We start from the raw sequence: 144,179 nt of genomic DNA on the forward strand, positions 1-144,179 counted from the left end.
AATGAAAAGCAGATGTATCCTATCTTCTACCTAGTAACTGATGAACACAAGGCAGAGAAGAAATAAAAGGAAAACAGACAGAATACCCTACCTGTGCTGAGTTTTTGTCATAGTTGCTTTGGATTTTTGTTGTTGTTGTTGTTTGGTTTGGTGTTTATTTATTGAGCAATCACCCATACAGCAGTCTCCAAGCAAGTATTTGTTCTATATAACACATTTTTGCAAAAGTTCATAAAATTCTTTGCTTTAGGCACTGTAATAATTGTCTTTCTGAGGGTGTTAAAATGCTAAGTTATATAATGCAAAATGCCACATCCATGGGGGTTCCTCCCCAAAAACCTCAGAATGCAGCACTGAGTTTTGTCTTAGGAGTAAGTGTTCCCTAAAATCTCAAAGTGTTTGCTGGGTGACTGACACATTCCTGAAGGCCTAACGAGTGCCTCTGCATGTGTTGAAGCAAAAGTTTCATGAGATAACAGACTTTTTTAAACTGTAAGACAACAGATCAATACAGTCAAAAGTTTGACTAATGCCACTCTGGTTAGAAGTACTAACCAATCTCTGTAACTGTAAAATGTTACACACACTCTATTCCTCTCTGATAAATTTGAAAGTTTGCTTTTAAAAATGCAGTAACATGTTTATTGGGCAACTGTTTTGCATATAATACGGAGCTATGAACGATGGAAGCTTTTGCCAATCATGATGCTCTTTTTTTGAAGATTGTAGCTTGGTTGCGATTCTTTAAATACGTAACTAAAAATTAAATAAATAATAAACAGCAAAAATACATGGATAGTACTAAGAAGAAGTTAGGGGCTTTCTTTTCTTTGTTATCCTAGTTTCTTATACATGTGTTAATTATTAATTTTAGTTATTCACTTACTTTGTCTCCTTTCTTTTCCCTGTTTTCTCTATTAGAATGTTAGCCCCTTGAGAACAAGAATCAGTTTTATTCACTATTCTGTATTCAATATTTGGTATGTAATAAATCCTTGATACATACTTGATGGAGAAAAGACAAAAAGAAAATAAATACTGAACGTTCTTGGGAGGCAGTGTTTGATGTAGTAGACTGGCTAACCTGTCAAATCAGGATGGACTGGCTATAATCTCAAGTCTACCTTTGAAAATGGAAGATTCTGAAATTTTTGTCTTCCTTCTCCATCTTGGATTATCATCATTAAAATAATAATGGTATCTGTCCTTATTAGCTGATCTCACTAGCTGATCTCCAATCACCCCAAATAGTAATGACTTGAAACAACATGGCTCCATTTAGCTCAGGGTTATATGGGCAAACATTCCAGGCCATCCTCCATTTGTTACTTTGCTCTGGCTCATTTTTGCATCTGTATGCAGTTACTGTGTGAGCTGGAGAATATTTGGCTCATGTTGGGTCTCAGCTTCCAACCAAGCTAGCTTGGACTTTTTCACATGGCTATTGTTAAAGCGAAAGCCTTGAACAAGGGAGAGTTAAAAGCATACAATGTTTCTTAAGGTGGCCTAGAGTCAGCACAAAGTCGTCGCTTCTGGCACATTCGATTGGTCTAAACAATTAACAAGAGAATGGGAAAGAGATCCAGTCCTCATGGAGGCAGGGATGCATTTGCAATCTACCAAACTCAGGATTAGCAAGAGGATTAAGAAACCAAAACATCCAAAGGATTTATAACAGCGTCCACCACATAGATCACCAACTCAATAAGCAACTCAATAAGTAATAAGTTGGTTATTACTGCTTGAAGCAGCCTTCAGAAAAGAGAGCTGGTTGAGAGTTCTATGTGTAGGGCTCAAACCCTCTTCTAAGAACAAAACCTAGCCATAAGTGCTTTACACATGAGTCGGTAGCATCCAGAGAACAGTTAGCAGTGAGCAATGTCCCCAGAGGAGCTAGAACTGCAGGCATACCTGGAACTAGAATGTCTAGCGCCAAGACCAAATCCTTGGAGCAATAGTAAACCTTTGGCTTTGGGGAAAATGCTAACCAACAGCACCATTGATTTTACTGTATCTCTGAGCTCTTTGCTCTCCAATAAACTACGTGGTGCTGCTGACCTTAGAGTATCTCAGACCATATCTAACCAGGATTTAAAATTTTAAAAACCTGGACAGTTATGAACTGGGTTTGGGTTTTCCTTTCTCTCATTTTGAGGAAGCTGTGTGGACCTTCCTTTACTGAATTTCATTTCACCCATAACATGGAACATCATTTCCCCATATATGCATGGCATTCCACACGGCAGCAATCTCAAGGGTCAGATCTCATGAAGCAGTATTTATTACTAGAAGAAACACAGAGGTGGCCAGGCACTGATGTTAAAACATTTTGATGATCCCTCAAGAATTGGAATTAGAAAAGTCAAGAGGCAGGACAAGAGTTTCAGCATAGCAGCACCTCATGTTAGGCACCCAAACATGGCTTGAATATTCCTTGTTCACCCAGTCCAATAAGATGGCTGAGGGCAACTGGCGCTCCCCTAAGCCTGGCTCTCTGTCACCTCAAAGGCCACCCGGAGTGCTCAGAGCTGAGGACAGCTCTCTTAAGAAGTCAGTGGTGGTTATTTCAGGATCTTTCCACGATACATAATTTAATGCAAAATCTCTGATGAATAATTTTGATAATTCTCCCAAAGTAGGAAAACTGTTTAGATTAGATGACTACGTGTTTGTGTGTATGTTGTTATTACGGTTGTTTTTTCAAAGACAATCCTTGCTCCTCTTCTGCCATGTAAAATCTACCCTGCAGAGCGCTCTTGAAGAGTCACGTCCTTCCTGCCATTTTAGAAACAATCGTGGCAGAGTCGCAAGCCGCTGATAGTGCTCAGCAGGATAGATCAAACACACAGATGCAATTTCTGTATGTTGAACACTGGAGTAGGACAAAATTCAAATACTTACAATCGCTTAGTAGCTAACATCTGATTGCTGTAAATTGAATCTTTCATAACAGGATTTATTGTAAATAGTGTCATCGTATTTGTGGGTCCAGCAACCATTGCAGTCAAAGCCTATGCAGGACATTGGAGACGCGAGGTTTATATGATATACATGTTCATTTGTGCACAGAGTACAGGGGGGAGTCTTTTGGTTGCGTATAGAAGAGCTTTGATTATTATTTTCCCTCTGAAAATTTAAATATCGTCAAATTTGGAAACTTTAAGATGCAGGAGAATATGTGCCAAACACTTCATCTCAACACCAGGTTCTCACTGACTGAGAAATCCTCACCTCTGCTTTTTCCCTCCTCCAGCTAGATATTAGATTAACAAAATCACAGACACATAGACACAAAAGATAGATAAAGACAGATTCTTAAAATGTGTTTTTTTATGCTGTTGGGATGCATAAAGACTCTAACACTCACAATTAGTGGTATATATATATATATATATATATATATATATATATATATATAACAAAAAGAAAAAAAAACCTAAGAAATTCAAGATGGAATTTGATCCCTAAAAAAATATACTTTAATTCCTTTGTGATGCAATAAGAAGAAAGCTGTAATTTAAGTTATCTGTCATTATTCATTGTTGGGTTGAGTTCCAAGGACCTACTGAAGTCCATAAAAGACCAAAGGAAACATAAGGGGAGCATGAGCTCTGCATGCATGGGAGTTTGGCTAGCACTCAGATACTTAGAACACTGTGGGTGACATAGAACCCCCCCCCAAAGCACTGTGCTACAATCACGTGCCTTCCTTAGTGAACTCACATAAGGGAAGTTCAAAAATGAAAAGAATTTTGGAAATAGTAGGACCAGATATCTTGAATCTGCTTTCTTTCTGTCCCTGTTCTAAAGAACAATGGTGACAATGAAGACAGAGAGAGTCTGTCTTTAGCCTTACTATGACTCAGTCTTGTTGTTAAGGGTGAGAGGAGAATGTCCGACCTCAGCTGGATCCGAATAAGTAAGTGTAACTCTGAGCTAACCCAGGAACCTGGACAGCAAAGGGCCGTTGAAGGGGCTTTGGTTCATTCCCCTTCATTTATTTGAATAAATATCCCATATGCAAGCTAATGTTATCATTCTAGCTGGGAAACCCCCTATTTCTGAGTCTCAAAAGTTTCAGCTCCCCACCCCCCCACTTAAGCAGGTGTCTTTCCATCTCTCACAGATCAAAGGGGGTGTGTAAAAAGACAATGCTTGGGTAATAGATTTTAACAAATTTACTACCAGAGCACATCAGAGTGAATCATAATCTGTATTTATTGACAAACAAAACTCAATTCAATTCATATTCAGTTTTCTTTGATATTTGTTTTATTCAGGGGTGTACCTTTCTGTTTCTGTTGCCCCCTTCAGTGTGTGTGAGGGGGGTGGGTGAGTGTTTCTTGGACACCTCCAACTCCCAATGACAGCTTAAATGAGGGTACTATACATATGAGATAAGTCTGGAGAACACGTCCTCTACCAGACTGCTCATGTCTTTCTGATGCAGCTAAGGTTCTAGAAGCAGGCTGAGGTTCACTCTGAATGCTAAGCAGGGTCAACAATGTGAGCCCTATGGGATGGTCCTTATTTATCAAGTGAGCCCTGAAGTTGAAAGGTTACAACTGTGAAATTGCAGCTGGGTCCCCTAACAGTTAATACTAGCTTCTGCAAACCAAAGACTCTTAATTGAAATACAAATCTGACAATATGATAACGCTTTAATAAAAGCATGGTTTCTTTACTCTTATGTGTGAACTTCAAAAGAGGTTGTTTAACCGGACAAAAACAATAAGAGAAAAAAATGTTTTCCAACAAGATCATAAAGCTTGAATAGAACAGAGAGAAAAATCAAAGTCCTGTCCTCTGTTCTCCCAGCCGGACTTCCCCCCACCCCTGATGTGTGTCCTCAGCCCTCCTATGCAAGGACTGGAATCTTCCAAGTCAGTCCCACACCCTAGATACCAAGACAGGCTAAAGTGGCATCCTAGCATACTTGGAGATCAGACAGCTCCTGCATTTGAGAGTGTGTGGGGGCTGGGGGTGGGAGGGAAAAGCCAGCATACCGATGTTGTGGAAGCTGCAAACAACAGCATATACACAGACACAAAAAAGTTTGCATACTGCACAGAGCGCTTGAAGATCATAAATCTATGCATGAGAAAGATGTAGTGGAAATTTTGGGGGGGGGATTAGAGTTTATTTTTGTCATCTCTGTGAGACAGCTACTCATTCATCCAGATCACAGCTAAGAAAAAAGCTGGTCACAGAAATTAGCAGTTTCAGCTCAGCAGCGAAGTCGCCAGCCTGTGAAGGCAGAGAGAAATTGACTAATTAGCAATGCGCACTAAAACTTGACGGTTCTTTATAGAGAGAAGAGAGAGGGAGAGAGAGGGAGAGGGAGGGAGGGGGGGGCTCGCTTTTTCCCCTTCTTTCTTCCAAAGATGTTTGAAATCGCAGTCATTTACGCTCGACAATTTTTACAATAGCCTTGAGCCATAATTTTGCGAGTCTCTCCAGCATCCATCCCCCTGTATGGTCTCTCTCTACTGGCCAAGCACGACCATTTCTCTCCCCAACCGTGGATTTCCTATTACTCTCGTTACGACTCACTGAGCCCCAGGCCCAAGGATAATGATGTGTTGTTTCTTGGTAGCATAATTTGTCACACGTACATTTTTTCTTCTTCTTCTCTTGCAGAAAGCTCTGCTCCCTCTCTCTCTCTCCCTCTCTCCTCTCTCTCTCTCCCTCTCTCTTTCTCTCTTTTCTCCCTCTCCTATATTTTCTTGCTGTTGCTAATTCATGGTGATCAAATGATGTACGACAAAATAAATTGTACAGAGTGACTGCCTGGAGTTGGGAGCCAGAAGGTGTGTTCCCCTCCCAAGGAGAGAGCAGACCTTTAAAAAGGAAGGACAATTGATTTTGGGGGGAGCTTAAGTGAGCCCTGACTTTGCAGCTGGCTGACAGCAGGTAAGTTTCTGGCCTTGGGTCTACCTTGCCTGTATTTTCCTTGTCTTTCCGGTTGTTGTGGGGTTGGGGGAGACTTATGGGGGGGTTGTGGCAAACGCTTATAAAGAATAAAACTCCCATTGCAAGAAATAAGCAGATGGGGGTGGAAGAAAAGGGGGAGAACAAGAAGGCAAAAGGCTAGGAAAAGATTGGGGGGGGGTGGCGAGACAACGAAGCGGGGAGAGCTAGAGAGAGGTATGACCGGGGCCACTTCCAGGGAAGACTCAAATGTTTCCCCACAAGCCCGAGCTCTGGGGGCGGGGGCTGCTGCCGGGGGAGGGAGGTTAGGGTCCACCTGGAACAGGATGGGAAAGTGAGTGGAAAGGCGCCAGCCGAGTCTGGTAGGAATGAGTAGCCGGCGATCCAGAAGCGGCGCCGGGCAAGGCAGAGTGAGCCGCAGCGGAAGGGGCAGGTCCGGCGGGTCCCTCGGAGCCGGGCGGCGGCGGCGGTGGTCCCGGTGGGCGCGCGGCGGGACGCGGGCAGAGGGTCCTTTCCTGTTCAGCCCTGAAAGGTGCAATTACAGATTAAGGGCTCGGCGTGTGGATTTCACCTGGCCTCCCCCTCCCCGGCCTCTTACCACCTAGAAGCGGGCGGCACAGACTTTTTAGAGAAGTACTTCCAGGGCTGGGGGAGTGGGGGTGCCAGAGTGGGGGACCTCTGGAGCTGAACCCCGGGGGTCGCAGGAATGCTATGCTTACCCAAAATCCGTTTGAGTGCGGAACAGAGGCCCCCCGCACCGGACCGCGCCCCCACCCCACCCCCACTCCACCGCTGTCACCCCTCCCCCAACACCTGCCTTCTAACTTGAACTTCTCATAGTTCCTCCAGTTAAAGCGACTGCTCCCGGTGCTTGAGAGGGAGACCGGTCCACACCAACCCCTCCTGCCCTCTAGTTTCCTGCCCTAAATCCAGCCTGGCACCCCAACTTGCCCCCAGTCATCCTCGGTGCCGCCCCGCACTGGAAGGGGAACTAGATGTCTGAACTTCCGTGCTCTGAAATAGCAAAGGTGCAGGGAGAAGGGGGTCGGGGTGGCTGGGTGGTGTGGGTGGAAGGAGTCTCTGGCCAGGTTTAAAGGCTTCTCTTGAAAATTAGCAAAACGGGGTGGCGGCGAGGGAAACCAACAGTTTGCGAAGCGGGGAAGCGGGCAGGGCCGGGATGAGGGAAATGAGCTAGAATTGATAAGGACAGCTCCCGCCTCTGCCGAGTCCACTGAGCGGGTCCCCATCGCGCTCCGCTGCACTTCCCCGGGAGAAGAAAGGGCTTTATCTCCTCCCTCAGACTCTGAGTCTAGGACTTTTTCGGGGCAGCGCGGATAATCGAAGGTGTCCCCAGCTTTCAGAGAGCTAAGAATCGCCCACCCGCACGCCTGTCTTGCCCCCCTTTTCTCACCCCACCCCCAAACTGGGCCAACTAAGAAAAGCAAAGCTTCCAGCACCAGTTGACCTGGAACCGCCGCCGTCGGTCGCCTCTGAGCTCTCGGGGCACCCCTGACTTCCCACTCTCGGCCTTTCCCTTCATCCAGCCGGGCATGGACAAGAGACCACGAGGTGTCACGGCCTCAGCCTACACTTTTGCCACCGCTGCTGTCACCGTTGTCGCTGCCAAGAGAGGAGCCTGGGTGCTTTTAGGAAAGTGAGGGGGCGAAGTGTGTAAGAGGTAGCGGGGAGCAGAACCGGCGTCCCGACCCCAAAGAAGGACCCTTCTGGAGGCGCTCAGGATCCCGCGCCTTCACACCTTCCTCTTAGGGTCGGGTCCTGAGCGCACGCACAGGGAGAGCCAAGCGGAGCCTTGATTGTTGTTCCTCTCTCCCCTTCACACCCTTCCCCATCCCGGCCACACCCCACACCCCTACTCCACCCTGCTCCCCCTCCCAACCCCCACCCCTGTCTGCCAGGTTGGAGGAGGGTTTAAAGCCAGGTGCCCGGAGTCAGCTCGCCATGTCCAGATCCGGTGACAGGACCTCCACCTTCGACCCCAGCCACAGTGACAACCTGCTGCACGGCCTCAACCTGCTGTGGAGGAAGCAGCTATTTTGCGACGTGACCCTGACAGCCCAGGGCCAGCAGTTCCACTGCCACAAGGCCGTGCTGGCCTCCTGTTCGCAGTACTTCCGATCACTCTTCTCCAGCCACCCCCCTCTCGGGGGAGGGGTCGGCGGCCAGGACGGCTTGGGGGCCCCCAAGGACCAGCAGCAGCAACAGCAGCAGCCACAGCAGCAGCCTCCACAGCAGCAGCAGCCGCCGCCACAGGAGGAGCCCGGGACTCCTTCCTCCTCCCCCGACGACAAGCTGCTGACCAGTCCCCGAGCCATTAACAACCTAGTGCTGCAGGGCTGCTCGTCCATCGGGCTGCGCCTAGTGCTTGAATACCTCTACACGGCCAACGTGACCCTCTCCTTGGACACCGTGGAGGAAGTGCTGTCCGTCAGCAAGATCCTGCACATCCCTCAGGTCACCAAGCTCTGCGTTCAGTTCCTCAACGACCAGATCTCGGTGCAGAACTACAAGCAGGTGTGCAAGATTGCCGCACTGCACGGCCTGGAGGAAACCAAGAAGCTGGCCAACAAGTACCTGGTGGAGGATGTGCTGTTGCTTAACTTCGAGGAGATGCGTGCCCTGCTGGACTCGCTGCCGCCCCCCGTGGAGTCGGAGCTGGCGCTTTTCCAGATGTCCGTGCTGTGGCTGGAGCACGACCGTGAGACCCGAATGCAGTATGCGCCCGACCTCATGAAGCGCCTCCGCTTCGCGCTCATCCCCGCCCCGGAGCTGGTGGAGCGGGTCCAGTCCGTGGATTTCATGCGCACCGACCCGGTCTGCCAGAAGCTGCTGCTGGACGCCATGAACTACCACCTGATGCCCTTCAGGCAGCACTGCAGGCAGAGCCTGGCCAGCAGGTAGGAGACAACAAAGAGGAAGGCGGGGTGGGATGTGGGGAGCTGGAGAGGCCGGAGGGAGGGGAGGGGGCAGGAAGGAGGGGAGAACTGGGTGGGCTGGGCGGGAGGCTCCTGCACACGGAAAAACCATCTCAAACAATTCAGTTGGCGTGGGGAAAGTTGATTTCAGGGTGTCAGGAGAAGTAACAGGGACCTGGCCTAACAGCATCCCTGAGCGCTTGAATGCCCAGGTTCCCAACTCTTTAGGGCAGGAAACAGAATTGCAGACTAGGATTGAAATGGAACAAGTAGGAGGGGCCCAAAGGCCTGAGCACTTTGGAAAAGCAACTCTGGATACACTTGTCAGTCAGATTTTGTTTGGCACCTCAAGGTGGTCTTGTTCAATGAGGAGGAAGGAGCCTGTGGTGTCAACCGAACTTCCTCTTTTCTGCTTTGGACCAGGAGGGACTCCCAGGCTGTGCCAGCAAAAGAACCTCATAGTCTTCCTGCAAGGTTTTACTGTTTGTTTTGGTTCTCTTCTGTGACTGAGCTCTGCTCTCTTCCTAGACTGGAACTCATAAAGGCATTGTCTATCCCTGTTGTTAGCTCCAACGACGGGCATCCCATGGTCAAGCCAACTTTTCTATCCTCCACAAAGCCCTTCCTTCTCATTTTGTAAAAGAGAGCAAAGCTAGCCAGTTCAGGGTAGTGCACTGAGCTTTGCTGCTAACACCCGTCCCTGAGAAGAGGGAACTGACAGTTGGTGGTTGAGAGGGACTGGGAGCAGAGTCTGCTCCTCCAGTTTATCCGTGTGCCTAGCAGGAGTGAGTCACAGACAAGTTTGGGAACTGTTGATGCTGCCTGCCATGCTGTGCACAGCATTTCATATCCAAAGGGAGAGGGAAATGATGCTTTGGTACAGTGCCACAGATGAGAAGACTGCGGAAACTGACAACCATGTTTGATTAGCTCCACTTCTAAAACCCTTCCAAATGAGCCCTAGCAAAGGGCTCCTCTCTGTTCTTGGACATGAGGTATGGTATCCCCGCTTTTCATGACTGGGCATCCCGGTCTCAGATGACAGGCCGCAGAGACTAGCATAAACTTTCAAGTCATACATGACAAAAGGGCATGACTTGAAAATCTGCCAAAGCATAGTCCCCATTCAGATAGATGCTTGGGTCATGGGGAGCACTCCAGGGAACCTTAAGAGAGCAGATGTTTGGATTTTTTAAATCATGTTTCTACTAGTCTGAAGCAACAGAAATGTGAAGGAATACAACAAATTAACTGCATTTGTTTGGGCAGCACTACTGTTAAGTTTAGGTCGACAGGAGGAATAAGAACTCTTGAACTTGTAACAAATCCTGTACGCTGACTTTCTGAATAGCTGTGGGAGATGAGTTTGTGTGTCGTGCCGTCAAAAGATGTCTACACCAGAAGCAGCAATGCAAACCTCTCATACTTCAACAACGAGCACAAAATAGAAAATGTGCTGTCTTAGGTGTGTGTCATATGTCTAAAAATCAAAATGACAAGCTCACTGTGAGGGGCAGGTATGCCAAAAGGGTACTGGTGAGAAACAGTCCACTGTGTGAGATTTTTGTCGTTTCTAAATGACCTATAACTATATTCACTAGTGCATATTCTACACAGTCAAGAATTCAGATGACATAGTTAAACTCTTGAGACTGCCTTTTACATTATATATATATATATATATATATATATATATATATATATATAATTTAGGATAAATCAGAAAGCCAAAAAGGATAATAAATTTAAGATTAAACTTTTCCTAAAAGCAATTTGGCAGATAAGCTTTGTGCATTAAATCTGGTAAGTAATTTCTGGCATGTGCAACACACTGTTGTATGTAAGTATGCCCTAGGATTCAATGTCAGGGGAGTTCACTTTCGAAGACAAAATCTTAGTCCAAATCCCTCCTTAGCCTAGAATCAGCACACCAGCTGGGACCTGCTGGCTCTGTCCTGGTGGATGGCTAAGATACCAAGCTGCCTGGCTCCGTGACAAGACCTCCCAGCTTCACTGGGCCACATCATTTGAAGGCTATGTAGTGGTGTCTGACCACTGAATGCTTACAAGTGTCACGGATGTGCAGGGATCTGATACTTCTGCAGTAGGAGGAAAACTGTATCTTCCTTTAAAAGGGGAAGAGATAGAGAAGAAAATAGTTCACCAAACCCGCTGGCAATCTCAGGAACATAATTTCAACTCCATCCCACTATCAGTAGCTGTGGTATTTTCCATTTTAGGGAACAACCATATTATTATAATTTTAATTCACAGAAGAATGAAAAATGTTAACTTGAGTGTAGACAAAAATGTTCATAAGCTAAAGCCCTTTAGAATTCCATGAGCCCCGTGTTATAGGCAGTATGATAGAAAACTGTTTTCTCAGCCGTGCGCAGAGGTCAGCAGGAGGTGAGATATGTCAGCGTACTTCTTCTGAGGTCACGCCACTTTTGCTGAAGACAGCTGAACAGAGGGGCATTCTGTTTATTACTTTGCCTCTACCTGTAATTTTTAGATCCCAAATATGAAGACATGCCTCAAATTTAGAGAGAACAAAAAGGGGAATTGAAATTGACCAGTTGATCAGAATGAATGTAAAATCCAAGCAAATAGAGTAGGTGAAAAAATTCACATGTTTAAAATATACATTGTATCTGTGGAAAGTAAAGATTTTGATGTAATAAAATAAAACATGACTTTAAACATGATTAAGTAATTCTGAATTTGTATTATCTGGAAAAATGAGCAGCCAAGGAAGACTATATAGAAAAAATGGAATCAGTTTTGTATTTCTTCTAGTTGCTCAATTTTTCTGAGTATGTCATTTGAACTCAGATTCATATTCTGTTTTAATAAAGTAAGCATTAGTACAATAAATGAAATGAGAAGCTTGAGGCCCCATCTTCAAGTAATTGGTAATTTAAAATGACAAGATTTGACAAAGGATATGAAAATTTTAGACAAGAGGAATAAGTTCGAGTGGTTTATTGCATGGCACAGTTAATAAAAACATATTGCTAAATTAGGTTAGAGACCTTAACATTCTTATAAAAAATGAGAGGTAGTCAAATAATAAATACATTACATAGCCTAACTTAATCTTGTTCTATTTTATACATATATAAAAATATCAAATTATACCCCAAGAAAAACATATTCATCATTTTTATCAGTGCTTTTTCTTCTAATTTTTGTTTTATTCAAGACGGCAGGACTTGAATACCCATAAGACATTTTGAAATCTGATTTCTTGGCTGTTGTCTTTAGGTTTAGTAAGAGATGAGAATATCTCTCTTCATTCCAAGAAAAGTATGAATTAAGCTCTGGGAAAGTTGCTGAGGAAGTCACTACTAAAGTTTTCTACAGTGCAAAGGTCTCACGGACAGAAGTTAGCACAGAAGCTAGCTGAAGATGTGCAGTGGAGAACAAACTGAGTTACATGCCCACTTACAGTCCTGAGGGCCTCAGTCGAAATTAGCTTGAATAACCAAAAGTTTCTTTTTTTCTTTGTGTGTTTTTAATTTTAATGCACAATTTAGTAATAATTCGAGATTGGACTGGAGTAGTTAACTTTTGTCTATATTTTCATTGCAGCTTCCACATCTAAGTTAAATGGAGGTTATGCTTACTGACAGCTGAATGAACTGAGATTATGAAATAAAAAAGGAGATGTGTCACACTTCATTTGTGTGTTGGCCAGGCTATAGTTACTGTGGACACTACTCAGAAAGCACCCATAGTGGAAAACATGCATAAGAATCATGGTGCAGCTAACACATTGTCCTTTATAAAGGCCCATACTGAAATATATCTTCCAGCAACTATATTGCATAAAAGACAGAGAGCAACCATATGAAGCTTTTGCTTTCCACCCAGCATAGTCTATTTAAAGATTATGCATTAGTTAACGTTAGAATCTATTTAGACGCTAAGGATCCTAAGTATCTGATTCCCGAAATGCCTTACACTGCTGAAAGGCAATGGCTCATATGCAAGGGTAGTTCCCGGTCCTGATGCCTACAAGCTGACTGCAGGACAGTGGCTTTATTTGCTCTCTTCCTAAGAACAGTGTGACAGACTCTGCAAAGCAACCAATCTGCACTCTCTGAACCATTGTTTCCCTTTGTGCCAATTTGATACCCCCAGATTAGAAGTCGTTAGGTAGTTAGATTTTGTATCAGAAGTTACTCAACCATTTACAATACAATTTGTTTATTATCTGAAACAGGGCCATTGATTGCAAAATTATATCACAGGTATGGGAGGCCAACAGTTCTCTCCTACAATCCAAAGGCAATTAAAGAACATACTGATGCATTTTCTACACATAGATGACTTGCTGACAAAAATGGACATTTTCAAATTTTATTTCATGCTTGGATTTCCTCCTGTGTACAAGCATATTGATATTCACTCATTTACTTGGCTAATTTATTAAGTATCTGAAATTTCTTAACAGAAAAACACAGTCAAAATTGTGTTGCTGTAATTAAGTGTGGTGTCTCATGCCTGTAATCACAAACACTTAGGAGGCAGAGGCAGGAGGAGGATGAATTTAGGGCCAGCTTGAGCTACACAGCAAGACCTCACCTCAAAACAAACAAACAAACAAACAAACAAACAAATGACTGTAGCTACTTATACCATGTGCTGTTCAAAAACACTTTACAAACATTAACCTTTTTTATATTTATTTATTTATTATGTATACAATATTCTGTCTGTGTGTATGTCTGCAGGCCAGAAGAGGGCACCAGACCTCATTACAGATGGTTGTGGCCACCATATGGTTGCTGGGAATTGAACTCAGGACCTTTGGAAGAGCAGGCAGTGCTCTTAACCACTGAGCTATCTCTCCAGACCCCCAAACATTAACTTTTATATTCTTATCCTTAGCCTGATTTTGTAGATGAAACAGATGATGCTCAGAGACGTTAGGCTTGGTGGCCAAGCTGGCACAGCAAGGTTGAGCAATCACGCAGCGTGGCAGTTGGGTCTGTCTTCTTCTATACACTGTGCACTTCTTACTATAACCACCTCTACCCTAGGCTGCTATTCTGTGGCTGACCTTGAACTCACATCTAGACTTAAAGCTTTCCTTTTGGGAAAGGTCAAACATCAACGCACCTGACTTTAAAAGTAATTAGGAAGGATTAAGGAGGTAGCTTGCAGCACACACGTGAGTATCTGAGTTTGATTCCCAACACCCACGTAAAAGATGAATGGGACAGTGAGTGTTTGTAATCCTAACACCACCACAAAGTCAGAGAAAGAGAGAGAGAGAGACAGACAGAGAGAGAGAGTGTGTGTGTAAAGTGGCTTTTGCTGTCCAGTCAGGCTATCTGAATTGGTGAGCTGGAAGTTCAGTGAGAGATATTGTTTTAAAAAAGCAAAAGATGACTAAGGAAGACACCTGACATTGGCCCCTGGCCTGCACATGTATGCAAACACAAACACACATATATGCACACATGCATAGAACACATATGTAAACACACAAACACGAACACAAAGAGAAGTATCCTTCTTGTTGTCAGCAACTCTTTTTTTATAAAAAGCAAAAGAGTAATGTTTTTGGCCTTGTGGTCACCAGCCCACTGTTACAATAATCCTACTCTCACGGTGCAAGAGTGGTACAGACGGTGAATCAGTGGCTAAGTGCAGGTATGCGACAATAAATCTGCCTTTGGAGATAATGAGCATTCAGTAATTTTCACGCAACTATTTTTGAACACTTAGAAGCATGCGAACTATCCTCAGGTTTGGAGCTTCACAAAACTAGGAAGTACTCACTTTACTCATTGGGCTTTGGTTTGCTTACCTCTGTGATAGACAACTTTGGTTGTATCACTGAACAAAATGGACAAAAACTAACAGACATGGTAACGCTCCTGCGATCTTAACATTCAGAGGACTGGATCAGGAGGTTTGTTACCTGTTTTAGGCCAATATGGTGGAGTAGAGAGAATCAAGATAATCAGAACTGTATAGTAAGACCCTGTCCCAACAACACAACACAAAACAAATCAAACAAATAAATCACCTTATTCTAATGAAAAGATTCCCCATTAGTCTAACTCTGCCTTCCATTTAGGAAGGTTTCATGACGAATTCTAACAGTCCAGATTAGAATTTCATGTTTCCACAGTAAAACTTAAGAACCTAGTAGCAATCCTAGACAGCTATAGCATGAGCAATCCAAGAAGAAGGAGAAGGAGAAGGAGAAGGAGAAGGAGAAGGAGAAGGAGAAGGAGAAGAAGAAGAAGAAGAAGAAGAAGAAGAAGAAGAAGAAGAAGAAGAAGAAGAAGAAGAAGAAGAAGAAGAAGAAGAAGAAAAGAAGAAGAAGAAGAGTGAATAAGATGCTCCTCTTTTTCTAGCACATGAGATCCAGAACCTGCAAATGGCCAGCTTTCCCTCCTTCCCTCCCTCTCTACATTTCTCTCTGTCTGTCTGTCTCTCATCCACCTCACCGCCAGCTCATCTGGTGTTTGTGGATACAGTAACTACCACTAATTGAACAACTACTAGGCGCTTCACATAATACTTCTATTATTCACATGTAAAAAATTCTTTCAGCCTTTTCAGAGACCAGGAAATGGATGCATGATTTGACAATCATCTGAACAATATTGATCTGTGAATATTCAGTGTGGGGACAATACCCAGTTGCTGTGAGTGTGTATTGCCCACATAGCTAAAATCAAACGCTGATCTACACCTTCTATACATTGGCTTCACCTCACCATGACAGTGACTAAAGTTTACAACATTTTAACCCTTGCAGCTGTCTAGTCAAGGGAAAAGCAAGAAAATACACTAGGAAGCCGGAATCCCAGCCTACAGGTCTACCACATTTAACTATAAATTCTGAGATTATGAAGCTAGAAAGTAGATGAGCCATTGCATTTCAAACACACAGGGAAACTTTCAGTCTAAGTATGAAAAAAATAATAAAAATAAAGCAAAAGTCTGGCTGTGGTGGTACATTCCTTTAACCCCAGCACTTGGGAGACAGAGTCAGGTGAAGATCTCTTTGAGTTCAAGGCCAGAATGATCTACAGAACAAGTTCCAGGACAGCTAGAGCTACACAGAGAAACACTGTCTCTCATCTCAAAAACAAACAAAGAAAATTCAACAAAACTGTACTGTATATGAGTAACTGTACTGTATATGAGTAACAAATCACCTTCTCAGGATGCTTTGGACTAGAACACTGGCAGGTCAGCCCTGTTTTATTTGCGGGGGCACCAGCAACAGAATTTTATTCATGTGAATGATTTCTGAAGGAGTTGTATTCGACAGGCATAACAAGCCAGAACTGTAAAAATGCCCACACACTTTAACAACGAAAACAAGATTAACCCCTTGGAAATGCTTTCTGATTAAATTTTGTTTCAAGAAAATCATTTTATTAACTGTCTTGGCATAGCTGTTCATGCCTTCCATCATTCTAGAAACTCAAGAAACATTCATTTCCTATGCCCTTTGCATTAACTTCCAAGACATTTCATGATACTTAAATTACCAGTGATGATACCTTTTTAAAAAAGAAAGAAAGAAAGAAAGGAAGGAAGGAAGGAAAAGAAAGCAGTGATATTCTATTTTAAAATAAGTAGGAAGAACTGTTGGTTTACTACATATAACATACATATTGTTTTCTTTTTGCTGAAAATATCAGAGGATTTTATCTGTTCACAAATGATGGGAATGGGTTAAAATGGTTTGCAGTATTAGAAGAAAAGGAACCAGGTAGACAGAAAGTTGACAGTAGAGGGAAGATGAAGAGAAGTCATGGGAAAGGGTAAAAAGAATAAGAAGTAATAAGAAAAATAAAAAGAAACAGAGAAGTTCTTAAGATACAAACTACTCAAAAAAGAAAGAAATGAGAATCAATAATATAGGAAGATGGGCAAGGAGACTCTAGAGATTAAGTTTTAGTCAGGTAAATACAACTCAAGAAACATTTGAGCTCCCACACACTCAGCCTTTCATACCTTAAAGTTATCAACAGAATCCACAGAAAACAAAGAACTGTTATTCCTTAAAATAACAAAAAGATGATGTTTACAAAGGAAAGTCTACCATGCTATTTTATCCTCTGTGATTTGATTCAGTTCGATAATTCTAGCTGTCTAATAGGTGTTATGTCATTAAAAAACTAAATGGCTAAGATATGTCATTTTAAAAAGCAAACCATTTTTCTTTTACTTCATCTGTGCTTCAGATGACTTGTGTAGTCATTTTAGAAGTGTCAGAGATCAAAGGTGACAGAGAGCTTTGTCAAACATAGAAGATGAAAAGTGTATTTTATGCAAAACTGTCTCAGTTCCCAGCATCCTTTGAGTTGAAAAGCAAGGTGACATTTACTACCTAGGGTGGCTTCTCTAAATCTGCATGCATGAGTGGGTCATACCCACAAAGAGAATTTTGGGTAAGGCCCTGTAAACTATCACTAAGAAAAAGTTGTGCTGTGGAATATCTACATTTGTAGTGAACGTAGGCGGAGCCCAACTCCATGTTGAGCTCCAACATACAGAGCTGGACAAGATGGATACATTCCTTAACTTTTGTAGCTTACAGGAAAAAGAAAACAGAGAAAGAGGGGGCAGGGGACAAGGGTTAATCAGACTGGTGCTAGATAAGCACATAGCAAATGCCTTTTTGTGAGGACATCATGGAATAGAGGGTCATTACCGTGTCTGGCTCGTCAAAGAAGACTTTCTCAATAGAGAAGGTTGAAGATTGACCTTGAATGATGAACTATCCAGGGTGACCTGGTAACAGGTACAGGGAAAGCTGGGAGTATGGGTAAGGTAAAGCAGGACAAACACAGGCAAAGCCCCAAGCAGAAGAGATGGGCACTTCCCAGGGACCAAAAGAGATTACATATGTCTAGAGGCTGATGAAGAGATTTCTCAACACAGAGAAAGATGGAGCCCCTGTGTAGGAGCAGCTACCACAGAGGCTCATTCCACAGTGGAAAGTCAGTATGCTTTTTAGTTGAACTGTGAAACTAGGCAAACTATTATGCAAATGCTGTTGTTTTTGACATCACAGAGCTAAATTACTGTCTTTGCTCCACTTTAGTAGAGTTCTGCATCCATAAAATGGGCTTGTAATATAGTTTATTTCCCAACGTTCTGGTTTAGAGCAACTAGTTAATAAAAATACAGAGCAGCAACACATAAAGGAAGAAAAGGAAGAAGGAGGAAAAGTAGGAAAATAAGACATACACACAAAATGCTACTTAAAATGATCTACAGAGCAAGTTCCAGGACAACCAGGGCTGTTACACAGTGAATTCCTGTCTCGAAAAACAAACAAAAAGTATTTATAACTAATTTTTAAAGTCACAAGAACCCAAATTTTCCTGAATACACCTTAATCTGTCAAGACAACTCTAGGAGGCATTTGTAATTTCATCTATAGCACGAAGTCATCTACAGATCAGGAGAAGGAAGAAGAAGAGACTCAAAGGTGAAACCAAGGACATGAGCAGGCAGCAGCGTTAGAATTCCCGGTGGCTTGAACGACTGCCTTCAGTGCATTAGAGAGGATTGTGACTTCTAAGATACCAGAGATTCACAGGAAAGAGTTGTCTTCTTCTAGTCTACACTTCAACTCCAGATTCCGTCCCCAGCCTCAAGTCCGGCTCCTCCCCTCCCAGAGTGCCTCTGAGCAGGGCTGGCAAATGCACCGGTGCAGGGACGCTCAGCTTCTCAGAGCTCAGCTGGGCCACCGTCTGGAGCCTGGCTCACTGGAGGCTGCAGAGAAGTGAACTGAAGAATGACAGTCGGTTTCACTTCCCTGCCTTATGCCCCTTCAGGTGCCTCTGAAGACAGGCAAGGCCAGTGAGACGGAGAGGGGGAGGAAGACAGAAAGCATCAGCATCCTAAAAGGAGGCCTTGAAAACAGAACCGTGGAAAAATGCGGACGGGTGGCTGCGTGCGTGTGTCTGTCGGAGCCCACAGCTAGTGTTGTTTGGTGGCTTCTGATTTCCATACAGTAACTTCTGTGACATTTTAAGAAAGTCAAATGGATGTTTGTGTTGGAAATGAGGTGCTGGTCCATTCTTAGTCTGGCATGGAGCCAGGAAATTTTCGAATTGGGAGGGTCAACTTGTTGCCCCTCCCCCCCCCAAAATAGCCTTATTTGTAAACTCTCACTTAGAACAAAGCAACAGACTGTAGTTTAGCCCTGATGTTCAGCATCCCTTGAAACCAAGTACCACAAGCATACTGTGTAGAATGAAAGGACTGCAAGAGAGGAGATAAAATAAGGGAATCGGGAGGGGAAACTTTGGAAGGAACACTCCTGCTGCACACGCGCAGTTGGTTCCTTCTCTTCCCCATGCTTTCCCAGGGGTTGGCTGGGCCGTGAAGCATCCTAGTCAGCACGGGAGTATTGCAGAGGCAGAAGTCTGTGCCTACTAGCACAGACCAATTTGGTGGATTGGTTACTATAGCAACTGTACCATCCCTGTCAGTGACAATTTCTGTAATCTCTCTCTTTCAAGGCTTTCTCGAGCATCTGTTCCAAAATGACAAAATGGAGAAACAGAGAGATGACACAGGAGAGATACAGGAAAGGTCAGGTTTATAGTGTAAAGATCCTAAACAGTTTTGTTGCATACTCCACGAGACCTAAACATCAGACAGACGTGGGTTCAAATCCCACCTCAATCTTGTATATGCTGTCTCTACCTTGGGTAATTTATTTAACCTATTTTCGGTTTTTTCTACCTGCAAAACACACATAATACTATCCACGTTGCTTCAAGGCTGAATGTTTGGGCCCTGAATGCACAACATTAGGTATCTTGGCCTATGAAGCCTGGCCAAGAAGTCTTGAGTCTTCAGTGGGTTTTATCTTACAGAAGAATCTCTACATGAGCACACTATTTATTTAGTTGTGTTTCTTTTCAGTTTCAGGTAGGACACATAACCTATCTAGCACAGAAACCAAAGCCGCAGTCCCGTCACTGTGCTGCCAGCAAGATGCCTGTATCTCCCACTGTCTCTGGATTTATATTATGTTCATTTTATCCACCTTTGAGTTGCCAGACATGCACTGGTTCATCCCACAGTCAGTTCTGTCTTCTTGATCTATGCCCTCAGTCAGAAAAACTGGACAAAACTATGAAACTGGAAGCTTCGTAGATAACGGATTTATTAAGTTGTAACTTACACAGTGTATGTACAATTTGCCCATCCAAAGTCGATCATTTGATGGGTGTATTGTGTTAGAAGTCATCACCACAACTAACTGCAGTACATTTTAAACATTCCTCAGTCCTTGAAGAATCCCATACCTGTTGGCCATTGGTCCTCATTACTCACCAGCACTGTCTCCCCACCCACAGCGACGTGAGCATCCAAATACTGTATGACTGTCACCTGGAAAACCTAGCCGTGAATCTTCGCAGTGCCTAACCACCAATCTAACTTTTGTTTTCATAGATTTCTCAGTTCTGACATTTCACTTAAGAAAAATGGGAAAATACGTAGTCTTTGATTGGCTTATTTAATGTGGCATAGCATAAACATATGTCTGCATTGTAACATGCAACGTATGTTCCTTTGTATGTTATAATGTACAATTGTAATACATTAGTCTTTTTTATACCTGAACAGTAATCTGTTGCAAGCATATGCCAGGCTTTGTTTTAGGCTAGTTGATAGACATTTGGCCTGTGCAATTACGAATTACACTGCCATAAGCTCCCATCTACACCTTTTTATGGAGCTACGATGCTGGGTTTTTGCTTTGTCTTTAATATTTGTTTTACTTTGTGTGCACATGTGTCTGAGTGTATGCATGTGCATCATATGCACACAGGAGCCTGTAATTATCACAAGAGGCACAGAGTTCCCTGAAAATAGAGTTAACAGAAACATGGAGCTGCCAGGTGGGGGAACCTGAGCACTCCGAAGGAGCAGCAAGTGTGCTTGACCATTGTGTCCAGGCCCTGGACCTATCTATGTTTTTATTCAGCTCTGAGTAGATTTGCTTCTGTCCCATAGAGTAACTCAGCTGCCTTAAAGCAAGGTGAGCCTTTGGAGCGGCTGTGTGTCATTTTGCATGTGTTCAGCAGTGTGTGAAGTTGCAGTTTGTCCACAACCCCAGCCACACTTGTGTCTTTTGCTATGGAAGCCCTGGCGAGTGTGAGATGCTGAATCACCGTGGTTGGTGTTTCCTGACAGGCTAACACACTGAAGGCCTTTCATCTGCATGCTGCTCACAGAGTCTTTCTGAGAAATGTCTGTCCAGGTCCTTTGGTCATGTCTGGCTGTGTTACTTGTCTTTTCAATACTGAGCTCCCGGGGTCCTCACTTCTAGATCCGAAGTCGTAGCTGAGGCAGCTTTCTGCAGGAAATGGGGCTCGTTGCTGACAAAAGTTGCAAAGAAAATTCATGTAGAAGTGCTGTGGCCGTTGTCCTGTGGCTCCTCTTCGGTACAGGTGACTCTATCAAGGGTATTGCTGTTCAGTGTGACCACAAAAACAGTTCCTGACCGATGCTGGCATTGTGTGTTGTGTGACTGTTCTGGCTTTGATGATTCAGTCATTGTATTTCTCAAGTGCTAGTCTTAGCTAACTTAGCAAAGCTTTAATTGAAAAATGAATTATTTATCACACAAATCATTTACTTAAATGCCCTTAAAGACACACAAGTATTTATTTCCAACCTTATTTGTGGAATTATTATTCTAGAGAAATGGAGTGCATTTCTTTGACCGCTGAGACTTATGAGACTCACTCCAGGTTAAGAAGAAACAATGTCAAAAGAAAACAAAATTAAATCCAGATTTTCTGAGTTCAACAGAGATGCAGAAGCATTCCTTGTGGATAACAACAAGGAAAGGCAAAACACTAAGCTTTTAATGGTGGCTGACCCCCTGCTGACAGCTTCCGCCCCCACCCCAGTCTACGAAGGCTCGTGCTGAGCTGGAAAATCTAAGTTCACCATAAGAATAACTTGGTGGCTTCCTCTTTGGTACAGTCTCTGCAGGTTCCGTGGTCCCTCCCTCAGGACAAAAGAATCTGTAGATTTTTAAAAGAAATGACTTTTACTGCTCTTGCTACCTGAGGTTCTGTTGTACCACTGTGACTGGAGTCTGTGAGAATATCAGGGCAAGGCATTTTATGAGGCTTAGGAGGTTTAATGCTAATATTTTTAGACAGAGCAATTTCTGTTTTGATGATGAATTGTTATGAACAAATAATTTTGTTTTCTGTTAAAATGCACACTCTAACATTAGGAGAATGGGATGCTGATCAGTTTGTAGAGTATGTGCCTACCATCCACGGGTTTGGTCCCCAGAACCACATACATCAGGCATGGTTCCCCACATCTGTAATCCCAGAACTTGAGAAGTAAAGGCAGGAAGATCAGAAGTTCAAGGTCATCCTTTGCTACCTACAAAAATAAAATGTCAAGGCTAGCCTGGGCTTTATGAAACCCTGACTCAAAATAGATAGATAGATAGATAGATAGATAGATAGATAGATAGATAGATAGATAGATAGATGAAGGATAGATGATAGATAGATAATAGATGGATGGATGGATGGATAGATAGATAGATAATTGGTAGATAGACAGATAGATGAAGGATAGATGATAGATAGATGATAGATAGATAGATAGATAGATAGATAGATAGATAGATAGATAGATAGATAATTGGTAGATAGACAGATAGATGAAGGATAGATGATAGATAGATGATAGATAGATAGATAGATAGATAGATAGATAGATAGATAGATAGATAGGTAGGTGAAGGATAGATGATAGATAGATATATAGGTGAAGGATAGATGATAGATAGATAGATAGATAGATAGATAGATAGATAGATACATAGATACATAGATACATAGATACATAGATAGGTACATAGATAGATACATAGATAGATAGATTTTTTTTTTTAAAAAAAGGTACTGGAGGCTACTTTCATAGTTCTGAGTTTGAGATGTTGGGAAATTACAATTTAAATAAAGAATTCTTTATCTGGACATTAAAGGGAATAAAGCATTCATTAAAACTAAATGATGAGAATGTTTTATATTACCTACATATGCTAAGGAAGCAACCAACCTGTAAATAAGTCAGGTTTTGCTATTGTAATGGTTTTGTGGTTGGTTTGAGGGGTGGGGTTAGTTGTTTATTCAGTCTGTAGGGAACATGGGTCCAGCCTGGACAGAGGTTGTAGAGAAGTTGCCCAGTTCCAGATAGAATGCCTAGAATCATGAAAAACCCTAGCCCAGCACTCCGGCCTTCAAGGAGTGGAAACAGAAGACAGGAGAAAGCAAATGCTACAAAACTAAAATATTTAAACACCATTTTTAATGCATTGGAAGCAATTCAGGGCTGGGATTTCTCTAGAACTAGGGTGTGGCAGGCAGAGGTAGTAGGAGGAAGATTAATGAACTGGATTCCTAGGAAGGCAGAATTCCCTATGCAGCAAAGAATCCTGCTCATAGGTGCTCACAGAGATTGAAGTGGCAATCTCAGAGCCTGCAGGACTCTGTGCTAAGTATCTGCAAATATGTTATGGTTGTTTAGCTTCGTGCTTTTGTGGAACTCCTAACAGTGGGGGTGGGGGTGTCTCTGACTCTTGTCTCTCTTGGGAACCTTTTCCTCCTACTGAGATGCCTAGCCTAGTCTTTTATGAGGGTTCCTGCCTAGTCTTACTGTAACTTGTTATGTTGTGATCAGTTGATATCCTTGGTTGGCCTGCTCTTTTCTAAAGAGAAATGGAGGAGGAGTGGATCTGGGGCAGGGGGTGGGCCTGGGAGGAATGGAGAGAATGGAAACTGCAGTTAGGATGTGTATGAGAGAATAATAATAATAATAATAATAATAATAATATAAAAAAGAGCCCTGGCACCTTCCATCAGTGCAACCAAACTATAGTCCAAGGGCCTGAAAACAATAGTGTCCTATAAAGAATCTTCTAGACTATTATAGAAAGAATTTTTCTAGAGAATGCTTTGATTTTTTTTTTCAAGGAAATTTCAGCCACACTTAGGGTTTAAGAATCATTTAAAATTTCTGAAATCTCAAAGAAATTCATGTGTATACTTTTAAGGGTACTAAGATTCTACCTGATTCTATGTGTTTCCCCAGCTTTCCTCTCCTTCCTCACAACATCTCCATGGAAACTCCCTGCACACAGTTTCAGGACCTTTGCATGTTCTAGGTGCTCCCTGCAGTGTGGGTGTCAGGACACAGGGTCATCATTTAAAATAGTCGTATGTGAAATCAGACATACATGTTTCATCTGGAGGGACCGTCTCACAAGTCTGTTCCCAAAACTGAGGATGGGACTCACTCACTGGTCCTTGTCAGCCCTTTGTGTGGATGGACAGTTCTTCCAGGAAGGGTTGTAATAGCCTGTTTGGTCTGCCATAACTTAGCACCACACACTGGGCGACTGGAAGCGGCACGCTCAGAGCCAAGTACCACCAGGGCTAGTTTGGGGTGAGCCTTTCTTCCTAATTGGAAATCCTCTGTACCTTAAGTGATCTTTCCTCTGTATTTCATAAAGTCTCATCTCATTTTTCTTATCAAAAAAGTAATTCTGTTAGATCAGGGCTTCTCCTTAGAAAGGCATTCAACATGACTGCTTCCTTAAAGACAGACGAGAGACACATTTGGGTTTAGGAGTAGGATGTCTGAATTTGAAGGAGACACAATACAGTCCATCACAAACGCCAAAACTAAGACACAGAATTAAAAAATAGGAAAGAAAATAAGCTGGCTCAGCAGCAATTCCCCCAAAGTCTCCTACCACCTCCCATAATGCAACACTAGAAACGGGGGAAATGCAGCTCCTTTCATCCACCCCAGAAAACCCAGTACAAACCAGTCATTCCCTTAGACAGCACCCCCAAACTTCCCATAATAAAATACATCTCCAATCCCACCCCGGACGCTAAACAAACTGTCACCTGGATCAGGGACCTTTGATAAAAACCTCCAGTGATGTTTGCTGCCAGTAGACTGAATCACACTGAAAAACCACAGGGCTGAAATCATTTGTTGCTCTTTTCCATCTCTCTGTAGAAGAAAGGAATGATAGTAATTTATTGAAAGGTGTGTGGGGGTGGGGAAATCTGTATGGAATTTATATCTAAAAATTCTGACGTATTAACATGAGAAAAAGGGAATTAGTCCTAGAGAAAGTTTTGGAATTATTAGTCCTTAGGCAATTTACTGCCTAGTGATGAAATTTCAGTACCTGCTGCCCTCAAGCATTTGGGGATAATTCAAGCCTCACAGCAGAGTGTCCACAATTCAGTTTTAGGATCTATAGTAAACTTTGTCAGTATAATTTGTTTCCACGAGTCAGGGATCTGATGGTTGGGACTCAGGCCCTTGGGAATGTCCTTCCAGTGGGGCTCATGAGAGGTCTCCTTGATAGCAGTCTCCCAGCTAGGGTTCTCTTTGGCACCACCACCCTTCTGGGGTTAGTGAAACATCAAAAAACTGGCTCCCTATAGGGAAAGAAAGGAAAAGAGGAAGATAAGAGATTGCTATTTCACTCAGAGCAGCAGGGTGTCCCTGAGCTGGATCCCAGGAGCCACACCTCATTGTGTCTGCAGCACACCCACCCGCTCCGCTCACTCCCTGGTGACAGATCTTCCTCAAATAAAAACATCATCTTCCTTCGCTTTAGCCCTAGGATGGCTTCACAGAATCACCTCCCCACCCTGCAAACTCACCTTGGGCCTCTTTAGACAATGCCTGTCCAACTCTTTTTCTCGTAAACAGACATCTCTGCCTTGTGAATTCCAGGGAAAGCCTGGAGTCAACATAGCCAGTTACTAACTAACTTTCCTTGCTGTCTCCCTGCACGGCTACTCCACCAGTGATTCTCCAACTGGAAAGAGCTGCGTGGTAGGAGGCTGCTGGCTCCAGTGCCTCTGAGCCAGCTTCAGGGTTTAACATGAGGAAGGTCTCTCTGGAGTTACAGTCATGGAGGAAATTGGACTTCAGATCACACAGTGAGACCCGATCATATCATTTTGTATAACATTAATTTTGACTCAGACTCCCAGAGACATCGTGTTAGTGGGGTATACTCAATCCTGACCTTGACTTCTCCTTATTATTCCATAATCTTGCATCTTTCTGCACCTTTTCGTGTGCACTGGATACCAAGCTTTCTTCAGGTCAGAAAGTCACTAATGTTTCTTTTGAAAGACAGACAGACAGGAGCAAGAGAGCAGGAGAGAAATCTCAGTAGCAAGATTTATTCTTGGGAGGACACAGTCTAATCACTGAACTTTCTTTGAGTTTTAAATCCAGGCATTAGGAGTGCCTCGCTAGGATGGGAGTTCATCTCCTTTTGTCTGTAAACTACAGAGACCTTGAAGGCTCCTTCACAAGTCTGTGTAGAATCTCTTCTCTCATAAAAGACCTTTCTCTTCTTGCATAAGAATTGAATGTTAGTAGTGTGCCAATGAGTAGTAAGATCTTGTCTGGTAAATAGGAGGGTTGAGCTGAGAGCAAGTACTTGCAATGCAGCTTCCCACCAGGGATGTGGGGAGGATTAGTGGGATTTTTTTTCTGTTGCAACTGATGCTCGGCACTAAGCATGGGATACTGGAATTCAGAGGACATAGCTAACCAAAAGCGAAGGAGTTACTTATGGTTCACAAAAGGCTGAGAGAATGGGTCAGTCGGTAAAAGCTTGGCTTACAAACCTGGGGACCTGAGCTTGATCCCCAGATCCAGAACCCACCTAAGAACACTCTACTTGGTGTCATGCTTGTAATCACAGCACTGGGGATGTAGAGACAGGAAGATCCCTGACGCTTGCTGACTAACAATTAGCTTAGTTGGTGAGCTTCAATCCAATGAGAAACCCTGTCTCACAGGAGGTGAACCATGCTCCTCCGGGTGACACTTAAGGCTGTCTTCCAGCCTCCACAGTTAGGAGTATAAACACACACATACACACCACAATTAAAACTAAACCAATCAGTAAAAGACAAAATACAAAAATAAAACAAGAATATTTTTTTTTCTGGGAAAAGAGGGAGGAGGGTCCAAGTGCATAAGAAAGCAGTTTGCTCAAAGTTGGACTGAGCGTGGAATCTGAGGCTCTCTCCAGGTGGACCTGCTCTGCCCTTGAGGACTGTGATTAAGTCAGGTGAAAGACTGCACTCCACAGGCTCAGATGAAGGCCTTAAGTCTGTCCCATCCCATCTGCCTCCACTGTCATCAGCCAGCGTTTGTGCAGGTTTGGCGTGCATGTTGAAGGGCACAGTCCTTCCGGGATGGGCATGTGTCATGGACAGTGGTGACAATGCCTGTGAGCTAAAGGGGGCCAAAGGGAAGAGTCAAAGAACACGGAAGGGGGGTCAGCCATATATGTACTGTGCACAGCTATAACCAGTAAGGAGCTGATCTAAGTCAGGTACACCTATAACCCCAGCTCTTGGGGGCTGAGGCAAGATCAGAATTTGAGACCAATTTAAGCTATATTGGGAGACCCTAACCAAAAAAAAAAAAAAATGACGTATGGTACGTGCCTTGCAGGCATACAGCACTGGGTTCAGTCCCCACTACTGCATAAAACTTGGCATGATAGTGCAAGCCCATAAACCCGGCAGTAAGTAGGGTTGTGGAGGTAGTAGGATCAGATCAAATTCATCCTCAACTTTATTACAACTATGAGTCCAGTCTGGGCTACATGAGACCCTGTCTCAAAACAACAAGCAACAAAGTAGTGGTGCTCTCATGATTTTACCTGTTGAAAGTGCAGAGTTGGAACGTTGGCCAGGTTTCGGAACTCTGGTTTTAATGCCCTGGCTTCTGGCTCTTATCCTGCTGCTGGTGAGAAGTGAGATAATTCTGGGTGGTATTTGAGAAAACTTCTAACACATAGATATGTATTGATGTTCTTTAACATCAAAGCATGTGATCTCGTAAACACAACTGCTCAAAACAATCCTTCTTACTACTGGTTATATAGCAGGATTACCCAGGAAAATATTTTTATATGGAAACAAACACCAACAATGACAAAATGACATTGGGTCCTACCTTAGCTCATCACAGCAGGAATGAGATGCCCCTACCTTAGATGTTTTCTAAAAGTTTTAACCTTCACTGGGAAGGATTATGGTAGGTTAAGAGGATGATTTTAAAGTATTGTTTAGATGAACCACTTTAAATAAATACTATAGTATATATATGACTTAAATATATCCCGTATATAGTACACATATCCTGTGTGATGCTGATAACTGAAATTTGCTTGGTCTCACACTGTCATGAGTAGCTCTCATTCTGTGAGACAAAACTGAACCAAAGGAAAGGAAAGAAATTACAAGGACAGTGGTGCATGCTTGTCATCCAGTACCCGGATGCAGAGGAAGGAGGATCAGGCATGCAAGGCTATTCTTGTCTAAATAATGACTTTGAGGCTAGCCCGGGCTATATTTTGAATGTCAAAAAAACAAAACGACCACCACCACCAAAAACAAAATCTCAGCAAAACTCAAAGATAAAAGAACACTGGAGAGAAGGGCAAATGTTTAAAAACAAACAAACAAGCAAGCAAGAACCTGTAAGGCATAGTCATGACAACAGCAACTGTTTGCTCCTTCACTAGTAGCAATGAAACTAGGGACACTTTATGGAAGTGCCTAATAAGTGGCTGAGGTGGAATCAGGAATCAGTCACTATGACTGCTAGTTTCTGCTGAGACAGGAAACTTAAAAACGCGAAAACTCAGTAGGCTCCAGCCATCCAGCGTGTTGTTTTCCTCTGGGAGGCTGCCCATCGTAACCGGAAGCACGTGTCCAAAGCAATTGCTTGCCTAGTAAAACAGGAAAAAGTCAGTGTCTTATGTTCCCAGCCAAAACACAACCACAGTGACCTAAAACCTCCCACTAAGCCCGGCCTCCAGGAGATTCCAAAACTCTGAGCAGGTCCTAGCAAAGGGTCGAGTGTTTGGCACTTGGGCCTCTGAACCTACATTTCACGCAAAGTGTACTTTCTTCACCCTGATTTCCCTTCTGTCATTTGCCGTTTAGATCCTCCTCCTTTGCCAAAGATGTAATCAACCTAAGGAGCTTCTGACTTAAATGTCCAGGGGACTTCTATTTGCCCCAGTCATTCTTGTATCCGTCACAGTGTAGCTTCACGCGCACAACGGCATCTCTGGAACACCTTCTGGGCGCTGTATCCTCTTTGCTTTTGAGTGTAGCCGGCAATGTTCTCAGCCCGCATTGTCGCGGCTCGCACACTTCCTTACATCCCAAGAAGTCTAGATCATGCACAGTACTAAGGCTTCTCCAATAAGGGTGACTCTAAAGCAGAGGGTGGGAAGCCAAGACACCGCTGATACCCCGGAGTCACAGGAGAGCACTGGGAGAAAACCCTGGGGACGTGTCGGTGTGAGATGGGACACGGAAAAGGTGCCCACACCCCTTCCTCTATTCTTCGGTCTGTTAAATGGGGATAATGACACTGTGTTCTCCTACCTTAGAGAGACATTACCAGCTCTATTTAAAGGCTCTTCCCATGAAAGCTGCTGTGTAATTACCAAGAGCAGCTATGATAAAGAAACCTAAATACAACAGCGAATCAGCTGGAACCAATTCTCAGGGGAGTTTACTTCTCTGGAAATTTTTAAGAAAAGTGTAGCAGCTGCTCTTTGGGGAGTGCTGAGCCCCATTCCAGGTTTATGTTTCTGGAAAGCTAGCCAATTTTTGAAGCTTCCTCCTGTCCCAGGACTCGGGGTCTTCCTTTGTCTGCCTTCCCTTGTAGGCTTAGTGATTTCCATCTGACGTTACCTTTTCACTTCTGATTTTTTATTTGTTCACATCTTGACTCACAACATCTCTTGCAATGAAAATGGATTTCAAGCATTCACCTACAGGATAGGAAAAAGAGAGAAAACATAGATATTGTAACCCAATGGGGTAATATGCACCTCGGAGATGGCGGGTGATGGTCATCTATGATAATTCTGAAGAGGACTGAGGACTGGGACAGTGGCTGGTGGGTAAAGCACTTGCTGACCAAGTGATGACCTGGTTCTAATCATAAAACACTCATTAAAAGTCAGACAGAGTGGCATTGTTTGTAATCCTAGCATCCCTATGGTAAGATGCAAGACAGAGATGCCAGGCAGCTAACTGAACACAGCCAGCAAACACCAGCAACGAGATCCTGTTCTGAAGGAGGGGGAAAGAGAGGACTGATGCACAGATGGCCTTCCAAGCTTTGCACACCTTCACACATCAGCTGTGCCATGCACACACCTGCACACACAAAACCACAAACATACATACACACATACCGCACACACAACTTTAAAAGAAGAGGGCTGAAATAATCGATCATTCACGTCAAGCTGTGCCAAGATTCATTGACAAACTATGGATCGCATGGGGTCAGAAGGGCAAAAAACAAGGACCCTGCTCTGACTTGCCTGAGAGAACTACTCCAATAGAAAGGATTTGGTGGAGTTCACTGGAAAGAAGGGGCACAGAGATGGTGAGATGACTCAGGAGCTAGCAGCTCCCGCTGTCAAACTCGGGAGTGATGACCTGAGTTGGATCCCCAGTGGTGGAAGGAGAGAACATATTCCTACAAGTGCACACCATCACACAGGCATCCCCACGCATACACATGCAACATAAATAAACGAATGTCATTTAAAACATCAAAAGAAACTACAGATACAAAACCCAAAGAAGGGGACTGGAGAGATGGCTCAGAGGTTAAGAGCATTGTCAGCTCTTCCAGAGGTCCTGAGTTCAATTCCCAGCAACCACATGGTGGTTCACAGCCATCTATGATAAAATCTTGTGCCCTCTTCTGGTGTGCAGGCATGCATGCAGGCAAAATGCTGTATACATAATAAATAAATCTTAAAAAAAAACAAAGAATATGGTAAGTGGGTAGAAGAATCATGAGCAAATTAAAAATTGGTGACTTAGATACCAATTCCAATGGTAGTTCATGGACTACCATTGCAGAGAGGCCTGCATGATAAGGAAGTGGGCAAATTGGATATATGAATAATATCTAGGTCAGCATCACTGTTAGAAGCTCATTGGTTTTATATTTTTATTAATCTTGCATATGGATTATTAACTATTCTGGTTATTTCTAAATAGTGCAATATATAGTGTATGAAAGGCTCAGCAATAAAAACTCCAGGATTCAGATGCTGTTTTCACATTAGAGCTCTGTAAGGTTAAAAATTATACATAATAATAATAGACATCATTTATCAATTGATCACTATGGGAACTACATAATTTATATATATATATATAAAATCTAGATGTCAACTAAGAGGCTTCCCAGGTCTGGTAAGATTGCTACAAACCTCATCCAGTCTCATGACTTGTAGAAATGGACTAGGTGCATTAAATGTGTTCCTGAACCTTCAAAATTCCTATGTGAAACTTTATCTCCCATCATGACTGTCCTTTGGGTATGGGGTCTGTGAGTTGAGTCATAAGGGTGTGCGTGCGTCATGTAATTAGTGGACTCTAAAGAGGAGACAGAAAAAGGATTGCTTTCTCCTCCCATCTCCAAGTCCTCCCACTTCCCGAGGAATAAATGAAAGGTTGGCCACATCAGCTAAGGTCTTCTTTTTCTCAGTCTCCAGGCTGAAACATAAAGCTCTGTCTTTCATCCGGAGGTGATTTTGTTACACAGCCTGAACTAAGTCAGATACCCATTCTCATCCTTTTTGGAGTCAGTGTTTTCCTGCCCCCACCAGGTCCTTCCATACATTGCTGCCATATTTACAGACGGAAACTGCCTTAAGAAAACCCTCAGCCTCCAGTGGGCGTGGTTGGGACCACTGAAATTTGAAGATCATGGAAAAACGTCACAAGTTCTTTCCATCTTTTCCAACCTCTCATTACTGGATTTGTTTTCTTCCTTCACAAGGTAAAGACGCTCCTTTTCTAGGGTGTCATTCCCTAAGAGAGGGGTTTTAGTTACAAGTAGTAACCATTTACTGTCTCATCACTGCTGGATGGCTTCTTTGACCCTAGTAACATTGTTGTAAGCAGACAGGGGACATCCAAGACCAGGAGTCAGTTTAGAGCTAGAAAACTCACACAGGGCAGAAAGAGAACCCACCTGTAACTTTGACTGGTCCTTCACTCAAACTTAATTCTACCTTTTAAAGATGGGATAGCAACTATCTCATCTCATTTAGACTGCCCCTCCAAAATGTCTTGCTTTTTCTATCAAATCTTTGTCTAAAAAAGAAAAAAAAATCTACATACTTTTCAATATTATATGTAAGGAATTATACAGCAAACTTCTCAATGATATATAACGTTTCAGAAGGCATAGTAGAATAATTTAATAACAGTTTATTAATTGTAGTATTTTCTAATAATTTAAATAATCTAAACAGAGCTGAGGCAGTAAGTCAGTGGGTAAACAAATAGCTTACTGAACAAAAGCAATGTACTGAGTTCAAATCTCCAGAACCCAGGTACAGTCGTGTGTCCATGTAATCCCAGTGTTTCTGTGGCAAAACTGGAAGCAGAGAGCACACAGTCCACAAAAGTTTGAAGATAACAGTGAACAGCAAAGAGACCTGAGACCCTGACTAAAATTAGCTAGAAGGTGAGGACTGACACTGGAGGCTTGTCAGTGACCTCCAGGGGAGTGCATGACTCTGTCACTTCTAGTAGTCTGATTCGGATGGAGATGTCAAACACGCAAATGACACACAGGGATTGTTTATATTGATGATGACAGAGACACAAAATGCTGCTTTGCATGAATATTCCTTACTGCTGGGTGTCCTGGCACACACTGTTAATCCCAGCACTCCAGAGGCAGAAACAGACAGAACTCTGTGAATCTGAGCTCAGAGCCTGGTCTGCAGAGAGAGTTTCAGGACAGGTATGGCTATGTAGAGAGGCCCTGTCTTTAAAAGCCTAAATAAATAAATATTTAGTACAAATGGCAGAAGTAAGTTTGGGGTCATTTCATGAATTGTTGAAAATTTTATCCAAGCCTAAATTCATTTAACATATTTATTTATGAAACTCAAGCTAACAACTCAAACAACAATTTCAATATCAAACATTCCAATACAATCCAATCCAAAGGCATACCAATTAGAAAGTCTATGTTTTCCATAATTAAGTCATAACATTTCTATAAAAACATAAAAGTTTGCATATAGAGAAACTGCTGTAGTTCTTTTTTTAAAAAATATTTATTTATTATGTATACAATCAATATTCTGTCTTTTGTGTATGCCTGCAGGCCAGAAGAGGGCACCAGACCCCATTACAGATGGTTGTGAGCCACCATGTGGTTGCTGGGAATTGAACTCAGGACCTTTGGAAGAGCAGGCAATGCTCTTAACCTCTGAGCCATCTCTCCAGCCCCCACTGCTGTAGTTCTTAATACTCAGTAACCATCTCTGAGCTGAGGTGTGCAGGCAGGTGCTGTGTAGCAAGATAACATATACAGTACAAAGTGCACACATCCTGTGTTCAGAACATGGGCTGTGGGAGGTCACTCAATGTAACATGGGCAAACACTGCCCAAAACACCAGGGATTCTTTACAAATTTGATTTTGAATTAATTTTTGGTCATTGTAGACTCAGAAACCTTTTACTGCTGCCAAATTTTTAAAAAGAAGTTGTACTCTAGAACATCTGTGAGGGTTATTCAACATAGAAGATGTGTAAAATTAACTCTCCCACTACGTTCAACAAGACAGTGGATTGAAAAGTAAGGTCTATTTTGTTACAAATTTCTAAATATCTAAAAAATAAAGATCACTTATGAAAAAAAACAAGGTTTGAAGAGATGGCCCTAGCAGTTCAGAGAGCTTACTATTCTTGCAGGGGACCAGGGACTGACTGTTGGCACTCACATAGGGGCAGATCACAACTGCTAGTAACTAGATCCCAAAGAATCTGACACTCTCTTTTAAACTCTGCAGGCACCAGGAGCATATGTGATGCACATGCAAACATTTAGGCAAAATATCACACATATAAAATAGAAAGGAATAGTTTTTTTAAAAAAAGTACCTTTCCACATTATGTTGAGAGCAATCAGTAGCCTTGAGTCTGGATGTGTAGGTGTAAAGGTCTTTATGAAGTCTGATGTCTTAGTTACTTTTCTATTGCTCTGAAGAGACACCATGACCAAGGAAACCTATAAAAAAAAAAAAAAGGTGTGTTGAGAACATGCTTGCAGTTTCAGAATATGTGTCCATAAGAATCACAATGGGGGACATGAGAGCAAGCAGCCAGGCATGGTGCTGGAGCAGTCACTGAGAGCTTACATGTTGAGACAACAAGCACCAGACAGAGAGAGAACCAAATGCAATGCTTTGGGTTTTTGAAATCTTCAAAGTCCGTCCCCAGTGTCACATTTCCTTCAACAAGGCAACACCTCCTCTTCCTTCCCAAATATTTCTACCAACTAGAGACCAAGCATTCAAATACACAGGCCTACAAAGGCCATTTGCATTCAAACCACCACAACTGAGGAATACTATTGTTTTTTATGTGTTTGAGTATCTGCCTGTGTGTGTACGTGCATGCGCATGCATGAGCACACGCTACATACATGCCTGGTGTCCTGTGAGGCTAGAAGAAGCCATTCGGTCCTCTAGAGTTATAAACATTGTAAACCAACATGTGAGCACTGGGACCTGAACGTGAACCTTTTGGAAGAGTAGCAAGTGCTTTTAACTGCTGAGCAATCTGTCTAGTCCCATATTACTGGATTTTACAAAACGGTTTCATTCCGTGGAGTCAGAGTTCTAAGAATTGCAAACTGAGAATCTCTACTATGAAGCCAAGATATTTAAGCCCCTCAGGTAATCCTGAGAACCTGATAAACTTGGGTATCACTAAACTATATCCTCTATGTTTTCTTCCAATTTCATGATTTAATCATTTGTATGACCCTGCAGAATGCCTTGTTTTACAAACATGAAAACTATATAGCATCTACGAAAAAAAATGTCCAAATTCCTATAAACCTGCTGAATTTTCTTTTTTACAGGTTAAAATTCTTCTTGTAATCTTAGGAACTTTTTTCCATGTATCCTGAACCAGATCACTTTATCTGGCCTGTTTCCCAATTATGAAAGTTCCAAATCACTGAGATATAAATAAATGAGACTTTACCACACTCAGAACACCAGTATGATGAAAAATCTGTTTACAGCAGGAGGTTCTAGGTCATCTTTCAATCATTCATCCCCTGAACCAAAGTAGGTATTCAGGAGAGTGCACACGCACATGCACACGCACACTTAGAAGTGACACATGGTAAATGTTGTGTGGTCACTGAGCCAGAATGAAGGAGACCTTCAAATTCCATCTCCTTCTTCACCGTATATTTTTGGCTACAAGAATCAAAAGCATCCAAATACTGTTGGCATGATCTGCCCAAGCTGTCTGCTTATATTTCTCTCTTTTTGCATCTTTTAAATACTGTATTTGATCCTGGGGATGTTAAAAAAGAGTAATAAAAGAAATATTTTTAAATAATAAAATCTATAAACTGAAAGTGTTAATGAAAACTACACTGAAGAACTAAAATGTATACCAACTTGCCCTATTAAGATGTCCTAATTCTTGTAGTAAAACAACACTTTTAGATTTTGCTTGATCTAAATTTGAACTGCTAGAATTGTTCAGAAAAAGAACAAATCATTGAAACTTCCTTCAGCTCAGTTAGTCCAGATTCATTTAGCCTTAGTTTCAGAAATAACAATACATATTGTATATAGTCATTGTATGTATTCATCGTACAGAACGTTGGGTTTCATGTTGATAATTCCTTTTAAGTATGCCATGGAAGCTGACAAAGCAGAATTTTAAGTATTCAAGGGTGAAAAATTATGGATCCTGGGCAGGACAATTGAGTGACAAGGTCTAGAAATGAACCGAGTGAACATATAATATGAATATGAATGAATATAAACTCAACAGTACAAAAGGTTGGAAAGGCGTCTGTGTCACGCAATAAAGTTCTACATGACAAACGCAAGTCCTGCCCTCTGGTGGAAAACATGTAACCGCTGGAGAAAATGGGGAGTCCCTTTTCTCCCACCTAATTCTCCACCGCATTTCCCAGGAAGACTTGGATGGGCGTGGGGATTTGTCTAATGCTAGCTGGAGTCTTTCAATGTCCCTGGCTGCTAGCCCTTCAGTTGTTGCATTGTTGACAAGGTTGGAGGCTTTGACCATTGGCCAGCTGTTCAAGAACCCCTGCGGTGGAAAAAAGTCTGGTTCTTAGAGAACCAAAGCACCTTGGATGCTTTGAGTAGATGCCTTAAAGACTCCAGGTTCTCTTCTCATCCTTAATTATGAACCCAAAGCAACGCCACTGTGGAAAAACACTAACGAGATTGGTCCAGAGAAACTGACCTAACCAGGGAATAAGATGACTTTAACAAATAAACAAGAGCCAAGCATGTAACTCATTTGTTCATCTATTAATCTTATTTTAAAGCAATACTTAAAAACATAAATATAAGATATTCAAGCTGGGTGTGGTGGCACACGCCTTTAACCCCAGCACTTGGGAAGCCGAGGCAGACCTCTGTGAGTTTGAGGCTAGCGTGTTCTACAAAGTGAGTTCCAGGACAGTCAAGGCTGTTACACAAAAAAACTCTGTCTTGAAAAAAATGCTTTTTCATATATATATATATATATATATATATTATATTTAGATTTACTAATTTTTTTTTTTAGCAAACCCTGATTCCCAGAGCTCTTTCTTCCATGTCAGGTACATGTAAACTGGTCCAATCTGGACTCTGAAAGCATGTATGCAGATAATACTAAGACAGCCACACAATTGTGACTTCCACTGACCAGACTGCCTTCATGAATTTACGTGCACCTAACTGCTTTCATCATGACTTCTTTCACACAAAAAGAATGCTTGGCCATTTGAGCCTCAAGTATCACTTTAAAGAAGATAAAAAGATCCATCTATCAATTTTGTGACCATGCATTTACAAAACTAGATGGCACGGAAATTACATGTGTGTTACATCCAAATAAAAAAGAAGGAAGTTTGATGACTGAAATTCTTAGCATAGGACATCTTAGTTACTGTCTTCTATTTGTGTGTGCCAGCTAGTGCTCTAAAAGACATCCGGGTGCAGTCTGACTGTGTATTCACTTTGAAGAAATCGACTCTGTGTGTTTTTAATTTTGTCCAACTATATCCACATGATGGAAAAAAAGGAGTGTTTCAAGCTGCCAAATGTGTGGCTCGTTTATCTATTGGTACAGCTCCCTCTGTCGATGGCTAGTAGTGTCGTTCCTCCGAGAGGTACTATCCCTGCTGAGGCATACATATCCAGTGCACTCAATTCATCCAAAGGCACAGAGTTTCATTAAAGGAATTCTCTTGTTCCCTTCCTTCATATGGAAATGTCATTAACCGTATTAAGTTAACTCTCTGAGTATTAGGTTTCTAACCGACACAGAGAGCTTCTGCCCGCGGCCTGTTTCACCAGGCCTCACGGATTCTGAGTCATGTCATCGGTTGCGTTTAGATTTAGGAGGAACTCCTTTGTATCTGTTGACTTTCTTCTTCAATCATGGCTGTTCCATTTCTTTCACAGTCAACCACCTTGAGTCTTTCAGGTAAATGAAAAGTTCAATTATATGTAAAGTGAGTGTTAAATCAGCAGGCCCCTCGTGGGGGTCTGGGCATTCTCTCCCTGCTTCAGTGGCAAGTGTGCTCAATCCATTACTGTTCCCGAGGATTGTACATCTATCAGGTCATGTGGGCCAGCCAGGGTGCATCTTAGAGCTTTTACTGCATATGAGACGTTGCAGGCCTGTTCTCAGGAACTGCCAGGCAGACTGGGAATCACAGTCACGGTTAATAGCAGCGAATTGCCAGCTCTTGATGGGTGGGTAGTCACTCCTTTCAGTGGTTGCCCCCTGGGGGAGAAGGTAGAAAAACAGAGGGAGGGAATTAGACTGACTTTGCACAGTTGAGCAGGTTCATGCCGCTGGATCAGTGGCAAGCATTGGCAGGGCTCCACTCTGGGGAGGCTCACGACGACATCACAGTCTCATTTTTACCAATTGGCGCTGCTGTATTACCAGTGGAGCACAGGGGGAGAGCAGAGGGGAGGGCGAGCTGAAGTGGGGGGATGGGATGGAGGCAGAAGTCTAGGCTAAATTAAACAAACAAACAAAACAAAAATGCATGCTCAGACAGGTCCACAGACCCCAGTTAGCCCCGTGCTAATTGTACAAAACTGGTATCTGAAGTTCCCTGGGTGATTAAAGGGTAGACTTCCAAACTCTCTGCATAACCTTAATTTTTTCAAGGTTCTTTGAGTGGAGAATGGCTTATAATAATGATTTTGACTAATACATTTTTTGACATGCAACTTTAATGCTTAGCCCGAGTACAACTCTAGAGCATTTCATGTGTACTCAGCTGTAAAGAGCGATGATTTAAAGGGCTAATATAAGGGAAAGGTCGTTCTAGAATGAACCTCTAACAAATTGCATAAAGGAAGCTTATTATTCCATGAGTATAGGGATATGAAGCTCTTCCAATCATTTTTCTGCTTGATTCAGAAAGAATTGTTGAGATATGAATGGGAGAAGAAGGAAAAATGAAACAGAAAATGCGCAAGCAAGGAACATTCTTTTGATGGTTATGATTCTGTTGCCACCTAAAAGACTCTACAATAATGTGCTTATTCATCTCCTCTTTTGTTTTGGGTGAAGAATTCGCTCTAACAAGAAAATGCTGCTGTTGGTTGGAGGGTTGCCTCCCGGACCGGACCGACTCCCCAGCAATCTGGTCCAGTATTACGATGACGAAAAGAAGACATGGAAAATACTCACAAGTGAGTGCCCTAATTTATTTCCTTGCCTGTTTATCTCAGGCTGGAGTTGTCTTGGTGAATTAAAAAACGTGGTTAATCAAATCAGACACTGTATTGATCTTCTACCCTTTGGTGGTTTGTTTGTATATCATGGGAGATTTAGAGTAAAAGACTAAATTAACATTGCCTAGGTGGCCAATTTGGTAGTTGAACAGGCCCAAATTAAAGTTGGCCTGGTTTGTATTTCTCTGTGTGTTGGAATGGATGGGGGTGGGGCAGAGAGCAGGAATACTCCCTAGAAATGCTTCAGCTAGAGTTATTGTTGTCATTGATACAAAACTGAAAGGTTGTTTAGTCTAAATACCAGTGAGTTTTCTCATGTCAAAATGGTAGGTATTTTAGTTCATTATCTCTATGACCAACATCCATTTGCTTTTTAAGTATCCTTGCCCACCTTTAGTCTGCAGGACCAGATATTTCCAGAAATGGCCTCCTTAGGCTGTGCCAAAGCTGTATGGACAGATATATTCAAGGCTTCCCTTGGCTGCATTAAACTGTGCTCGCAACGTCCAGGCAAGGCTCTCCTCTCCTTAAAGGGTGATTGTGTTTTACAGCAGAACTCTCGCCTTGGGCACTGAGATTTGGAACATATTGTTGTATCGGTTACGATGCCTGATCTGATGCAGTCATGGAGTCTAAAGTCATCGTTTCCTGAGTGCAGCAGGCGGCTCACACCAGTCCCCTTGTGGGCACAGTGGCTGCACTGGTCAATAAAACTAAATTTTAACTGTCAAAATTGCCCAGAGCTGTATAGATAAAATAATAAATGAACAATTTTGAGCCATGAATCAAAGCCATACATTTAAAACCAACAAAAGTGCAAGTTAGCTTCCTTGTTGTGTATGTCTTTCAAGCATTTGTGTATTTTAGCAGATTGTTCTTGCAAAATCGGTTTCCTTGGCTCTTCCTGAAAGCCCTTTCAAACAAGAGAAGCAGGAAAAGAGTTTCCCTTAAGAGCAGAATGGGAGAAAAGGCATATGAGGTGGAGCTTGAAGCAATATACTTAGGAGCTGGCCTCCCCCTCCCCCAAACCTGCAGCAGCGTGGTGCAGGTGCTGCTTCAAGAAAGCTCCCTGGGCACCACTATACTATGGGTGTAGTAAGGAAGTAGCTGACAAGAAACAGCAAGATTAAGCAGGAAAAGGGAAAAAAAATAAGTTAATGAGGTCTTAAAAATGCTTTGATTGTCTTTGGGTGAAAATACCATTTACCATGGGTTAGACATCTTAGTGAGTGAGTAGCTGTATTCTAAAGACGCATCGGGAACTAAAGCTGAACTGAATTTAGAGAAGCAATGCTGTGACAGCACCTTTTCTGGTCAACAGAGAACTCCTGGACAGGTGGCATGCCAACTCAAAGGGTAGAGGGGAAAGGACAAAAGATGTTCAGAGAGACAACCCTAAACACAGCATGAGATCTGAGACACCAAATAAGAGCTAGTCGTTGACAAACCCACCTGCTTTCCCAACTACTTCACACTGCCAAATGGGGATTTACTGAGACCCTCCATGCCGGGGGGGAAAAGGATCTCAAACAGCGTCTCCAGAAGGTCTTATGCTTGAACTTTTACATATATTTACTTATTTGGTGCATGCATGCATGCGTGCATGTGTGTGTGTGTGTGTGTGTGTGTGTGTACACCACAGTGTGCATGTGAAAGTCAGTAGATAGCTTGAAGGAATTAGTTTTCTGCTTTGATCATGTGGGTTCTGGGGGTCATCAGGCTTGGCAGCAAGTGCCTTTATCCTCTGAACAATTTCATCAATCCCTTGTCTTTATTTTAAGCTATGCTCAGAGATAAACTATCAGGTTTCTTACCCAAACTGGGACAGTTTTGAACATGAAAGGCAATCTACTAATTATGCCTGACAACAGCCATAGGCTGTAACATACAGTCAGTCGTCTCCTGATTTAAAACTTTCATATTGCCCGCGATACTCTTACTTTCAGGGCTAAAAAGCATGAACTTTCACCTCTGAATTGGAACACAGACATCTAACTGTGACCTTGTCTTACAATCATTCTGGGTCAGTTTCTCATTTGTCAGTCACTTGAGTGTCTTAAGGTAGCCTTGCACACATGCATCATCAAGCATGCAGCATGGACTCGATACATTGCAAGTGCTATCACTAGCTATTGTTAACGTTACTGCCAACAGTAGCACAGGAGTTTTGTCTGTTTACTGGATGTGTGTCAATCACTGCCACTTCTCCATGCAGAGGAGAAAAATAAAAGTTCACTGCACTCCTCCAGAGTAGGAAGCCTGTTGTCCATAGCTTTCATTGTGAGGTAGAGAAATCTACAGACTAAGAAATAATATTGGATGGCTCCCTTTCAACTCATCTCATCTGAAATAAACAAATTTATTTTTTTATTCTGACATAAACATTCTGACATAAAATTCTGACATAAACAAATTCCCGCAGCGAGAACACGCGTGAGGACTTTAAGCCTTCCTTCTTTCCAGAGGCACACTCAGCTCTGAAATAAAAATCTACTTTCTTTACTCTTCATGTTCCTGGAATTTGAGCATTAAAAATAAACTCTATTCCCTGCCAGTCTGGGACCCTGTGGCCCCAAGTGACAACATGGTTTTCACATTTGTTAAAGAAATGGTGGCCCACCCACTGTGATGGTGGGGCTGATCTAATGGGAACTCACCAAGGCCAGCTGGACTGGGAGTGATGGAGCATGTGATCAAACCGGACTCTCTGAACGTGGCTGACAAGGAGGACTGACTGAGAAGCCAAGGACAATGGCACTGGGTTTTGATTCTACTGCATGGACTGACTTTGTGAGAACCTAGTCTGTTTGGATGCTCACCTTCCTAGAACGGGATGAGGGGGAGAACCTTGGACTTCCCACAGGGCAGGGAAACCTGACTGATCTTTGGACTGGAGAGGGAGGGGGAGGGGGAATGTAGGGACGGGGAAGGAAATGGGAGGAGGAAAAAATTTTTAATAATAATAATATTTTAAAAACCTGAAAAAATAATGGTACTTTAATAATGGATAATTTCTGTTAGTTTACATTTTTAAACCAAATTTGAAATTCCTACAAATCAGAAAAGATAAGTTATTGCCAGGACAGGGTTCCATGTTATTTTGGATATGAAATTATAAATGGGGGAAAAGGTCATTCACTAGTAAACAAAAATATTCAGATTCTCCCCAAGTCTGATGAAGCAGAACTTTCCACTGCCTTTCTTTTGACCTAGAAGGGCTAATCTAGTTCTCAGAGAGGGCCCGATGGCAGGTGAGGGTGGTAACAGGCTCCCAGCTCAGGGTCTGCTTCTTAATGGAAAGACTGTTCCTATGCAAACTAACAGCTTATCAGTCAACAAGCTCCTGACTCCTGGGGTTAGCTGGAGTTTTGGAGCCTTGGAGTATTTTTCCCACTTAGCTGGAGCAACTGTTATGTTACTCTACTGCTACCCAGCTAGTAACACACACACACACACACACACACACACACACACACACACACACACACACACGCGTGCGCGCGCGCGCGCGCGCGGTGCCTTGTGGGAGCTACACTATTTACATACGTTATATAACGTTATATAACAAAGAGGAAGTAAAAGGACTTAGGGACCATTACCTAAGAAATAGCAAACTGAAGTGCACAGGCGAGTTGCAGGAGGTGGAACACTGAGAGAAAACTTCAAGGGTTGTGGGTGTGTCTCAGTGATAGAGCATTTGCCTAGAAGGCAGAAGCCCCTAAATTCCAACCCTGGTATTACGAAATCAACCAACAAATGGGAGATTACGGCCTTGATCCCCCGCAAACAGCAACAGAGACAGTTGCTTTCCCCAAAAGACTGCCTTGCTCACAGGCTGGCAGAGACCGACTGCTCTTTTATTCTGATTTGGAACAATCATTTATTATAACATTTGAGAGCTGAGGTCTAAGAACACTGACAAAGCTCTCCGGCCTCTGTGCCCCGTGCACTAGAAATAACATCTGAAACTGACCATTCAGCCCTTGGAACTGTGGCATGTTGGGAGTAGAAGTAAAACTGGGAATTGTTGGTTCTTTTGCCCTTTAAGAACAAAAGAGAGGTACCGCAGGTGAAGCACTGGCCACTCTTCCAAAGGACCCAAGTTCCAGTCCCAGTGTCCACATGGTGGCCACATTACTCCAGTTACAGAGGATCTGATGTCATCTTTCGGCCTCCATGGCCACCAGACACACATGTGGTGAACAGACATACACGCAGGCAAAACATACATGCAAAGTAAGTAAATCTTTAAAAATAAAATCAATTAGTAAAATTTAAAACATAAAAGAACAAAGGAGAAGTAGAAACACACTTTTATTCATTTCTATCTTGCGAAGTTCTTTCTTTGTCTCTTACTCCTGTGTGCAACTTGCCATTTCCTTCTTAGCTTCTTAGAAAGCAGTATGGGGGGGGTGAATACTAAAATAGCCAGTGTAGGAAAGCAGGCCTCCTGCCCTGCAAATCCTCAGTCTTTGGCACAAAGATCAAACCAACAAATTTCCTTGACCACAGTGTCCCTTTTGTAGCAGAGTTCTTGCTCCATAATCAAGCTGACACAAAGTCCATACGTGAAAGACCCTTAGCATTTTCCAGGTACTGTGCTGAAAGGCTGGGGATTCGTTAATTTTCCCAGCAGGCTGGTTTGGAGTTGATGGCTGGAGGGACTTCCCAGGAGCAAACCCTCTTTTACTAACATTTCAGAAAAGAGCTCTTCTTTATTATGTTTTTTTTATTGCTTCCTTTGAGAAATTACAGAAAAATGATATCAGGGTAAAGATTTATGCTGGCAGGAAACAGTTGAGTTTCCTTTTGGTAACACAAGGATGAAAATGATGGAGTTGACTTAGCTTGTTTTTTCTTTTTATAATTTTTAAATTTTTAACTTAATTTTTTACCTCAGCATTCAAAGTAATGGCTTTTATTGTGGCACACTCACACATATATCCCATTACACTTTGTTCTTATTCATCTCCCTCCCCCCTGCTCTTTTCCCTCCTCCCCACTCCTCTTCTCCTCTTGTTGGACCCTTCCCTTCTCTAAACAGCCCCGTCTGCTTCCATATCATAGTTACTTCATTACCTGCCTTTTCTCCTTCTCCCTCCCTCCCTCTATCTCCTCTGTGAAGTGGCCTCCATTTTCATCACACACACACACACACACACACACACACACACACACACACACACACACTTCTCAAAGTAGCAAATGAGTAGCAATGAGAAAACAAAGTAAATAACTATATATAAGACACTGAACCCAGCAGTGGTGGCACAGGCCTTTAATCCCAGCACTCAGGAGACAGAAACAGGAGGATCTTTTTAAGTTGAAGGCCAGCCTGGTCTATAGAGTGAGTTCCAGGACAGCCAAACTGTTATACAGAGAAATCCTGTCTCAAAAAACTAAAAACAAAAGCAAAAAAAATGACACTAAACTTTGGTTCCCATAGATAAACCTAAGTTTGATCATATTTTCATATCCTACAGTGAGGATAATAGAGACTGGTGTACATGCTGCTTTTTAGGGGGAACACCAACCCCGTGTACCGACACATCCAGTGTGGCTTCTTCCCTTGGTTCCGTTTCTTGAGTCCAGTCAACTTCTGTCCTTTGAGTAGTTTGAGAATAAAGTTGGTCATAAAGTTAATAATAATTTCTTTTAATTTTTTTAGATTTTCTTTGTTTATCCTGTGTTTGTGTGTGTGTGTGTGTGTGTGTGTATGTGTGTGTGTGTACATCTGTGTACGATTCAAAGAGCATGTGTGGTCAGAGTACACCGTGTGGGAGTCAGCTCTTTGTGTCATGTGCATCCCAAGAACCCAGCTCAGGTCGTCAGGTTTGTCACCAAGCACCTTTACCTGCTCAGCCATTTCAACAGCCCTAAGAATTTTGTTTTGTTTTGTTTTTTCTTTTGAGTTTTCAAGACATGATTTCTTTGTGTAGCCCTGACTGTTCTGGAACCCTCTATAGATGAGGCTGGCCTTGAACTCACAGAGATCCATTTGCTTCTGCCTCCCAACTACTGGAATTAAAGGTGTGCACCACCACTGTTCGGCTAATAATTGTTTCTTATGATTACCGATTTTCAAGGAAATAAGTTAAATTCAGTTGTTTTATTGGGTTGTGTTTTTGTATTTGTGTTTCCTTTTATTCATGATATCTTTCTTACCAGAAAACCAAAACCACAAATTATTTAAAACAATCAAAACCCTAAGTAGGAAGCAATCCATGGATAGTAAATACTGCATTTTAGTAGAAACTAAAAAATCAATCAGGGAGGAGCTTCCAGAATCTTTTGAGAAATGCCCAGCAAGAATGTGGACCTACTAACAGCCCTCACCACTCACATAGCAAGGAGTTACTGAATATCCACCTTGTTGGATGACCCAGCGAAACATGTATGCAATCTCAAAAACCTAAGGGGTCACTACAATATAGAGTGAACCACAGAATGGATTAGAAAACACCAGGTTGCCGTGGGAATATAAGGTGGGAAACCCCTCACCTAGACAGAACCATAATGGAAGCTATTTAAGGTGACCCTTCATTTTGAGAAGATGGTTGAACGTTAACTTGGCAAGAGGTGAATGGGAAAACATTTTGGCCTCAGGAAGGGTGTTTGTCTAGCATGCCCTTGGGTCCCCAGCTCCACAAGGAGAAATGAAATGAAGTAATAATTTGAGTATGGCTACTTTTGTAAATTTTTGATTTAGGTGTTAGTGAAAACATAATCGTCTAAGGAATTCATATTATGGCATGGCAGTTGTCTCACAGCTTGCAATTTGAGATCATGAAGCAATTGTTCCCATGGCTTTGAGCAAAAAGAGAAGGAGGTGAAATTGTGCCTTGACTTTTTAGATACGTTACCATCTAATTTTACCTTCAATGAGCTCATTCTAATTTGAAATACATGGCTGCGCATTGCTATATATCTTGAATCATTTGCTGGTGAAGATTCACGCGCCAATGCATTAGTGGATTTCTCATAGATTTTTTTAAAAATGTATGTGTGGTGGTCACTCCCAGCACTGTGTTTCAAGTAAGCTGGGTGCTTTGAAAAGCCAGTAGGCTTGATTTGACCCCCTTGTTTATTTTTGGCTTATTCCTCCTTTAAATGTAGTAATTGCTTTTTCTCCAGAGAGTAGCATGTGTACAAATAAAAGCCAGGCTCTGGCATTGGCTTTTGAGTGTGGATTAGAGGCATGAGTCATGAGGGCTACTTAAATGTAGCCTGTATCATTTGTAAGTGAACTACAGACCAAGTCTGGGAATCTCTTAAATGCAAGTGCTGGCTCACTCAAACCCTTACCCAACCAATTTTATTCCCCTACCTGAAAGAATTGTATTCTCTTTGCTACACTGAGCCAAGACAAGATTGCCAAGCCCTTACCAAATTTAGACTTTCGTGGGCACAACTAGCATTAACCAAGGTGTCGTTGTGTCCTAACAAACTATGACAGTGCCCTAGAGGAGGGCGAGAATAGACAATTGCAGGATGGAGCGACGTGGTACAATTTGGGAGTTGTGGAGAATATCACCATGGAAGAGGCATTTGAACTGAGAGTTAAAGGCAGGCAGAGGTTCAGGCAAAGATGGATGGGGAAAGAGATTGCTCAAACAGTTAATAGTAAGCACAGAGGACCTTCAAGACAGAGATTCTGAAGGTAGGGAGATGTCTCAGTCAGGACAGCACTCACTGTGCAGCCTGGAAGACCGGACTTCCACCTGAGCACACGGGTGAAAAAGATGGATAAATTGTTCACATTGTTATCTCATCACCAAGACAGAAGGATCCCTGGGACTCACTGACCAACCAGCTAAACCTAAAAGCGGTAAGGCCCGAGTCCCAGCGAGATATCCTGCCTCCAAAAGGTAGATAGGAGAAAAGACATCTGAAGTTCATCTCTGGCCACCATGTGCCTGCACATACATGTCAACACCTACCAGCACACACAAGTGTGTACCAGCACAAACACACATCTGCACCCATGCACACATACATGAATAATATTTGGAAAAGAAGATGCATGAATAAACTTAGAGAGTAAGAAAAGGGTCTAGGAAAGAGCCAATTAAAGAGCTTAGCAGATGCCAGTCACGCAGGAACTTCTATGACAGGCTCACAGTTTGAGTCTGTAAGTCACATGTAGAGGGGAGGTGTCATGCATAGACTCACATATTCACTGCAGAGCAGAAATGAGAACAATGCTCTCTGGGTCTCCATCAAACCATGGTACATCAATCCAACTGACCACAAAGTGCTATTAGTCACCCAAGTTCAAGCACATGAGATTTAATCTCTGCTGAACCACTGTAGCCATGAAAATCTATATGGATCCAACGTTCCTGGCATAGTACCACGTTTGTAAAATAGAACTAAAACAGGCTAAATGAACCAAATCAATTGACATCTAGGGGTCTGGAATATAATCTAGGCTTATGAAGTAAATTGCACATTCTGTGTGTCATGTGTGAGTCACGGGGTTTACATACATGATTTCTGGCAAGTTCTAATTCAGTGCAATTTATCTGTCTGTATCTTAGAAGTTATGCACACACATGTGAACACTCATAGATGTGCACACATAAACATGCACAGATTAACATCTCAAGAAGCAGGTAGATCTAAAGGAAAACACATCTCTGGCAGTTGCCTGCATAATGGGTTTCTTACTCCTTGATCGTTTTTTCTCATTTGCAAAATGAAGCAAATTATACTCACTTCACAGAATTCTTACTAGAATCAAACTGTCCAAATACATATCCAGGTTTAATGTGTAGAGTGTAACTGTTCTCAATCAATTATTATTAGTTTAGTTGAATTTATATTCTTTAAATTAAAAAATTATTTATGAGTGTTTTGTCTGCATGTATGTCTGTGTGCTATGTGTGTGCCTGATGCTCATAGATGTCAGAAGAGGGCGTTGGATTGCCTGGGACTGGAGATACAGATGTGAGACGACATATGAATTTTGGGAATCAAACCCAAGACTTTTGGATGAGCAGCCAATGCTCTTAATTAGTGAATCATCTCTCTAGACATTTTTGTATTCTTTTGTTGTTGTTTTTGTTTTGTTTGTTTTTTTTTAATTGATTTATATTGAGTTCTACATTCTTCTCCCCTCCCTGCCTCTCCTCTCCCCTTCAGTTCTCCCCCAAGGTCCCCATGCTCCCAATTTACTCAGGAGATCTTGTCTTTTTCTACTTCCCCCAATTTATATTCCTTAATAGTAAAGTAGAGAACACAAAGTGTTCACAAAGGTTTGGGAAGTAAGACACACCATAACCGGTCCCTTGAAATTCTGTATTACTCACGTGGACTTGACTGCACTCTGGTGAGAAAGACTAACATTTCGGGACTGGAAATAACAAAACATTAATTCCTCACTTGACCTACACATCCAGCACAGGCTGACTCCAAGCCTTTGCCCCACAGGATTAGTTAGGGGTCCAGATACATGGGTTCTGGAGAAAAATGTGGTACTGAGACCTCTGAGACCTCTGCTGGAACAGAGGTGGGTTTTGTCAACTCTACTCCACCACTTGACTACACCCCTTCAAGGCACTGAGATCCTCCTAAGTTTTGGGGAAAAAGAGCCAGAGTTGAATAAACTAGCCATTGTCCTTACTGTGAGGCTCCCTACAGTTTCCCAGGCCCCTCATATTGTGCTCAGAGCAGCCTGACCTAAGTCCTTCCTCCCAGAGGGCATCACCACAGTCCTCTAGCTCTGGGTGATGCTTGATCAACTCACCATCCTGCTTATTTGCAATTCTTCTTGATCTGGACATAAAAGGAAAAGACACAGAGAGCATTGAAGGACATCGTCAAGGAATGACTGCATTCTTCCACCAGGCCTGACTCAGCTGGGCTTCTAATCCTCTGTTCCCTGCAGTCCTAGACTTTACTCCATGAAGATCATTGTTCCCATTCCCTTCCTTGGTCACTCCTCAAGTGAGGCTGAGGGATGTGTTTTTCCTGGGAGCAAAATAAATTCCTGGGTACATTTAACATCAATAATCACAACTGGAGCGCTTGGCACAGTGGCTCAAATCTTTATCTCAGCAATTGGTAGTAAGAGGCAGGTGGGTCTCTGTGAGTTCAAGGTCAGTCTAACCTACAAGGTGAGTTCCAGAGCAGCCAGGGCTAAGTAGAGAGACCCTGTCTTAAAGAACCAAAACAAACAAACAAAAACCAACCAAACAGGAATAGTTGTGGTTTTAAATATGTAATTCTTTTTTGTTTTTTTGTTTTTTGTTTTTTTATTCATTTATATTGAGCTCTGCATTTTTCTCTTCTCCCCTCCCTGCCTCCCCACCCCTTCAAACCTCCACCAAAGTCCCCATGATCCCAATTTACTCAGGAGATCTTGTCTTTTTATACTTTTGATCTTGGCCATTCTTACAGGTGTAAGATGGAATCTCAGAGTTGTTTTGATTTGCATTTCTCTGATGACTAAGGATGTTGAACATTTCCTTAAATGTCTTTCAGCTATTTTAGATTCCTCTGTTGAGTTCTCTGTTTAGGTCTGTACTCCATTTTTAAATTGGATTATGTGTTCTTTTGGTGACCAATTTCTTGAGTTCTTTATATATTTTGGAGATCAGACCTCTGTCTGATGTGGGGTTAGTGAAGATCTTTTCCCATTCTGTAGGGTGTCATTTTGTCTTGTTGACCTTGTCCTTTGCTCTACAGAAGCTTTTCAGTTTCAGGGGGTCCCATTTATAAATTGTTTCTCTCAGTGTCTGTGCTGCTGGGGTTATATTTAGGAAGTAGTCTCCTGTGCCAATGAATTCAATTGTACTTCCCACTTTCTCTTCTATGAGGTTCAGTGTGGCTGGCTTTATGTTGAGGTCTTTGATCCATTTGGACTTGAGTTTTGTGCATGGTGATAGATATGGGTCTATTTTCATTCTTCTACCTGTTGAAATCCAGTATGCCAGCACCATTTGTTATATATGCTTTCTTTTTCCCATTTGATATTTTTTTTTTGCTTCCTTGTCAAAAATCAGGTGTTCGAAGATGTGTGGATTGATATCTGGGTCTTTTATTCAGTTCCATTGGTCCTCTTGTCTGTTCTTATGCCAATACCAGGCTGTTTTCAGTACTGTAGCTCTGTAGTAGAGTGTGAAGTCAGGGATTGTGAAGCCTCCAGAAGTTCTATTATTGTACAGGATTTTTTTTGGCTATCCTAAGTTTTTGCTATTCCATATGAAGTTCGGTACTGTTCTTTCGAGGTCTGTGAAGATTTTTGCTGGGATTTTGCTGGGCATTGTGTTGAATCTGTATTAACTATGTAATTCTTAGCAGCTCCTTTGGACCATGTTGGTGGATTAGGAGGAATTTAGGCCTTTAGAAAATGCCAGGGCCGCCATATGTTTTCACCCATTCCATGACTCACAACAATGGCCACATTCCTTTTCTCGTATATTTTAAGGTTATTTTTTCTTTTTCTTTCTTTTTTGCCCCACCTCCTTTGTTCACAATGACACACACGTGTGTATGCACACATACCCTCTGGGTTCTGTTTCCTTTCAGTCCTGTTTAGAAATGAACAAATTATTTCTTGAGATCTTTTTTTCCAGCAAGCTTTTTAAGTTCATCTGGCAACAACCAATAGCTGTGACCAACATTGTGTTTTTCAACCTCTACCTTAAAGGTAGAAGTTTATTTAAAAAAAAACTGATTAGCCTTTCCAAAAATAAAAAAATAGAAAAGAGGAGGTTTCACAAAGTGATCTTTCTACCACCCCACATCAACAACCTTAGCTGGACCAGTGGGCCGTCTTGGTATCCATGCCTGCACCTGTCAATTAAGCGTTCATAACCACAAAAGTGTAGTAAGTCATGGACATAAAGATATATTTCTTTACTTATCTCACACTTATGGCAGGTAAAGTGAGGGCTTGTTCTACACCTTATTCTTATGCTCAAATTACTAGAAACCCCACATCACAATTAGCACTCGGGAAAGAAGAAAATTTCACATTGATTCTTAAAGGTTCTTCCCCCCAAATGTCAGATTGTTATTCTCAAATTCCAAGGCCACATCTAAATCCAAAATGCACGGAGGAGGACTGTCCTCCCAAGGTGTCAGAAAGATTGAAATGTTTGTAGTCTCGTTTCTGTTGCAGTCGCTCTAGTTTCCAGAGAATCCACACTCGAGTCAAGAGAATCTCTCACAGATGTGTCCAGAGGTTCTTCTCCTAGGTGACTCCAGATCCTGTCAAATTGACAATCAGTATTCTTCACACTTCCTCACTATACAACTTAGATCTAATTTCGTTCATTTGTTCATTCATTAATTCATTTTTGCAGCTGTTCGCTTGTTCTGCAGTGCTAGAGATCAAACATGCACGGTGCTTTGCATACCGATGCAAGCACATCTCTCCTGGGCTATATCTGAAGTCCCATAATATTTAATACCCTATTTTAATTTATGTTTTATTGCTAAGAACTCAATACTTGAGACTGGGTAAGTTCTAAAGAGGTGGAGTGTAGAACACAGTTTGTATCCAAGGACAGAGGACTGATCTTGGTAGTGGACTTCTTGCTGGCAGAATCCCATAGATACGCAAAGCATCACAAATGTGCTCTGGTCCCTTCATCCCCTGCAGAGTCACTCTGGAGATGGGACTCCATCTCAGACATCTCATCCCAACCCTAACGACTTCCAAGCATTCCCCCCTTGATGATCCACAGTAGGACTAAGTTTCTACACTTTTGGTATCCCACAGTGGGGGTTAACTTGCAATGTGAACCTTGGAGGAAACAACCCATCTTCAAACTCAGATCGTTATGACACAGCATCCCATGTTCTATGAATATTGGGCTCACTCTTCTTGTCACCTGTCTTACTCATCCAGTGAAAACTGTTTGGTCAAAGCAGGTAGCTGTCTTACACTCTTTCTGTGTTTTCTAACTAAGAATGATTGTTGTCAGGACTGGTGCCTTTGGCCCCCAAATCAGATGCCTCTCTAGTAAAGAAAAAGTTTAGAAGTACATTTCAAATATTATTATATTATTATATGTTGGGGACTTAGATTTTCAAATATTTGCTCCCTTCTAATAATTTAAATGTGTTTGAGTTTATACAGTGTCCCCTAGTTTTACTATTTATTTTACTATATTTTACTATGTTATATTATAATATATATTTTACTATATTATAGATGTCTAACTATGCATCTATAATATAGCCACACAAATGTATACAACTGTAGATAAAAATTACACATTTATACACAATTCTCAGAAAACAGAAAGGTCTCATTCAAAACAAAAAATAAGAGTGAGGCACGGTAGTATACATCACTAACTCCAGCACTCAATAGGTTGAAGCAGAAAGATTAAGAGTTTGGAGCCAGCATGGGCTACAGAGACCCTGTATATATTCCACCCCCCAAAAAAATAAGAATGGAAATAACTTTAACAACAACCACTCAGAGCAACAAAAAGCTGGTTCTGATGATAAATAAATATTTCATGCAGTATCTCCATAAAAAGGTAGAAGTGCCAAACATAATTCATTTGGCAGGCTGAGGCAGGAGGATTGCATGGGTCCAAGGACAACCTGGGCTACACAATGAGAAATAATGAAAGTAAAGTGCATAGAGGGATGTTGCTGCTTCTCAAATCCATTAGATGACCCTATGACGATGTCATTTATTAATCTTATCTGTGATAAAAACCCAACTGGTTAGAATTTGAGATTTTGAGTATCATAGGCAGACTGGCTCCTATTCCTGGAAATGTATGGTCACTCTCTTACCTGACACTCCATCCTCATTAAGTGTTTTGAATGATATGAACTTCTGCAATACTGCAAGAGCCTTAAGAATCATGTGCCTATATAATTTGTATCTACAATATTACACACTGTTTGCCTATAAAATAAATGATTGGCATAAAGACTGTTTTCATGAAAGGAGGGACAGACAGACCTATCCTTACATATATGCCTAGCAAGCAAGGCAGCATACTGTTTCTCACCAGGTATTCTGATTCTTTATCCCTGCCTGATCATTAAAGTCTTAATTTATTAAAGAAGAAAATTAAGATTGGATTCTAGTTATTTAACTGGAATGAAAACCATCGTGAGCTCCAAAGAGGAAAGTGTTGCCACGTTTCTGTGTGGAGAGCCGCTAAAGCACTTTCAGAAAGCCTACTGCTAAGGCAATGATGTATCACTTTTACTTTCATTATATGTTTTTAATCAGAGCGTGACTTCACACTAGACAAAGCGATGCTTTATGCATGGGCTCACTTGTTTTTGCTAAAATCTTCTGACATGATTAATTTTCCTTTAATGCTTTTGTCTTGTTGTAATGGTAAGGATGATGGGTATAAACCAGGCACAAATACATGCTTTTCCATTATAATGCCTCTGAGCATTAAAAATATCTTAGATGAAAGGGAAAAAAATCACAGGAGACTGGTCTGACTGGAATTAAATTTCTTGCTACCTGAACACACAGTGCATGAGATTAAAAAAAAATGATTCAGTCATTGTTTTTAGTTTTATTTTGGGTATTTTTATAGCAATTTATTCATCTGTATGATGAGATCTGAGGAGGGAGAGAGATCGGAGTGCATGGATTTCTTGATCGCATTTGTGGCTCTGCAACAATCCTTCCTTCATAGTGTAAAGAGACCGCACTGTTAACCCATTCTATGCCAGGAGTGTCTGTCACCAGGCCAAAGGACATCAGGATATGGCATCTCCAGGACTTAGACATCCGTGGGCTAATTTCTGCTCATGTGGATTTTCTAGTGAAAATGATTATATAAAATAGATATTATTGTCCAATTGCACAAAACAAGGACATGGGCGATTTGCAGAAGGAAACAGTTCAATAAGAGAGACCATCTTTGTGAGTAGTCCTTGAGGGATTGGTTCCACCATAGTCATATTTTCCTCTGTCCCTAATAAATGATGGAAATATGTCTGCAGTATGGGTGTGGCACTTCCTTCCTTTTACACATCCTGTACGCTTGTTTTATCCCAAATAAATCCTGTTCCAACAAGAACATCATCCAGCACTATCAGGTGCACTTGATACAGTCCTGGAGATCTCCTCCACCTATACAGCCCCACGTGGGAACTACTACCACATCTGGCTTCTGGACACCTATGTGAGGCTAATATGACTGGAAAGCTGATTTCCTCTTTCCGTTTTACCGTACGACATCACTCTTTTAGAGCAAGTGGCCTCTGTATCAATAGCACAGCCCTGGGTAGTGAGAGCTGGGTAGTGGCGCTGTCCGCCACCTCAATCCAATCTAGTCCCCTAAAGGGGAAAAACGTGTATGTTGTTTTATTTTTGTTGATATGAAAAGAATGTTCTGACAGCATGCCATTGAGGGAGGAAAGGGTTTGTCTGGCTTATAATTCCAGGTTACAGGCCTTTGTTTCAGGGAGGTCGGTGCAGAACCATCACATCCACAACCAGGAGCAAAGAGAAAACAAATGCACCCTTGCTTGCTCTCACCCAGCTTTCTTTACTCAGGTATGGTTCAGGGCCAAGACCATAAGATGGACCTGCTCATGCTGGGCCGGGTCAGCCAATCAGCAATCAAGATTGCCTCCCAGGCATTCCACAGACTAACCTGATCTAGGCAATTCTTAGCCAACGCTCCCTTCCTAGGTGATTGTGTCTTGTGGGACGGTGACATTTTAAAACTAACCATTCCAGTGAGCTCCATGTTTATATCTATAATCTGAACTGAAAATCACGAATAACCCCGTGTGGCCCATGGTCCTGTGCTAGGACTTTGCCTTTTGGCGTCTCGGGATAATTTCACGAACCCTGTATTTTCCTCTGAGTTACCTGATACATTCATTTCCAAGAGTTATTGTGATTATTGTACTGGATCCCTTCAGATAACACCAAAAAGCCTACCGCCAAGTTCATGGGAGTTCACAAAAATGAAAAAAAAGAAGCAAAGTGACAAGGAAGTAAATGGTTTTGGCTGAGAGCATCCTAATGCTGTGACCCTTTAATACAGTACCTTATGCTGCGGTGACCCCCAACCATGAAATTACTTTCATTGCTACTTCATAACTCTAATTTTGTCATTGTTATGACTCATAAAGTAAATATCTGAAATGCAGGATATCTGATGTGTGACCCCTGGGGAAGGGTCTTTCAGTCCCGGAAGTCGTGACCCACAGATTGAGAACTACTCCTTAGAGCCTTTGGATCTTAGTACAGGAAGTAGGCACTGAAATGTATTTGTTTCGAAGGGCTGCTGACGTGATAATGCACTAAGTACCTAAGACCAACAAAAATATTTTCCCACTGTTTGGAAGCTAGAAGTTTTAGAGTCTATCAGAGCCATATTGGGATCCAAAGACCTAAGGCAGAATCAATTCCTCCTTTACCCCTGGTAAAGTGCCTCGCTTCCAGTAGTTCCTCATAATGCTTGTTGCTCTGTAGCTTACAGCCTCGTCATTCAGTGTCTGTCTGCTTCTTCCATGGCATTCCTTCCTGTGTCCCTCCTCTATAGCTCACATTTTTCTCATTTCTCTTATAAACATAGCTGCCTGTGTGTTTAGGACCTACCCTAGCCCAGTAAGGCCTCGTCTTCCTGGATCTTTATCTTTAGAGATGCCTTTTCAAAATCAGGTCACATTTACTGCTTCTAGGTGTAAGAATTTAACCTTTTTTTTTTTTCTTGGAGACACAATCAACTTCCTGCACCAAGATAATGTTACACACAAGGGAAAGACAGTCGCTAGTCACTTCACTCATATTTATCCGTTTAACTCTCACAATAACCCTCTGCTGCAATAGGCATTAGTTTTATTTATACTTCAGATGTCTATGTGGAGGCACAGAGACGTGGAGTGATTTGCTCAAGGTCACACAGATGGTAAATGGCAAAGCCAGAATGTATACCAAATAAAGCCCCAGAGCCCGCACCCTTGCTGCTCCTCATTACTCTGGTAATAGCAGAGCACATGCTGTAAGAGGAATTAGAGCTAGAACGACAGTCGACAGGCTCCTTGATCATTTCCTGCAGGAAAAAAAAAAACTGAATATGCCCTGCACAAATAGAGTATGCTGCAACATAAACATGCTCCCTTGCTGAACCCTCCATGCTAACCTTTGTTTGTAACTGAAGACTGAATGAAGAAAGACTCCAGCAATGAATTCTAGCAAACACCCTTTCCTTATCTTCTGACTTGGTCATCTATTGGATGATATCTATTGTATAATGTTCTGAATTATTCTGCTAATGTTGTGCGCTACTTCAGTTCATTTGTACGTATTATAATTTCACTGCCTCCCTAGAATAAGTTAAATCATAAAATATCTTTAAAGAAAGAGGAGGGAAGAAAAGGAGGACTTTAGGGTTATTTTCTGGTGAAAGTTATTTTAGATAATATGTTCCTTTTCCCTAGAACACTGGATGTTTCTACCATCCCTTTTTTTGTGGACTTCCTCCCTAAAAAAAAAAAATAAATCCTAACTGCAAGGTCTGTATACCAAGACTTTTAAAGAAAATATTCCTCAGTCTAATCTGGTGGTGCATAATTTAATCTTGGCACTTGGGAAGCAGAAGCAAGCAAATAAGTTCCAGGTCAGCCTTGTCTACACATGAGTTCCAGGCCAGACTTGGGTACATATGAGTTCTAGGACAGCCAGGGTTACATAGTGATATCCTGTGTTACAAAAAGAATGAAAAAGACAATCTACCTCACAAGGTACTAATGACATATTGGTACTCTTTAACTGTGAAATATTAGCAGACTTCAGGTCTTGGCTTTCTGTTCATTCACAAATTTGTCTGAAGTTTTTTTCATTACTGTGACCATTAACTTTAGCAAGTATCAGGGTCTGCTTTTATGTGTGTATAAATATTTCATGGGATAAATTTTTTCTTTCATTTTAGAGTCTTCAGGGATTTTTAAATAATAAGACATCCTTTTATTCTTTATTCTTGTCAAAAACCCGAGTCATTCTCCTCACCTGAGCAATAATCAAAAGATAGGAGCAGGTGAATTAAGGAGAAGTGTAATGCTTGTTTGCTTTCAATTAAATCATGAAATTTACAGGGGTTTGATACGCCATATTGTGACTGTCACAAATACATGCAAATGGGTTTCTAAATATAAGCCAGGCAACAGTCCAGGCTGACTCTCATAATTGACTTGAATCTCTAATGTCCAGCTCAGTTGTGAAGCCAGCAGCGCAGCATCATCCTCCATGCTTTCCTTTAGTTAGTTCAGCCCTATGCTTAAAAGCATCCGTAGACACCGCTATAATGCAAAGTCAGGAGGCGAGAACTACCGAACCCCTTTTCTACACTTATTAACCTTTGTTGACATTTAGAAATATTCAGATTTCCTATACTCTAATTTTAAAAATGGAGCTAAAATGGGGTGTGATGAGATAATCATATTAAGTAAATTAAGTCAATCTCAGAAAGAGAAATATTGTGTGTCTTCTATCACTTGTGGGCAGGGTGTGGGATGGCAAAGGATGAGGAGTTACTGAGGGAATATGTTCAAAGTACATTGTATACATGCATGAAAATCAATTTATGGAAGTCAATGAAATAAAAATTAAAACCAAAAACAGAAACAGTGCATATTTTTAAAGTAGAGGCTTTTGTTCCTAATACTGCCTATGATTTAGTCATTGGCAAATAGGATTGATGTTGCCTGATTCTCTCATAAAGTCAGGCATGAGAGTCCAGTTCTTTTTTTTTTTTTCAGCTCAGCTGGCTTCCTACAGAGGAAAAAGCCCTGCAAAGTCATGGGCTATGTGGACCCCAGCCAGCTCCTTATACATAGATGTGGCTGTCGAGAGCTATAGTCTACCAAGAGGCAGGACAGAACGGCACAAATCCATTAATGCCCCTGGAAAATCACAGGACGGCTCTTCTGGTGACAGTGGCTCCCTAGCATCGTCCTCATGCATGCTAATTTGTTAAGCAGAACTGACGGGGACAGAGAAATTCCAGAGCTCTGTGAGGGCATCTGTTTTCCTTGTTTGCAGAATGCACTATGTCACTTCAAAGAATGCAAATAGCAAATGCATGCATATAAACATATTTCCCAGGATAAACAATTCCACTGCCAACTTTTCCTTCTGAGAAAAATGTGTTAGTAGTCATTGTTTATTCAGTTGTCAGCAAAGATTTTCTGTAAAGAGCCATCTATAAATATTTGGGGCTTTGCAGCCATAAGGTCCCTGTTACTCAACTTCATCCTTGTAGCACAAAAACAGCCATGAACAATCAATCGATAAGAACAGCTGTGTTCCAATAAAACTTTATCAACAAAACAGAGTAAGGGCAGGATTAAGGAGCAGGCTGGAGCTTGCTACTCTTCTCTAGACTAAGGATCTAACAATTTATTCACAAATTATACCATTTGATAATGAAGCAATGACTGTTGTAATATATTAATAATTAATATTTATTGTACTTCCCAAGTTCTTTGCATGTATTAGTTCATATAGTGCTCACATCATACTCTGACGTCAACTCTATGACCCCCACTGCCAGGAGGGAAGACTCCAGGGCAAAGAGCAGTCAAATTACTTGTCCAAAGCCATGAGTCAGAAGGACGGCCATAATGTTCCAGAGTTCAACCCATAAACCACACAGGCCAGTGACTCTCAAGGAATCTTTTTGACCTTCATCTTTAACTTCAAAAGCAAACACTGTTCTGAATATAAACAAAATGCTCTCTTTGCCAGCAACATAAAGATAAATACTACATCTTTCGTGGGGTGACTTTATATCCCCATGCGTGACTGGTACACACTGGTTGTTGAATGAGAAGGTAAGACCTCATGCTGAACCAGGGCTATAAGAAGTACTAGAAACAAGCAAACATGGGTCCATAATGCCTTGGAATCCTCTAGTAGGAAAATACAGATTGCTATGAGGCTCCAACCTTTGAACAGTATTGCAGCATCTTAAGGGATGGAGGTACTTATGCTAACACACATTATGGATTTGAACTCGCAAATATCTACTACATAACCCAAGCCTATTTGAAGATTATGTATGTAAAAGAAGGGATGAAAAATTGAGGAAGAATAATTTTTAGTTTAGCAATACCAAAATGGGTAATGAACATTTAATTGAACAGTTATGTGTCCAGCATTGTGTTAAACACATAGCAAGCATCTTCCTATTACTGCTCATAAGGCAGATGTATGTGAGGAAAACATACACATAGAGACACCCCAATAAACTGTCCAAACCTATAATATGTGGAATTCATGTCCTGGGATTTCATAAAACCCATGTTCAATTCTGCACAACACCCTTCCGGGGTGCACTCTCCTTCCAGGGCCTCTCGGTAACGCAGGCAGAAAACTGTCCCATGCAGGACTTTGTGTGCTGTCTCACCAAGTACTCAGAGCAACCATGGGGTCAGTGTCACGACTCTTCCATCTTTCTGATGTGAAAATGAAAGTCAAGTCACACAGGCACCACTGCTTCATGGTGAGCTAGCTAGTCCAGGCAGCTGGGTCCAGAGTCTGCCTCAGCCCTATACACTTTTACATTGAATTTACCATTTTTAAAGACTTTGAAAATGCTATTTGTTGTTTATTTTTGAAATGCTTGTATGTATGTGCACACATGTACACATGTTCATTTCCTCACATGCCATGTGGAGGTCAGAGGACAACCTAAGGAAGTCAATCAGTTCTCTCCCTCTACCATGTGGTCCTAGGGATCAGGTTGAACTTGGAGCACCAGATTCAGCCACTAGAGGCTTTGTTCACTGAACCTCCTCACCAGATCCTCTTATGATTTTAATCGTGAGGGTAGACAGGTATTAAGGACCCTCTGACAGTATCCATGTTTATTTATTGGGTGAAGTTAATCTTCATAAGAACGCTAGGTAATGTTGCTATGTTGTCTCAGGTGCAAAACACTTTCAGGGCTATTATTCAATGGGTACCCCCTAAGACAGCCCATGAGATAAACAGGTCACCATTTATTACCCTTATTTGACATTTGTGGAAACGAAAGTTCAAGGCGGTTAAGTGACTTGTCAAGGTCACAGAATAATTGATGAATCTGTGGCTCAAGTCCTTGGCTTCTGACCTAATTTGGTTCAGTGTTCTTTCTATTAAGCTCAGTTCTGTAAAACCTTATTAGGAATTCTTTGACCTGTAACTGACACCGTTTGATCTCTTTCTAACATGAATTCTCCCCAACCAGATTATTTAGAAAACTATATCTATAGCAGAACTTTAAACTCACCATATCCAAGCCAGGTATGTGGTGCAAACTGGTAATCCTAGCACTGGGGAGGCAGGGACAGGGGAGATCCCTGCAAGATCAAGAGCAGACTGGTTTACTTAGGCAGTGAGTTCCCGTCCAGCCAGACTCTGTCTCCAAAACACTGTAAAACAAAATAATCACCATAGGCATTGTGAATGAAAGATAATTTCCAGCTTGCAAATACAAAGGTGAACATGAAACGTGCTATATTAAAATTCAGGCACCCTAGCGGTTTATGATTCAGGTTCCAACAGGAAACAGACAACATCCTGCAGTAGAAAGAGAGCTACATAGAGAGTTCTGGCAAGAGGAGGGCACGCTGCCCCACACCCACACCACATCCAGGGCTGGTACCTCAGGGCTCTGCTACCACCACCATTCTAAACGGCTGGTGAAGGAAAGAGCTTCCAGACTGGAGACCTAGGACAAGGGCCCACTCACATAAATGAGGGCCACCTACAGAAGGGCCCCAGGAGAACGAAGCCTCCTTCTGCCGCCGTTCTCCCATTCCTTCCATCAGTTTAGGAATGCACCTAGACATAAGCAAGCAGCCACAAGACCCAAATGTGCTCAGTTCCACTGGAGCCTAGAAGTGCAGAATCAGAACCCTGAGGAGAGTGTGTCTCTAATGGGGCAATCAGAAAAAAGCCCTACACCGTTTGTAAAGACTACCCTGTGTCAGAGGCCCAAATCAGCAACTGAGAGTGTAAAAATGCAGGTGTGTTTTCCAGCTCTTGTGCGCTGTGTCATCCAGTTTAGCTCCCTTAAGCTCCTGAAAATCTTAGCAGCTTCAGTCTTTGGTATTTGGGGCCAGTTGTCCCAACTACGAATTGGAATTGAAGGAGGTGGATGAACGAGTCACAGGAAGGACTGCACAAGTGACCGTGTCCACAAAAAGATGGGTGACCAGTCTGTCCTGTGCCCAACCTCTGTAGCAAGAAAGACCACCAGCGTTGGACAGTCTTTTCTCCTTCCGCCATGTTTTTTTGTTTGTTTGGTTTTCTAAAATGGCACCCAGAGCTCAGCATGTGCTTTGCTCACATTCAGGACTGTGGACTGAATGCTCCGTGGCTCACTTCTATTCTATAGTATACACACACTTCATTCACCCCTTCAAACTACGTCATGGTGTCTACAGTGAGCCCGATGCCCCTGGGTCTACAGCCGTGGCACATGGATGCTGGCCTCCCTCATCTCTTTACTTTTCAGCGCATAGCATACAGCTCCATTGGCCCAACTTCTCTCCTCACTGTTGCTTGCATTAATTTAACTCTAGGCTGTTTCTCACCAAAGAGAGGCAGCCTAGCTGGGGGATGGCACAGGCTGGAGCAGGGAGCTTGTGATAACTCTCAAATACTGAAGGAAAGATGAGGGCATCAGGTCATTCCCAGAGAGAGGCACAGGACCTATGTTTTTGGTCACATGCGTATTTGTGGATGTCCACAGGTAAGCAAGCAGTTTTCTGGTTGTTATCTGGAGGTGGGGAGGTTTGGAGCCACGTTGCGCCAAACTTGTTTACCTAGAGAATTGAGAATTGAGAACCTTTTTTTCCACATAGAGATTTTCCAATTGGTAACTGAGGAAATGCAGTCATGTGAAAAAGAAGAGGTTGAAAAACAGCATGATGAATTAGCCATTCAAAATAAACATGTCAACAGCATTAGTAAAGGCCTACTAAAGGGAAGCTACTTAGTTCTGGGAAAGAGGATGGAATCTCTGGCCTGGATGGAAACCTAACATTCTAATTGGCCACAACCATAAGCATTAGTCCAGTAGAGCTGATCAGTCAGCTGCCTAAGGGACCACCCTTCAGGAAGGAGGGACTTCCACCATGAAAGCAGGCTTGCATGAAGCCAAGGCTAAAGAGGAAGGGATAATAATTATCCCCTTAATGAGATAATGTTCTTTTCCATCCCAGAATACCATGCTCTTTAGGATAGTCCCTACAAATCACCTTGAGGTTTGCAGGGTCTGATTCACAAGCATACAATCTCTCTCTGTCTCTCTGTCTCTCTCTCTCTCTCTCTCTCTCTCTCTCTCTCTCTCTCTCTCTCTCTCTCTCTCTCTCTCTCTCATTCTGGACAGAGCATAAGCATGCTTCTCTGGTACTTCGGGTTTCCTTTCCTTTTCTCTGTCTTATGTTAGGAAACAATGTTGCCTGATCAGAGGTTGCAGCTTCCTCCCTATGTTCTAGCAGCTTATCTCAATATCTCAGCGACAGGGAGCACCCTCCCTCCAGCAAAGCTTCCGGCTCTCTACCTAGGCTCATGGGGAGGATGTTCCTGGACCTGGAGGACTGGAAACTGTCTCTAATGATGCCCTATTCGCCTTTAGCTTGACCCTTGGCATAGATCCCTGCGAAGAAGGCTTGCTCTCGGAGCTCTGCTATAGGACCCTACTGCCACATACTCAGCCATGCGATAGGAATTGCTTCTTACTACAAATTAGGGTTTGTTCCCAGGCTCCCCAGTCCTATATATTACTTATATTTTGATAGAATTGGGTTGATTCGCCAAAGTCTGTCTCCCCGAGGACTGTCTCCCCTCACACTCATGGACTACATACAAAACTTTCTGTTGCCCCATCTGCCTCTTTGCCCTCTCTGCCTGGTGACCAGTAGGCCTAGAAGAGAAGAGGACCCTATAGTCTTGGTTACTGTTCTCTTGCTGTGAGGAGACACCATCACCAAGAAGACTCTTATAAAAGAAAGCATTTAACCGGGGCTGGCTTACAGTTTTAGAAGCTTAGTTCTTCGGTGAGAAGCAGATGCGTGGCACTGGAGCAGTCGCTAAGAGCTTTTCCTCACCAGCAGAAACTGGGCCTGGCTTGGGTTTTTGAAACCCCAAAGCTGACCCTCAATGACAGACCTCCCAGGCCACATGTACCCCAGCAAGGCCACACCTCCCAATCCTGCTAATTCTTCTCACACATTTTTCAGTCCCTGGTGACTAAGTATTCAAATGTATAATTCTATGGGGGTCATCCTCCTTCAAACCAGCACCTCCCCTAAATCTTCCCTCCCCACCACATTCCCCATCCCATCTAAATCTTCAGTCATCCTCTCTTTGGCTGATCCCCCTGCTGCTTTAACTCATGCTCAGAGCTACTCCCTTCTTTGTCTTTGTTCCCTCCCCTGGGCAGCTGCTGAGGTTTACAGTTTGCCTGCCCTGGAATCTTTCTTTTAAGCTCTACTAACATTGTCCTCCAACTTCTGTTTGAGCCCATTCCTAGATTCTTTTATTATGAGACTAAGAACTCCAAGAGAGGAACTCCAATTTCCCTGGTACCATACGGTACCCCAGACAGGACTCCAGTTCTCCATCCCCCGACTCCTTCTCAAGGGGTGGGCTTCTTCTCTTCTTCCCTTCACTCTGAATGAACTTTGGCTTTGTTTGACTTTCGAAAAGAAATGAGTCAAGGTTACGAAAGGGGTCACCTCCCCTGCGAGAACAGAACACAAATGCCCAGATGTTCAGGGTTGTCAACACCCACATGAACTGCTTTGACATGCATATTATCTTCAATAAAATCAAATATCAAGGTCATCATCTGATACTTTGTCCCGTTATATAGCTCAGGATGCCTTGGAAGTTGCTATGTAGCCCAGGCTGGTCTCAAACAAATGGTTGTCTTGGCCCAGCCTCTCTCACGCTGAGATCACAGGCACGCAACACTACACATGCTTCTGAAAGCCGTTCTTTTCCCCATTAAATAGAGGTTCTCATCAGACATCTTTACCGTTGCCAGTTACGCTTTCTTCTGATGCCAGGCACTAGGGCAGCAGGGAAGCCCTTCCACGGGATGCCAGCTGATCTCACACTGCCCACAGGCAATGCCGCTCTTCATTCAACCGTAAACACCCAGGATTCCTCTGGGCAGGATTTCAGTGGTGGATATTGTTACTTTGTTGTCCTCTGCCTGCCGGTGTCATTTAAGTGCACAGAGACTTGGGAACAATGATACTGCTGTCTGGGGGGTTCAAAAGCAGTCAACCTTTGAGAGCCTCACTCCCAAGGCAGAAAGCCTCACTATCCAGAACCTCCTTTGCCTATGATGGCATTTCCCTATCCACCATCTTGTCAGTGCCCACGTGTCCAGTCTCAAATTCCTCATGCTTCCAGAGGATGAAACGAAAAATATGAGGAAAAGAAGTATAACAGTCATTTTGAACATATGTAAGAACACGTGGTGGACCTGGAAGCCAGGAGGAGCACTGTGTCAGGCGACTGTAACTTCTGGTCCAGAGAGAATCTATTATGCACTATTTTAGGACTGGTTGTGCATCCTTCATCCTGGTGGCAATCATTAATTGGAAGACAGACTTGGGAAAACTGTGCTTTCTTGAGTATCATTCTGGTATCTTTTCCGACTTAGAGTTCCTGTGTTTAACAAAATAGTCTTCTCTTCCCTCTGCGTACTCTGCCAGTGCCCAGGTAATGTCATAGCTAGTGATGATTTTGCCGTCAAATTCCCGTCTCTTGAGACACACTGCTACATTTCTCCTGAACATTTCCATTGGCCTGGATATTGGTACCAAGACTTCAGATCCACTCCGTCTTTTTTGTTGTCTATCAAAAAAAGGGGGCATTTTCTTTTCCCCATCAAGAAAATTTGTGTCCTGAAGCCCCCTCTTTTCCAACTCTTTCTGCAGAAAATCAAGAGATGCTCAATGTTATCTTCCATATCCATTCTGATCCACTGTCTCAGCTCCGTTTACACTGTCAAGTACAACAGCAGACTCTGTCAGTGAAGCCCACCTCCTTATCAGGGCATCGCAAACAACTCCCTGGGATTTTCTACTATTCTTTCACACATTTCCCTTCAGTTTTCCCAAACTGATTCCTACAGATCACTGCAAGGGAGCCCTCCAGATACCCTGGAGCACTGCTCATACCTTCTTCTCAGTGTAGAACATTCTATCTGTTTATTTCTGATCAAGATCTCTACAGTTTTCACAAACGACTTCCTTTCTAGAAGACCAAGATAAAAGTAGGGACAGGGTGTTAGCTCATGAGTCCCATTTCATTCTGCCTAGGTATCAGGCACCCTGACCCACCTCCAACATCATTTCCACCTCTTCAGCTTTGCCACACACCCTACCTGTGCTTGCCTTGGAAAGATCACTGTTTGCTGCCACAGTCACTTGAATGTCTGCCTCCCTTCCTGTGAAAGCAAGGATACTGTGGCTTTTTTTTTTCTTTAGCCATTCTGTGTCAGGTGCATGCAGTAATTATTGAAAATTTGAACAAACAGTCCCTAGGCAATTAAATCACCCTCGCAATCAATAAACTGACATCCAAGTCATCTCACCTCTGCATCTTATTTATACAGCGCCGAATGTGTATGAGCATTACATCCAATTGTCTCATCTACATGAAATGTTATATAGAGAGGCTCAAAATATTGTTAGCAGTAAGATAAATGTCAGAAGTTCTTTCTGATCTTTGGCTCATTGGGGTATTCGTGAGCTGTGGACATACTTGTTGTTGAAGTTTGAAACTTGTGGATAGCTTTGAGATGTCCCTGTGGACATTTCACAGATCAGATACTGAACAGTTGTTGAAAGTACATGTTTCCATCAATTTATAGTGTCATATATGATGCATTTTGAAATTAGTCGGTACTATTTTCATAAAATGTTTTGGAATTTAGATTGGGCCACTATTTTCAGCAGATCACTAATAAACTGTAAAAATTGGATGGAGATTATCACATAGGCTATGAATGAAACATTAACATGTTTCAAACTCTTTTTTTTAAAGATTTATTTATTTGTATACAACATTCCTTCCATGTATGCTTGCATGCCAGGAGAAGGCACCAGATCTCATTATAGATGGCTGTGAGCCACCATGTGGTTGCTGGGAATTGAACTCAGGACCTCTGGAAGAGCAGTCAGTGCTCTTAACCTTTGAGCCATCTCCCCAGTCCCCCTCAAACTCTTTTTATAAATCATGAACGTATATGACTTAAAAATTGGCTGTCTGCATAAAAGAATCCCTTAGATTAAACTATTAATTTTCTTTATGTAATGATAAATTTTGATAGAAACCTGTGTTCCAAGTTAATTTTCTCTGTCCCCATCTGGTGGCAGTGGTGGTGCTAATAATGGTGATAGTTTGGTTTGGTCTGGTTGATTCCTGCTGCCCACTGGTGTTTAGTCTCTGGACTTTCCTGTTAATTATCCATGTGATTAGCTTGCTGGGTAGGTCACCTGCATATTCAGAACCATACGTTCTGTCAGCATTGAATTCTGAGGGAGAAAGTGTCCCACAAAGGCTATGCATTCCTACTGTACCCAGCAAAGAGAGGACAGCACGAACAGAGGCAGGTTGTGACACTTAATTTCCAGTCCAGGAAACAGCAGAGTTTGGAACTGTTAAAAGGTGAGCTGAGATCAAGTATAATGGATTATATGAAAACCATTTGGATATTATACTGCAGTCAGTAGGGAGCAGCCAAATATCTTTGAGCAGGAAAAATAACTTAATTAAGTTTGTGTTTAAGAAGCTAATTTGGGATGAATTGGAAGAGGAGCAGTTGGAGCCAGGATAACCATTTATTGCATAATCCAGGCAGGTGTTAATAGAGCCTGATTTATAGGGATAGCTACAGAAACTAAGACGAGAGAATCTGAATCTAATTTCATGAGTGGAAGGAAACATTGTTTACTAACTGCTAGGCAGTAAAAGATAAGAAGCTTTGGTTGAGGGCTGGAGAGATGGCTCAGTGGTTAAGAGCATTGCCTGCTCTTCCAAAGGTCCTGAGTTCAATTCCCGGCAACCACATGGTGGTTCACAACCACCTGTAATGAGGTCTGGTGCCCTCTTCTGGCCTGCAGACATACACACAGACACATAATAAATAAATAAATCTTTAAAAAAAAAAAAAAAGAAAGAAAGAAGCTTTGGTTGACCAGATGGAGCTCAGACCATTGGGCCAAAGAGCAAACCAAGATGTGGCATTTTCAGAAGTAGAATGAACGGGCTTGATATTGGACTTGTTAATAGGTATACATACATACATACATACATACATACATACATTTATTACAGTCAGCCTTGTATCTGGAACTTTGAGAGTCAGTCAATAAATATTTTGTTCATGTAAAGGAAGAGAGAAATAGTGACTAAGTTGTGGGGAGGAAGTTATCCCACTAGGTCTTGAAAATATGTTTATTAAACAAAGCAAAGAGGGCAAGAAACATAAATTCTGAAGTCAGCATATGAGCAGACAACACCACTGGGGTCTGGGAGAAAGAACTGGGTAGGAAGAAAGCTAATGGCTTACCTCTAAGAAAACAGGATTGTGCATGGTCATTGTTTGGTGTACAGGGTGGATCCATACATTCTCTGAATACATAAATGAAAGAATGAGTGAATACTAATTTTTTGAAAGTGGATAATGAGATGAAGTAAACTGAGACTAAACAAAATAACCAGAATTTATAACATTTTTAACCTGACTCATTCTTTCTGCACACAAAATGAAAACCAACATTTTGTCATAGCTGATACATGACCAAGTTATTCACATCAACCACTGCCCTCTGTCTTTGTCCACTCTCTGAAGAATTAGATTCCCAAAGAACAGGGCAGAAGGAGGCAGCATAAATGAGGAGGAATAAATGATGAACAGATGAAGCAGGCCGCTGGTCGGTCATCGAATCATCATGAGTTGATTGTATTTTTAAAACACACTCATCATTCATCATTATCCCAAACGAAATCCTGTTTCCCAGTTAATGAAAGTGTTCCCCTTAAAACGATGTCTAAATGTCAGATGAATGCAATTGAGAGAATGAAAACATAAAATTAGTGTCTGCTTTCCGAAGTACCATTGCGGCCTTTCTAGTAATTTTGCTGACTTTTCAGATCTTTGAACTTGAAAGTCCATCTGCAGGAAGCACATCTCGTCTCATCAGCGTTTACTGAAGATGTACCTGGAGCATCTCTTGTCAGTCACATGCTCTGATTGACTTGAGAATGATTTTTTACATGAAGAATAAACACACAGGTTTGCCATAGTCATCTCTGATCATTAAAGGCTCAGAAAATTTACTGTGGCTTCAGATAGGAGACATAATCCATAAAGGATCTAGGCTGAGATGACCATAAAGAGTAAAACATGCATTTCAATTATTTATTTAAAAACACTAAGGTTGTAGAGATTGCTCGGTGGCTAGGAGCATTTGTTGCCACTTCAGGTTACTGGAGTACAGTCCCCAGCCCCCATGTGAGATGGCTCACAAGCACCTGTAACTCCAGCTCCAGATCTGAAACCCTCCATCAGTTCCAGCACACGTGTGCGCACACACAAACTCGCATATATGCATAAATAATAAAAGGAGATCTTAGAAGATGTCATGATTGAGTATATGTGAACTGTCAAAAATTATGGGAGGATGGTTTTAGATAAAGAAGAAAACGTGGCCAATTTAAACGCCCAAACACTGTAATTTACCACATAAAAAAGTGAAGTCAGTAAAAAGTAAATGATATTCAGAGGTTACTAGAAACGTAGTGTATAGGTAAAGGTCTGTGCATGTATAAAATCACAGGAGATGCCCCAAGGCAAGAAATAGAACTTTGTTCTGTCACCTTTTCTAAAATGTTGATTTCTCTTTTTTTGCATCTTAGTTTTTATTTTTTAACATCCTTTTCTATTTATTCTTTGTGTCTTTCACATTTCACACCCCGATCTCACCCATCTCCCTGCATTCACGTTCTGCTCTTGACACACACCCCTCCCCAAATAAAAAAATTAACATAAAACAGGGGGAAAGGAAGAAAGGGAAAATATCGTCATGGAAGCTGCAGTGTGACGCAGTGAGTCACACAGTAAACCCCTTTATCCACACATCATTGAATGCAGGCGTTCATTGCAAAGAATCATTGGTCTGGTGCCAGGCCCCTGGTCTCTGTTATGCTGGGCCCTCACTGGGACTCTTCCTGAACCATCCATCCCCTTGCTGCCCTGTGTCGTGACGATCAAGCTGTCATTTTAAAAATTAGATTTAATGATATTTAATACTTGATGGAATTATTGCCTAAGAAAGCAAATAAAAAGCAACTGAATTAAAGGCAACAAAAGAATCTTTGTTCAGACTATTGCATACCAATGCAAAAAAGCAGATTTATATTGAAACATGGATCAAAGTTGTTTATAGACTTGATGTCAGCATTAAATTCTACTTTATTTCATCTTTTCAATGTAGATATCATAGGACTTAATCTTAAGATCTTTTAAGATCTACATATTGAGAGATGCAGTCTGTATTTTTGAATGTGCCCCTAACAATTTAACATGGGGCACCCACACTAAAAATCAATCCAGATAAGCTTTTGAAAAAAAATAGCTTTCTTCTGTCTCTTTTAGAACGATGGTATTAAAAAGCAGTTGCTGTGAATACCTAAAGAATCAGAGATGAATTTTGGTCCTATTAAAATATTTGGAACTATTTAGGAAGATAAGAAAAAAAACCTTTAACAGTATTCTTTAACACAGCATAATGCATATGAAAATGCACAACCACGAGAATTTCTAATACACCCCCTAAGTTCTGTCTTACTGGAGAATTTCACCCTTTTTGTTGTTGGTTGTGGTCTTGGAGTCTGAACACAGTTCTTGATGCTGCTTCCTGGGGGGCAAGTGAAGAACAGCGTCCACCATCTAGTGGTTCAGATAGGAACTGCAGTAAGAAAGTGTGAACAGGAAGCAGCCATGGGTGTGGGTGTGTGCAGGGCTGGTGGTGATTACTTCAGCAAGTCTCCTGGTACCTGAGAAAAGCTAGGAAGGTTGCCATGATTTCCAGCACATCAGAAAGATGAGATATAGGAAGTGAAGTTAAAAATCCCACTTCGTTGCCACCGTGGATCTCTAATTCCCCTGCTCTAATGAGAACTTTTACAAGTCTGCTAGCAACAAAATTAATGCTACGGCTAGAGCCCTTTGCTGCGTCATGCAGTGAGGAACTTGGAGGAAAGAGACAACAGGTTTCTCTTGTGGTCACGTGCTGAGTGGGTTCCTTCTATGTAATGCTCACCACCAACACAGTGGCTGCCTATCTGTAAGATCCTACAGGATATGGAACAAACAGCGCCGGTTCCTTTAGCTCCACAAGCTCGGGGAACATGCTGTATAGACTGAATGTCTAATGTCTACACGCAAGCTCGGGGAACATGCTGTATAGACTGAATGTCTAATGTCTACACACAAGCTCGGGGAACATGCTGTATAGACTGAATGTCTAATGTCTACACACAAGCTCGGGGAACATGCTGTATAGACTGAATGTCTAATGTCTACACACAAGCTCGGGGAACATGCTGTATAGACTGAATGTCTAATGTCTACACACAAGCTCGGGGAACATGCTGTATAGACTGAATGTCTAATGTCTACACACAAGCTCGGGGAACATGCTATATAGACTGAATGTCTAATGTCTACACACAAGCTCGGGGAACATGCTGTATAGACTGAATGTCTAATGTCTACACGCAAGCTCGGGGAACATGCTGTATAGACTGAATGTCTAATGTCTACACACAAGCTCGGGGAACATGCTGTATAGACTGAATGTCTAATGTCTACACACAAGCTCGGGGAACATGCTGTATAGACTGAATGTCTAATGTCTACACACAAGCTCGGGGAACATGCTGTATAGACTGAATGTCTAATGTCTACACACAAGCTCGGGGAACATGCTGTATAGACTGAATGTCTAATGTCTACACACAAGCTCGGGGAACATGCTGTATAGACTGAATGTCTAATGTCTACACACAAGCTCGGGGAACATGCTGTATAGACTGAATGTCTAATGTCTACACACAAGCTGTACTCCTGCTAGCTGTTTAGAGTGCAATCACTAAGACACCAGTTCTAAACCATCTATAGCTGATTTGCTGTATAATTTTCACCAACGAATATTAATTAGTCTATCTTCTTGGAATGTGCAAAAATGTATTGATCTATATTTAAGCATGTATGGTGTATACAACAGCAGTATGTTTCAAAGCATGCAATGGTCTTCGTGGTCTGGATTTCCTTAACCCCACTTTGAGAGATTACTAGAGAAATAATTATTCACATACCACAAGATAATCCTCTCAGGTTTTTTTGTTTTGTTGTTTGTTTTGTTTTGTTTTTTGTAACTGCAAGATTTTGGCCCTAACTTGTTTGGCTATCATGAAATTGCTGAATAAGTATAAGTTTAGCCAAAACAGGTAGCCTCACTCCATTCAAAGCTAATGAAGTTCTATATTTATTTATTAAAATAAAAGTTCACCGTGTATCTGTGGTGACAGAAAACAAAAGCATAGATAGCATGATCCATTTTAGGTATTTTTGAGTAAGCACAAAAAGGCTAAAGTGGCTTATCATATCAGAAGAACATCTCGGTGAGAAACCCAGGGCATGTCTGAGGATGGTGTGTTGGAGTGCCCTACATTAGCTGGTGGCCAACATTATCTGTATTGACAATTTTTTTAATGCCATGTGGCTGGAATATCACTGAAGACCCCAGGGTATGGACGGAGAAAAGCAGTCTTAAAAGCAAGCCAGAGTTCAGTACACATAGAAGGAAGACCCTCCTACATCAACCGAGAATACAGAGTATACTCAGTAATGTGTAAAGTGGGGGTGGAGAGTCAGTAAAGATGTCTCAGTGGGTAAAGGCACTTGTTGCCATTCCTGATGACCTGAGCTCAATCCCTGTGATCCGCATGGTGGAAGGAGATAGCCAACTGCTACAGCTTGTCTTCTGACCTCCATACACATGTCAGGGCACGTGTACCCACAGATGTACACAATAAACAAACAAAAAAATTGCAACCTAAAGAACTTAAAGACAAGCCAGGCAGTGGTGGTTCACGCCTTAAATCCCAGCATGCAAGAGGCAGAGGTAGGCAAATCTCTGAGTTTGAGTTCAGCATGGTCTACAGAGTGAGTAGCCAGGGCTTTCCCAAAACACACACATACACACAGAATTGGGTAGAAAGAAAATCCAGAGAAAGTGCAAAGGAAGAGCCAGCTGTATCTGGCGCTTCAGATCACATGACCTGGTCGCAAAAAATTTAGAAACCCAGAGGTTAATGTGACAGCAACTGTTTCAGAAGAATGATGGCACTAAACATCTCATTAGAAAGAGCTGAAAGGGGGAGAAATTGGATGCTCTGGATATAGACAACTTTTGTGATTTACACAGCAAAGAGAAGGGGAAAGGAATTGGTAAGAAGAGGAGAGTATTGATTGAGGAATGTCCTCCTTTGGGGTGAGATGCAGCAGCGTGCTTCTGTGCTGTTGGAGAGAGCTGATAAAGAGGGAGAAGTTAATGATGCAAGACGCGATAAAAAAAAAACTGGTGGGAAAAATACCCTTGACTGGCTGAGAAGACATGGGCTGGGTATGCAGTGGAAGGCTTGACTTTGGGGGTAAACCTAGACAGCCCATCCACAGTAACAAAAGACAAGGCAGTGTCTAACCACCCTGGTAAAGTTGTAAGTGTAAATCTGGAAACCTGTGCCACTGTGTTTCTAAATGTGTCTGTCTCCTTTACTGAAACAGAGAGCAAGATTTTCCAGGAAAGTAAAGCCAGGCAGCTGATGTTACAGAGTTGAAGAAAGCAAACAGATATGAAAGAGTGACCAGATGAAAGGGAACAAACTTGTTTTGTAAAGAACAAAAAGACATTGTGAGATACTAGGGTTGTATGGAAATTACTCAGTGCTGCCACGGTAGCACAAAAACACTCATAGGCTACAAAAGCTACGGGGTGTGCCTATTAGCAAAGAAAACTTTATTTATGAAAACTGGTAGTGGATCACCTGAACCGTAGCTGCTGGTCATTCATGCGTGCTCGTTTTCTCATCTCTGTGATGAAAGCCTTGATGAAAACAGCCTGTGATAGAAAGGTTCATTTAGGCTCACAGTTTCAGAAGTTTCAGCCCGGCACAGCAGGGCATGATGGAGCAAAGACCTTCGGGCACCCAGGAAGCAAGAGCAGAATGCCTGAGCTTCTCTTATTCCTCTCTCCCTTCCACCCTGCCTGTGGGATGGTACAGTCCTACACCTCCAGCCTATGGGATGGTACAGAGCACATTTAAAGTGGGCTTTACCTTCTCAGTCAGTCCACTTGGAAACATCCTCACCGATATTAAAAATCACAGCAGTGCAACTTTTTCCAGACACTTGGAGCTGTGCGGGAACAGACACGTGATTTCCTTTTGTCACGTAGCCGTGTAGAGCCTGCCAAGAGACACAAGGGTGAAGTGTGTGCACAGAAAATTACTCTAAAGAAAAGCTATGGAATCTAAGCTGAGTTAGGAGGCAAATAAGGGTACAAGGGTAATTCAGCTGCAAGCAACAGCACTAAGGAGCCAAGCCTGAAAAATCAGAGCTTCACTGTTGCCTTGATGCTTAGATACTTCACGGGGGGGGGGGGGGGGGGGGGGGGGGGGGGAGGGACAGCTCATTAGCTGTCGTAGTAAAGTAAATGCTAAGTAGCAGTTCATACATTGTCGGGCTGCAATGCATATAGCAAAGGAGATACAGTGTAACTCCTCATTTGTTAGTGCAAGACTCTGGATGGAGTTGCAAGTGATGTCTGGATGACATTATTTACTGTAATATCTGGTTCCTCAGTTATCAGCAAGACTTTTTTATTGCCTAAAAATTTTTGCTTGTTACTTCTCTTGAAATACTACATATATCCATTCTTGTGTGTTAATTTTATCTATCTATCTATCTATCTATCTATCTATCTATCTATCTATCTATCTACCTATCTCTACCCATCCATCTATTTATCTATCTATAATCTGTCTATTTATTTATCTATAATCTATTGGTCTATCTATCATCTATCTATCTATCATCTATCTATCTATCTATCGGTCTATCTATCATCTATCATCTATTCATTTATCTATCTATTATCTATTGGTCTGTCTATCATCTGTCTATCTATCTATCATCTATCTATCTATCTGTCGTCTTTCTCAGTCTCTCATTTCTTCACCCCTTAGAGTTTGCATGTGGCTGTGTTTTCTTCCTCGCCAACATCTAAAGTTTTTTTTTTATACTCTTTATCCTTTTCCTCATAGAGACCTTTCTCTCTTTTGCTGGAATTGTGCATTATAAAATGATGACTCTTATTTTAGCAGAAACATGTCCAACTGATAGAAGAATGTTAGAAAGATCTAAGGAAAGTGCCCAGCCCCTTTTACAGGGCTGTGCTTACTCCACCTCCACCCCCTCCATGCTTTCCAGACCAACCTGCTGAGAGCAGCCAAGTGTGTGTGTGCTCAGGAGCCTCCTCCACTTGCCTGTTGCTACTTTGTGTCTTGCATTCTACTGCTCTTCAAACCATCGTTTGTCCTCCAGACCTGAAAAGCTAGCTAGCACTTCCTGGGCACAAAGCCTTCCTGTGCACTGACAGCTACCAGAATCACTCAAGTCCCTGTCTGTCACATGCTACTCTCCCTTCAAGGACCCAACACTAATCCACCTTATCCATTGTTTTCCAAGATAACTAGTTATCCAATGCTGTAATAGAACACCATGGCCAAGGCAACTTTTAGAAAGAGGTGTTTCTGTGGGCTTACAGGTCCAGGGAGATAGGAGTCCATCACCATCATGGCTTCCCTAGCGTGGCAGCAGGCAGGCACAGTGCCTGGAGCAGCAAGCTGAGAGCTCATATCTTAACCATCAGACAGGAAGCAGAGAAAGCTCAGCTGGGAATGGCATGAGATTTCGAAAGCTCAAATCCTGCCCCCAGTGACATACTTCCTCCAACCACGTGATTCTTGCAAAGCTTCCACAGATTTTCCCACCAACTGGGGACTGGAGAATATGGGGACGTCTCATCCGAGCCACCACAGTAACTGAAAAGCTAGTCCTGTCCCCCATCTTTCTCTGTACGTTGGGCTTTGACAGCAGTATTAATGTCACTTGCAGTGTCCCTCTACCAGATGTGAGACTGCAATAGTCAGGCACCACACATGGGCCCTTTTCTGTTTCATACACAACGCCCAGCCAGTGCCTGATGCTTTAGTTAGAGGAAATCCCTTTCCTTCTATTGCAATGCACATTAAGAGGCGAATTTAAACCACTGTATATTGACATTGTCAATATAACTCTGGAAGATTTGAGAGTCTGTGTCACTTCACTCTCCCTACGTATTTGAATGTGACCTCCTTCTGGAAACTCTGCTTGCTCCAATATGTAAATAGTGTATTTTGTTCAGTTCTGCTCCAAACCCGTGGTTAAATATCAAATCCACTGTTGAATAACTGTGTATCTTTAGTATATATTTAATATCATAAGTACAATATTCTTGCTTATTTGGAGATATTTTTCCCTTATAAAACTAAACAAGGTAAAAGTATTTGGTGGAGGGACTAGAGACGGAGGACAACAGAGAGGCCGCTTTTTATGGTTTGTCTGTAATGAGCCTTGTGCGTTACATAAGTTGCCCAATTTAATTGAATTCTCACAATAGCCTCATGAGGTGGATATTATAATCAACATTTTACTGATGAAGACAATAAAGACTCCTAAACTCACAGCTAAAGTATATAAAATGTGATCTTGGAAGGAAGTATACCTCAGTGTGTACTTAGCATGTTTAAGGCCTTGAGTTCAGCATAAAAAACAAACACACACACACACACCCCTCATTACTAAAAACAAGAAATTCACACGTATTTAATATTGAGCCACAAATGCTAAAGTTGTGTATTTAGCAAATGACTATTTCATTTGCTTTATTTGAAACTCTAACTCACTGGCTCTACATAAGAAGACTCTACTCAGTATTCTAAAACTGCTGTGTCCCTAGCTGACCAAGTGTTCACTGAGGGCCCACAAAGAGCCAAGCCTTTTCCAAGGCACCAGAGATTGAGCAGTAAGCAAGGCAGCCCCGTTCTACCCACACTGCTAACAAGCCATGGCGGTTTGAAGGAGATGACCATAGACATCAGTGTTTGAACACTCAGTTCCCAGCTGGTGGCAGAGTTCGGGTAGGTTTAGAAGACGTGGTCTTCCTGGACGTATGTCTGTCTCCGAGGTGAGCTTTGAGGTTTCAACGCCACACAGCAGTCGCAGTCTGTTCCCACTTGGTGCTTAAAGTTCAGTATGTGACCCTTCCGCTTCCTATTCCTGCCGCCATGCCTTTGCTCAGGGGTCTAACCTTCAGAGCCCATAGGCTCAAATAAGCTTCTCCTTCCATAAGTTGTTTTGCCATAGTGTTTTATTACAACAATAGAAAAATAATTAATGTGTAGGCTAATACAGAAATTGATTATAGAAGAAGCACCTGTATAATTATGGATGACATTAAGTATCATTAAGAGAACACAAAGCAGCAATGTGCAGGTATATGAATGGCGGGGGGGGGGGGCTTCTAGATGTCCAGTCCCTTTCTATCAGAAAGTTGGATTAAGGGATAAAGCCAACTTTTGGGATACACAAGGAAAGCAGTTAGCAAGTCTGCTAACTAAACAGGAACTAAACAGGAAGTCATTTGGGGGTTGGCAAGATATATAGAACCCAAAAAAAACTGAACTTCAGCAGCCCAGGGGTGGTATACAGCGGGTAGGAAAGATAAGCCATATGTCCCCTCATGGCATTCGAAAACCTTAACGTGTATGCCAGAGTCCCAAGGAGCAAGGAATAGTGTGAATAGAGTTGCTTGTCATCAACTGACTCAGGTTAAGTGTACGGAAACCCCAAAAAATCAAGTAATCCAGACAATAAATGCGTTAATGAAGTGAGCAGAAAGTTCTCAAAAGACAAACTATAAATAGCCAGTAAACGTATCCAAAATTGTTCAACTTCACTAGCAATCTTAAAAATGCAAAATGAAACTACGCTGAGATTCCATCTCTTGCCAGTTAGAGTTCTAGTCATTAGTAAACCAAATAACAACAAATACCTGTAGGGATACAGAGAAAGGAGAACCCTCACACACTGATGATGCATAGAAAGAGGAAGCCCTGTACACCGAAGATATACGGAAAGAGAGAAACCCTCTCACACTGGGGATGTAGAGAGAGGGGAACCCTCACACACTGAGGATGAGGGAGATGGGGACCCTCACACACTGAGGATGAGGGAGATGGGGACCCTCACACACCGAGGATGCAGGGAGAGGGGGACCCTCACACACCGAGGATGCAGGGAGAGGGGGACCCTCACACACCGAGGATGAGGGAGATGGGGACCCTCACACACCAAGGATGAGGGAGATGGGGACCCTCACACACCGAGGATGCAGGGAGAGGGGGATCCTCATACACTGAGGATGCAGGGAGAAGGGCACTCTCACGTGTAAATGAGTTAAGAACTGTAGTTAAGAAAAAAAAAGCTTCCTTAAAATTTTAAGAATAAATCTACTGTTATGCAGATATCCACTCCTGCATGTTTACCACAGGAGCCCTTGCCAACACATCATAGAAAATGCACTTCAGTGTCTTCTGTAGCACCGTCTGCCCGAGGTAAATTAAGGAACCCAGCTAAGGGGTCCATTAGTCTACACAAGAAAAGGAAGTTTATATACGCATGGAATTTTTTAATCCTAAAGACGAGAGCTAACAGGGGGCTGAGAGGAGGAGGAAAGGAAGACAATGCAGGGGAAATAAAAAGGAATTATATTCTAGCATGGAAACACCTGTGTGTAGCCCAGTACAATGTACAGGTATATGAATGAAAGGAAAACAGAAGGACTTTTCTGAGTACTTCGTGAAGAAGAAGACCAAAGCAACATGAAAGGAAGGAGAGCCAGAGAGGGCTGCAGCTGAAGTCAGGAAGAAGCAGAAAAGAGAAGGATGGGGCCGTATTGGTCTTTACAACAAGTTGACATTTCAATCTTCCACCAGGACTTTCTCTCTGTGGGTCTCACTGTTCCTCCCATCAGGAGCATCTTCTTTGTCCGGGTCATTGTCAAGACATAGCTAGGACATAGGACAGAAAAGTAAAGAAAAGAGGAAAGGGAAAAGAAGGGGAGGGGGAGGTGAGGGGAGGGAAGAGAAGGGAAGGGAAAGCCTTCTCCTTTCATCACTGGCATGGCAACTGCTGAATAATGGCCCTGCCCCTACAGCCACTGCTCACTGTGTCTCCTGCTGTATATGTGGGTCCGGTTTTGGGTCCCAGGACATGGGATTCTCTAGCAACTGAAAGAAAGGACAGCAGGGAAGAAGTTTTTCATTTTGTTTTGTTTTTATAACCAAAGCAATGGACCCAGTGAGGGCAGCTGATGTAAGCAATGGCTGGGGACAGAGGGAAGATGGCATATCGCTACCTAAGCCACGCACCAATGGCTTCTCTTTCCTCCAGATGTCTGTGACATGAAGCCCCTGCGCCTTTGCGCTGCTATGTCCAAATACTCCTGTATATGTCGATAGCTGTGTTTCGGGTAGAGGAGTGAGTTTCCCAGGGAAATAAAAAGGCTGTGATGACATTATTCTGACAAATCCCACAACATCAGGAACCTCTAAGACAACTGCCAGGTCCTATGGCGATCTTAGCCCATGGGAAGTTCCCAGGTATGGTCATTCTTTTGAACACAGATGTCAAGGCCACTTCTCTCCCAGTCCTTTTACACTCGCACCACGATTGGTTCCTGCCACTCTCTTACCTCCACATCTCCCCCTCTTGCCTGCTTCTCAGTTCCCAGGAGCATGAGAACATCTGGCCCAATAGTTACCTGTTTCAATATTGGATGGAGGATGGGGAAAGCATTCTCTTTTCTTCTTGAGGGAAAAAAAAAGCAGTGTTCCCACTTCACACAGCTACTCTCTTAGAGGAAGACCAATTAATTGTCTTTAATAGCATTATATATATATAAGCTTAATTTATACGCATGTGAATATACACACTCATAATGCAGTGCCAGTCAAAACCAGTTTGGGAGGCACTTCTAGCAAGACAGAGAGTTTGGTACATACCTTAAGAATTGGGGTTTCTGTCTGTGTTCTAAGACTGGAGAATTGCAAAGTATGTGTCGACCTTCATGACTATATTCATAAACAAGTATCGCTTAATATGCAATAGATACCTAGTTCTGCCAGTAAAAAGAAAGAAAGCCAAAACGGAGAACAGGGATTCATCATACTGCCTCCATACTCCTGTGCTCCACTCTGTACACAGACACAGTCACAAAGGCAGCTCTGTGTCACCTACCACAGCCATGACTAGCACCTGGAGCTCATGTCCCTGTGTGGAACAAGGCATTGACTCAGTATAACCTTGATCCCCTGGCCCAGCTGCTCTGGTGTTCACATGCACATGTGCACACCATGAAATTACCAGGAGGACTGTGGAACCCATCCTTCTGGAGCCTTGCAGTAAAATTTCTTGAGAATAAAAAATTGCAAAGTCACCAGTAGCACGCTGAATCAGAATGAAATGCATGTGACGGGTAAACCGGAAGGAATAAAACTGTTCTTCTCGTTTCTGTGATGGCATCAAGTGTGTCTGCAGGAACACAGTGGCTGTGCATGTCAAGACAGCGTGCAGAGGCCATGACTACAGGGCTGTTCCGTAAGAGAATCTGAGGACGGTACAAGAACTGCTCTCTTCAAAGACAGCACAGACAAAGACCATATCTTTAATTTGCTCCTTTCTCCAAACACATTTTCCTACCCTTCCATAAAAGTTAATATTATAATTGCATTATTACTATCGCAGTAGAAGACTATGACTACAATTACTTTAATCATGATTTTTTTTAGAAGTGACCCAATTAAAATCAAAATCACATGATATAGCTTAGCCCAAACCTGGTACATGGTAGGAGCACAATAAATTAATAGTTGCTGGAGCAGTGTCACCTTTCCTAATAATGACTTTTTTTTCTGTCACTGTCTGGAATAATCTCTATGACTTGGCTTAAAGTCACTTTCTGCCTGGGCATTTCTTCACTTCTTCCTCTAAGCATACATGCATATATTGTCCTTCTCTCTCTTAGCTTGTATTCTCTATCTATCTATCTATCTATCTATCTATCTATCTATCTATCTATCTATCTATCTCTCAGCTTTGAAATACAGGAATGGTGACCAATTAATATCAGTTCAGAGCTCAGCACAATAATCAATAGTTAATAATACTTTTGAGTATGAAGGATGAGTGAAGGACCAGCTAATACCTCATGGGTTTCCAAATGAACCACTGGTGCCCACTTTCCAACACTGTGATCATCAGAAGATGTCACCACAAGCCCCTGTTGTATGGACTGTCTCCTTCCCTACCTCTTGCCTCAGTAAGGGAATTTAAACAGTCATTTTGCTATCCTGTTATTATGCTATCCATAGTGAAAATACCTATTCTCTTAGTTTTTGTCAAGCGCTTTAGCTCCAAGCATTTAAATAGTATGTTGCTACTTAATTCATAGACACTTTACTAATTTTATTTAAGTAGAGAAAATAAAGCTGCCATTTCTGACTCCTCCAGGAAGATGTGGCCAACAAGACAGTATTCTGGGGAAAACACAGGCATTCAAGCACTGACTGTTTCTTCAACAAGTTTCTGAAAAATGCAATGAGGGGTGCAGAGCAAAACAAAAATAAGACTTATCATTGAAAAGGATGTCTGCTTTCCTTCTCAGGGATCTGTTTTTACCTCTAAATGTAAAAACAAAATCATAGGGTTGAAGAGTTGGGTCAAAGGTTAATACTTCCTGCTCTTCCAGAGAACTCAGGTTCGATCCCCAGCACCCATGTGGTAGCTTACAACCACCTGTAACTCCAGTTCCAGGGGATCTGGTGTCTCCCTCTGACCTCTACAGATATGCACACGGTGCAGACATACATGCAGCAAAACAGCCATACACATTAAAAATGAAGCAAATAAATTATTAAGCAAATATATATTTAAGTCATAATTAGCACAGCAAGATGTATCAAAGTAAAATAGTTGATATTGTAATGATGCAACTAAAATTTGGGAGCATATTAATATACGTGTTCTAACTAAAACATAAATAGGACCCCAGAAGCCAGATTTGCTTAAATCACTAACAAAATCCTACTTTAAATTGCTGGGAATGTAGCTCACTAATAGAGCGCTTGCCCCAAATGCATGAGATCCTAAGTTCAGTCCTCAATAGTGACAATATAAAGTAAGAAGCCCTATTTTCCTATTTGAAGTTGCTATAGTCATATGGTTATTAGGACTTCCCCAACATTAGTAATCAGAATAAAATGAGGATATATTAAAAAAAAAACCTCCAACCTTGGAATAAGTAGGTGCCATGACAGTTCTTGGACGAAATCTATGACCAACCCTTGAAGAATTTAGGAGCCATCTTTGCTTAAAAAGGACATTTGTGTTCCACCCGGTGATGCTTATCTTAGAAATCATAGGCTGTGGTCTAAGACATGTCTTTTGCCTTTTTCTGCTCTTTTCTCCCTTCAAGACCTCTGAGATACTTCACCTTTTTACTTGCTTTTAATTATGTGCATGTGTCAGATTTGTGTATGTATACTTGAGTACAGGTGTCAGTGGAGAGCGGCCAATAGAAAGCCTTAGATCCCTTGGACCTGTAGTTACAAGTGGACACATGTCACTGTAAGATTCTGGGGACAGAACTCAGGTCTTTTGGAAGATCAGCAAGCATTTTTAACTGCTGAGCCATCTCTTCAGCAAAGACTTTGTATAATTTGCAAAAAGGTAAATCACACAGTTTTATCACAAACATTCACTCATTCTTAGCACTGGTATTTATTGATTCATTAATATTCTGAATAGTTTGTCAAGTGTAGCAGCTAGAGGGATTCCAGAGGTTTATCCAGTACCATGTCTCATGGTTCTGTGCTAACCATGAAGTTACTAAGATGACACACTCTGGCTTCAAGGAGCCGGGAGATCCTTTGACAAGCGAAAGATAGCTACATTTTATATACTATGTCACCACGCAGGAATTGCTACAGTAATGGCATGCATTTATGATGATACTCAGAGGATGGGAACCATACAACAATCCCCAGAATCAGGAAGATGCCTTTAGACATACCCTAAACTGTGAAAGAGAACAAAATTCTCTTGGTTCTCATGTGCCCCTAAACCTAACATGTGCTTTTTTAAATTTATGCATCTTGAAGTCACTTAAATAAAACTCTAATCAGTGATATCCCAGATCACTATATGAAAAACAAACTGGGCTTCAGAGAGAAGGTGTTGACAAATGTTGGGCCAATCAGAGAACCTCTTGAGTATTTATCAGATTCAGAACATGTAGATCTTCTAGAAGGCTGGCTTTGCAGACTGCCCATAGTAACTAACGTACCTATAAATGTATAAAATTCTTCCACTTAGTCAGTTTTCAGATGTACCACAACCTGAACATAACATAAAAAAAAGTAGAGGCTTGGCTGGGGTCATGATTCAGTGTCTAAAGAGCTTTCTGTACAAACAAGAGTGAGTTCAGATCCCAACACCCAGAGAAAGAGCCAGATGTGGTGGTGTTGGTACACACCTGTAATCCAGATGTGGTGGTGTTGGTACATGCCTGTAATCCATATGTGGTGGTGTTGATATACACCTGTAATCCAGATGTGGTGATGTTGGTATACACCTGTAATCCAGATGTGGTGGTGTTGATATACACCTTTAATCCAGATGTGGTGGTATTGGTATACACCTATAATCCAGATGTGGTGAGGTTGGTACACACCTGTAATCCAAATGTGGTGGTGTTGGTATACACCTGTAATCCCTGTAATCCAGATGTGGTGGTATTGGTACACACCTGTAATCCAGATGTGGTGGTGTTGGTACATGCCTGTAATCCATATGTGGTGGTGTTGATATACACCTGTAATCCAGATGTGGTGATGTTGGTATACACCTGTAATCCAGATGTGGTGGTATTGATATACACCTTTAATCCAGATGTGGTGGTATTGGTATACACCTATAATTCAGATGTGATGAGGTTGGTACACACCTGTAATCCAGATGTGGTGATATTGGTATACACCTGTAATCCAAATGTGGTGGTGTTGGTATACACCTGTAATCCCTGTAATCCAGATGTGGTGGTGTTGGTATACACCTATAATTCAGATGTGGTGGTGTTGGTATACACCTGTAATTCAGATGTGGTGATGTTGGTATACGCTTATAATCCAGATGTGGTGGTATTGGTATACACCTGTAATCCAGATGTGGTGGTATTGGTATACACCTGTAATCCTGGTGTTGGAAGACAGAGAATAGAGGATAGAGGGATTTGCCAGACTGGTCAGTCTAGCCAATCATGAGTGCCAGGTTTTAGGAGAGAGCCCTTGCTTTAAAGAACAAAAGGACAATGTTTGAGGACCAAACCCAACATCCACCTCTGACCCACCCCCCATACACACCCCACATAAAACATTTTAAAATATATAAATAATTACATATTAATCACTCAACAATATGTATAAAGTACCTGCTAAAGGATGACCTGTTTTGCTGTGTATATATTCTACTTCCTGAAACACTGACAAGTTGCTACACCTTTTCAGGAAGGTTGAATAGTATGATGAAACTAACAAGCAAACTTTAGAACATTTGTTTTTCAATTGTGTTTACCATAAAATTGAAGAAATGAGTTTTTTAAGCCCCTCAGGATCTGATGACAAAGATTTCTCACTCAGTACTGTGAAGGTGAGGCATCTTCCTTTCAAGTTACATTGGTTTTCAGCAGCATGTAATTGCTATTTGAATTTGCTTCAATGAGTAAATATTCTACAATACATATTTTACCAATACTGTGCTTCCAAAATATCATTTATTTTTTTCCTGTTTAGATAACTCCCTAGGGAAAATGACACCTTAAAAACAAAAATCATCTATTTATATAGAAAACAAAATGTATCAGGGAATCTAAAGCCAATAGAGGAATGTATAGAATACAAATGGTTTTTAAATGTGTGACAATATTCTCTTTCTCTGCCTTTATAATGAATGCGGATTTGAATTTTAACTAGATACCAAATGCTCACTATCATTCAACTGGTCATGTAAAGTGGAGTGGATAGTGACAGGCTTGTCAACACAGAAAAGGCACACGTTCTTTGCCTAAAAGTTTCATTTGGAGGAGTTCATCCCTACATATAGACTCTCGTGTGTGTGTGTGTGTGTGTGCGCGTGCACATGCACGTGCACATGTGTGTGTAAGGCCCTCAACACAATACCACAAACACAATACACAATACAATAATAGCCGCAAGTATATGTATAGATACAGACACATATTTGCTGCTATAACAAATACACATACATGTGTATGCAATATATAACACAACTATCATGGAGTAGCTATGTGATTGTTTTATTCAGTGTACTAGAGCATTCTATGAAATTGTAAAAGAAAGCCAAGAAATATAAAAGCAGTTCCCAAGCCAACGTGGTAGTAACAGGAGAACAGACAGAAGCATGACGCTCACAGATTCACTTTTTCTGAGGTGAGGTCTCCTACACTTTTCATGACTTCTTTTGGCCTCATTCTCTTTCTGAGACATGCACAGCAGCATTGTGCTGATGCTCAAACTCAACCAGGATCAATGACCTTATTTTTTTTCTATCTCTTTTTTTTTATTTACTTGTTTATTTATTTATAAAAATTTCCACATCCTCCCCTCCTCCCCATACCCTCCCATTCCCCCAACTCCCTCTCCTCCTCCCTCTCCAGTCCTAAGAGCAGTCAGGGTTTCCTGCTCTGTGGGAAGTTCAAGTTCCTCTCCCCTCCCTCCAGGTCTAGGAAGGTGAGCATCCAAACAGACTAGAATCCCAAAAAGCCAGTACATGCAGACGAAACAAGACCCAGTGCCATTGTCAATGGCTTCTCAGTCAGCCCCCATGTCAGCCACATTCAGAGAATCCGGTTTGGTCACATGCTAGTTCAGTCCCAGTCCAGCTGGCCTTGGTGAGCTCTCATTAGATCAGTCCCCTTGTATCAGTGGGTGAACGCACTCCTCACGGTCCTGCCTTTCTTGTTCATGTTCTCCCTCCTTCTGCTCCTCATTTGGACCTTGGGGGCTCAGTCCAGTGCTCCAATGTGGGTCTCCGTCTCTATCTCCATCTATCGTCGGATGAAGGTTCCCTCTGGTCTTGCCTTCCTTGCTCACATTCTCCCTCCTTCTGCTTCTCATTTGGACGTAGGGAGTTAAGTCCAGTGTTCCAATATGTGTCTCTGCCTCTATCTCCATCCATCGCCAGATGAAGGTTCTATGGTGATATGCAAAATATTCATCAGTATGGTTATGGCCAAGGCCAGTTCAGGCACCCTCTCCTCTACTGCCCAGGGAACAATCTGGGGACCTCTCCTTGGGCCTGGGAACCCCTCCAGAGTCAAGTCTCATGGAAACCCTAAAATGGCTCCCTTAGTTGAGATATATACTTCCCTACTCCCATATCCATCCTTCCTCCCTCCCCCCATCCCATTCCCCCAAGCCATCCCCAATCCTCCCCCTCTCCCTTCTCTCTAACCATCTCCCCTTACTTCCACCCCCCATCCCCTGTGCACCCAAGTTTGCCTGGCAATCTTGTCTATTTCCAATATCCAGGAGGATAACTATATGATTTTCTTCAGGTTCACCTTCTTATTTAGCTTCTCTAGGGTCACGAATTATAGGCTCAAAGACCTTTAACTATGGCTAGAATCCACTTATGAGTGAGTACATACCATATTCCTCTTTGGATCTGGGTTACCTCACTCATACAAAGAACTCAAGAAACTAGACACTAAAACTCTAATTAACCCAATTAAAAAATGGGGTACTGAACTGAACAGAGAATTCACAACAGATGAACTTCGAATGGCCAAAAGACACTTAAGGTCATGTGTCCTCAACCTCCTTAGCAATCAGGAAAATTCAAATCAAAACAACTTTGAGATACCATCTTACACCTGTCAGAATAGCTAAACTTAAAAACACCAATGATAGCCTATGCTGGAGAGGATGTGAAGTGAGGGGAACACTCATCTATTGTTGGTGGGAATGCAAACTTGTGCAGCCACTGTGGACATCAGTGTGGCGGTTTCTCAGGAAACTGGGAGTCAATCTCCCTCAGGACCCAGCAATTCCACTCTTGGGAATATACCCAAGAGATGCCCTATCATACTACAAAAGCATTTGTTCAACTATGTTCATAGCTGCACTATTTGTAATAGTCAGAACATGGAAACAACCTAGGTGCCCCTCAATAGAAGAATGGTTAAAGAAGGTGTGGAACATATACCCATAAGAGTTTTACTCAGCGGTAAAAAAACAATGACATATTGAATTTTGCATGCAAATGGATGGAACTAGAAAACGCTTTAATGGCCTTATTTTTAAATCAGAAAACACCATAGCTCTTCCCTTCAAGGTGTTTGTAGTTTGAAGTGAAATAAAAATGCTAGTGAAAGATTGCGGTGAGTGTGATTAAATATTACAGCGAGTGTGATCAAAAGATTGCAGCAAGTGTGATTAAAACTTCTGTGTTGGGTTTTGACCTTTTGCCCCAGGCCCCTGGAAAGTTATGGTTTCCAGTTTTTCTTGCCCCTTCACCAGTTTTCAGCAATTATCAACACAGATCCCTTCTCCACATCCATGGTCATCTCCATCACCATTCAGCTGGACCATGGAAGATTTTCCTCTTCTGTTCTTTCTAATCAGGAATAACCTAAGTGATACTTTAGAACCTAAATGATGTGTCACCTTTCCTCTGACATTCCTCAAATATCTTTCTATCGTACTTAGAGCAAGATAACTCATTAGGACCCCCATGCCAGTCTCTAGCTGACTGCTGACATAATCCCTTCCCCTAGCTGCTCCCTACCCATAGTTCTCTCTGTTTCTCTGATGCAGTCATCTCATCCTATGTCTGAACTTCAGCAAGTCCCTCCCCCTTGCCTTTGGGCAGATAGCCCCTTCCCTCTCTTAAAATTAAACTTTCAATATCACTCCCTAGAAAGACCTTCATCTGCCTTGCCCATCTTGATTGTCTCCACTAGTTTGTGTTCTTTCTTTTTATAAGATAGGGGTGATGCCTTCTGAGAGCAAGGGTGTTTTGACCTTCACTCTTTGCCACATTGTCAGTAGAACAGCCTCTGCCTGTAAAGAATATTTAGTAAATGTTTGCTGAAGACATTAATAAACAGCCATCAGTAATGACCAAAATCGGTGACAGAGCTCGCACCTGTGTGACGTAGGGAAGACAACATAGTGTTATCTTCTGGCAGTGTCCTCCAGCATCCTGTGGGGTGCTCTGCATCCACTTCCCAGATCGGCCTCACATTCTGCTGCGCTGGCGTCCTATTGCTCTGGAGACATCGCCAGCCAGTGCCCCGAGACCTCTGCACTGGCTGTTCTTGCTCCTGCTCCCTGCGTGGTGTCCTCGCTCACTGCGGTCTCTTCTCTGCTTGGAGGTCATCCACTTGGCCATTCAGAAAACAGGCGTCTTCCCGCCTCTCTCAGAACTCATCACCTTCATCAGCCCCTCACCCCAGTCTTCATTTCCTTACCTCCATTGCACTTAACTTTTGAGACCAAAAGCAAGTTTTATTGTGTGTGGTGTGTGTTCTCTGAGTGAACAGCCTCTGTTCCTAGGACTCCTAGCAGGCACAGCTCTGCCTAGTGTGCAGTAGACACACAGCAAATGACAAGTGAATGGACATGCCCTTTAGTACAAAAGGCCAAAATGCTAAAGAGTGAATCTTAGGTTATCGCTTCTGTTTGTTTTGGTGAAAATGCCCCCAGACACGGACCTGGGATTCAGCGACTGGAGACACAGTGGCAGGAAAGAAACAAGTTTAAGGCCAGTTTGGGAAACTTAATGAAACCCTGCCTGAAAATAAAAGGAAGAACTGGAAAATGGCTTGGATGTGGTTTGGTGGTAGAATGCTTTCCCAGCATGCACCCTGTCCTAGGTTCAATGATAAGTACCACTAAAATATATAAATAAATTAGCCTAATATGTGCAATCTTTCTGAAAGAAAAAGCCAAGGACACAGTTCCAGTAATGCCCTCCATGACGGAAAACCAACTGGCTAAGGTTCAGAAACACAGAGCTATTTTTTTAATATATAGATGCATATTTAACTATTATATTAAATATAATTTATTAGATTTAATTCAGCTATTTAAAAATATGTGTACTAATACAGGATTTTATTTACCGTATATACATATATATGGTAAACAAAATTATATATATATTAGTACATAACTAATTTTCCAAAAACTTAAAAAAAACCATTTTGGACAAATTTCTAAGTTTATTTATCTGGAGCCAAAAGGAAATCAAGGCCCCCATAACTGTTATCTAAAGGAACAAACCTTCAATTCCCATTTTTTGGCAATCGCATATTTTGGTGTGGCTCCAAGCAACCTCTCACTGGATGTTCATGAGTGTTGTGAGTTCTGAACGGTGTCTGTGCTCTCTACTAGAAGGTGCCTGTATTTCCTGGAGCTATAACATGGGAGGAAACAGATTAATATGCATCTCTAGGAGAATAAGGCATTCATGGACAGAAGCTCTGAGCTCTTGCTATGCTAGAGAGGGTCCCTGTGCCCCTGGTACTCAAGAATCTACATCCAAGGTAGAAACAGGCACCGCTGCTTTAAAAATACTCATAACCTATTGTCTGTAGACTCTACCTGTCGTCATGGGCAAGTATGTTTTTCCCCTGACTCTATGAAGCAATCTTACTTCATTTTAGTAGGCAAATGAATTGAATAGCCCATTTTTGAATGAAGAAATAAATAGAGTAGCAAATAAACACATTTTTAAAATGTTCAACATTTAGCCATCTGGGAAATGCAGGTCAGAATGAAATTGAAATTCTGGCTTGCTCCAATCAGAGTGGCTGTCATCAAGTAAACAAGAAGCAACACATGTTGATGAGGGAGCTATGAGTAAGGGATGGGGATGCGGGAGGAATAATCATATCCCACTGTAAGAATGTGGCTGAGTCCAGCCACTATGAAGTCAGCAGAGGGTCTTCATTCACAAAATATCCAGACGATCCAACTCCTTACAGACATCCACCCTCAAATCATCAAAGGTAGCATGGAATAAAGACTCATGGACCAGTCATATTTGTTGAGGCAGCGATAGCCAACTCACAGAATCTCCTGGGTGCCCAACAGCAAACAACAGATAAACAAAATGTAGTGTATATACATAGTGGAGTCTCATTCATTCAAGCAGAACAAATCCTGTCACCTGTTAGAAAAAAAACACATAGAACATGGGATGACTATGTTAGGGGAAAAAGGCTAGACTCAGAAACAATGGTCATGTGTTTCCTCTCATATATGGAAGGTATATGAGAGGGTAGAGAAGAATTGACATTAGAATAAGAAACAAGTCATTTAAGATACGCATATGGAGCCAGGCAGTGGTGGCGCACATCTTTAATTCCACCACTCAGGAAGCAAAGGCGTGCTGATCTCTGTGAGTTCGAAGCCAGCCTGGTCTACAAGAGCTAGTTCCAGGACAGTCCCCAAAGCTACAGAGAAACCCTGTCTCAAAAAACCAAAAATAAAAAAAATAAAAAAGACATACATATGGAAAAGGGAAAAGAAGGAAGGTAGAAAAAAATAATACAGGACACAAACAATCAAAATACACTATATGCATTGATGAACCATCAAAATGAAACCCTTTACTTTGTACAGTTAGTACATGCTAATAAAAAAAACTTACTTTAAGAAAACTAGTCTCTTTAATATTTGTATGTATGGAAAAAATTTACAGGAGCACTTGAATTTTAAATATCTAAGTAATAAGCACATTTAAAGTATGATGCAGTATTAAAATTATATATGAATTTCAGGGACACTATCATTGAACACTCAGGGACTCGGTAATTATTTTCTGGTTGGCTGAACACACCTATTGAAAGTCAGTAGAGTGAAATGCAGAAGAGCGTGGGTCTGGGTCCAGACATTCCCATGTTTGAAGTAGAGTTGTGGTATTCATTAGCTGAGTGTGACCTTCAACAAGTGACGTAACCTCCCAAGGCCTCAGAATTTCTCTTAGAAATTAGGGGGCTGAGCAATGTCTGATCCACACACAGCTAAACATATAAAATGAAGCATGCAAATAAATATAGGTAGAGACATGATCTGTCTTACTGTACACTTTTATCATACATTGTAGTATCATTAATTGGTCAACACATTTGAAATTTCTTTGTACCTGAATGAGAACAAATGAATAGCAAGAGCTAAACATACATATTTTCAGAGATATAATGCCAGCAAGCACACAAACATAATTATATATTCAATTTAACATGTGGCACATGGTCAGTGGTAAATGGTGGCCATTATCACAAAAAGCAACACTTTACACAGGAGGATCCAATACTCACTTCTCAACCAACTACAATTTTGTGCACAGCATCCTGAAGCATTTTATTGAAGTGGTTCAGGGAGGGGGTGGAAGACTGCGTGGCTGAGATTTATATGGCTTTAAAATCGTGGGAAAACAATTAACAGGTAGAGAGTTCATTGTAGCAGAGACCCAGCTTGTAGCAATTGCTGACATCTGTTTTATGTGTGATCAGTCATTCTGCAGGGTCAATACTGTGACTCGCTCTCTCCGAGTTTACAAGTTCATAGTATCATCCCACTGCTTTCGACTTGTTTAATTTAAAATATTAAATATCAGCAAATGTTTTATTGAATTCCTCAAATCAGAATAAAACTTCAGGGGCTTGGCATGGGAAAAGCAAAACATGGTATAAACTGCTTTAGACTTAGAGACCCGTAGAAGTGCTCCCTCGGGTGACCAGAGCGTTTTCTTCCATGATTTTTCTGGCTTCTACCCCATTTCTCCTTCTTGCACGACTCGTTTGTGGGAGATAAAGCTAAGACTCCTCGCGAAGGGCCTTATAAACATGTGTTCTTTGATTTTAAATCTGATTCGAAAGTGCCTCTCTTCTGCTCCCTGAGAGTAAAGTGACCTTTTTAAATGGAGGGAAGTGGCTTTCGATGACAGGCTTGATAAATGCGGTCGTGTTCACTCAATAAAATAAGGCCCAGTGCATTTGAGGATAAATCAGTGGAATGTGCAGCCCCACCTGTCTGTCTCCATCATTCATTCCCACTGTCACTTTCACAGTGGCTGATGGATCACAGTTGCTGTAAAATTAGACAGCCTTTAATCTCATTTCATCCTGATTAGCTCCTCTGCCCCTTTCCCTCTAACTCACTGACTGACACGCTAAAAACTCAGGGCGGGCTGTGCACGAACATGGAGGACCCACCTCCTCCACCACCTGCTTGTGCGCACACACACAGGTGTCCACCACTAGCGTGGCCTGGGAAGGAGAAGGGGCAGCTTTGGGGTGACTTTTAAGAGAATGGGTGTGTACCCGGTACACTGGATCGCGGGCGCTTAGTCCTTGTCCTATTTACTTGTGCTTTCCTTTGGGTTTAATCAGAAGTCATAGGAGCTAGAGTTCGTTTGAAATTGAAACATTGATCAAATATTTTATTTGTAATAAACTTGGAAGCATTTTACGTTCAATGATAATCTCAAAGAGTCATTTGCATCTATTTATAGCCTTCCATTTCACAACAAGAATTCAGAAAGGGTAATAATTCAAGAATGTGAACACTGAAATGCCCAACCAAGAAATATAATATGCAAGATTATCAACCAAAAATAAAAACATGGAGAAAAAAAGAAGACCGTCACAAGCCCATTCCATCAGGACTTTAGAGGACTTCTTTGCCCTGATTTTGGGGAGCTCAGTAGTTAGCATAAAGCAATAGCTTCATTTGTTCCCACAAAGCACAGCAACAGAGGGAGCTAAATGAGGAAGAGGCTGAAGAAGAAATCGTGTATCATTTCCTTCCCTTAACTTTGCCTGAATGGAAACAAATGCACAGCAGGGGCAAACACAAGTACTGATGCGTTTTCAGAGGTTTTGTTTTATTATAAGGCTGGCCCATGGTTAAAGAGAAGAAAATACCAATCTTTATTTTTGTAAAAAGATTTGGACACTGGGATAATTAAAATTTTAAAGGAAAGTATATGAGACATGCTGGCTGACTCCGGAGTGGGTTAGCCCAGCTGCTGGCTTCTGTTTCTGCCCAGTGTCCCCTGTAACTAGCAGCCTGCAAGGGCAGGTAGTGCTGTGTGAGTTCACACAGGGCAGGGGACATTATGTCAAGCTGGAGCGGCCAATCACACAACACATGATGGGGTAATCCAGGCCCCTTTCTGGTATGGTGCAAAAGGTATCTTCATTCAAAGCGGTTTCATTTGTTTGACTTTTAAGACATAGCTTCAAAACATAATCAAACTTAGTTGTTCAGTGAACCTAATAAATAGACCTACACCAAAGAATTCAAGTCATGGCTTAACCAGATCTATCAGTAGAGAGCTTTCTCCAAGGATTAAAGTGAGGACTGGGAGGTCTAAGGACATCCTTAAGATGCCGAAGTCCCTGATATGATTCATAGATTCCACAAGCCACTTTAGAATCCTTTTCTTTAACCCCTAGATTAGGTATATACATATGAATACTTTTTGTCTCATGGTTATAACTTCAGAGGAAATGAATATTCACAGTAAATATTAATTAATAAGTCAAATGAATCAGAATTCCTACACCCTCTTTGTAGTTTAGTAAGAAGCTTAAAGGATGCACTTATAGAACTTTTCCCCAAGTTCTCATTCTGAAAGCCATGCGTGGTTCTTACTGTTTTTATTATGTACATTAGCCAGTATAAGTCATCTCTGAGAGAGTTAGGAGATAATTAAAGCAAAATGACATGCAGGATGTGTGCATAACCCTCAAAATAAGTCAGGTATAAGATAGGTTCTTGTTCTCCCACAGGTGTACAATAAGCTCTCCCCCCCATCCCACTCTCTCCCTCTTTCTCTCTCTCTCTCTCCCTCTCTCTCTCCTTCTCTCCTTCCCTCCCTCTCTCCCTCTCCCCCCCCTCCCGCACATTGGCAAAGGAGCCCAGAGTAAGAATTGGCCGGGATTCATATTGATTTCCCACTGCACTGGTTTCTTAAGTGCTCTGTTGATCCGTGTCAAGCAATAAGTTCCCTGCCTGAACAGGCACTTCACCTCCCCATTTGTCCTCACCTAGATTTAAGGTGCCCATATGATGAGCTGAACAAGGACATCATTTTTCCTGCTGGTGTCACTGGGCCCAAACCACTGCGTGCCATATGATAGCTCATGCCGCATACGTCTACAATCACCCTGTGATATTATCCCCGCAGAGACCAACGCTGCGCAACACCAGAGGTGACAGCAGCACCCTGCCCCATCCCTTGTGACTTTCCAAGGAGATGCAAATGACAGAGAAGCCTGGCTTTAGTGGGTTTGGGAATGAGACCCCTCTTCACGGCCTCGGCAGCTGGGTGCAGACAAAGGGTGCAGGAGAGTGGATATCCATGACACTCCTGACAGTTTCCATCTTTGTTCCACAAGAGCTCTGATGCAGATAGATGGAAAATGTGTGATTGTGCTGCTAATGACATCGTGCAGGAAATTAAGCATATACATTTGGAGGAGGCATTAAATCAGCAGGACCTTAATTTAAAAACTTAAAACTGTATGGAAATTCAGCCTGCTCAATGCTGCAGAGTAGAAAGCCACACAGCACCCTGGTCTGTTTGTGGAAAGATTGCCAGCAAACGGTTCTACATTATTCAGAGTGCCTTCTCTCAGGAAGTAGCTGCCAGCCCTGACCATTTGGGAGTGTCAGTCATTGCCGTAGAAATGTATTCCCCGCCATCGGGCAGATGAGGAGAGCTCAAGGGTGGAGAGCAGCGTGCAGGCTGCTCTTGACTAATTTGTGGAATAACACTATGCAAAATGAATCAAAAGAGGTTGGGCTTGAAACTGCTGGGAACACACCACTGAGCCAGGGTGTATGACTCATAGGAGCTGTGGGGAGCTATGCTGTTGCCTGTTGACGGAGTCTCATGTTTTATACACGTTGGTGAAGTACATAGCTGGTAAGCTGAGGTATTGGAAAGTTTTACATGTCCCTTTTTTCTTGATTCCAGTTATGCCTTACAACAGTGCCCACCACTGCGTTGTAGAGGTAGAAAACTTCCTGTTCGTGTTGGGTGGAGAGGACCAGTGGAATCCAAATGGTAACTATTGAACAGTTTTGATTGTAACTGCTTTGTTCAACTGGGCTTTGGGTTACTACAACAAAATATCTGAGGCGACTAACTTTAAAGAGAAAAGGTTCATCGAGGTCATAGTTTGGGAGGTACTGTGCGCTTCAGTTCTGATGGGAGCAGTGGATGGTGGCCCTCTACGACAGAGGGAGCAAAGAACCGTTATACCATCAATGGTGGCAGAGAAAGAAAGAGAAGAAGCAGGGTCTCACAACACAAAGACATGGCTCCAATGAACTTAGGACCTCCCATACAGTCTACCTCCTAAACTTTCCATCTGTGAATACGGTCATCTTGTGAAACAAAGCTTTTTCCATGCAGATGAGCTTTGGGTGAACCACTCAAAGAGACCACAGCAATGTTGAACGAGTTCACACTGTAAAGGGATTACTGTCCATTTCTTTTATACTTAATGTTGAAATGCATTTCTGTGCAACACAGGCAAATGAAAGGTCATGGGGTTGGCTGACGGAGGGCGGGCGGATACTCAAGGAGCTAGTTGAGGACATATGTAACAGAGCATTCAAGTGCCAGTTCTCGGCGGACTTAGCTTCACAGTGATACCCAGCCCTTGTCCTTATCCATCCCCGGGGAAATGCTACCAACAGAAGCAAGGACTCCCAGGGGAAGGTTGAGTTAGTTGCAGCTGTTCAGATTTTTACCCATTACTCTCCTCACACTCTGTCCATATGAGAACAAGGTTGCGATAAGCATTCTCTCCCTCATGCAGCACGGAACCCTGCTTCAAGTTCTTTTGCAGTAAGTAGGACCAAAAACTTAGTGCACTTACCATCTTCTTGGCAGTTTTTATAAGTGTGTCTTCTATAGGTTGCCTGCCATCTTTCCTATAACTGTGATTGCTTCCTAAATGAAAGGAAACCTTTTGGTACACATCGCAAATCGAATATGAAAACACTATGCCTTGCAGAATATGCAAAATGATTGTGATTATTTTTAGAAATCTTGCAAGTGAGGGAAGAGCCACAGTTGTAGCCTTCTGTGTTACAGTGATAATTATGACTAAGACGCCATAAAACAGCTTGCAGGTACACATTTTTACTTTAAAACCCCAGAGCATCACAGTGAAATTAAATATACTTACTGTGTATATTTTGCTGTGAATGCTCTTTTTCAGCATCTGCACCAAGGCAAACTATGTAAAAATCACAACATCTGCTCCCTTTAGAAAATCATAAGAAAACAAACCAGACTGCCCACTGTTTAAAAGAAGGGAGACCACTCAGTCAATTAAGTGTTGGCCATGTAAGCACAAGAACTTGATTCAATCCCCAGAAACTAGATTAAAAAAAGAAAGAAAGAAAAAATGTAGGAATGCTATAATCCCAGGACCAGGGATAAAGAGACAGGGGGATTCCTAGGGCTTCCTGGCTAGTCTGTCTAGCCTACCTGGTAAATTCTAGACCAGTGAGAGACTTTACCTGAAAGGTTAAAGTGGACAGTACCAGAGGAATAACAGTTGAGGTTGCCCTTTGATATCCACATACAAGTGCACACACATGCAACACACACACACACAAGATCCCTTATGCAAAGGAGATGCTTTCTGGCTCTATATCTTTGTTGTAATCCAGTATTAGACGTGTATAGAGTGCAAAAGTAATCACATCACAAACCACTGGATTTATATCACCAAAGAATCTGCAAAATGTTCTTGGGAGGGTCAGATTAAAGCTACAAGACCCACAAGATGACTTAGCCAGGAAAGCTTTTGGCCAAGACTGATAATCTGAGTTCAATCCCTAAGACCTACAGGGTAGAAGGAGAGAACTGACTCCCACAGGTTGTCCTGACTTCTGTAAGTGTACCATGGCATACACGCAACACCCCTAACACACACACACACACACACACACACACACACACACACACACACACACATCAATCAATTGAATGTTTTTTTAAAAAATTTAAAATATGAAAAGAAAAGTTTAAGAAATCCTATTTCCGACCACATTGCACTTCCTGGCCACTCTTCTACAGGCCTCTGTTAAAATAATCAATCTTCCCCACCACAGTTTGGCTTTTGAAAGCAAAACGAAAAGAAAACTTATGAGTCTACACGTATGAGTCTTCCCTTAAAAAAAAAAAAAAGACAGCCTCACTATGCAGCCGAGGCTATCCTCAATTTCATGAATGCCCTGCCACAATTTCCCAAGTGCTGGAATTACAGGCATGAGCTATGACACCTGTCTTTTTTTTTTTAATTTTATTTTCAGTGCTGGGGCTTAAACGCAGGGCTTTGTTGAGGCAGTGAAAATACTTTGCCACAATGTTAGCATACCCAGTCCAAGTGTTACCCTCCTCCAAAACTGATGAAAATAGCTCCCGGGAGGTGCTTGGCATGATGGCTTGGTTGATCAAGTGTTTGCTGTACAAGCCTAAGGACTCGGGTTTGACCCTCAGGACACATATAAAAGGCTAAGCCTGGTGGTCTATGATTTAATTCTAGTGCCAGGGTTGGGTTGGAGACAGGTGGGTCTCTGGAACTCACCAACCAACAAGCCTAGCCTGTTCCAGGCCAGACTAGTAAATAAACCTGTCAGAACAAGGGGAAGGGCACCTGGGGAAACAATACCTAAGCTTGACCTCTGGCTTCTGCACACATTTACACACCTGTGTGTATGTGTGTGTGTGTACACATCTGCTCCATAGGCATAGGCCAGAAAACATAACTTCTTATCTGCTTGCTTTTCAACTTAGAATTAAAACTATCTCCGAGAGAACTAGGCTGGAAGTTGGGGAGAATTTAGAGGATATTCCTATCAATAGTCAAGAGGATCAAGATTTTGTCTTTGAATTAACTGAGAGACCCATACTACACCATTGGAATATGTTGACTTCACTCTACCTACACCTGAAACAAATGGCAGCCAGGGTTAAATTCCTGCATGAACACGCTCTGGCAGAAAGACTTATTAATCCGCAATCCCACTTTGAGCTGGAGCCGCTCACTGGAACCTCAGTGCACATCATAGGAGACTCACACGGCAGTTTCTTCTCATCCCAGAGTGCCAGCACATGGGGTGCCCGTGGTCAGCATCACTGGTCATGACAATCGATGTCCCTTCTCTGACTTAGCTGCTAGGAAGCTCAGAAGGAAGTTTTAGAAGAGCTTATGTGTTGCATGTCATTCAGTGTTACCCCAGTTATAGACCTGGCATCTCTCGCTATCCATAAAACTCCTTTTTAGACTCTTGGAAACTTCCAGATGGAAATTTGGCTTCTTTAAACAGAAGGGAACTGGATATACCAGCGGCAAGTAAGCTTGTCTTTGGTTCCCCTTGTCAACTAGGAATGTATTGCAACTAAAAAGCACTCTAACAAGTCATTGGCTGGTGCCTTCCACAGGTGGAAGGTAAGAGCAGCAGGCAAGACAGCCTACTCCGTGAGAGCTGTATCTGTGGCCATGATCAACCAACATTACAACTAAGACGTGGCTGCATCTATTTGTAAGGGACCTGGGCTATTTACTCTGTCTACTACAGTTCCATAAATACTTTGTGTGTATCCACACATTCTTCCCATCTACCCAACCACAGTAGATTCTGCTAGTATTAGCAGTGATAGTTAATAAGCACTCAGTATTTCAGTCAGAAAAAAAATGCTAAAATTTCGACGAATCCTCTGAAGCACCTGTGAGTCAGAATCTATGGTAGTCTGAGTTTTTCTATGTACAGAAGAAGCCTGAAGAGTATCCTTGTAGGGAAACACTGCTCATGGAAGGAAAGGAACTGATTCCACAATAGGTTTGTCTGATTTCAGGGTCTTGGTCTATAACAACTGTATTATGCTGTCTTTCATGTAAATACTTCTCATCCACATGGTCAACTGTGGTTTAAGAAAAACCTGTGATTCGCCCTTAGTCTCACGAAGTGCTGCATCAGTGGGAAGAGTCTCCAGCTTGCTCACAAAGAGCTCCAATCATTTCACATCTGAAAACACTGAAAGGACTTGAACCTCTCAGAAATGTGTGATTTTCATACCACCACGCCCTGTGCAACTAAAACCAATGCAGAGAATAAATACAAGATGCTAATATAAAATATTTTTATGTAATAACTATATGAGAAAACAATTAAACATATGGATTAAATGTTATGTGCATATATATCTGTCTAAAGATGAGAACTCAGGTTCAATGTCCGTTCTTATGAAAATGGCTCATGAGAGGTGTATCTTGAAGAAATACAAAATTTTGAATTCCAGATCATGCTCATTAAACATAAGGATGTTCTTCATTGAGCAGAAATACACAATTCTATGTATTGGTGGTCTTGATTTCAAGACCAAAAATAGAGGTCAGAAAACATAAATTGCTGGACCAACTAGCAGTATACACAAAGTCTTCTACTAAGCTACTTTGTAAATGCTACTTCCTGTCAACTTGTTTCACATCCTAGCAATAGGAATATATTTAATATGCATATGTGCTATTGGAATACAGATAGATAGATAGATAGATAGATAGATAGATAGATAGATAGATAGATAGATACTTGATTTACATTTACCACTTTTTAAACTCCCCAAACAACTCAGAGGGGATTTTCCTCCCCAATTCTGTTCCTCTGTACCATTGACTGAAAACTGTTCCGTTTCCTCATTTATTAATAATCATCACTGGTGTCTGGTGATGGGGCATCTTCACAAGATGAGAAGTGAAGGAAGAGTCCAAAAGAAAATGAAGACCTTGAGATGGTAGGGCAAACCTGTAATCTCAGCACTAAGAGAGAGGAGGAAGAAGGATGCAGGGTTTGAGGCCAGTCTAGACTGCTCCTGAGACCCTTCTGGAATGGAAGATGAAGGAAAAGAGGGGAGGGGAGATGAGGGAAAGGAAAAAATGGGAAAGAGGGAGGAAAGGAAAGGGAGTAGAAAGGACAGGGGAAGATGGGAAGAAAGGAGTGGGGAAGAAAAAGGAAAAGGACGGAAAATGGAAGGAGGAAATGGTAGGGAGAGACAGAGAAGACAGGAGACAGAAAGAGAGGAGAGGAGACAAGGACAAATAATTATAGGAAAGGATGGAAGAGGGGAGGGAGAAGATGGAAAGAGGGTGGAGAAGAGGGAAGGGGAGTTAAAATAAAACTCCTCATATGTAGCCACCTTCTCAAGCCCTGAGAAGAGTCTCAACTTTAAGCCCTTGGAAAGTAAATAACAAACCCACTTTTGTAACATGAAGGGCTGGCTTGTTTGTGGGTTTCTGTCCTGCCCAGTACCCTAGCCATTTAGCCCCAATGAAAATCACACAGAGATCTCTATAAGCTATAAAGCTGATTGGTCCATTAGATCAGGCTACTTATTAGTTCTTATGACTTATCTTAACCCATTATTCTTATCTATGTTAGCCATGTGGCTCAGTACCTTTTTCAGTGGGGCAGATCACATCCTGCTGCTTCGGTGATCTGGGAAGGAGTGGGAGGAATCAGCTTTCTCCTTCCAGTCTTCTCCTGTTCTCATTGCATCATTTCTACTTCCTGTCTGGTTTTCCCACCTATACTTCCTGCCTGGCCAATCAACGTTTATTTAAAGCATGATTGACAGAATACAGACAATTCTCCCACACCACACTTTAACTGACTTTCACTTTTATAAGACTCATTATCTCCTCTGCCAGCCTCAGAACTCTGTCCTGCTTATCTTCCCAGTCCTCCACCTGTGCCTCTTTCACACCACCCTCCCTGCCTCTAGAGATGCTCTCTAAACTCATACCTTTTCAAACCAGACTTTCCTGAGCCTTCCCTGAGAGTCAAGTCCACTTCCATTCTCCCAGAAATGAAGATTTCTGGATTGTGCCACTGCTGCCCAGCATACGAAACCACTTCTCTGACCCATAACAGACATGGCAGACCCTTTGTTCCAACCAGAAATTCTGAACCAAGCTTCATAGAGAAACAGTCTTACCCATGTTGGGTGGGTTCTAACTGCTGTGAGCATTTCTAGTCTTCAGATGCAGTTTGGAATTAACCTTGAAACTGGAGCACCAAAGATCATATATTTACCAACAGGAAAATTATGACAAATTTACCCTCCCCCAAAAAATATCACTCAAAATTCAGCTCTGAATAGTTTTTACTTGAGTTGGAGCCTCCCTATTTGTAATGTCTCGGTCATCTCTACCATCTTTATCTTTCTGTGGGTCACCAGCTAAAGTTCAGTTATCATCAGTTGTCCTGAACTGCCAACACTTCTGCATGGAAAGGAACTTCTGACCACATCCACACAATCCCTAAAATCCATTGAGTGGTTTTTGTCAGTTTCTTGTCTGCTCAAAACCAGGGCATCTTTTGAAAAGACCACTTTTTCAGCCAGTGACCCTTTCTAGAAAGGACTAGGCTTCTCCCTTCCACACACTACTAGCTCATTCAGTGATGAATTTGTTGCTAGATTAATTATTGATTACATTAGCACCCTTGAGATCCAATCTTCTCCCAACCACACTGCCCACTGGGGACCAAGCAGGAACCAAGCCTTCAACACATCAACACCCGAGGATAAGTCAGATTCCCACTGTGATGCTACATAACCCGTTTTCTTCTTGTTGCTCTTTCCATACAAATCTAAGATCTGTTCCTTGCTCCTGCTTGCCAGCTCAAGAACTTTTCAGAATTTTTGAGCTTAAAACATTAAAAATGACCTCCAAAACAGCCCGTTTTTGTTTGCTTCAAGACAAGGTGTCTCTGTGTAGCCCTGGTTGTCCCGGAACTCTCTCTGCAGACTAGGCTGACCTTAAACTTAGTGATCCTCCTGCTTTTGCCTCCTGAGTTCTAGGATTAAAGGCATTCACCACCACCACCAGGCAACCAAAACACTCCCTTGGTGCCATGTCTTCTAGTTTAGTCTTCCATTGTCTTCAGAAGTCCTAGGAAGCACTATGCACCTCTTGCCTCTGTGTCCTTATTTATGAGTCTCTCTTGAGTTGTTCCCACTGGCTTTTCCCAACATCAGTTGGCAGAAACAACACTTGTCAAGGCCATGCATACTCACTGTCTCAGCTACTTCCTTTCTTCTTTCACAAACACTACTTAGCTTTCAAAATACCATGCTTCCTTTTGTTGTTTTATTGTTTTTCCTAGCCCAGAAGTCACTCTTAAGACTCCTTACCTTCCAATTCCATCCTCTTTTCTTAAATGGTTCCATTTAGTCCTGTACATTTAAATAGTAACTCTGACTAATGGCTCCCAAGATTTGCAGTGGTAACATTATCCAGCCTCTCGATTAGAAGCTGCTTTGTTTTGATATCCTGTAGGCTTCTCTGGGTTAAGTACAAAGATGACTTCATAATGTCTCACCTTAGTTTCTAGTTAATCCATGCTAGGCCTTTGTCAGTCCAACAAATTGTGTGTCTTAACCAGGTAGTCCCTCAGGCTAGACTCAGACAGTCATCCTTAGTGACACACTCTCTCTTGTACAAAAGGAGATGCTATTTGACTGAGCCTGCAAAATAGATTTCAAACTTGACCATATCTCAACCATGTGAGCACACACATGTGTATGCTCTGCTTATCTCTGGGGTGGCATCTGGTACCCAGTGCCTACTTACATACAAGCCATGTGCAAAGGCAACATTTAGGGTCGAGGCCTCAGGTGTGAGTCGGTTACCACCTCTAGCATTACACGAAAAGCATAATATACTCTTTCACTTCCATTTCTTGCTTTCATGTCAATATGTATGCAAAATAAGATTCATTTTAATACCTTCAAAGCGCTAATGTGCTTTTTAAGCTCAACAGAGGGGATAAGCTGGCTAAGCAGCTCAGAAGACTCTCGCTTGCTCCAGTTCCAGCAAATGCACTTGTGTTTACGTCACAGCACTGGTGCATCTCCCAAATGCACACACAGAGCTCCTGTGATAAGCGTGACACAAGACTGATTATTGTCATGACGGCTGTTATTTCCATGAGGAGACAAAAGTCTCTACTACAGTAGGGTTCTTGGGTCAGTAAAAATAATTGCTAATAATGGAAAATTAGGCATACATGTTTCTTTATTTTTCTATTGCTTGCTGTTATCATTACTTTTCTAGAAAATAGGTTTTAGTAATTTTAGAAAGAAAATTTATTTTAAAAAAACTAACCAGAGATATCATACAAAGAATTCTCTAAAATAAAGAAATTTTAGGCAATATCTTCTTGTTTTTAAAACATAAAAAATATCAATATACAGGAAAAAGTATACTAATATGCTGATTAAAAAGAGTACTTTATCAAACATACTTGGTTTTGGTATGGTTGGTTGTGTTGAGTCTTTCCACAACAATAAGAGACTGGGGAAAAGGAAACACATTTGCGGAAGTTCTTCCCTGTCTCTCATGCTGTACTACAGTGTCCCCTGACTTAATTCATGCTTGTTATATCTGACAACAGAGGTTTTAAACATGGGTAAGTGTTCAAATCAAGAAAGGGGTCTAGGTTTTAAATGTTTCAAATGTATTTTTACAGGAAAACATAGCACAAATTTTGTCAGCCGGTATGATCCCCGATTTAATAGTTGGATCCAACTTCCACCCATGCAAGAACGGTAAGTGCTCATTTCTTTTGTTGGAGACCTGCAGGAATGCTGCACAGGAGCGTGGATAAGGAACACTGGACAAAGTCCATGAAAGACACAAGGCAAAGTACTAACCTTGATATCCAAAACATTGCTAACTTTATCAATTCAAAAAAAAGAATAAGTCATGTTTCTGTCTTAATATGGGAAGAAAAAATTATGCACCTTAACTTCTTTGACCTTAGTGATCACATTTTGGAAAAGATTGTCTAACCACCGTTTATATGGTTATTATCAAAAGTAATGTATGTGAGTCTTCAAAACACAGAATGCCACCCTCACAGTGGTCTGCATGTCAATGCAAAAGCTTTTATATTAAATATTGAAATATATATAACTTTAAAACTTGAGGTTTAACACTTAAATATATTTTAGTTTAATATTGCAAGAATTCGGGTCATTTACATGTGCTTCTTCAAGAACAGGCCATTTATTAGCTTTAACAGATAGTCCTAGCCAGCCATGCTGGCACATGCCTGCAGTCCCAGCACTTGGGAGATGAAGGTGAGAAGAGCAGGAAGCTCAAAGACTGTCTGAGTTACATGATATCCTGTCCCCCAAAACAAAACAAAAAATTGCCATCCCATTTTTTTTATACATAGTCTGTTTTCCCTAGTCTCTTAGCTACCAAAGGACAACAAGGGTAGTGCATGGGTAGATATTTTCTTTCTTTTTTTATTTTATTTATTTATTATGTATACAATATTCTGTCTGTGTGTGTGCCTGCAGGCCAGAAGAGGGCACCAGACCTCTTTAGAGATGGTTGTAAGCCACCATGTTGTTGCTTGGGAATTGAACTCAGGACCTTTGGAAGAGCAGGCAATGCTCTTAACCTCTGAGAAATCTCTCCAGCCCCATTATTTTCTTTATTCTAGCTGTATTCAGTCATAATGCCATGTCTTTGTACACAAATGATAATGTATATGTATGTAAGATTTTAAGTACTTGACTCTTTTGACATCCTTTTAAGTAAATTGTCCAATAAGATAATGTCAATAAACTACAACTTACTTCCTCCTCATCATCAAGAATTAGAGAAGAAGCCATCGGCTGTGTTTTTCTTCCCTGTTCAGAAAAATGAACTCCCTTCACATCTGTTTTATCATTCAAGCAGACTGCAGTGAGATCGAATTAGATCTTTAGCATAAATGTCATATTAAAAGAAATCTTCATGAAATAGCATATATTCTAAAATGGTCTTTCTACAGCAAGACAGTATAAATCTATTTTAAATGTAGTAAGAAGAGCAATATCTTCCCACCCCACATACATGAATTAAAACTCTCTTAGATGGGCGCAGAAGTGCGTGTTTGCAATCCCAGCTCTCAGAAGCTGGATGCAGAAGAATCACGACTTGGAGGCCAGCCTGGACTGCCCTGTGAGATCCTGTCTCAAATGAGTAAATAATCCTCTAAAATAATAAGATAAAAATGAGACTCTTTGAGGAGACTTCACATTATAAATTTAAAGTATCTAGACAGCATGTCAAACACCATGAGCTCATTTAAGAAAATCTCTCACTCTCTCCCCTGTGCCTCGAGAAATATTACCAAGTCAGTCCACAACCTAACAAACTTCCTGAGCCACAAACCTCCTGCTGTCTTTCTCCAGAACACTCCACCACTTTCTTTTGGGGGTGAGTTTCTGGTGGCTATTACTAAAACTGTCTTACTTTGCCCTTAAAAAAATTTTTTTTTCTAAAAAGTTTTATTTACAAAAGAATTGTCAACACATGTTTGAGATGTCATTCTCTCATCACCACCATCCCCTTTACTGGGGGCTATGCACCACGATAATTAACCTTCATGCCTTCAGCTTGGGAAGCATGGCTCACGTCGCGGTCAATTATCTTGCTATAGAGCCCCTAAGGATGGAAAGTATTGCTACAAAACCTAATTAGTAATTTTTTTAGGATGTGTATTGTTTACTTGATAGTCTATAATGACTTCCTCTGAGGCAGGGTGGCCTATCATGGCAAGGTCCTACTTAGATAATTTTTAGCAGCTCATTGACCTGACAAAAAGACCTGCCATGGTCTGTCGCCGCCTGGCAGCCACCGTTGACAGGATGGACTGTTTAGCGTTTCTCACGAAGTCATTATGGTATATCATGTCAGGTCCTCAGTAAAAGAAGTTTTCTTTCCTTTTTTCTTTATTCCTTTTTTATTTTAAGATTTAGAACAATCAACCCAATACAGCAAATAACTCCCTCCCGAGCTGAGTGGGAAAAAGCAGACCTCACCCAGTGGCCTTCTAGCACCATTTCTACTGTAGGCAAAATCCTTCACTCAAATGAGTGTGCCTTCTTTCATTGCTAGGCTTCCATTCAAAACACCAATGGGCACTGGTACTCTAAGTGATGGTTAAACTTAGAAGGAAGAAACCCAAGATAGATGAGAAACTCAAGACCAGAGATACTTATTGAAACATTTAAGTTAATTTTACAAGACATAGATCATGAATCAAGCCAGTTCCTCGCCTACCTGTTCCTATTATTTCTCTGCCAAACTGCTGAGACATTCTTATGCTGAGAAGTTACCAGATTGATTGAGAATAAGAGAAATGTGTTGTAAGTCATCTCAGGGGTAAATCACCCTTACAGATCTGGGAATAGATTCCTAGGTTCTTTTACCTAATCAGATCTTCCAGCAGGCTCTACTAAACCTGCTGAGTGACCTTTCTGTTCAGCAGAGAGTTGGGCATATAACTTCTAGGCTTACTCAACCATGGGTGAGCTCATAAATTCCATGCTTTCCAGCTATGAATTTACAAACAAAAGATTGAATGGAAATACAATTTTAAATGTACACAATGGGAGTCAATGACTGCTTTCCCCCCTAGAATCCACTAATAGCCAATAGTTCAACAAGGAAGAATAAAGCCCTCTAAGCCCCTTCATCATCGTGTTTGGCTGATGGCAGGTCCAATAGTGTACCCACAAGTGATCTTGCCAGGCTCCTGTGAGCAGCTACAAACCCATCCTCACATGGAGAGCCCTGGTTAAACCTGTGAGTCACAAAACAACACAAAAGGATGTGAAGCTAGGAAATGGATTTGTAGGGAGGAGGGGTTGGGGATTGGAGATGGGAGAGGGGAGGGGTAAGAGTAACCCAAATGCGTCATACACATGCATTGAATTGTCAATGGATACATTTAATAAGAAATAACAATAAAATGGATGCTAATTGTAACTGGAGATTGCTCGACCTGCCTGGTCCCACAGCTGCTTTTAAAATAACCACTCAGAGACTTAATATTAATTATGTACTATTTGACCCATTAGTTCATGCTTATTATTTACTAGCTCTTGCAACTTAAATTAACCCATTTCTAGTAGCTTATATTTTATTGCAAGGCTCATGGTTTGTTACCTCACATCTTGCTTCTCCAGCTGGTGTCTCCCTTGACTCTGCCTTCTTTCTCCCTGTATTCACTTTGTCTTTCCTGCCTAGCTATATTCTGCCCTCTATGAAATCCTAGTCTAAATGAAAGCAGTTCTGTCTCTAACAATCCTCAGACTGAATGGGGTCTCTACAAAACCTCAGATTGAATGCTGAGCTCCTGTCTCCTCTCGTCTTATACTCCTCTCTCCACCCAGCCATTTCACTTCCCATCTCCACCTCCCTGGTGCTGGGGTTAAAACTGTATGATACCACCGCTTGGCTCTGTTTCTCTTTTAGACTGATTTAATTTTGTGCAGCCCAGGGTGGCCTTGAACTCACAGAAATCCATCTGCCTCTGTCTCCCGAGTCATGGGATTAAAGGTGTGTGTCATCACTGCCTGACTTCTATGACTAACTAGTGTGACTAGCTCCTCAATCTGGTCTTTAGGCAAGCTTTATTTGTTAAAACACAAACAAAATATCATCACAGCTGATGAACTATTTTGGCTTTAAGATTTAGGATTTGATTCTGCAGCAAGAGAGGAAAGAATTGAAAACTTAGGATAAGAAAAATGCTTTGATAACTTCTATTTTTAAAGTATAATAACCATTTCATATTTTGAAATAAAGAAGCATTCTTACCCACTAACTAGTCTAAAATATGGGGACAAAAGTTTTGGGAGCAACAATAACCCTCTGTTTCACTGGCTAAGAAGCTAGAAGCTAACATGCCCAAAATATTCCCCAACTTAGGTACTCTCAGAGAAACTGTGGGAGACAATATTCAGTTTGAAAAAAAATCTGATGTTTTTAACTGGATGATATAAGTCAGCAATTCAAACTAGGTTAAGGTTACAGCAAGTTAATCATACATTTTAGGATAAATATCATTTAATGCAGCTATATGATCAATATGTAGATATATAAATAGGTGGATGATATACAGATAAGTGATAGAAAGATAATAGATGACAGATATATAAATGAGATAGATAGATAGATAGATAGATAGATAGATAGATAGATAGGCAGATAGAGATGGGAGTATTGATAAATTACCCTGAGAGTTAAAACGACTTTTAAAGATCTTACAATAAGCAGGGTTTAAAGTGTATTTGTAGAAGTTAGTAATTAGCTTTTGTAATCTTATCTCAGAAATTTGCTAAATATTGCTCCTGGCGGTGAGAGCAAGGAGAGTGAGAGGAAGAAAAAATGAACAATTTTAACTTACAACAATGTGATTGCACTAAGAAATGTTTAATAGTCTTAACTTACCCCTCAACCCAAACCAAGAGAGAGAGAGAGAGAGAGAGAGAGAGAGAGAGAGAGAGAGAGAGAGATCACAAGTCAAGTGTGTTCTTTCTATGGAGAGGAGGGGAAAATCTAGTCTGGTAAACTCTGAGCCTGTGGCAGGTATTCAGTGTGGCCAGACCACCAAGCCCTTGTTCTGCAATGACTTCTGGGACACAAAGTTGGCCATGAGAGGGGATCTGGGGTGACTCATCCTCATATCAAAAGGAATTTCTACCTACAAATAGCATTTTGAGTCAGGAGGTGAAACCTGCTGTTTTTTGTTGTTTTTTTTTCCAATTTAGACACTAAATCCAGTGTGTGTGTGAGGGGGGGTTGGAAGTACAGGTGGATCATCAGAGGGGGTCCCACTGCCTGAAACAGAAACCAGTTCTGACAGGTTGACTTGGAGTCAGAGGGTGAGGACCCAGATCAGAGAAAAAGAAGAAAACTAAAATAGAAGGTAGAAAAGTGGAGTCCAGACAGCCAAAAGCAGTGTCCCTGTGCCCCCCTCATTCTTTCCACTCTCCACATTCTTCCTGATTCATGTCATATCGGGATCAGTACTGAGAAGAACTCATGGTCTCACCTTACACTCTAGTCCAACTCTACACTGACCCTTTACTGCAATTAGTGGTTGTGGAATAGTAATTGAAGATGTGCTACATTTGTTTGATTAAATAAAATTAACATGGGGTCAGGAGTCTGAGTCAGCAAAGAGTTGACAGGAAGTAGTAGGGAGGAACCATGTATAGCTAGGGTTCTCAAGTGGGGGCGGAGGAGAAGAGCATGCTGTTTTGGGGAGCCTTGAACAAGGAGAGAAGGAGCAAGAAAAGAAGGGGCCAGCTACACAGCCACACAGTCAGACACAGAGTAAGAGTGAAAGGAAGACGGCAGAAGTAAGAAATGGATAAAAATCCAGAAACAAAAGGTAGATGGGATAATTTAAGTTAAGAAAAACTGACTAGAAATAAGCCAAGTTAAGGCCAGGCATTTATAAGAAATAATAAGTCTCCATGTGTATTTATTTGGGAGCTGGGTGGCAAAGAGTAAAGAGAGGAAAAGAAATAAATACAAACAGTAAATGGTCCTTCAGAGAGCTCCAAACCAATCTCAGGACCATCTGAAAAAGTACACTGACCTCTCTGTGTCCATGATTAAATAAGATGTGTGCCTTCTGAAGACCTGTGTCATTCTTTTCAGAGAAACATTTTAAATTGCAAAGAAAAGAGCATTAAATAATTTTGACAGATCATATTCATTAGAAAGCAATTGAAATATGTTTATTCAAGTGGAAGAAGTCAGTGGACCAACTCTGTGAACCTTATTTTGCAACTTTTAAAATCTTAATTTTTAGTTAGATGAGATTCACACACACATACACACTCACACACAGATACACACACACATACAAACACACACACTCACACACATGCACAGTATTAAGGTTTCAGAACCCAAAAGGCAGCCTTCACTTTGGCTACCTTTAATTTTTTTGTCCCACTTTTCTCCTTCTAATTCCTTTCATTGCTCCTGTTTTTCATGACCTTCCAGCCGTCCATGGCATATATATCATTCAAAAATATGGGTGAGATGTAGAAAAGAGAACATGGCAAAAATACCAGCCTAAAATGATCAATAATGCCTATCAGGACGATGGAAGACTTCCCAAAAGTTGAACACAGTATCATCTCCAACCAGCATTACACTAAAATAGTGATGAACCATCTGAGCAAATGTGACACTTTGGCCATCACTTCAGCATCACAAGCTGAGCATCTGCAATCTGAAATTCATCCAATGTGATTTGCATGTGACTTCAGATGATATGTTCACAGAAGAAAAAGGGGGGAGAGGAAGAGAGAGAGAGAGAGAGAGAGAGAGAGAGAGAGAGAGAGAGAGAGAGAGAGAGAGAGCACATTGAAAGCCTTGTATAAAATCACCAGTATGGACATTCATAACCGGTAGAAGTGCTAAGAATCAATAACTGTGAGTGCCCAGCCATATAAATGACATCAATAGCAACCTCCCTCCCATCGGGGCTCGGGAAATACTGTTAAAGGCGGGGGATGGAGGAGACTGAGAACTGGAGGATGGGGAGGAGTACTGTGAAATGCCTGCCTTCGGAACATGGGGTGGCTGCTGCACATACAAACTCACAGTAGCTGTTGTTGTCTACTCAAGATCTGTCTAATCAAGCCAGGTAAAATTCTATCATGGATGGAGAGGGATTTCAAAGCCCCAACCCTAGCTGAAGAGCTATTGGCAGTTGTCAGCTGGGAGAAGAGTCAGTTATTTTAGGCATGTGTCCCATAGTCCAATGGATGGCCCCATACTCCTGCACTAATTCAATTCAGTGGATACCAAAAAATGTATACTTTGTGCATGTAAGTACTTGCTTAAATATTGAATAAAGAGTAAGTGTATAAAGTTCATATAAAATGGAAATATATTTGATATTTATCTGGGTCCTTGCCCCATCTTCTCTGTATATTTCTAAATATGAAGATTCCTGATGCCCAAAACATTTCTGGTCCTAAACACTAATATTAGAGCCTCAAACTATATTAGGAAGAGTTTGTGAGAGCCAACTTTTAAAAACTTTTTATCCAGATAAAGATCACCTGGCAGTTTCTGAGAACAAACAAATACTGGAAACTGATACAAGCGCATGAACATATCTGCACATACCCTGTGAATATTCTCTTACTGTCCCTGCGTTACTGGAGAACAATCTGAGGCTGATCAAAGACCTTTGACATGTGTCATGTCAAAGGTCACACACCTAGTAAATCACACCAGACAGTTGAGTTTTGTAAGTCACATTGTACATAAAGATGTCATGTGCTTTCCCCCAGGTGTTTCAGTAGTTAATATGCACAACCTTGAAAATTCCCAAATAATATAGAGGACCTGATTAAAAAAAACGTTTAGCACTGTCCATAATATATTTGACACTGCACAAAAATCTTAGCATCAATTTTTATAGAGTCTACTAATTAATCCAGTCTATGTCATGTCCTTCCGGGCCTTGACACTTAGCAAAGATATTGATTCCGTACTGTACCACATATGTGCCATCCTGGTCACCATAGGTCTGCCCATCATAACTCTGAATGTCTTAGACCTCTGAGCCTCTCATCTTTCTTACTTCTCACCTCTGACTAGTCGTGTCTTCCATCTTCTTCCATTAACACGGTTTTTATTTCACTTCTTTTTATTTCTTCTCCTGAAGTATAAATCTTGTTTCTCAATATCTCCTTCCTAAATCACGGCCTGCCTCACAACTGGTCACCTATCCTTCCAGTGAATTTCATACACTTTGCCTTTGAAAGTGTAGCGGGCAAACACTATCAGTAGCCTTTCTTGAACAGAGAACTAGACTCATTCAGAAGTCTTATTAGAATCAATACCAAAAGCTCCCGGGATGAAACTCCTGTAATCGCTGTTAGAAGAGTCAAATATATATACATTTAATATATATAATATATATATATTAAAAATCAAATATATAGAAACACTATACAAAGTTCACAAAAGTTATTCTATTTGCAGTTGTACTAGGAGGGGGAAAATGATAATTGAAGAGAAATTTTGATGATGCAGTTTTCTAATAAATTGGGAACAATGACCCTTGAAGGACCATAAAGAAAGTGAATGTCAAGATAATTTATTATTGTTACATTATCTACCTCATTTTTCACTGTGTCTTACTGAACTATGCTATCCTTAGAAAGCACCAAATATCCCCAGCATTAATGAACATTTTCACAGTGTATCAAAAGCGAGAAGAGAAGAGCGGACACAAAACCCTAATGACTGTCTCCTGTCTTAGTATTTCAACATCAAAGGTGCTAACCGGGTGGGAAGCGACTAGGACTGCTGTGTAGGTTCTTGGATTTAGAAGGCAGATCAGTAATGGTCAAAGGTTTGCAGCCCTCTCTGGAGACCCTACCCCCTTCCACGGGCTGACCGAGTATCCCTTACCCATTGCAAAAGTGATGTCCATAGATTTACTGAGAGTTGCTCCTTCATTGTAGAAGAGCCAGTTTCTACGCATGCCGCTTGGACAAGCATTTATACGTGATTGGCGGGAGAAATGAAACCGGCTACCTGTCCAGTGTGGAGTGCTACAACTTGGACACCAACGAGTGGCGCTATGTGTCCTCTTTGCCTCAGCCTCTGGCAGCCCATGCAGGAGCAGTGCACAATGGGAAAATATACATTTCAGGCAAGCCATTTCTCTATTTTTCTTTATAAAGCCATTGCGCAAGGCACTTCCTTGACTCCGGTGTGTCTGTCTTTCACAGGGGGTGTGCACAATGGAGAGTATGTGCCATGGTTGTATTGCTATGACCCCGTCATGGATGTCTGGGCCCGCAAACAAGACATGAACACAAAACGTGCCATCCACACTTTGGCTGTGATGAATGACCGCTTATACGCAATTGGAGGGAATCATTTGAAAGGTGTTTTCTTGTTTGTTTGTTTGTTGGGTTTTTGTTTGGTTCTGTTCCTATTCCAGTACCATTTACATCACACACTTTTTGCTTCAGAATTTCTTGTTGGATTATCATAGCTAACTATGTAAAAACCATGTTGACCAATTACAATCTACTGTGTGCAAATTAACAGTACCCTGGAGCGAGCATTTATTGTGTTTTAATTCTGCAGATAGGATTATGTTTAAGTTACCATACGCATTAAAGAAATGAATAATGATGTCTAAGGGGAAGAAATGAGACCATTAATATCTGAAAAAGCACAATTTGTCGTAACAGGGAAACCAGTGAAATAAATTATTCCTTATCTCCAAAGTTGTAGTAATGAATTGTCCTCCAGAAGATTGGTTTTTGCTGCAATCATAAAGAACTGTTCTCACAGGTTCAGAGAGCTAATGTATGGATTTTTTCTTAAAGCAAAAATGTGGTATCTAAATTTAGAATTATTTCTTTTAAGTATTGAATATCAAATGATCTATGATTCTCAAATTGAATTGCTTTTTTATATAATTGAAGGCATTTTAGAACCTGTTCTTAGCTGCTTTCCTTCCCCTGGATACGCTTATAACTGAGACCTTTTACCACTGATGTGACTTTAGAATCTTGTGGGTATGTAGGACACTGTCTTTGGTGGGAAGCAGATTCGTGGTACTGAGCTTTGCCTCACTTTCTCTGGGCCTCAGTTTCCTTGTCTCAAAAATTAAGAAACTGCTCTAAATTGTACTCTAAAAACTCCACCAGCTCCTGAATGTGACAGAAGCAGGCATACCTGTGGTATTGATAGTAAAATCAGTGTGTTCACTTATCTGACTGTAGTAGATGAATTCAAAAGTAAGTTAGACATGGAAAGTTTTTCTAATCCATATTTACACATAAATTTAATACAAATCGCACAGGCTAACTTTTATATCTACATTTCTAATTCATGTTCAGCCAAAAAGATGATACTCAAGTGTGTGCCCCCTGCTGCTCTCAGGGCCCCTCGCCCCCACAAGAGCAGAGGACTCTGTCTTCAGCTGCACATGGTTCTTTTCTTTTTGCTCCTTTCAATTTCAATGCCCTTTTTATTTTCTCACCTCAGTGTTCTCGACTAATTTTGTGGCTCTCAAAATAAAGCATAGTTTCATTTCATTCTCATAAGACTTTATCTATGTCTTAATGACTCTTACATTTCAGATTATATTTGGACAGGAAGATTGCACACTAACAGTCTAAGTAAGAGACAGTGTGGCTGTGCACACATGAACATGGGCAGACATGCATCAGAAGCAGGGGCCTGAGGCTGTAGTTCAGTTGGTGGTGTTTGCCTAGCATTCATAAGGCCCTGGGCTCAAGGCCAGCATCACAGAAAATGCGCAAGGTGTCTGATTAACACCTATAATCTCAGCACTGAGTAGGCGGAGGCAGAGGAATCAGAAGTTTAGAATCATCCTTAACTATACACCAAATTTGAGGCCAGTCTGGTCTACATGAGAACCTACCTCATCCAGATATATATATATATATATATATATATATATGAATATGTGTTTATTATATTATTTAAATATAAATAACAATTATATATGTATATAATTTCAGAAGACTTAAGGACAAAGGAAGGTTATGGTTTGAGTCCTGGTTTGAAATAGATGAAATGCTGTGTCATCCCATTCAAGACATACACTACAGCGAGTCTGTAAAGGAGGGGTATTGTCCCGGTCATTTTGTGACACTTGTACTCAGCATCTATAGTACGGATGAGAGGAGGGACAGAGAAGGCACACGTACTCCTGGCATTGCCTTAGAACCTCAGAATCTAGAATCCTTCCCATACGCTCATTTTAACCCGAGGGAGAATCTGCAGTGGGCACATTGCTCTACTGTAGCACACCAATCTGCGTCATTGTGCATAAGCAGCTAGTGGCCTGAAACGGCCTGTCTGCATTCTCAGGAATGAAAATTGCTCCTTGGAACTAGTCTTCCTAACTATGACTGAAGAATCTGGATATTAGTTAATGCATGTCTATCATTAGTTAATGTATGTCTATCAGCTAGAAAACAGCCATAGTATGCATTTAAGTAAACAAAATATCATTTGAACAGCCCCCTCTTTCTTCTATGTAGCCCAGGCTGGTCTTGAAACCATGATTCCCACTCCCCCGTCCCAGTTTCATGAGTGATGAGTTACAGCCATGTGCTCTCCCTTCTACCTCTCAGATTTTTTTCACAGTTGAGTTTGTAACAAGGTTGCCCAGAACAATGTAGGTTCTGGACTCTTCTGAAGGAGCCCTGCCTTTAGTTCAGGGATTAAAAAGCCTCGGTGGAACCTTCACAGTCACCTAGCAGATCCTGTCTCAAAAGACAAAATGGGTAGGACCTGAAGAATGGTATCTGAGGTTAACTCCTAGCCAACACACACTCTCTCTTTCTCTCTCTGTCTCTCTCTGTCTTTCTTTTTTCTCTCTCTCTCATACACACACATTTTCTCTCTCTTTCACACACACACACTCACACACACACACACAAACATACATATACACACATGTACGCTCTCTCTCACACACATAAACATTCATGCACACACATTCTCATATACACGCATGTACATGCATACACAAACATACATACGCACACATACTCACGTACACACACTCACATACACACACACTCACACAAACATACATACTCACACATACACACACAAACATACATACACACATTCATACATACACACACACACACTCACACACTCACACACACACGAGAGTAGAGAGGCAGCAGAGAAAAAGAAGACTCTCAGAGCTTAGAGCCCCAACTCCAAACCTTGACCCTTGAAAAAGTCTCTGCTCATCATTGGAGTTGTTTATATGTATTCAGATTCTAGGAAAGGCTTAAGATCCCGAACAACAAATTTTAGTTGACTGAACCATTTTGAGAGAGTTAAATATTCAAGAAAAGCAATGTGGTTCAGCCGATAGATGTCTGAGTTCTGATGCCCATTCCCCCATATGCAGATGCCACCTTTAAAACAAAACAAACCAAGCATGGGTGCGTGTAAAGCTAGTTGTGCTGACCATTGCTGTCTTAAATCTTTCAAAACAATGTATAATAAATCATTTTAATAGGGTCTACCCCCATGCAATCAACCTTGTGATACCTACTTGAGCATTCTTGATTGAGTTAATCCCAAACACCCAAAGTCTGTTGGAGTCTTTGGATTTTTGTGTTTGTTTGTTTTTGTTTTTATAGAAATTTCTGACATGTCTCCCAATTTCACTAATAAAATTATGCATTTGTGTCTTCAAAGACACCATAGTTGACTTCTTAGCGCCAGCCCTCCTCGTTTTAAAAGGACTGTGGGAGTCACTCTTTTCCTCCATGCTTGTCTTTTCCTGTCACCTAGGTTTCTCCCACCTTGACGTCATGCTTGTGGAGTGCTATGACCCCAAAGGTGACCAGTGGAACATTCTCCAGACCCCCATCCTGGAGGGTCGCAGTGGCCCCGGCTGTGCGGTGCTTGATGACAGTATTTATCTGGTGGGGGGCTACAGCTGGAGTATGGTACGTGTCCGTGTGTCTCTCCTCCTCCTGTGTGTGCTCGCTTCTGCTGGGTTCCCCCAGCTGTGTTGTCATCCTGCATGTACCTTTTAGGAATATCAGGTTTGTGTGCAGGCAACACAGCTCTATAAGCCGGAAGGCAGACTGAGAGGGTGCGATAGAAGTGACTTGCTAGCCCATCCACTGGCCCACAGCAGGTCTTCCATCTCCAGCTTACGCTTATACCCATGTGTTTGTAATTCTGCTTTCCAACTCCAAGTCAAAGTGAAATTATTTTTTCAAATATTCTGTAGACATTCAATAAGACAATCTGAAAAGCTTCTGACCAGAAGGAGCAAAACATGGAAATTAATTCTTCAATGTCTGTTAATTCTATTTAGGGCATGAATTTGCTTTTCACTCCCCCTTCCATCCTGAAAATTTCCAAACATAAGCAAAAATTAAAATGATGGGAGACCTTTCTTTTCCCTTCATCAGTGCGACAATCCATCAATAGACCTTTCCTTTTAAGTTTAACTGAAAAAAATTGAAGCAAATCCTAAATGTCATATTTCTAAAGGTCTCAGTATTTATCTTTCAAAAAAGTTATTCTTTTATGTAAAAAGTTATTCTTTTATACTATCATTTTACATTTTATCACACCCAGAAACTGTATGTCCAGTCCAAACTCTAATTTTCCCTATTGGTTTACAAAAAAAAATGTATTTTTCAAATCAAAACATTCAAATTAAGATCCAGCAAGTCTCACACGTATTTGGTTGTTGTGTCCTGTAGACCCCTCTCGTCTAGAACATTTCCTCTGCCCCACTTTGTGTTCCCTGACATGTTGACAAATAATTTCATTGTTAACCAGAATACCCTACATTGTGGGACTAATAAGCTCCTTGTGTTGTCATTTAGAACAGTTCCTCAGACTAGACTTGGTCAAGAATTGTTTAGGCTCAAGCTTTTCATTACTTATTCACATTTTTATTTTGGGTTTGTGCTATTTTTGTCAAAAAAAAGAAAGAAAAGAAAAGTTCAGTATTGCAAAGTAGACTATGTGTTTAGATTATGTCAAATCAGGAGAGACCTCAGGCCTAGGAGTCAGTTTCATTACTTTCACAATGATGACTGTTTCTGTATTGCCTTTTTGACCTGTGCTAGCTTTATAAGATCAACTTGGAGTTTTAATAACTTTTTTATTTATTTTGCATCCAACAGGTTTATGATACAAAGTTTTGAGGAATTTTTAAAAATTAATTATATAATTAATTATTGATATAGTTATATATAATTATTAATATAATCCTATATTAATATAAGTATCAATGTAATTATAGAAGGCAACTATGAGTTGATGCATAAACCTAGACTTTCACACATGTGCCTGTTGTCTGGAGCCAATTGTTGACTACAAGAGTAGAGATGCATTAAAGTAGACCTTAAGAATATACATTCAGAAAATACCACGAGTTTTGTTGGGGTTTTTAATTTGTTTCCTATGATTTAATTAGGCAAGGAAATTTTCACTCAAGTATTAGCCTTAAAGTTGACAAAGGCACCAAAATTAAAGTCATTGTCCATTTGCTGTGCGGCCTCTTGAAAATAAATGAGTCAATATGTGGAGATGTTTTCAGCCTACTTTCAAATGCTTTGCTATCTTGGCTCACATTCTCCACAGTAAAAAATAAAAATAAAAACAAAGAAATGAAGCCACAGTCTAACATTGATTTACTTCAACCGTTTAAATCACAATGTGTGTCTTTTTTCCTTTAATTTAAACCTACTGGAAAATTCCTATTTTGGAGCCAATTATTAGAAGTGATCATTGAGCACTAAAGATGTTCTAGGTATTTATTGGAGTTTGATCACTACCTGTCACTAGGTAGATAGCTTAGTCAGTAAAGTCCCATTTTGTCTGCACGAAGATCTCAGCTTAATCTCCAGAACCCTCATTAAAAACAAAAACTCTCAATGCGATGACTTGTGATTTTAGTTTAAGCATTGGGAAGATAGTCAAAGCAGACACTAACCTACTTGACAAGTTCCGTACTCAAGAGAGATCCTGTCTTAAAAAGCGAATACATGAGCGAAGCAACACCAGAGTTTGTCTCTGTCCTCTGCAAACATGCTCACTTGCACACACGTACAGGCTCCTGACCACATGCATGCACACACACACACACCTACACGATTTTTGAAATTTCAGTTTCAAATATTTCCTTGGAACACAGCAGCTTAAAACCCATAGAGATCATTTGAAATGCTTTAGGCTGAGCAGAGGGTTGGTCTTCCCAGGGAAGCTGTGAAGAACCACACGGCTGTTGCTGCTCCAGTGCCTCCCCTAAGTACTCCCTGCTCTGCCTTTCCAGGGTGCCTACAAGTCGTCTACAATCTGCTACTGTCCAGAAAAGGGAACCTGGACTGAACTCGAAGGCGATGTGGCTGAACCCCTGGCAGGCCCAGCCTGTGCAACAGTCATCTTACCAGCCTGTGTACCCTACAACAAATAACAGCAGGAAATCCTGGCACAACGCCACATCTAGGATGCAGTGGCAGGTGACGCTGCTGTCCTGCGTGAACCATGCATTCCAATGGTACAACTGCCAAAAGCCACCTTTGCTTCCTGAATTACAAGTCACTACGGGAGAAAGAGACCTGTTCTTGAACAGACTGTGGTCTGCAACTCAGTTTGTTGCGGGGACAACCTCTTCCATACCAGACTGGTTTCAATTTGTCCCACCTCTACACAAACTCACGTGGAGCTGAACTTTCAAAGAGAAAGAAACCACAGAAGACTGGCCCCAGAGATCTAAGATCCGTACTGTGCATTGTGTCCTAACTGCATGTGATAGGCGTTGACATTTGGAGGATATTTTGTACATGAATGATTCAAAATCTGACCCACCAGAATGCTTACCCTGCATTCCAGAAATTGCCACTTAATTCTGTACTTGTAACGCTTGGCTTCTTCACCAACTCCATAGATAACACAGCAACCGAGAACCACAGAAGATGGAAGATGGGCGTCTTTGTTACTATACAATCATAGTTTGTATTCCTTACAGCTCCTTAGGCGATCAGGGAAGAGTCAGCTGTTGGTCTCGTTAGCAATTGCTCTCTGCCAGAGTCTTAATTTCATGACTTTTATTGTCCTTGAAAATGAAAAGCACGTTCAGTCCTTCTTCAGCTCCCAGAACCTGTGATTCCTCATTCTTTCCAGCATTTTATGTGGCAATTTGCCTCAAAAGATAGGACCGACAGACTCCATCACAGAGTATTTCAGAAATTCTGTGGCATAACAAGTTGTCTCAAATTTAATCCTTAATAAAAGCTGACAAATCACTTTCAGGAATTCAGGCATACAAGAAAAACTTTCTCTTGAGAAAGATCCCAATTATCTTTCTGAATCTTAAAACACATGACCTTCAGCTGAAGAGATTGCTCAGTGGTTAAGAGCACTTACTTCCCAGGTAGAGGACCTGTGTTTGGTTCCCAGCACCCACACGGAGGCTCACAACCATCCACAACTCCAGTTCCAGGGCAGCATCGCACCAGGTATGCATGCAGCGCACTTACATACTTATAAACAAAACACTTGTACGTGTGAAATAAAAATAAATGAATATTTTAAAATAATTATTTAAAAAAAGCCTTGCAAACTCACAGTACCTGACAGTACATTTTTTTTTAACCTTTTGCTGGCTTCAGACACTCGGTTCTCATTATTCCTCCGTTCGTCAGCAGAGATGCCTGCACTGGGTTCAGTGAGAATTGATGCTTGTCTTTAGGAACTCAAAAAGCTCAAGAGAGCATGACGCGGTCTCTTTGTGGCCAATCAGAGAAGCAAAACTAGCAGGAACATGAATTTGACTTTCATGCTCATCTGAGTTTGAGCAACAACTGGCACTGACAAGTGACTAAATATTTTTTTAATCACAAAGAAGTGTTGGACCCCTTCAACAAATGTGATATTCAAAATGCCAAGTAAAGGAAGCCACAGATGAGAACAAATGCCCTCATGGTAAGCTTTTGTGAGCACCTCAACATGGCTGGGCATGCCAGAATCCAACAATGTTTCTACAGAAAAGTGCAATCTTTGTTGTTTTTGTATTTATTTGTATGTTCAGATCCAAAGGATCCGTTGTAAAATATATATGTGAATATATATATACATAACCAGTGCAATCAGTTTTCATTTTTTTTCCCTTGAAAACGTACGAATACATAAGGAAAGACAGTAAGAGCGTGGGAAACACCCACCAGCATCCTGAAGAGCACGTGCCGTTTCAGAAACCATATTCACAACCATTGTTGTTTCTTCCAAAAGTCGTTTCTACAAGGGTTTCAGCTTTCCTTAGGTTTGTTCTTCACTTTATTTTTTCACTAGCCAATTTAAATAAAAGCATTTATGAAAACTCTACGTAACGCTTTCTGTATTTCAGAGAGATACAAACTTCCAGAAGTGAAAAGTGAATAAAGTCACAAAGAATGTAAATTTTGTACAGCACTAGAATGTAAATGACGCTTGCTTGGAAGGGGAAAGTTTAAATAAAACTTTATGTACAATTTATCTGTCTCTCATACACCTCCTTATACAGCACACATATCACTGGATTGTTTCTAGGATTATAATATGTAAATGCCTAAATATTTTTATTCTACATATATTCTTTGCAGGTCTATTTCACGTTCTCTTAGTATGTAAAAACATATGGTATAGATAATGTGAAAACATTATGAAATGGTTCTAGAAAATGGTTGTAAATTGAAAATTCTATGAGTAAATCTAAGTTTTCTATCACAAGTACATACATTAAGACAGAAATTATTCAAAACTGAGTAACTAAATGTATGTGGGAATTTTAAAAACACCTTAGTAACCAGCAGAAACAGCTGTATTTGTAAAGAATAGTGGGAGCCCATATTTAATTAAATCAATTATAGAAATGCAAAGTAGTTGAGTTGATTTCCCTTTAAAGCAAGTCTGACAAAGAAGTTGTGCACGGAAATTAGAGGGTCTGTGGGTGAGACAGAGGGAAGCGAGACCTGCAGCTAACAGGAGCAACAGGATCATGATCCTAGTGTGTTTTCCTATTGCTATGACAAAACACTGGCCAAAAGCAACTTGGGGAGAATGGAGTTCATTTGGTTTCCTCTCCCACATCACAGGGAAGTCAGGGGAGGAAATTAAGGTAGGAACCTGGAGGCAGAAACTGAGGCCATGGAGTAGTGCTATTTTACTGGCTTGTTCCTTGTGACTTCTATAACCCAGAACCACCTGTCGAGGGGCAGTATTGCCCATAGTGGACTGGGCCCTCCCGCATCAACCGTTAATCAAGAAAATGGCCAACAGAGTTACCTATGGGCCACTCATTTGGAGGCATTAAGACAAGCTTCTTCCCTGCTATGTCTAGGTTTGTTTCAAGTTGACACAACCTAACTATCTAGTACAGCCACCCTCCTGGCAAAGAACAGTGCAAAATCGGGACCTAGCATCTGAAGCCTGCAAGCTGGGAAGAATTGACTCTGACATTTTTCAGATCATTGTTCAAATGAGTAAATTCCAAAAAGACTGACCACCTTCCATAGTAGTTCCTGAAAACAAGAGCAATGGACTCCTATTTCCTTCCACTGCATCTCCTCCCCTGTATACTTAAAACAAAAATTCCTCTCGAATGCAGCTTCCACTGGCATCTTGCAAGCCAAGCAGAAAAGCAGGGCTTCTTCCAAATACATGGAGACCAACCAAGCAGTTGAGGGCATGCTTGTCTTTTCCCTAGTCTTAAGGAACCACCGAGTTTGAGTCCACATGTAGATTGCATCATTTGACTCTGACATGTAGTTATCCAATACTTGATCACATCTGAGGTTTTATATATATACACACACACACACACACACACACACACACACATACATACATACTAATTGGTAAAAGTTAGTGGGATAGGGTCAGGGAGTGCATTTCTCACTAAGTAAGCTGTCTGTCACCTTAAAGTCAGGATTTGTTCTCTCCAGGATGATCCAGTTTCCCCAGCTGTCTGGCCCTTGTCAACATGGTGAGTATTAAGTATGTACTGTTGACATTCCAGACAGCATTGTTAGGAATGTCACACTTTCAATTAAACTTGATTCTTTATATCAAAATATAGGTGCTTCTCGGGTGACGGTGTGGTCATGTCCTGGCAAAGATTGTAGGTTGAAAATATTGTAGGCTGAATGTGTGTCTCGTTTATCCTAATGCATGCCCTAGTAATACAATGCATTGCAGAAAATCACCTAAATGGTCATGGCTCACTTCCAGTGCCTAGCATCATTTTAAAAAGTTTTGCCATTATCCACTAATCTGGAAAAAAAATCAAAAATCAAAATTTGAAGTATAGTTTGTCTGTTTTCTAAACACATCTTGCCTTTACACTACCTCAAATCAAAAACCAGAGATGTCTCTTTTTACAAACTGAGCACACAGACATGCGTGCACAAATAAGACTAGCCCAGCATACTAACACCAGCTAGCAAAGCTTGAAACTTGAGTGGAAACTAAAGTGAGAAGAGGCTAAAGGTAAGTGTGAGAAAATCCTCAGCTCGATAGTATGAACCATGTAGCCATAGATAATTGATTAAAGACGTGAACAACACAACCAAGAGGTCCTGGTTACTGGCTGGGGTTTCTTCATGGATATTTAGTCCATTTAGTGTTGCTGTAAAAGGTCACAATGAGCAGAATCAGTGGCTGTGGTGGCTTATTGTCAAATTGACTGGATTTAGAATCACCGAGGAGACACACTTCTGGGCATGTCTGTGAATGTGTTTCCAGAAAAGTTTAATAAGGAAAGAAGGTCTGTCTGACATGTGAGTGACACTATCACATTGGTTGGGTTCAAGACAGAGCGAAAATGAAGGAAAGGAGAACGCCAGGTGAGCATTGGTGCCCCTCTGTTCACGGATTGTGAACACAAAACAAGCCGCGTTCCCTCATTGCTCCTCAATGCCTTCCCATCACAAAGGACTGTATCCACTCAAACCATGAGCCAAAGCAAACCCTTCCATCCTCAAGGTGACTTTGTCAGGAGTCTTGTCATGTCAATGAGAAAAGTCATTAGTACAGTGGCTCATGTATCTCCAGGTGAGATGTCTGATATCACAGAGATGGCCTCTGGCAAAATGCCTTCTTTCCTTCCTCTTTCATCATCTGACCTGTGGAAAGTAAGGACACTTATGTCCACACATCTCAAGAAAGCTAAACGTCTGGTGAAGAGCAGAGCTTGGATTAATAGCAAGACTTTAAGGTCATTTTCTAACCACCAGCTGCCTACAAGAAATGTCTTCTACCAGTCCCTTGATTATCATCGAATTTGGTTGAGGGCTGTTTTGGGTTTTCCCCCACATAAATACTGTGTGCTATAGAATAAAGTGGGCAGTTATGACACACATAGCAAGGCCTATCGTGGTGTGAGTGAAAATCAGGGAAGTTTAATGGCAGAGAAGTCACTGGCTTTGTGACCTTGAAAGGTTAAGTTTTCTCAGTCTCATTTATATCATTCACATATAAGTGATAATGTGCTCCTGAAAAGTCACCATTAGGAGGAACAGATGTAAAGAACCTTGTAAAATGTGCCCCCCAGCTATTCCATGCAGCAGCCTAGTGCACCATCTAGCCTAGCAGGCGAGAGCCTCCCTGTCTGTCCCTCAGCTTCACTTTCTTGTTTCCTTTTTCATGGTGTGAATTTGGGCTGTTCCACAAATACAGCTATATTCTTCTATTTTTTCCCGTACTTGTAAATTTTCTCCAAAAAGGACATCATTTCCTGCCCAATGTAGTCTATGAAAAGCCTATCCTTCAAGGTCCAGTTCCGCTACTCTTTTCTGTAAGCTCTTGCAAGCACACCTATGTGAATATTCTCCTTCCTTTTAACCAAAGGCATTCTGCCTTTCTCAATCCTATGCTACTTACAACAAGATCTAATATGGCTGACACTCTAACTAGATTTGGAGTTCTTTGAAGTTATTAATGAAGTATAACATGTGTATGAGTCACAGACATTTGTTAAACGAAAGTGAAACTTGAGTAATTATTAATATGCTTTAAATGTCGAAGTGTGGGCAAGAACAAGTGGAAAAAATAAAATTAACTATAATACACTGTCCAAAATAGCTCTTACTGTTTGGAGTCTGGACTCTCCCTAGTCTCTTGCATTTATATGCTTATGCAATCTATAACAACTAAATATAAACAAGAACTTTATTTTTTAAAATTACAAAAATCATATCATTGCCCCCTTTTCTTTCCTCCCTCAAACTCTTCCCATACAACTCTTTTGTTCTCTCTCAAAATCATGGTCTCTTTTTAACTAATTGCTGTAACATGCATCTTATATACATGTGCTTAAATATATACTCCTCCATACATAAATACAACCTACTCAGTTCATATAATGTTACTTATATGTAGATGATCATCTACAAGGCTGAACAATTAGTATTGAACAACCACTTGGGTGGATCTACACGGAAGGAAACAGTTTCTCCCACTCCATCATTCCCAAGTTGTTTAGAGCACTGTTTCTAAACTTATGAGACTGCTGAACCCCATGAGTGTCCCCCTTTCCATGTTAGCAGGTCCGTTGCTGTCATCCTTGTTTGGATCTTGCTTAGGCGGCCATGCTGATCAGACTTTGTAGGTGTAGATTCTCTCGCATTTCAAGGAGACACAATCTTGTGACAAATTTCTGTTCCACTGGCTCTTAAAATCTCTCTGCCCCTTCTTCTGCAAAGATCCCTGAGCCTTGGGTGTGATGGCTGTGTCTGTCAGTTGGGACTGAGCAGCACATTTTCTCATTATCTGCATTTTGATGTGTTGTGGTTTTCTGAAATGGCCCATATCTATTGCAGAGAGATTTTGTTGACAAGATGTGAAAACTACACTTACTTTGTATATAAGAATAAATACTTATAACATAACTAGGCATTACACTGTAGGTTTCTCTTCCAGAATCTATGACTTCACTATCCCTGAGTAGCAAGCTAGGTTTCCTGTACCAGGCATAGTTCTATCATGTTGAGTGGGCCTTTAGTCCAATTAAAGAGCTGTTCATTACCACCAAGCTACTGCACCCGTAGTGTTATTATGCCCTGCTGGTCAGTGGTGGTGGTGGTGGTCAATGCCCTAACACTAGGCATGAGAATTGTTTTGAGTTGTTGGTCATGGTTGTCCAAGAGACTCACTCCCCCAAACACTGTAGGCTATTGTTGTTCCACCCAGAAGTGATGGGTAAGTCCTATTGCCAAAGACACCATGCTCTTCTGACACCGGACCCGAGGAACCCAAGCTGGATCTGAGATGAAGAGCTCCTTCCTGAGGGGTAGCTTTCATGGTACCAGAAGATACCATGAAAACTTCTAAAGAAAAGAAGCAAGCAACTGCCTTACTAGCTATGAACACATGCTTTTATATTTTAATAAGTTTTGCTACATGACTCCATGTGGTGAGGGGTGTGTGTGGTAATTTTTAACAGTTCCCTGCCACACTGAATGAATGCACACTAGAAAATTCTGAAGGTTACACTCATATCACAGATCGTTCTCAAACAGCTCTCTGCTGTGCTCTTTGTGAGTCCTATCTGCTCAGTCCTACCAGTTACCAGTACTGTGACACCATTACATTTGAATACAAGTACCAAGTCTATTTCTGCAATGACATAGTTCATTCAGTATATCTGTGAACGTCTCCTCATTTAACATTTCTGGTGAGACCCAGAATTTCTGTGCCCACTCCTCCCCTGCTCCTAGGTCTTCCCAGAATTGCTGTGCTAAGCTGTGCTTTCCCTCTGAATGGACCTAGATCAAGCACGGGAACTTCTTTACTCATTTTACAAGTAATTCTTTACTTGTCCTTAAAAGCAACTCAGATTATTAAAGCCATCTGAAATGAGATGCTTTATTAAATTAATCCATGTCTCTTTCAGGATGAATGGCCATGTTAATCTAACACACAGGAAAAAAAGAAGACATTAAAATCAAAGTCCCCTGGGGGACAAATGAGATGTATGAGGTCCAAAGACAAGATAAAATCCAGACCTCAGACTAGACCACCCCTAGGATGGTCATCTTCTCAAATTATTAGAATGTTTGATACCTGTACTATACACAGCTTCTTAAAGATACTTCCTTATGTTGATGGTAGCATAATCTACATATGGTTTTATTGTAATATATACATATATCCATATATGTAATCATATGCTTTGTTTCAACTAAGCTCGTTGATGTCAAACAGGCAATGTCTGAAATATGTTTTCTCACAGGTTCTTGTGCATGGTATCACAAAATATGGGGGAGTCACTGAGGGATTAGAATCCCGTTATAGTAGAAACATAATGTTCTAAAATGTTACACGTACCATCTTGAAAACATAGACTGTACATGGATTTTCTCAGTTGTGATTGCCACAACAATTCCGATTGCAGTGTTTGATACAAAGGTATGAAAGTAGCTGCAACCTAGTTGCCTCTGTCATATTTACTGCTTTTCTACTATTTGATGGTCCTGAGAATGAGAATTTTAACCCTTCTGTGAAATCTCCCCCCAGTACACACATGGAATAGCGCTATGCAGTTCTGGTCCCACCTCAGAAAATGTTGTTCGAGATGTTCTCTTTGCAAACAGTGAGGGTGAATCTGAACTTAAACTCTTGGTATCCCAGATGCATGAATCTCCAGCCTGAGATGGACGTAGGTTAGAATCTTGCCAGAAAGCCACAGTCACGTGGTGATACACAGATTTAATAGAAATGGGTTAACCAAAATGTGAGAGTTAGCTAACAAGAGGCTAGGGCTAATGGACCAGGCAGTGTTTAAATGAATACAGTTTCTATGTGATTATTTTGGGGGTTAAGCTAGCCGGGCGTCCGGGATGAAAAGCCGATCCTCTCTCCTCCCTACATTTCCAGTATTAGGTTGACAGTCTATTTATTCCTTCTGCCCACTGTGCACAAAGCTCTTTGATGTACACTGTGAAGAATGTGACTACGCACAAGTAACCATTTACATGGTCTGTGTGCATAGTAGCATACAAATAGGTGCTGTGGGTGTTCCAGACAGAAAGGACTTAAAACAGAGGAAAGAGGTCTCTGTAACATCAGTTCGGAAAAAATGTAGGAAAACGTTGAGTTTTTTTTCTTTTTATTAATGCTTGTAAGATAGTCCTTGAAAAATATTAAATAGCAATAATAACCAAGACATTTTTATATATGAAAGCACAAGAACAAAGATATATTACAACAGCTAACTCCAGATTAAAGCATGGAATGGTGACCTAATTGATGAAGAAACCATGAAGACCAAGAGAAATCATGTGGCCCATGACAGACCAACAATACCATAAGGCCTTACTAGAGAGCTATGAGAATAATTAGAATTAGGCTTATTAAAATTCTTCATAGAAACAACATTCCAATGTGAGCTAATATTTTAATCTCTGAGGTCATTTTCCAGTTCTGTTCTTAAATTGACCAACCTTGTTTCGGGACAAAGACTAATGATATGGCGAAAGGAAAGCAGAATCCTAGTAGCTGTCATAGAAACAGAGTGATAAAATTAGATACTAGAGAGCCCTGAAGACAGAACCTTAATAACATAATCTTCTCAAAAGAAACCTGGAGTTTGGGGCTACAGAGGTCTACAAGAAGATGAAGACCTAAAGCAAAATCTTCTAGAAAGCAGAGAAACAAACACTACAGTGTCAAGCTGTTTAAACCTTTTGAGTGAGCATTGCTGTGGGACAATGATCTTGTACCCTGACCCTGTAAAAATTTGTCAGTTGTATTGCTTTAATAAAATGCTGATTGGCCAGTCGCCAGGCAGGAAGTATAGGTGGGCAACAAGGACAGGAGAATTCTGGGAAGGGGAAGGATTCAGTTCGCAGTCGTCACAGAGAAAGTAAGACACAGAGAAAGCAAGATGAGAATGCCTCATTGATAAAAAGGTACCAAGCCACGTGGCTAACATGGACAACAATTATGGGTTAATTCAGGATGTAAGAGTTAATAAGAAGCCTGAGCTAAGAAGCCAACCAGTTTCTGATTAATGTAGACCTCTGTGTGTTTCTTTGGGACTGAATGGCTGTGGGACTGGGTGGGACAGAAACCTCTGTCAACAGAGCACAGTCACTCACTGTCTCAAGATGTGGAAATTTGGGGTTGGAGATACTTACTGCTTAGTGGTTGAGCACCTGTCTGTCAATTATGACGTTTTGCATTCAAGCCTAAGTACCACCAAACCAACCAAGCAAACAAAGACAGGAAAGAGACTAACTCCTAATGTGGACTTTGAAGTAAAGAAATAGATAAATGTGATAGATACATTATTAAAATGCAGAGAAAGTGAAGAAAATAAAAGAAAGAATTGTGCTGTAGCATTAGCATCTAGTTCTTAATAGCATTAGTATTTTACAACTGCAAATGTAACATCTTAAATGGTCGGTATGAGTCTGCAAACTAATCACTTTCTTTGTTGCTGCAGTGAAATACCTCACAAAAACAAGCTTACGGTTTGAAAGTAGGGGAGCCATGAAGGAGTTTTAGGTATCTGGTTCCACGGCATCCACAGTCGGGGACAGAGAACAATCAGGGCTGGTGCTCAGCTTGTCCTCTCGTTGTTCCCCAGTCTGGACCTCAGCTCACTGAATGGCACCATCCACATCCAGGGTGAGTATTACCACCTGGAGGAATCTGATCTAGAAACAGCTCACAGGATATGCACAAGGATATGCCTCCTATGTGAATCTACACCATGTCAAGTTGACAACCAAGATTAACAGCCATCAACATCACAAACAACAAATCAGATCTGGCACAGAAGCCTGACCGGACAAGCTGGAAGAGGGTGTAATGGAGAAGATTGAAACTGAGATGCAGAGAGAACAAATGTGTACTGAAGTGAAGGAGAGTTGTGAAATCTGGTCAAAGGGTTTCTTTCCACTCTGAAAGATAAGAGAGGCAACAGGGAAGGAATATCCCACTCTTGACCCAAGCCAAAAGGCTGAGATCAGATAATACAGAGGCATGGAGAGACTTTACCAAACTAACCAAGGAGATCAAGGCAGGTTTGAGAAGTACGAAGCAGGATAAAGACAATGCCACATAGCACTGTCCTGAATGGCAATGTGTTAAGAGTAAATTCCCCCAAACAGAAGAAATGAGGTTTAAAAATAGAAAAAGGGAAAAAAATCACAGTATTGACAAAGGAAAGGCAATGTGGCTTTCAGCTTAGTTCTTGAAAGAAATAACGAAAGCCAGACACCCCAGGATCATATTGTGAAAGTGGGGAAGAAAAGAGGTCCTCCTGGAACTGTACATCTGGTGAGAATCTATCCCTAGAGCTAAGACAAAGAGGACAGAGAAATAAAAGCTAAGGGGCTCTGTTAGCCAGTCGTCTACACTCAAAGAAATCGCAAAGGGAGAGTTTCAGACAAACCAAAATGATCCCATGAGGAACATAACACCAGGGAATGAAGAACAAAGGAAGAAATACTGCATGTGCAACCAAAAACGAGTTTGGGACAGATAGTTGTGAGCTTCTGTAACACTTAAAGCACACCAACAACTAAAATGTATGAGTCATCCAAAAGGCTAGCAAGAGTAATAAATGGTGGATAAATTTCTAGAAATAAACTAATGGTGCGCCTTGTACCAAGAAATATTAGAGAGGCTAAATTAGTCACTGGTAACATCAAAGATATACATTGTAATTTCTAGGTTAATTATTAATAAAATAATAACATGAAGGATTAATAAATTAACAATGAAAATAGAAAAAAGTCCAGTTAGTTAATTACTTAAGAAAAAAGAAATAAGAAATACCTTAAATAGGAAACAAGTGGCAAGATGGAGGTGTACACACAAACACAATGTTAATTTCATTAAAGACAAATGGATTAAATTTTTCAAGTAAAAACTATTTGATGCTCACAGGAGACAGATAGTAACATGTCAGTGGCAGCTGATGTAGTCATAGCATCAGTCATTACATGAAGTCAAGACAGAGTTCGTCAAGATAAGTGTGAATCTGTCTTCCATTGATAGCCTCTGGACTGACTTTTAAAATATATTATGACCCTCATAGGAATGGAACATGATATTTGAGCATTGCTAGATGCTGTTCCACTTCTTACACATCACTTGTAGTTAACCAATGCTTTAAAAAACTATTTTAGATAAAACTTATCTGATTATGAGGCTTGACAAATTGCTCAGTAGTTAAAGGCACACACCACTCTTGCACAGGACCCATGTCCTGTGGCTTACAACTGCCAGTTATTCTAGCTCCAGAGAGGCCAACACCTTCTTCTGACCTTCATCAGCACCAACACTGACACACAAACGCCCACACAGAGGCACACACATACATATAAGTAAAATTAAATAAATATTTTTAAAATAAAGAATTGATCAGAAAGCAAAAAGGAAAGAAAAACAGATGCAAAAGTCTGTATGTATACATATATATGTATCTTATACATACCAGAATTTCTTTCATGTTCTTAGCCCTTTAGGCCATTTTTCATGATACCTTTAAAAACACACACATGGTCAAAGCACACAGGAATTATACCTTGCATAACACCCAGGATCTACCCTCCACACACATGCAGGTTTCTCAGCATCCTTGAGAAGAGCAGCAATAGTTCAAAGAACTCCAAAAGTCAGTCAGAGTGAGAATGAACTGATTTTGGTGACACACACATGCACTCTGAGACCGAAAAGGTCTGTAGAAAAAGAAGTGTGGGTTCTTTTTTTAAAAAAATTTAAAAAAAATAAGCTTGTTGCAGGGAAAAGGTTAAGAAACGTATTAGCTAGACCTTCATATTCAAGGTTGACCCTTTCGGTGCCAGCAGAGCGGATCAAATGGACTAAGTGGGAGATGAGAGGTTAATACGGAAGCAGAGAGAACTAACAAGCTCCAAGGCGCCTGTCTCACCAAGACTTTGTTAATCTGCAGCGGCCTCGCTCATTCTCTGAGTGTCAGTGTTCCACACCAATTACAGATTTCTGAAGGGCCACCCAAGCAAAACCGCGCCCTTAATATGTAAGCCGACACTGCTGTAACTAAGATTGCTATTGGACTGCAACAAATCTCCATGATCTTGATATTTGAAAATCCAAATAGATGGTTTCCATAGAAATGAATAAAAACATTTCCAAATTACTTATTCAGGATTAATCCACTGTAGCTCTGCAAAGCAAATGCATTTGATGAGGCTCAGTAAAGCAGCCAATGAAAAATAAACTAAGATTGTCCAATAAGGTGATTCCAATCACTAACAGAAAATATCTAGGCACAGCTAAATATGGGTTTAGACAAAGTGCTATTTTTTAATTCCAAGTGTATAGATCCATAAAATTAATTATTGGAAATGCTGTAAAGATTACTGGATATGGTTCTAAACAGAAGAAAAGAACAAAGACTACACAGTCACTAATATTTCTATCCAGTTTTGACTCTGTTATGTCCTAGCTGGGTTGACTTGGGCCGGATAAAGTCTTTTTCCTCTGCCTTACTGTCATCAGCTACAAAATGGGAATGACAGGGCTTTGCTCTGGGTCTAATCAAGTAGGTTTGTGTTTCTCACATGTGGGAAGATGAAGGAATGCTTTCAGGACCATTGTTAGTGAAGAAAGAAAGAAATCTATGAATTGTAAAGCTGGCCTCACAGTCTCAACTAAATCCTTTCGTAGTGCTGTGCTGCTTCTGTTTATTCAAGGAGGACAAACAGCAAAGCTGGGGAATTCTCCCAGGAATTGAAACCAAAAAAAAAAAAAAATGTTTTCAAATGTTCTGTTGATTCACGCCTACATCCACATGCAAACAGTAATGGTGGTGTGGTGATGATGATGCTGTTGTTTGTTTTGGTTTTAAATATCTAGCATTGCATCAAATAATGCAAAATGTGAATGTACTGTAGCGTCCATATACCAGAATGTTAGGTGGAGCATTTCCTGAGTCCGAGTCCATATACCAGAATGTTAGGTGGAGTGTTTTCCTGTTGTCCCAAATCAAAATTTGTTCAAAATCTCTGAAGCTGCAGACAGTAATATGTAGCACCGGGGTGGTTAGTTTAGATTCTCTGAGAATCAAACACGGAGATGAGTGTAGACATAGAAGAAATGCGCTGGGCAGGGCTGTCTGTCAAGTAGAAAGGGAGAGTGCCAATGGAAGCAGGGTGACCTTGAGAATGCCATTCTGGCCTGGTGCTCTGAAGGAGAAAGAAAGAGGACTGGGTGTGAAAAACTGAGCCTACAGCAAAACTCCAAGATCAGAGGTAGGCCAGTGGGGATTCCCTGAGCTTACGTCACCACTCAGAAAGGTTCTCCAGCTAATTAGACTACCTTGGTTTATTGGCCATAGCATACTCAGTTATTGGCTAGGAACAGTTCATGGGAAGTATGGCTTTGGCACAAAAGTGATTATGGATCCAGAGAAAGTGGCTGCTGGGACGTATGCAAGACCCCTGAGCACTTGTTTTCCTGGCTGTTGCACCAGATCGTCTGTGGGAATCACAAACTCTAAGGGACTGACTAAGAAGTAGGAAATCAGATTCAGTGGCTGTCTTCATTGCCATTCTATTGCTGTAATTTAACACCATGACCGAGACAACTTTTAAAAAGAAAGCATTTAATTGGGGCCTTTCTTACAGTTTCAGAGCATGGCAAGAAGCATGGTGGCAGGCAGACAAACATGGCACAGAAGTGGTAGCTGAGAGCTTACAGCCTGTCCACAGACAAGAAAAAAAAGTTCAATGGAAATGTCATGGAAACTCAAAGCCCACCCTCAGTGACACACCTCCAACAAGACATAAACCCTAATCCTTTTCAAATTATTCTACCAACTAGATCTTGAGCATTCAAATATGTGAGTTTATGAGGGTCATTCTCATTCAAATCACCACAATGGCTACAACCTTCAGGCACTTATTTTGTTTTATTTTATTTGTTTTTAAGATGAAGTCTCACTCTACAGTCCAGGCTCACCTGAAACTCCCTCTGTTATACCATATATAACAAACAGCAACATAAAACACTAAATAGAATACTGAAAGCAGTACTTCAGACTGAAGGGAGGAATAGATATGTACAAGAGGCTCTAGAAAAAATACAAATAAAATTATAATTTAATGAAATACAGAGCACAGCTAAAAGTGTCAAAACAACTGAAAGTTATACACATCTTTTGAGAATAACTTTAATATTAATGGTCTCAACTCTCTAATAAAAATACACAGGCTAGCTGAATGAATTAAGAAACAAAATCCAACTATTAGTTGTCTACAAGAAACTCAGCTTTGAAGATAGACACCACATCAATATAAAATAATTGAAAAATAAGTAAATGGGATCAAGAAGCAAACAGGTCTTGCCATATTGATATCTGACAATATTGACTTCAAATGAAGCCTAATCAGAAGAGACTAAGAATAGTACATCATTCTAAGCAAGAAATAAATTAATCATCTACATCACAATAATAAACATATATGCACCAATTCTAGAGCATACAATTTATAAAAAGCATATACTGAAGAAATTAAAGACACAGATTAACACAAATCTAATCATTGTAAGTGATTTCAACATGCGACTTTCTTCAATAGATAAGTCATCTGAACAAAACAGTTAACAGAGAAAAACCTCAGGATTAAACATCTTTTGTCTAGTGGTAGCTATAGAATATTCCACTTAAGCAACAAAGAAGATACATTCGATTCAGTAGCTCCTGGAAGCTTCCCTAAAATAAACCATATGCTGGGTAACAAAACAAACCTTATGATCACAGGAAAACTTAAGTAATCCCATGTATTTTATTCACCTATTGTGCTATAAAATTTAAAATCTACAGTAAACAAAACTTAAACAAGTGTATAAACTCATGTAGATCTGACAACTCATTATTGAATAATGAATGAACAAGGAAGAAATCAAGAAACAAATGAAAATATTCCTGGATCTAAAGGAAAATGAAATCACAACACAAAAGGCCTCTAGGACACATTAAAAGCAGTTCTAAGAAAGAAGTTTATAAACTTAAGTGATACATTAAAAGTTCATAAAGACTATAAATAAATTATTTAATGATGCATATCAAGAATTTGGAAAAATAAGAACAAACAAAACCTAAACCCAGTAGGTGGCAAGAAATAATAAAAATCAAAGTAGAAATTAATGAAATAGAAACAAAGCAAATAACCCAAAGAATCACTGGTTCTAAGAGTTGTTTCTTTAAGAAGATGAACAAGGTTGACAGATGCTTAGACCAACTAACCAAACAAAAGAAAGGAATGACCCAAATCAACCGAGTCAGAAGGGAAAACATTACAACAGACACAAAAGTAACACAGTTAAGAGAATCCTCAAAAAGCTAAAAATAAATTCAGCAGATGAGCCAGTTATACCACTCCTTGTTAAATACTCAAAGGATTCATTCCACTCCACAGCAATATTTATTCATAAGGACTAGGAAATGGAAACAACCTAAATGTCACTCCACAGGTGAGTAGACAGTGAAAATGGGGTTCAAATACCCAGTGAAGGATTATTCAATGTAAAGAAAAATAAAATCACAAAATTTTCAGGTAAATGGATGGACCTAAAAAAGATCACATTGTGTGAGGTAACCCAGTCCCCGAAAGACAAATGCCACGTGTTCTCCCTCATCTGTGGTTCCAAAATCTTCAAATGTGAGTGTGCAGAGCAGAGAAAACACAGAAGGTGGGAACATGTAAAGGGACCATAAGTGTGGTTGGGTTTGTGAGAACAGAAGGATACAGGAGTTATGAAATAGGAAACAGAAGAATGGAGAGGGGTGTAACTGGGTTTTTTGTTGTTGTTTGTTTTGTTATGTTTTTACTCCTTTTACTCTTGGGGGGAAGGGGAGCTGAACATCACCTAGCTCCCAAATAAATCACAGAAGTTTAATCTTTCTTAAGCCTGGCCTTAGCTTGGCTTATTTCTAACCAACTTTTCTTACATTATCCTGTCTATCTTTTGCCTCTGGGCATTTATCTTTATTCTGTATACCTTTTTTAAAATTTCTTACTCTGTGTCTGGCTGTATACCTGGGTGGTTGGCTCCTAACATCCTCCTTTCCTTATCTTGCCCCTCCTCTTCTCTTCCCAGATTTCTCATATTTTATTCTCTCTGCCTGCCATCCCCACCTAGCCTTTCTTCTACATAGCTTCTGGCTATTCAGCTCTTAATTAAACCATCAGGTGTTTTAGACAGGCAAAGTAACACAGCTTCATAGAGTTAAACAAATGCAACATAAAAGAATGCAACACATCTTTGTATCATTAAGCAAATGTTCCATAGCATAAACAAATTTAGTACATCGTCAACTAATATTTCTCAACAGAAGGGGCTCCAACTGGGGAAGAGAGAGTTCAGTCAATACAGAAGAAGAAGGAATAAGGAACAAGTAACTCCAACTCTATTTTATAATGCCGTAAGGAATCATATTATTTTGTATTTACCTAAACTATATAAATATGTAAGAATATGTATATACATATGTACACATATGCATATATATATATATATATATACACACACACACAGCATCTTAAAGGAAGTTAAGTTGCTTAGGCTGACAATGTTCCCAAGAATCATAGAATAACAAAAAAAAAAAACCAGTACAGCCACAAGAAGGATTGGTCAGGGTAGTGCAAGCAATTCATAAAACAATTATGAATTATCAATGTAGCCCTTAACTGCCCCTCAAGGTTTGAGGGTGTGCCCCTTTTACTGAAGACATCACACACTTAAGACACACAATTCCGATGACTCAAGATGGACTTGACCTGAAAGCCTCTTTCCTGAGGTCTCTGAAAACGCCATACAAACTGCCAACGAAGGGAAGCAAACAGTTCTACTCAGCTTTAACAGCTGTGAACCGTGACAATCACCTGCATGACGAGACATGCATGAAGGTGCAAGAAGCACCACTCACATATAGGTGGCAGACGATAGCTGTCTAAAGGATCTGCTGAACAGGAGGGAAATAATGCCTGATAATATACATCCAGCCAACTTACCGGGGATAGTGAAGTCACAGACCTTAGGAAGAATCTACGATCTTGACTTTGTTCAACTAGCAAATTTCTTACTCCATTCTAAATCTCCTCCGAGATCCACAGGTAAGTGCAGCTACCACGCCTCATCAAAGGTGCTTCTCTTTAGCAAATGGAAATCACAACTAGACACAACGCCGAGACTACTGGGGTGAGCGGAGTCCAACCACAATGGATACATTGCCATCACAGCCCCTGTAATCTAAGGCTCGGGGAACACAGCAGAACATGGGGAGGGACGTTTAAGAGCTAGAATCCTGGGCAGTGAAATGTGAAAGTATTTTCTAGAAATTGCTGCATAAACAAGACTGGAACAATGACAACATCAACAGACAGGCTAAGACAGAAAGGAGAAGATTTCATGGGGCTCAGGCCTAGAAAAAGAACAGCTGGCAACTAATGACTGTTGAGAGAAGATACATCACCTCTCCCTGGGGTGAGCCCCCTTACTGGTTATCCAACACCGAGTGATCAGTCCAGAAACCATAAACGCACAAAGAACAAAAATAGACTCAGCAAGTTATATTTGTTCGTGTGTGTGTGTGTGTGTGTGTGTGTGTGTGTGTGTGTGTGTGTGTAAAACAATAGTAATAAAAGAAGAGCCTATTTATTTGGAGGTAGGCATTGAAGGGATGCATCGCCATGGAGGGGATGGAGGAACAAAAGGGAAGAGGTAAAGCAATGTAATTTGATTTCAATTTAAATGTATTTTTAAAAACAGCTTAAAGAATATAATGAAAGCAATAAAAGAAAAGGCTTTAAGCAATTTCCATGCAGGAAATTGATCTTGAAGTGGATCTTCAGGAATATTACAGAATTTTTGTGTGTGTGTGAGCATCCCAGAAAGTGGTACCAAGCCTAATTGTTAGAACAAACTGGGTCTCTTTCGTGCATTTGCATTGAAATTTACAAGTTGGATGAATTTTTTAAAAATTAAAATTAATGGCACATCTTCAATTTTTTAAAAAGAATTTCATTGAGAACCATCTTCTATTTGACCAATTTAGACATGTAACCTAAAGGAAAAGAACCTTAGCACCCAGTGCCATACTCCCCATAACTTGAAAGTTCGTCTTGTACTGCATACAATGACTATGACTAGTGTTAATGTATTTTATACACACACACACACACATACACACATATATATATATATAATATATATATACTGAGATTTAGAGATAAGGATCCTGCATGCACTTAAAAAATAAAATGTGAATTAATTAAGCAAGTACAGACTTAAAAACTACAAAATACCAAGGATACAAATCAATAATCTAAATGTTAAATAAATAATATATTCTTGGGTCAATAAACTCTAGGTGGTACAAACATCAATTCCACCCAAATAAACATATCAGTTGATCAGATTCTTATCAAAATCCCAGGATTAGGAGGAGAAGATGGGGGTGAATGATCAAAATATATTACATTACATTCTCAAATGCTTAATAAAATATTAGTTTTTAAAATATCATGATTGATTATAGGAACAGATAGGATTATTAAAAAGGTTACATTAAAAGGCAAATGAGTTAGAATAACCGACTACTGTATTTATGGGGGAGGGGCCAGTCCACCTGATTTGTTATATACCACAGTAACAAAATCTCTGAGGCAATCACAGAAAATAGATACGTGTATCAAGGAAGAAGGATAGAGGATCCATAAGAGCCCCGCGTTTGCGCGGCAGCCTTTGTAGACAAGGGAGACAAACGGAGATAGCACCAGAGGTTAACAAGAAAATGAGCTCAACTTCCCAGCTTCTTTAGAAATTACTGCGAAATTGTTTATTGCCTTAAATGGAAAATACAAAAAAATATTCAGTATCTAAAAATTAGCCATTTATTTAGCGCCAAAAGCAGGACACAGAAATGAAAGAGTTAATATCTCAATGTCAGAAAAGCAAAAGTCCTCTGCTTTGTGAAAATATCTGTTAAAAGGCTGACAAGAGAGTTACAGAGCAGGTCAGAGAGATGGTTCAGGGCTCGAACATTGGCGCCCCTTCCAGAGAACCTGGATTCAATTCTCTGCACCCTTGTGGTGGCTCACGATCTGTCTTGGTTCAGGGGATCTGTTGCCCTCTTCTGGCCTCCACAGACACTGCATGCACATGGTGCAAAGAGTTAACAGGCAGGCACACAAAATAAAAAGAAATAGATCTTTAACATTGTTTTAAAAGAACTAAGATCCAGGATAAAATATTTTCAAATCTCATATCAAATAAAGAAATGGGATTTACATTAAAGAAATATTGAGTCAACAGTAAAAACACAGAAAACACAACTAGAAAATGAAAAAAAGTCAGTTATTTTAAAGAGACTTTGTCAATAAGCAAAATAGAAGAGACTCAATCTCAGTAACTAGTAGAGAAATTAAATTAAACCACGCAGAGACAGCATTATACACCTTTCCACAATGGCTAAAATAGAACACAAAGTGTAAGAACAACATGCATTAGTCCCACATTTTTGGTAGGATTTTAAGTTAATACAGGCACTGGGGAAAAGTTGGGAAGTTTATTTAAAAATCTAAATACGAGGAAACATATAGAAATCCACAAGCAAACATTGAGCTGAGCTTTGGGAATCCTGATGAAGAAAGGGAGGAAGGATTGTAGGAGCCAGAGGGGTCAAGGATATCACACACACACACACACACACACACACACACACACACACCAAAGAAAGCCACAGAACCAACTAACCTGGGCTCATAGGAGTTCACAGAGACTGAACCAACAACAAAGAAAGCTCTTTTGGACTGACCTAGGCCCTCTACATATATGTGACAGTTGTGTAGCTGGGTCTACTTGTGGGACTCCTAACAATGGGAGCAGAGGCTGTACCTAATGCTTTGGTTGGCTCTTGGGAATCTATTCCTTGTACAGGGTTGCCTTGCCCTGCCTTAATACAAGGGAAGATGCTTTGTCTTAAGGCAACTTGATGCACCATACTGACACCCATGGGAGACCCATGAGAGACCTGCCCCTTTCTGAACAGAAACAGAAGAGAAATGGATTGGGGGCAGGGAAGAATGGGAGAAGAGGAGGGAAGGAAAACTGTGGTTAGGATGAAAAACAAATAAATTAATTAAATAAATAAATAAAATCTAAATCTAAATATGAAACAAGTTGCTCCAACATAAACATAAGCCTGGTCTTCTGTTCTAGGGAAATGAACATGTCTAGTCAACCTCAGCATTTGGGAAGTAAGGCAGGACAGTGGCAAGATCAGACCAGCCTGGGACATGCAGAGTCATGTCTCAAGGAAACAAACACAAGAAGAGGAAGAGAAAATGCATATTCACATGAAACCTATGCGTACATTTTATACCAGCTTAATTCATAATAACCTAGTACTGGAAATCGCGACCCTTTCCTTCAATAGATGGTTCAATATGGAGCACACTGGAGCACAGTTTTACCCGGAGTACTGTTCAACAGGAATGGAAAGAAAGAAAGGGAGGAAGGGAGGACGGGAGGAAGGGAGGAAGGAAGGAAGGAAGGAAGGAAGGAAGGAAGGAAGGAAGTAAAGAAGGAAGGAAGGAAGGAAGGAAGGAAGGAAGGAAGGAAGGAAGGAAGACGAAAGGAAGAAGGGAAGGGAGAACGGAAGGATTATCAATGCTCTTTCTTTTCTATTGTCTTTCAATCACATGAAGAACAAACAGAAAACTACGCTGACTGCAAAAATCCAACTCCGAAAGGTTGCGTACTATATTGTAGCATTTGTTGACTATTCTTAAATGACAGACTTAAAGAATGAAGGGCAGATGAGTGCTGGTCTCCTGCTGAGGAGAGGCGTGAGGGCTGCAGTGTAATTTGAAGAGGACACCATGAACACTTCTGCAGGATGGAAGTGCCCTCTGCCTCCAGACCCTGTCCTGGCTGACTCGCCACACAGCTTTGAAAGATCCGTGACAGTTACCTGCTGTGAGAAACCAGAACATGGATACGTAGGATCTTTGTACATTATCTCATACCTGTAAATGTGAGCTTGCACCTACCTCTTCACAGCAAAATGCTTAATTCTTATTTAAAAAATTAAAAGTCCAGAATATAGCTAGATGTAATGAAGTTTTTTTCAAAAATACCTTTAAATAAAAATAGGTTGCCAAAATGGGCAATTAAAGCAAAAAGACAAAGAAAAAAAGGGAATGCCTTATGATGCACTGCAATATAATTTAAAATACACTAGTGCACACATCATTCATAATTTGCTGCTATCAATCCAAAGACTCTTCTATCAAACTCCAGCAGAGTCTTGTGACTTGATCAGTGTGTGCACCATGTTCAGCTTGATCCTTCAAAGGGAAAAGAGAACTTGAGATATGGGGGGCGATTTCCCTTTCTAGATTTTCAGAAAGTTGTTTGTTTCAGCTTCAAGTATTGTACAGTCCCCTCTCACTACACGTAATCCAGCAGCATTTTCAAGAGCAACTCTTAGCTTTCTCCAACGGAATCCTCAAATAAAGTTACTGTCTGAGTGATTCCTGCCGCGGGGTAACTGCGCTCAGTGTATGCCACAGCTCCGAGACTAGCGTGTCTCTAAACTGAAGTGAAATTCTGAATGTGTATTTTAATGTTTCCCCTATAAAGTATGTTATTTTTATAGGAAAAGGGGGATATTGAAAAATGAATTGTGAATGCTCTCATAAGAAAACCAGGAAAATATCCCAGGATTTCCCAATAAAAAGGAAGTTAGAGTCTAGAGTAGTGTTTCTTGGCCCTCTTCCCACTTCCATAAAACAGATCAGTAAGTTTCTGTTTGAGGGAATGTTTTACTTGTGGACATTTTTTTGCTTGTATGTGGACACATTTGTGTGTGGGTGCACATGTGCTTCTAGAGATCTGATATAGATGTCAGGAACCTCCTCCATCAATCTTCTCCCTTATTCATTGAGGCAGGTTCTGTCAATAAAGCCTAGAACTCACAGATGTGGCAAATCTTACAAACATGCTTGCTCCATGATCTTGGTTTTTTCTTTCAATACTGGAGTTAGAGGTCAGCTTTAATACCTATCCAGCATCTACGTGGGCACTAGAGAGCCAACTCTGGGTCTCATGTTTGTGCAACAAGTACTTAAACCACTGTGCCATCTCTCCAGCCCCCAAAGAAAATTCTCTCATTCTATACACACAACCCTGGTCCACCTTTGTCTAACTTCAGTAAATACAAATCATCACCAAAATAAAGCATGGAGAGGAAAACATGTACAAGCTATTTGAAAGAATATGTAACTCTACTGTCCTGGTGCACATTAAATTACTGATGATGATCCATTCATGAATATGATGGGTGGTTTGGGATTAATATTTTAACTGGATTTGGAGTCACCAAGAAAATGGCGACACACAATTGTTAGCAGACAGTAAGGCACCTCTGTAGGGCTGAGACTAGGATTGAACAGATTAAAACAGGGAGAAAGCCAACCTTGCACCGGTTCTTTTGTCTGCATTTGGTTATCTATCCATGCTGTGCCACTCCGCCCAGCATGCCCTCCCTGCTGTAATGAACTAACACCTTTGCACAGCAAACTTTCCCCTTTGATCTGTTAATGAGAAAATAAAAGATACTGTTATTCAGTGAGTTCATCTCGTTGTGAAATTTCTGTTGATAATCTGTTTTAAGGCAACAAGTAGGCCGTTTGAGAAGTCCCTGTCAAGAACACCTGGGATTCTGTACTGTATAATTCATTCATGAACATGCACTGTGTACACATGCAGGTGAAGTTCTAAATCATACATGGATAGATTTGAAATAAACAAGGGTGTGTATTTGTACATAAAAGATTACTATCTTCACTCAAATTGGTGAAAAATCCTGAAGTTTCTATTAATACTCCATATCCAAAAAAATGTATCAGCTGCTTTTCTTATTACTATCTCAAACACCCTGAAAAAGTCTACTTAATAAGGGTGGGGTTTATTTTGGCTCATGATTTGAGGGTACAGTTCGCCATGGCAAGGGAGTGATGGTGGCTGGTGGCGGGAGCTTGAGGCAGTTGGACGCCCTGCTCCCGAGATCGGGAGGTAGCAAATGATAGGCTTCTTCAGCTCGCTCCCCTTACTCAGTCTATGAAACCACAGCCGTACTCCCTAGAGGGGTGCTGCCCAGGGTCTTCCCACTCCGATGAACCCATTCTAGAAACTCCCTCACAGTGTTCCTTTAGTCCCTCCAGTGATCCTAGAATGTTGTCAAATTGATCATTGACATTGACACTAACCATCACAATACCGTAGACCAACAATAAAAGATTAAGCTTAGGGGTTGAACACCTGACCATCAAGTGCAAAGCTGTGGGTTTAGTACCCGTTACAAGAAAAAAAAAAAAGACAATAGTATAAGTAATAAATGTACAAGTGGAGCTGAAAGAAAACTGCTGAAGGTGACTCTAAGTGACCACAGACCAGCTCCATGTTTGGTAACCTGATTTCTGTGACTTCCTGTTTGGAGCACCAGTGTCTCTGCTAGCAGTTACCTAAAGATGCTGATTTCTCAGAAGACAGAAAGCAGGGAAGGAAAAACCAATCAAACAACAGAAAGTGCACGCAGGATGAACCCCACAAGGGAAACCTAAACCTGAGGCTTAGAATTTCATTTTTCTGGTAATGGTGTAATTCCTCTCTCAAGTGGCTCACTCTTCGCTCCCTCTACTTTGCATGGATGGTCTCCAAGGAGCAATATTTAATCTATAATTATCTTACTATATAATTTAGACCTTTGTATATCGCAGTAAGATATACATTAGACAAGAGAGCCTGATGCTAAAATTGTTTTGCCAGGAGAAGTCGTAACATCCCCATTTGTTTTTACCTCTTCTTCGGAGAACGTTGCTTATTGAAGCAAGGTTATAGGACCTGCATAATCATAGTGGAAATATTCGAACAAGCCTCAGCAAACTGCTCAGTCAGAGCTGGGAAAGGGTACTCAGAGTCAGCCAAGAGAAGTTTCCAAAGTTTATCCTGTTTCTCCCCCAAGAACTCCAAGGCAGAGAGAACCTGAAAGTGGAAGTCAAGGCAAGTGCACCAGAGAGGAATGAAACGGGAAAGAGAGGGCAGGGTGAAGAGTAGGAGGGAAATGAAAAGGAATTCTCAGTGCAGAAGTGGCCAGATCGGCAGAAGAGAGCACAGAGAGACTCGGACACAGGCTGCTCTCTCGGTCATGACTATGGCAAGTGACCACTTGCTTTACCTTCCTGGGAAATCACATGTGTGTGCAGAGCTTGACACACTGCTGAATCACGTCACACAGCAAAATCAACTTGTTGAAAGGCTCAAAATACTTATAACCATCTTTTATTTTTCAAAGGAGGGAAGCTCTTCTATGGGAAAAATGTTTTTAGCATACTATTCTGTTTTTCTAGGTCAAACAAAATTGACCTGCGGTGATATTTTGTTTATGATCTAACAAATAAAGCTTGCCTGAGGATCAGAGTGCAGAGCTAGCCACACTAGTCAGCCATACAGACTAGGCAGTGGTGGCACACACCCTTAATCCCAGGATTTGGGAGACAGAAGACTCTGTTTATTCAAGGCTACACTGGGCTACACAAAATTGATCCAGTCTATAAGAGAAACAGAGTTCACACAAAGGTGATCCCGGCACTTGGGATCACACGCCTTTAATCCCAGCACTAGGAAGGTGGAGGCAGGAATGATATGGCTGGGGAGAGAGAGGGATATAATTCAGGAGAAGACAGGAGCTCCGTGCAGTCTGGAACAGTCAGTCTGAGGTTACAGTCTAGGCAGTAGTCAGTCTGAGGATGCGGTCTGAGGATAGGATTGCCCTTTTGGTCTGAGTATTGGTAGACCTAAGAACTCCAGTGGCTGGTCACTCTGCCTCTCTGACCCTTCAGCTTTTACCCCCTAATATTTGACCCCTTGTTTTTATGAAGACTAATCAGAATTCATGCTGCAATGACCCCCAAATCTACTCTCCTCTATGTTTTCTAAATTACATGATGAACAGAAACCTGTGGGAAATCTGTCCTTGTTGCAGGCCAGCTTCTCCTTAGTCCCCATTCAACTGATAACTTACCTGCCTCCGACGTCTGGGATGTCTTTCCTTAGCTGTGAATTACTACGAGAAGCTAAATTGGCAGCAATGTCTATGCAAGAAACAGACCCAAATTTGTGAGTCTTGGTCCAGCCTTCTCATCCCATCCAAAAGCGTCTGACATTGACATTCTGGTTTCAGTGAAGTGTGTTAATGCATATTTTAATGAATGCAAACTGTGAGGTCTAGCAGTGTCATGGAAACCATCCCCTTAAAAAGAGAAACTGTTTCAGAAGGTACCTGGATTTAACCCACATGTCACTATTTAAGCTTTTACCAATTGAATATAAATACATCATGTTATCCAAAAATCAAGGTCATAAATTAGTGAGGATGGGGAAAGTGCAGAGGGCATCATAGTGAAAAGAGAGGGACAAGAGGCAGGCCAGGGGAAGAAACAGCACGTGAGTGTGTCTTACAGTATGTGCCCATACAGCATTTTAATAGGACCATTTCTCATGTTCTCAGCTCGAATTATCACCTGAAATCCCCAAATGGTTTGTAAGCAGTAGCATTGTATTGCCCAATGTCGTTTCATTCCCATACTTGTACAGA

General features: G+C 41.3%; 1 protein-coding gene and 1 pseudogene across 2 annotated transcripts; one reads left to right on the plus strand and one right to left on the minus strand.

Annotated features, from left to right (window-relative positions):
- Positions 1 to 4,200: 4,200 nt before the first annotated feature.
- LOC148120041 (uncharacterized) lies at positions 4,201 to 7,788 on the minus strand (annotated as a pseudogene). The gene is made up of 3 exons (XR_015734732.1): positions 7,397 to 7,788; positions 6,248 to 6,456; positions 4,201 to 5,247 (listed from the first exon to the last, which is right to left on the minus strand). The product of XR_015734732.1 is annotated as an uncharacterized LOC148120041 (transcript).
- Klhl14 (kelch like family member 14) lies at positions 5,644 to 120,019 on the plus strand. Its single transcript, XM_087896226.1, has 9 exons — positions 5,644 to 5,913; positions 7,848 to 8,846; positions 38,628 to 38,749; positions 94,066 to 94,155; positions 102,642 to 102,720; positions 111,463 to 111,653; positions 111,733 to 111,891; positions 115,310 to 115,467; positions 117,819 to 120,019. The coding sequence occupies exons 2-9, from the start codon at positions 7,891 to 7,893 to the stop codon at positions 117,957 to 117,959; spliced, it is 1,896 nt and encodes a 631-aa protein (XP_087752352.1). The 5' UTR covers positions 5,644 to 5,913; positions 7,848 to 7,890; the 3' UTR covers positions 117,960 to 120,019.
- The last annotated feature ends 24,160 nt before the right edge of the window (positions 120,020 to 144,179 follow it).

Source organism: Myodes glareolus, chromosome 13 (assembly GCF_982192425.1).
Source record: "Myodes glareolus chromosome 13, mMyoGla1.1, whole genome shotgun sequence".
Taxonomy (NCBI): Eukaryota; Metazoa; Chordata; class Mammalia; order Rodentia; family Cricetidae; genus Myodes; species Myodes glareolus.

What these genes read in the sequence shown, in the direction of transcription:
- Klhl14 (XM_087896226.1), top strand. Translation starts at nt 7,891, where the DNA reads ATGTCCAGATCCGGTGACAGGACCTCCACCTTCGACCCCAGCCACAGT. An exon ending in GACATGGAAAATACTCACAA is followed by an intron (nt 38,750 to 94,065) that starts GTGAGTGCCCTA and finishes TCTTGATTCCAG; the next exon opens with TTATGCCTTACAACAGTGCC. An exon ending in GGACCAGTGGAATCCAAATG is followed by an intron (nt 94,156 to 102,641) that starts GTAACTATTGAA and finishes GTATTTTTACAG; the next exon opens with GAAAACATAGCACAAATTTT.